General features: G+C 34.1%; 1 protein-coding gene across 1 annotated transcript; it reads right to left on the bottom strand.

Moving 5' to 3' along the window:
* Positions 1-38,683: 38,683 nt before the first annotated feature.
* Positions 38,684-93,057, bottom strand: LOC139848538 (uncharacterized). Its single transcript, XM_071838266.1, has 4 exons — positions 92,802-93,057; positions 92,331-92,541; positions 39,267-44,029; positions 38,684-38,958 (listed from the first exon to the last, which is right to left on the bottom strand). Exons 1-3 carry the CDS (start codon positions 92,970-92,972, stop codon positions 39,270-39,272), a joined length of 5,142 nt encoding a protein of 1,713 aa, XP_071694367.1. The 5' UTR covers positions 92,973-93,057; the 3' UTR covers positions 38,684-38,958; positions 39,267-39,269.
* Between the last annotated feature and the right edge of the window lie 36,204 nt (positions 93,058-129,261).

Genomic DNA, 129,261 nt, shown 5'->3' with positions numbered 1-129,261 from the left:
AATAAATAAATAAATTGGAGTATTATATTTTTATGCGTAATAAAAAAATTTAACGTATATGTGGGCCCATATTTATTTTCGTCTATGGCCTTTAAATTGTTGAGACGGCCATGCTGCCCACAATGGGCGTTAGTTTCAATTTGGCTCTTGGACCTTTCCTAATCATCCGTCAATTTTCATCTGTTAGATGAGAATGGTCTTATCACATGCAGTTTTTACTTTTTGACCAAAAAACGCACAATTGCTTGTGATATCACAGGCACAGTTGAGAATGGTCTTACATGACACTGTTTCTGTATTGACACCCCTCACGAATCACGCCCCTGATGAGCGGTTTTATTATATTTTTTTATTTTTATTTTTTATTTTTTATTTTTTTTTTTTTACTAAAAGTGAGCATCAAGTCAAGAAAGCAAAGGGAAACAAATATATATAATTTGACACTCCATCCAAAATTTGACAGCTAATATCTTTATTATTTTTTTTGAACAGCAGTACGAGATTACCAAGGGACTTAACCACCCACACGTTCATGAGCAAAACTTCCCTACAAAAATCAGACACTCCCCATTTTTTCTCTTCAAAATAACACTGCCAACATTAAATTTGTCTTTATTTCACAATCACTGTTCCGAGTGGTCTAACCAAGTGCTTCACTTGCAATATATATAACACATAAACTGGAATTTTTACAACAACCAAGGAGTTGGAACCCGTGAAAATTTGACCCAAAACAAAGGCGCTCATCTACAATGTCATTGTGTGGAATCACTACCTTGTTTTCCACATCGGCAAAGTCCTTTAGTCAGGTCGGTGTCGACCGGTCGTTCTACTAGATCCCCCCAAAACCCGTATGTGCGGGTCTCCTCGCTAGCGGTGTCGTAGTCCAAGAAGAGTAGTTTTTTCCTTATGAATTATTGGTGTAGTCCTTTCCAAGAAGAGTAGTCCTTTCCTTCTATCGTATTCCAATTTCTCGACCTTATGGGGGATACCGCCGCCCTTGAGGGGCTTGTTGCTACAGACATCCCCTCAAATCCTATTTATAAACTCTACAATTGTTTCAATCACACAGCAGTACCCTTACGTAACGAGCCTTTAGGCTAAGGATAGATTGCATGATAGACGAGAGATATCAGAAGTGAGAATGATGACATGAGTGATGATAAATCCTGTTAAAAACGTGATCACCTGCCAGTGGAAGGTTTCCTACGTTCAGTCAATCTACACAGTGAATAGGATTCTAAGGAACCCTCGACATGTCTGTCGTTTAAGTAATGTTAGCATAATGTCGGAGATCAACAAGTGGTCATACTGATTTAAGGGGATTAATATGAACGTATAAATTTTCACCCGTGACATATTTAGGAATTTGTTATTGAATTAGGCTTAATAATCATAACTAGCTGAAGAAACCCGCGCTTCGCAGCGGAGATAATTCCATATAATAATAAATTGTAAAAATACAGCCAATAATCAGAAACGATGATTTAATAAATTTTTTTATAATTCCATATATGTCCAATGAAAAAAAAAAACTTAAAATAGTAAAGCAAAGTCATTAGTTATTTTGAAATTAAACACTATTAGTTATGAATAGAAATTCACATATCCATATTCTTTTTTTTTAGCAAAAAACGTGAAATTAGATAAATAAAAATCCAACTCATTGATTTACTCTTATAGTAAAGGAGTTAATAAAGATCCAACTCATTGAAACAATAAGCTGAGCCAAAAAACAATAAGTTGAGCCAAAAAACAATGCATGATATCTTTGTGTTTTTAAAGAAGAATATAGGTCCAAGTCGAATAGGCCCAAGTTGATTTGTAGAGAGTGCCCTTTATGATAAACTTATTTAAGCAACGAGTACAAGTTTATTAAGGACACATTGAGTTACTATTCATGGATTTGCTTTTTTAGTGAAGGGTTTAATAATTAATTTAATTTAATAGTCAATTGGTTGCGGGTTATTTTGTAGATAGTCAAGTTTTTCGAGGTCAGGGTTTGGACTCGTTTAGCAACCTCTATATACACACATCATGACAGTACAAATTTACGTGCTTAATTGATTCTTTGATTTATGAAAGAAATAATTGTGCCGTTGGTCCCTCCATTTTACCCCAAAAAGCTAACAACGTCCCTCAAATTTTTTTTTTTTTGGCTTTCAGCGTCCCTCTATTATCACATTTTTTGATTACGCGTCCCTCCGTCAACTTTCTGTTAAAAAGTCCGTTAAGTCATGCCATGTGCCTTGCATGTGAGGGCAAATTCGTCTTTTTACTCTTTTCTTCACTAAAATCGAGGGACCACCGGTGCAAAAAATGAAAACCTTATTATTATTATTATTATTATTATTATTATTATTATTATTATTATTATTATTATTAGTATTTTTATTATTAATAATAATATTAACAGTATTTTAATTATTAATATATTTATATTTATTAGTAATATTAAACATAATAAATCAGATATGTACAAACAGGCTCGTACCTCTGTTCTTGAGTTCATTAAATCAAAATCTCGATTTCGTATCAAATTTCAAAATCTAAAAATGTAGAGTTGTTAGGAATCTTTTACTCAAACTATCTGTAAAGCTTCAGCCTTCAATTCTTCAAAATGAGTTCGAATTCGCGAGTCAAAGTTTTAAAATCCAAAAGTCAACTCATTGTTCTTCATGAAATTCGAGTTATTGTTGTTGTTTCTGTTAAAATTGAGGATTCACAAAGTTTCTACTTATGATTTACAACACGTTTCATGTTGTAATTATAATGTAAAACAGCCTTAAATCCAAAATCACCAATTGAGTTGTTCATCGTGTTCTTCGAGCTGCTACTGCTACAGTCCGAAAATTTAAATCGATTTGTTTAGAACGAGTTACTGAATCTCAGATCTATTTGATGTTTTTTTAGAACGAGTTCCAGATAGATGTTTTTTTAAATTAGGGTTTGCAATGTTGGGGAAGAAGACGAGTTTAATGAAGGAGGTTAAAAAGACGATTTTACCCTCACATGCAAGTCACATGATAGGAGTTAACGGACTTTTTTAACGGAAAGTTGACGGAGGGACTGTATCTCAAAGTTGTAAAATAGAGGGATGCTGAAAGCCAAAAAAAAACTTGAGGGACGCTGTTAGCTTTTTGGGGTAAAATGGAGGGACCAACGGCACAATTATTTCTTTATGAAATGGGAAAACAACCATGCATTAAATAAGGAAACATTCTTCTCATACTTACATTTCTCCAAAATGTTTAACTCGTTGCTAGATAGATTGTTTTTATCCTGCAGAGCACATTCTTGAGGTGTTAGTATCATTAATTATCCACTTTAAGTTCCCAAAGGTATCCATATCCTTCAGTTAAACTAGGTAGGGAGTGACTGCGTTGCTGCGGTTTGGGTTGCGCAGTGGTTGTTAGTAGATGGAATAGTACGTACATTGATAGTTTAGATAGATTTACAACGATAGGATGTCTAGTTACAAAATAGCTACTCTATTGTTTTACCCCTAGTGGTTTACATTCGTAGTTACAAAATAGCTACGTTGCTGATAATATTTGGCGACAAAAGACGTGGATGTGGCCATTGTGGTTATTCTTCCATAGTACTATTGCTATTCCTTTTTATTTTATGTTCCTCTGCTTTCTTCGGTGGCTGCAATAATGTTAGAGTTGGTTATGTCAATGTGGTTGTATGATTTTGTGTGTGTTTTTTTTTGTATGCTTACTTGGTGTTTGGAATAGTGATTCTTTTGTTGGTTGGCTGGTTCCGGTTGTGTTGTCCATGCTGTTTTTCTCTTTGTTGTGGTTAGATTCTGAAGCTGCAGCTGGAATAGTTGAAATAGATGGATTATTAGAGTCAGTGTCTATGTTGAATAGGTAATGTAATACGTGTAATGTATGATGACTTACTTGGTGTTGATGTATTTGGTACAAGTGTGTACCACCTACAATATGAAATAAGCAAGCGCATGGAAACACAACAATAGAGTACAAAATTAAATATCTAGTAAGCATCATATAAGGTAAACATTCTTACAAAATTACCATAACTAACCAAAATATATAAAACAGTAACAAACAGAGATGACAAATCAAGAACAACATATTCACTTATTATAAAATTAAAGAACCACCGAAAGACAAAAAACCTAACAATTACCATAAGTCTAATGTGCCACAAAAAAAAAGCACAATATATATTCAACAATAATAAATAATTAAAGTAAAAACATAAACAGTACCTTCTGCTGTGAAGGTAAAAATCGGAAACGCGCCTAGAGGCGTTTCCCCTTTGTGAGGCGAGGTGTACGCCTCGAGGCGAACCGAGGCGTATGTTCGAGGCAGAGTTAAAAAAAAAATACATAAAATATGATAAATTCATTATACTATTTCCACCATCTTGTCCATAAGTGTCTCTCAAATCAACAAAAAAAATTATACGTTCATTACATTTCAGCAAATTAATGATTCAACAATAGACAAAGTCATTAAAATTTAAAGTCACACAGTCACATGAAGAATTTGTTTCAAGTTTCAACCGTTTCAAAATATATAAAGTCAATCATCAACAAATACTCATAAAAAACACAAAACATACATGAGGCACACGCCACACCATTTTCCCGCCCAATAGAGTTTTGCCGCCATACCATTTTCCCGCCATTTTTTGCTAAACAACATGAGGCGTACAAGGCATACCGCCTCAGCAAAAAAAAAAAAAAAAAAGGATCCGCCTCGGCATATGAGGCGTACGATTTTTAAAGGCCATCGAGGCGTACGTTTCAAAACGGGATTTTCCAAAAACGTTCCGAAGTGCCTCGAGGCGTACGCCTCGGCCGTTTTATAAAACCATGTCTGCTGTAATCTTCTTCTTAGGTGGCATTGTAACAAAAAACAAGTATCGAAATACCTTCTCATTCAAATTCGAAAGAACAAAAACACAATATACAGAACGATAACAGCACCAGTAAAACACCCAGCAACCAAAAATCGAAGTCAGCCAACACATAAATCTTTAGCAACTAATTTATAAATTCGACAGCTAAAATTTTAAAAATCAAAACGAACATATTATAACAACTTTCAATAAACCTCAGCTCGAAAAAAATGGATACCTTACAGTAGCAGAAGCAGGAAAATCAAACCTAACAAACATAAGGAGATATATGTGGCGTAAGAATTCTGAAATCGAATAAGAAAAAAGATAATGGTTGTGCAGCAAAACAGACCCAAATCGCAGGAAGAATACCCAGTCAGATGAAGAAAATGATAAGATGCAACGGTATGTGAAAGTATCGTATCAAATCAAATTAAAGAAAGGAAAAAAAAGCAAATAAAAAATAATTACCATATAACAAACACGAAGGACACGTCAAAGGACTGGGCTCAACCCTAAAAAGACAAGGACACGTGTAAAATCAAAATTCTGTGGCAACCTCACATTACCACCCAAGCCAGAGAAACATATCCCAAAATCATGAAATATATCATACAAAACGACATCATGTCTAACACAAAACGACCAAAAATTGGGGTGCCAAATAGTATACAGGAAGATTTTCTCTACAGGCTCACGACTAACGACTGTATTTAGACAAGTAATAGTAAATTCTACGATAAATTAGAATAAATACAATAGCTAATTAAGGGATTTTATGTCGAAGTGCGTAACTCAACAGTGACTTTACATTATCAACATCACAGATTCACCATCAGCACCTAATAAACAAATAATATTGTTGCCAAAACTGATGTAGAAAAGCCAATAGCCAACCAACGTATCATTGCATGCATAATATGAATGCATATTTGTATTGGTTATGTTTCAAAAACTAAAGCCGTAGAATTAAACATCAAATCCATTACATAAACACAAAACATAGCAATAATCAACCACCAAAGATTCAGGAAAGAAAAAAAACACTTGGATATTCTGAATATATTCCAAAAGTTTATACCGGCGGTAAAGTGCATGTGTGGATCTGGATATAAGTTTAATTCACCCTTTTTAACTTAATAATTAAATTATTGTATTATTTTTTAAATCGTCTTGTAGTGATCGGAATACAACGATACATAATGGGTTGAGGGAAATTTTGTCTTTAGTTTTGCAAAACTTAACAGCTTAGGTTATTGATATTTCTTAATTTGTTGGTTTAATACCTAATTAAGTGACAACAAAAAGTTTTTGAGTGGTTATTTAACTTATTTAATATATGAACCCTATGTATGTGTTTTTGTTAAATGACCTGAAGTTGGTATGTACTATATATACATAAATGCTTATCTTCTGGTGCTGAACGGAAATGGAGAAAGACTATACCTTGGGCTCCTGTCAACTATGACCGATCATTTTAAGAAAATTGCAATATCAGTTATTGAAGCGTTTGAGGAGGATCTTGATTTGTTTTTTTGGTTTTTTTTGGTTTTTTTTTTCAAAAATAAACAATGAATTCACTGTGTAAAAAAAGCTTTAGAAGTTATAAGAGATATTTCACTACACATGGATGAAGTTTGTCTCACCGATATACATAAATCTTCGGTTCATAGCTTGGGATGGATTATTTTGTTATCAAAATGGGGGTGGAAGATAAACTCTTGGAACTCGTGCAGAGATAAATGGGTGGGTGGTGAAATTAATTGGAGTTTAATGGGAAAGATACATAAAATAGTAATAAATTTAGAATTCTTTGTCTACGAAGAAGTGTTTGAAACACCATTTTGTTATTGTGTGTGAATTGAGTTTTACCGAGGTGATTTTCAATTCTTTATCAAGAGCCATGACTTTGTTTTGAAATTATGTGCCACTCTCAATCTCTTAAGGGATTGAAATTCACCTCGATAAAATCCGCCTAGACGGTAAGAAATGGTGTTTAAAAGACTTCTTCATAAATGGAGGAACATAAATTTATTAGCAATTTCAGTATGTTTCCCATTAAACTACAATTAATTTCACCACCCCTTTTCTCTCCGCACAAGTTCCAAGAGTCTGTCCTTTTGCCCCATTTTGATAACAAAATAATCCATCTACATATTTAGCCCAAGTTCATGAACCGGAGTTTTTTATGTACCAGACATATAAACTTCATCCATGTGTATTGAAATGACCCTTATAAGTTGTAAGGCTTTCTTGTATACGGTCCATTCCTTGTTTACTTCTTTTAAAAACAAATACAGATCCCCCAGAACACTTCAACAACTGATATTGCAATTTTCTCAAGATTACCATTCACAGTTGACACGAGCGCAATGTACAGTCTTTCTCCAAAGCCATTTAGCACCATACGGTAAGCATCCCAGTATATATGGTATACATAAACAATTTCAAGACATTTTATAAAAGCACACACATACAGGGTCGTATATTGAATAAGTGTAATAACCACTTAAAAAACTTTCTATTGTTAGTTAATCAGATCAGATTAGGTATTGAATCAACAACAACAACAACAACAACAACAACAACAACATTACCCAATCCAACGAAAGTGGGGTATGGGGGAGGTGAGTGTAGACAATCATTCCTCGTACCCTAGATTAGAAGGAAGTCACTACTCCACCCGCGGGTATAGAACCCGCGCCTAGATAAGGTCGTCCCTCCCTCTACTCTAGCGCAAAAGAGATTGCTTCCTAAAGGACCTCCGGCCCGAAGAGCTCATAAGAACGAAATAGACAGGGCAAATGATACGTATCTGTACGAGTAATGAGCGCCTAGCAAGAAGCAACCATACACAGTAACCATAAAGGGGACACATATAGCAGTAATGCACAACAGTAGGGCAAAGAGCATGAATAAAATAGTGCACATAACCATTTAATTTCAGGTAGACATACAGACAAACAAGATATATACATATACATATACATATACGCACCCACACAGACACACACATCGATGTATATATACCACACGAAAGCATGAAGAAAAAAAAAAAAAAAAAAAACTCATGCTTAAACATAAATACATATAGATACATTCGTAGATATATATACCTAGGTACAGATACAAGACAGACAAACCTACATACACCAATACATGCACTTAGATACATAGATACATATATATATAGAGATACAAACATATACATCGGTACATATATATAGCCTAAAAACATATACATAGATACAAAGGCATATAAACCATGTAGAGGGGTATAAATAGTGTGGTTATTGAATATCTGGTTATAGTTATATATGTAGTTGTATAATAAAAGTAACTAACACAATGAAAAAAAAAAAAAAAAAAAAAACCTACTCAATAATTCTAATTCTACTCCTCCACAGGCTCCTATCAGAAGTCATGTCCTCCGTCAGTAGGAGCTCTTTCATGTCAAGCTTCAATCTATCCTCCATCCTACGTCTAGGTCTACCCCTTCTCCTTACGCCACCAACGGCGAGGGTCTCGACTCTCCTAACTGGGGCTAAAAGTGGGCGCCTCCTAACATGCCCAAACCATCTAAGTCGTCCTTCCCTAAGTTTGTTGATGATGTTCCCAACTTCCAATTTCTCTCTAAAAACTCCATTTGGTATCATATCTAGCATGGTCTTACCACACGTCCATCTAAGCATCCTCATTTCTGCCACCTCCATCCTCCTCTCTTGGGCCTTCGTCATTGGCCAACACTCTGATCCGTACAGCATGGCTGGTCTAATTGCCACCTTAAAGAATTTACCTTTCAGTTTAAGTGGGACCTTCTTGTCGCACAACACCCCTTTCGCAGCCCTCCACTTCAACCATCCTACTCGTATACGATGCGTCACATCCTCATCTATCCTTCCCGAAATGTGAAGCATCGAGCCTAAATATCTAAAGGACTCTTGCGGGGGTAGAATCTGATCCCCAATTCTGATATCCACTATATCGTCGTGTTCCTCTTCGCCCCCCTTGAAATCGCATCTAAGGTACTCCGATTTAAGTCTGCTAATCCGTAGGCCATATGATTCTAAGGCGATCCTCCATTGCTCTAGCCTCCTGTTAAGCTCATCCTGAGAATCCGAAACTAATACAATATCGTCGGCGAAAATCAGGCACCATGGGATGTTGTCTTGTATCCTATGAGTCAACTCGTCTAGGATCAAAGCGAAAAGATAAGGGCTAAGGGCAGATCCCTGATGTAAACCAACCTCTACCGGGAAAAACTCTGTGTTTCCTACCGTCGTACGTACACGAGTCTTCGCCCCCTCGTACATATCTCTAATAGATCTTATATATCTACTTGGGACTCCCCTAGGTATTGAATCAACTAGATCAGTAACCTCTGCAAAACTAAAGACATGTCATTATCATTATAAATTCCATTCATCACATCTTTAATTACATTTGATTTTTCTTCAACATTATTTGGATGCACAACGTCATGATGTTTGAAGACAAAATTTCTCTTTTCATGTGAACTCATTTTGTATCATTGTATTCTGATCGCTACAAAAAGATTTAAAGAAACACAATAATTCAATTATTAAGTTAAAAAGGTTGATCTGAACTTCTATCCAAAGTCACAATCAAACGAAACACTATGTAATACTATGAACATGCCAACTGGCCAAGACAACTTACATTATTTTGATTCACATCTTTTAAACTCAATGACTAACCTTTTGACCTTGTCTTCAGATTCTAAGCACAACCTATCTAAAGTCATCAAGATCGCATGATTACAGACACTACAATTTGTAGCTATAAAAATTTGGCAGGCGCACTAATATAGTAGAAAGACTGATAGTAAATATCTAAATTATTTATTCAAATAGTGAGCTTCTATGCAATACTTGACTACAACCATTAACTATCTTAACTATATATTCATATGTTTAGTAAAAAATGATTGTAACAGCTATCAATGTTTAGGAGTAAAATGTTAAGATAAGAACTTAACAGGTGTGCTGCTATGCAATAGCTGCATATCATAAATAGTTTTCTGGTCAGTGTAGAACTACCAACTAACGTTCTGTGTTCAGGGTTGAACTACCAAATACCAACTAACACTGAATTGTATCTGCATCATTTTAACTTGATGACTAACCTTTTGACCTGATCTTCAAAATCTAAGGCTAACCCATTTTAAGTTATCAAAGTCCCATTAAACCCTTTTAATCTTATCAATTTTTTTTTTTTTATGTATTAGGGCATCAAGGATATTATCATATCATGAACAAAAAAACCCATAAAATTGCAAATCAAAGCGAATTTATTGTTGTTAATAAGCATCACAGTGACTCAAAACCTAAAAGATAGTTAAAATCAGAGCAGAACACAAGTCCCCATAAAAAAAAACCCTAAAAATCAAATTATACTAAAAAGTGAAAAATACCGAGTAATCGTGATAATGAAGAGGTAATACTTGCTGGTGTCGTGCTTCAAATACGATGTAAAGTAGCAGCCGCCTAAATTTTGTGAAAGGGAAGGAGCAGAACGGTGGTTGAAAGAGAATGAGACAAACCCTTGTTAGGGTTTGTTTGGGTGTTGAAAGAGGATGAGAGAATAGGTGTTGAAAGAGAAGGGTGGACTGGTCAAACACACTTTTTGAACACACTTTTTGCCAGACAGATTTTTTGTTTGTGCAAAAAAAAAAAAAAAAACACCAGAATATGACATGTTATAGACTATGTCATCATGTATGTCACGCGAGGAAGCCGTTGGCATTCTCTTGCCCTCGGCCGCCCTCACCTCCTCCGTGCTGAAATTTTTCATCCCACGCACATTTGAGCACGAGCTTTTCTCTTTCTTCATATATTTGTTCAATGTTTGCTTGTACTTGCAACTAACATATTTGTACCTTAATTTATTTAATTAATTTTGTGGGTATGTAATGAGGAGGGAGTATGTCATGGTTGGTAGTGGTGGTTTATATGAGTGTTATGGGAGGAAGTGGTGAGAAAGGTGGAGAGAGAAAGCTGATGTGGCGCTGAGAAAATGCCCATGACGGCGTCATGGTTGGGATTGGTCTAACAAACAAAGCACCACGCTTTCTAATTAGTAATTATCGTACAATTGTACAAACATGCCTGTATGCACCAGCAACAAAAAGCTAAGGATCATAATACAAATTACGGTAAAAGTAAAAAACCAAGGATTCGTATCCCATAAAACATATATTTTGCTCCTGTAGCCCATTGGAACGATTTAATCTTTATCATCTTCAGAACGGACATCCAACACTAGAATTTGTCGTTAAATAATGCTACATTCCTAGCGATCAAAATACTCCAAAGTGCAGTGGGGCCAATAAACCTTCAAAAATTTTCCACATTAATCCCCATACCCGAATTTCATTCTTGCGTACATGAAGCTATAGAAAATTGGAGCAATCACGCTCCTTCAGAAACCAATGTGCTCGTTCATAGGAGGGTTTCCTTGCTTACTCAAAAAAAAGATTTGAACCTATATTATGGTATTATTCCATATTAACCGATTTCCCAATTGACACTATATCTCTCCAAATGGGCAAAAGAAAGGCTTATACTCAGACACCATTCAGTTAACCATTTGATCCTTTTTTTTACATTCGAGGCCCCTCGTATTTCATAAAGCCACCCTCATATCAATGTTTGGAGAAGTAGGAGGTTCTCCATACATACTCATACCACTTATAAAATCAACATAACTTTTCATTTCAACTGCGTGTTTGGGGTTAACCAATTATCCAACTATCTTAGAATTTTTGCTCATAGGTACACCAATAGTAAACCAATCCAAATCATCATCTTCTGTTTCTTAGCATGAAGAAGAATCAAATATTTCTTTGTTAAGGTTGCTAAATCGGGTTTGTCCTCAAGCCCGAAGTCGGAAAAGTGGTTGTGTATGTCGAGGGAGGTAATGGTATACAATAGTAAATATATCAAAGTGCAGAACTCAACTGTGACTTTATTGTACATGATCAGCATCCCAAATTCAGCATGAACACCCCAATTAACATATGAAAATAATGTTAAAAATGATATAGGATTTTCAACAAACGATTTATTGCATATCTTGATGGGTTATGATTCAAAAAACTAAAACCATAGATATCCATAAAACCATAGAAACATACAATCTAATACATGAACAGAACCTTATAGAAATAGCAGTAAGAAACTTAAGATTCAGGAAATAAAGAAAACACTGGAAAATCGTGAAGCAATATATTCCAAAAGAAACGGATAGAAACAACTTCCATAACCATTTGCTGATCGATCAGTACCTTTCTTTGAACTTTTGAATACAAAATCCAAACAGTTAGTACTGAAAGTCGTGCTTCTACTTGGTTTAATCAGGCTATAGAAGTATTAAACTTTGATTCAGGATTCAACAAAAAACTCTCAGACAGGCGTTTGTAGCCCATTTTATCTTGAGGCATTGCTTATCCTTAACCGCTTGTACCAAATTAACGGATGATAGCAAGTTCGATATGCACTTTAATATCATGTAAACAGCTTCAGATGACAAACAAGACAATAAAGATGAAGACTTCACGTTATTAGAAACAAGTCGTAACTCACAACCACACCCAAAAGCTCTACTTTTGTATATGATTTGAATTTCTATAGTTAAAAAAATTCTCGTAGTGAAGTGAAGTCACTAATTGATTAGTTATTGTTGGAAACTAAACTTGATTTTGGGCTACGGATTTTGGATTTGGGCTTGCAAGTATCCAAGTATTTTGGATCAAGATTGTAGTCCATTATGTAAAAACTTCTTGAAATATGTAGTATTGAAAGTGTGTAGAAAAATATTTTAAAATATCTAAAGATAATACTTAGAAAATATCTAGATAATGCTTAGGAAAAATCTAGATTTTAGTAGATGATGAAGAGTTCTAGACTACTCCACTGAGTAGTATAAATAGAGGGCTTCACCCTCATTTGTAATCAAGCAATTCAATAAGCAATAAAAGAAAAGCTTTCAATATCAATCAAACTTTTAAATCATCAATCCTCTCTTCCACAAATAATATACATAACCTCCTATTTCTAACAAATTGGTATCAAGAGCTTGGTTCGACAAGATGATGGCCAACAATGTCATCACATTTCCTCGCCTCACAAAGGATAATTATGATCGATGGAGCATCCAAATGAAGACCTTCCTAGGTGGACAAGACTTATGGGAGATTGTGGAGGAAGGCTATGAGGAACCTGCAGAAAAAGGTCCTCTCGGCAAGGAGAAAAAATTAATGAAGACGAACGATCAAAAGGCTCTTTCCATCATCCAACAAAGTGTAGATGATGGAGCTTTTGAGAAAATTGCAAGTGCAACCACCGCCAAGAAAGCATGGGAGATCTTGGAGAATTCTTATAAGGGAGTTGATAAGGTGAAAAAGGTTCGACTACAAACACTACGAGGTGAGTTCGAATCCTTAAATAAGAAAGACTCAGAATCAATTTCTGATTATTTTACAATAGTCTTGGCTGTTGTCAATCAATTAAAGAGGAATGGTGAAACTCTAAGTGATGTAAGAGTCATTGAGAAGATTCTTAGATCATTAGATTCAAAATTCGACTATATAGTCGTAGCCATTGAAGAATCTAAAGATCTAGAATCAATGACTATCGATGAACTCATGGGTTCACTGCAAGCCCATGAAGAGAGGTTCAATAAGAAAAATAAGGAGCCTTTGGAGCAAGCTTTACAAGCAAAACTCTCTTTCAAAGAAGAGAACAGTGAAAAGACTCATCAAACGAGTCAACGAGGTCGTGGTCAAGTACGTGGCCGAGGACGAGGACAAGGATATATCAAACGTGGAGGTTATAGTTCTTACAGAAATGAAGAAAGAAGTCAAGATTTTCACCCGACAAGAGGTCGCGGGAGAGGCTACACAAGTAGAAGGCCAAGGTATGACAATTCTCAAACCAAATGCTATAATTGTCATAAATTTGGCCACTATGCCTCGGAATGCGAGAAGTCAAACAATTACGTGCAAGAAAGAGCAAATTTAGTGCAAGAAGATACCGAAGCCGTGAAAAACACTTTGTTACTAGCATGCAAAGGTGAAGATAACGGAGAATCAAATTTGTGGTATCTCGACACGGGTGCAAGCAACCATATGTGCGGTGACAAAAACATGTTTGTGGAGTTATACGAGGTAATTAGTGGAAATATCACCTTTGGAGATTCCTCTAAAGTCCCGATTAAAGGCAAAGGTAAGATTCTCATCCGCTTGAAAAATGGAAGGCATCAATTTATCTCTAACGTGTATTATGTGCCCAATATGAAGATGAATATACTGAGTATTGGATAACTCTTAGAGAAAGGCTATGATATTCACATGATAAATCATACCCTTTCTTTAAGAGACCAAAAAGGAAGTTTGATTGCTAAGGTGCCAATGTCAACGAATAGGATGTTCATGCTAAATATTCAACATGACATTCCAAGATGTTTAAAAGCATGTTTCAAAGATAATTCTTGTCTTTGGCACATGAGATACGGACACTTAAATTTTGGAGGCTTAAAATTATTATCAAGTAAAGGAATGGTGAAGGGTTTGCCTCCAATTAATCATTCGGATCAAATTTGTGAGGGATGCCTTCTAGGAAAGCACTTCCGAAACTGTTTTCCAACAGAAGCTTCTAGTAGAGCGAAGAAACCTCTCGAACTTATTCACACGGATGTGTGTGGACCCATAAGCCCACTGTCTTTTGGTAAAAATAGATATTTTCTTCTATTCATTGATGATTTTAGTCGAAAGACATGGGTCTATTTTCTAAAAGAGAAGTCGGAAGCTTTTGGAATGTTCAAGAAGTTTAAAGCATTTGTGGAAAATCAAAGTGGTCTCACCATAAAGGCGATGAGATCCGATCGTGGAGGAGAGTTCACATCCAAGGAATTCAAGGAATTTTGCGACAACAATGGGTTACGACGTCCTCTAACCCTTCCGTATTCACCTCAGCAAAATGGTGTTGCGGAAAGAAAAAATAGGACCATTCTTGATATGGCTCGGAGTATGTTAAAGAGCAAAAGGATGCCTAAGGAGTTTTGGGCTGAGGCAGTGGACTGTGCGATCTATCTAGCAAATCGTTCGCCCACTAGAAGCGTCAAGAACAAAACGCCCATTGAAGCTTGGAGTGGAAGGAAGCCCGGCATCTCACACCTTCGAGTGTTCGGAAGTGTGGCATATGCTCATGTGCCAGATCAGAAGAGGACGAAGCTCGATGATAAAAGCGAGAAACTCATATTCGTGGGCTATGACTCAAGTTCGAAGGGTTACAAGTTATACAATCCCAAGACCGGTAAAGTAATCTCAAGTCGAGATGTGGTGTTCGATGAAGAAGAAACATGGGATTGGAATGTTCCCGAAGAGGAGAACTACGACTTTCTCCCTTATCCATTCGAGAGTACTGCAAGGAACGAAGAATATCTAGAAGTTCAAGAACCTTCTAGTACACCATCTCCGCACTCTCCACGTACTCCAACCACTACACCTAATGAAGTGACACCAACATCAGGAGGAGAATCAAGTAGGCTACAACATCACACAAGGAGCATTGAGGAGTTGTACGAGGTAACTCAACCTATGGAGGATCTAACATTGTTCAGCCTTCTTGCCGATTGTGAGCGAATAAGTTACGAAGATGCAGCAAAAAGCCAAAAGTGGAAACGTTCCATGGACGAGGAGATTCAAGCAATCGAGAAGAATGATACGTGGGATCTTGCTACACTTCCAAAAGGGCATAAGGCTATTGGTGTAAAGTGGGTGTACAAGGCCAAGAAGAATTCCAAAGGTGAAGTTGAAAGATACAAGGCAAGGTTGGTGGCGAAGGGATATAGTCAACGAGCTGGCATAGACTATGAAGAAGTATTTGCTCCCGTCGCTCGTCTAGAAACTATAAGATTAATAATCTCACTTGCGGCTCAGCATAATTGGAAGATTTATCAAATGGATGTCAAATCCGCGTTCCTTAATGGCCACTTAGAAGAAGAAGTCTATATAGAACAACCTTTGGGATACATCGTGAAAGGCCAAGAGAATAAGGTGCTGAAATTGAAAAGGGCCTTCTATGGGTTGAAGCAAGCGCCTCGAGCATGGAATAGCAGGATAGACAAGTATTTCCAACAGAATGGCTTTACAAAATGCCCACATGAGCATGCTCTCTATACCAAAGTAAGCAAGGAAGGAGATGTTATGATTGTGTGCCTATATGTGGATGACTTAATATTCACTGGCAGTAATCCCAAAATGTTTGATGAGTTCAAGAAAGCAATGGTTCAGGAGTTCGAGATGACCGACATTGGACTTATGGCTTACTATCTTGGGATTGAGGTAAAACAAAAGAAAGAAGGAATATTCATATCCCAAGAAGGTTATGCGAATGAGGTGCTCAAGAAGTTTAAGATGAATGACTGCAAGTCAATGAACACACCGGTGGATTGCAATCTCAAATTGTCAAAAGATGATGAAGGATACTTGGTGGACCCAACACAATACAAGAGTTTGGTTGGAAGTCTGAGGCACCTAACCTGCACGAGGCCAGATATTCTCTACGGAGTTGGACTAGTAAGTCGATACATGGAAAATCAAAGGTACGATTGACTATGGCCTGTTTTATTCGCCTTCTGATCACTTCAAGCTAGTTGGATATAGTGATAGTGATTGGGCTGGAGACATAGATGATCGTAAGAGTACGAGTGGTTTCGTGTTTTATATGGGAGATACGGCGTTCACATGGAGCTCGAAGAAGCAACCCATTATGACTCTGTCAATGTGTGAAGCCGAGTTTGTAGCAGCAACATCGTGCACCTGTCATGCAATATGGCTCAGGAAGTTACTAAATGAGCTTAAGTTTTTTCAAAAGGAACCTACAGAGATATATGTGGATAACAAGTCTGCGATTGCTCTAGCAAAGAATCCAGTCTTCCATGATCGAAGCAAACACATCGATACGAAATACCATTACATAAGGGAGTGTGTTACAAATAAAGAGGTGCAGATAAAGTATGCGAAGTCACTTGACCAAGTTGCTGATTTTATCACAAAGCCCTTAAAACACGAGACATTTCAGAGATTACGGAATATGCTCGGAGTGACAAAATCAAGTTTAAGGGGGGGCTGTTGGAAACTAAACTTGATTTTGGGCTACGGATTTTGGATTTGGGCTTGCAAGTATCCAAGTATTTTGGATCAAGATTGTAGTCCATTATGTAAAAACTTCTTGAAATATGTAGTATTGAAAGTGTGTAGAAAAATCTTTTAAAATATCTAAAGATAATACTTAGAAAATATCTAGATAATGCTTAGGAAAAATCTAGATTTTAGTAGATGATGAAGAGTTCTAGACTACTCCATTGAGTAGTATAAATAGAGGGCTTCACCCTCATTTGTAATCAAGCAATTCAATAAGCAATAAAAGAAAAGCTTTCAATATCAATCAAACTTTTAAATCATCAATCCTCTCTTCCACAAATAATATACATAACCTCCTATTTCTAACAGTTATTACGGGCTGAGTAATAACCAAGTGATCAATTTCAAATCACGTGAAAGAGCATCACGGATTCACCATGAACACCCAATACAGATTACACCATTTTAGGAAAAAACTGATATAGAATAGAATAGCGAATGAGCGTTTCATTGTATAATATGGATGCATATATTTGGATTAATTATGATTCAAAACTAAAACCATAGTGTCTATATAACCGTACGTTATGAACATGTAACCTTCAACTTTAGATTCAGGAAACAAATGAATCAATATACTCCAAAAAAGCAAATCAAAACAACTTCAGCATAACCATCTGCTGATCAATTATCTTTCTTCTACTTTCTCCTGCATTTTCAACGCAAAATCCAAAAGGTTAGTACTCAGAAACTCAAGCTTCTATTTATTTTTAAACATACTCCGTACTATAGAAGTAGTAAACTCTAATTGGTAAAACTAGACAAAAGTTGAAAACTTTGAAATTGAACAACCACCACCATATAGACCCAATTTATTTAACATATCATTTGAAAAGAACCTTGCTCGATGGTTTTGGGTACTCGTGTGTGGACTCGATTTGAGAGAGATGGCACAAGGTGAAACACGGATTACAATTCGGGAGATTCTCTTCCTTGCGCAAAAATTAATGCACTTCTTCAAGCCTCGATCACCTTTTAGCCGGATCCATAACTTTCTAGTGGACCCATTAACTAAGTAGCTGAGCCTGTAAGCGTTGGAAACCAAATGAAACCTTTCAGAGGTTTTCCTCCTCAGATCTGCAAATTTCATTGAGGCCGACACATCCATGGTACGCATGCATATGGGGGGGCCTACATTCATCCACATCCATGACATACATTATCGGTTATTATATATACAAACTATACCTGGCAATTGAGACCCATACACTAAAATCCGGGTCAAATGGGTCAAGTTTTCGGGTCATTTGGGTCTTGAGAAAAATTAGGCCTAACAATATAAATTAAAACTTAAAAAAAATCCAAATGAGTTTCTCTCCAACCTATTAAGTCATATACAAAAAATGAAGGAACAGGTCTAATGGGTATCAATACTCAAAGATAAATAAATAAAAATAGGTCTAATGTGTTTTGTGAATGGGTCAAATGGGTCGAGCATAAAAAGTTTCATCCGTCAAAAATTATGAAAGCATTCATGGTTATATCATTTATTACGTATATTAATATTTCTTATGTATATATAATAAATAATAATAACTAAAATAACGTAATAAATGTATAAAAAGCGATGTAACCCATTTGACGCATTTGACCCATTTGACCCAACTGAGCTGTGACCCGTTTCGACCTGTTTCCCAAACCGAACCAACCTGACCCATTTTTACCCGTTTAACCTATGACCCATTTCAACCCAAACCCATTTTGACCCGTTACCCAAAACCGACCCAACCTGACCCGTTTGCCAGGCATACAAACAAAGCATATATATATATATATATATATATATATATATATATATATATATATATATATATATATATATATATATATATATATATATATATATATAATATACATGGAATTATGAAAAAGGAAGGATTCTGATGATTACCATTTTTATCACTACTATAAAGGGGGATTGTTGCATTAGGTGTTTCAGACTCGACATCATCCATGCAATCATCTTCTTCTTTTTCTTCTTGTTTTATGGTAGCGAAGATGTCAAAACTTGCAGCAAGATTGTCACCATTTAAAACCTGTACGTGACGACCAAGTTGTGCACCAGAAGAAAGCTTGAAATTTGGGAAACAACTCTCTAGTGTTACTAAGAGTGATTCCAAGAAGACATGAGGGTCGTTTTTGTCATTTAAAGAGAAGAAGAACTCAAACACATATTCAAGACGTCCAGTGTACATATAAGTCAAGGACATGGCAAGACAACAGTAGCAGCCATATTCGGTGGGACCAGGTAGCAATGCATATAGCTCCCCTTTAATGATATTATTAATATTTTTGGAGAAGTATGGTTGATTAGCTACAAATGTCTTCATGGCTATTATGTAATTTCTAATATTTTAGAGATTAAATATTCTTGTTCTAACGGTAAATCAAATGAGTTTAATATCAAATTAACTCATAAAATCCATAATTACATCTGAAGAAAATATATATGTATATATATTTTTTTTCCATAAAGATTGTAATTAAAAATTCTTTCGTACAAACTGTTAATGGTGAAAATATTTTAACGGGTAGGTAATACTCGAGGAATATTTAGATTTCACATTAATAAGTTGCATTGTACATTCTTTGAATCTGATTCAACAGTCATTACTATTCTACTCACATCCACAGCTATACGAATCCGTTCACCACAGAGTAACCATTTTCATTCAATTTCATAATTGGATTTTGACTTATCAAAATCTAACAAGTGGCATAATGAAGAAAATATTGGACAAAATAAAATTTGTTAGAAACAAGCGAATTAACTAATTGAAATTTTGTTAAGAATCCACACTAACTGTTCCAGCTAACTGTTCCTAGCTAACTGATTACATTTTATTTATCGCAATTTAATTATCGCAATTTACATTCTCGCAATTTACATTCTCGCAATTTTATTTATCGTCATTTAATTTCTGTATTTATTTTATGCACTTTAAATAACGGGACACGTATACAAGGTTTCGACATATCATATTGACCCATCTATATATTTATCTTGGAACAACCATAGACACTCTATATGCAAATGACGGAGTTAGCTATACAGGGTTGAGGTTGATTCCAAAATATATATATAGTTTGAGTTGTGATCAATACTGAGACCGGTATACGGGTCACGATACGTATTAATTAATTCGAATGTTATATATTAAACTATATATGAACTATTGGACTACTAACTTTGGACAATAAAAATGAATTAAAATATTGATTATAATATATGAAACTAAATAATTCTTCAAGTTTGCCACTTGATTTTCATCTTAAACCTCATTCGTATCTTGACGATTACAATTTGCGTTCAAACCTTTCATGATTCTCGAACCACCTCGATTTGATAACCAATGATCCAAATTCGTTAACTTTGAAAATACTGACAAAGCAGCGAAAGCTATAGATAGTCTTAATGGCCAAAAGCTTGACAATAAGAATGGTATGTTGGAAAAGCTCAGAAAAGTTGGAACTGAAAAACGGATTGAGCTAACCATAAAGGAAACCAAGGAGAAATACAAGTAACATACCCTAAATTCATATAACCCAGATAAATCCGGATTCGATGAAATCTTTAGAGAATATCTTGCTCCTCACTCATGGTAAAATCTTGCGGAAAATCTTTCTTCATCAACCATCGAACTTAGAAATTCCAAAATATCATCATAAATATCTTCGATATTTCTGAAGATATTTTTATAAATATTCTCGTCCGAAATTATTTATCTCTTCGTGCTATCTAAATTACATCATAAAGGAAACTACTTTAGTTTCTAAATTTCTTAAAAATTCGAGTTTGAATTATGAATGATTTCGAAGTAGTGTTGGGAATTGAAGCATGGGTTAGTATAATATAATGACGCCCGGCCAACGTGATTATATTACAGTAAGTCATGCTGAGTTTTTAATGAAACGTGATGATGGTTCACAGTAGATCATACCATCATCATGTGTCATGTTACATAGCTCTTTCATTATACTTAACTTCTGAACATATCAAGAAAATGTATTCTTGATGATTCTATCTTCAGTGATGTTGATAAATTTGAAAATCAAATCGTGCTATCACGTTCCTTCCTGCTTAGAACATTATAATCATTCGAAACTCTATATCTACGAATTCTGGACCATTATTCACTTGACTTAAAGTCGGGAAGAGAAACCAAAAGTATGAAACTCCAAAAATATAAGGGGGGATATAAAGCTCGATAACAACGCATAAATTACAAACCGTGTATATCAATAGTTATCGCAACATAAAGACACGGGAGAATTAAAAACATTATAACCCCAAGGGCGAAGTAGAAGAAAACAGATTCCTCCGCTGATAATTGGAAAAGGAGAATGATTGTTGCGATAGTGAGGATAAGAACAAGGATTAGAACTGGATTAAGCATTTTCACAATCTTTTGAATTTGGAAATTGAGTATAGGAGTGATAAAAGTAGATGAACGGGAGATGTTCATTTATAGTAAAAATACCAGACAAAGCAATCGAGGCAGATCATCGCATTTAATTAAAGAGATCCTAATTTCCTCATTTATCGAAGAATCATATCTTATTTAGATTTCGAAGATTTTCTTTTAAATCCCTTAAATTCCGGAATTCAAACCAGACTACGTCAAAAGTTAAGACGCACCTTATTTTCTAAATTCAACCATGACTAGTCAAAAGTTATGATGAAACTTATCTTTCTCATTCCACAATTTTGTGATAGCTTCACTCGTACGCTTCACAGGATCGAATCATTTTATTTATATTAACCAATAATGATAAAACTCTATTTATCAACACATATTCGTCATGAAAACATTTTTATTGTTTACCATGACCACCTCACTCAAATTTCGGGACGAAATTTCTTTAACGGGTAGGTACTGTGACGACCCGGAAATTTCCGACCAAATTCAAACTTGATCTTTATATGTTTCCAACATGACAAGCAAAGTCTATAATGTTGAGTCTAAAAATTCTGAACTAATTTCATATATGCAATTACCCTTTGACAAATTCCGACGATTCACAAACCGTGATTTGTAAATAGATAAGTATATATAAATAAGTAAGTATAAATAATTACATATATAAAAATATTAATAAATCGATTGTTGTTATAAATAATATGTAATACCAATAGCTTAAACTTACTTACAAATAAAAAAAAAATTCTATATTATTGTTACTTTCATTAAAATAAATATTAATAGTAATATTAGTATTAATAATATAATATATAGACATAAAATTTAAATATGTAACCTATTATTACTAGTAATATTATTATGTTTCTTTATGTAATTATTATAAAAATATAAATTCGATATACGGATATAGATATATACATAAAAGCATATAACTTGATATATCTTAACTATTATTTGCATTAATATCAGATATTAAAAATTACCTTTTATATGTAACAATCATTATTAATATCACCAATAATAATATTATTGTTATCATCCTATATTATTGTCATTAGTTATGAGTATTACTATTACTAGTAATTGTATTATTATTATTGTTATATTTAAGATTGACATATAAATATAATTATATAAATACATAAGATAAACAAATACAGGATATAAGAATAGAGATAGATATATACATATACATATAGATACGCGGTTATATACCAATATATATAGTAGGAAATTTGTATTAATATTATAAAGATAAGTATTATTATTATTATTAATATAATTATTAATTATTAATTAGTAACATCAATTAAATATAAAATGGATAAAACAAAAAGACATAAATTACGCGTGATTGTTTTATATATCACCATCAAATTTTTTTTCTTATCCTGTTATGCTTGTGAAACCTGGCACCCATAATCACACTACAAAACAACATATAATCAATTTATATATTACCTAAACCCTTCAATTACGGAGTTTATTACTTTATCTGCTGTCCATCGAGTTTATAACACAGAAAATAAAGAAGAAAAAAAAAACTCGTTCATACCTCTTACACTTTTTCATCATATTTCAAATTCGATCAAATTTTCAAAAAGTAATTATTTCATTGTGTTAGGAATCTTTCATATAATCTTTCTGTAAAGGGTCAAATTTCAATTCCTCAAAACGAAGTGGAATTTTTGAGTCAAACCTTTGGAGTAAAAAGTCAACGAATATGTTCTTGAAGAAAATTCGAGTTTGTTGTTGCAAATTAACTGCAATTAACGATTTTAATAGTTTCAAGGAGTGAAATACAATCTATTTTATGTTATAAGTTTAATCTAAAACGCTCTCTTTATTTCAATCAATTTTTTTTTTTGGCTTGCTGCGACGAACACAGCATCTTTCTTTTTCTTTATATTTTTTTTTCCTACTAATCCAATCATCTATACATGAGTAATTAGGAGGTGTAGTGAATAATTTATACATCTCTGAATTGTCTGAGTATGGTTGAATTTTTTTTATCGACTGAATATTAAGTGAGAGGAAGGAGATGACCAGTGGATACGAGCTATATAGTTTCGGGGTGAGGTCATAACAGAATAAGCGTGACAGATCAAATGGTTTAGTGTGTTGGTGAGTTTTGAGAGGTCTTGGGTTCAATCCTTGCCCAGTGCATTTTTTTTTAAAGTATTTTCTAAGGTAGTTTCTTTATCAAATTACTTATTATTACTCCTATTGTTATTATTATTATTAGTATATTAGTATTATGTTAATTATTATTATAGCTAGTATTATTATTGTTATTACTAGTATTAAGTAATATTAGTATCAAATTATAATTTTTAGTAATATTACTACTATCGTTATTATTACTAATATCATATTGTTTGTATTATTATTAATATGATCGTTTAAGATATTTAATAAGACTAAAATTATTATTAAACTTACTACTTTCATTAAAAAAAAATATTATTTTTACTAAAACTATCATTTTTTTTACTTTATAATTACTAGTGAAACTATCAAATAAATCTTTTGTATACTATATATATTACATATACTAGGATTATAATAATATTTCATATAACAAACTAATGATATTTTATGAATACAATACTAATCACATGTATAGGTATATAAGTATATTAATATAACTAAATAAATAAATATTAACCGTTATAATTATTTATATACAAAATTAATATATATGTACAATGTAATATAAAGTATAATATAAGTATACTTTTCAAAATGAAATTTTGTGATTTACACTATATGTATTAATAAGTATACGAATGATATAGGTTCGTGAATCCGAGATCAACCCTGCATTGTTCAATATAGACATATGTATTTTTACTACAAAATACATTTGGTGAGTTTCATTTGCTCCCTTTTATATATATTTTTGGGACTGAGAATACATGCGCTGTTTTTATAAATGTTTTACGAAGTAGGCACAAGTACTAAAACTAATTCTATGTGGGTTTAAACCAGAAATATACCCTTAGCTTGGTAACATTAAACTACTTGTCTATGTACGGTAGGCGCGAATCCTAAAGATAGATCTATTGGGCCTGACAAACCTCATCCTGACTATGGGATGCTTTAGTACTTCGAGGTTATTTTAAACACACCTGATCTGGTGTACTTCAGAGGGTAAAACATGAACGTTAAGGCTTGTTACCGGGTGCTTACAGCTTATAGAATACTTTTATACACTTGCGAGTGTACATACATTTATAAATGGAAATCTTGTGGTCTATTGATATATTGAAATGATTGATATGATAAACCTATGAACTCACCAACCTTTTGGTTGACACTTTTAAGCATGTTTATTCTCAGGTACGAATTAAGTCTTCCGCTGTGCATTTGCTCAATTTAAGGACATTACTTGGAGTCGATCATCGCAATGGAACTAAATGTTGATGACTTCGTCCAGGGGCCTGACAACCCCAACTGGACTGGACGATCAGTATTCAACGGTTGCACAGTACTTCGTTTCGGTGACTACACTTGGTACGGTGTAGTAAGATTTCATAATAAAGGGAATATGCGACGTTGATTAAATGTTAAGTATGGTTATCAAGTGCTCAACAACTTAGAATATTTTTATTAAAACGTTTATGTATATGAAATCTTGTGGTCTATTACTATTACGGAAATAATTGATTATGATAAACTAATGAACTCACCAACCTTTTGGTTGACACTTTTAAGCATGTTTATTCTCAGGTACGAATTAAGTCTTCCGCTGTGCATTTGCTCATTTTAAGGACATTATTTGGAGTTGATCATCGCAATGGGACCAAATGTTGAAGACTTCGTCCAGGTGGATAAGGGCGGGTCTTTACAGGTGGTATCAGAGCGTTGGTCCTAGTGAACCAGGTCTTGCATTAGTGTGTCTAACTGATAGTTGTTAGGATGCATTAGCGAGTCTGGACTTCGACCTTAGCTGCATATTATACGTATTGTTTATCATTCCTAGTGGAAAATTTCCTGCTTAGCATTCCTAAGTCTAGACGCGTCTTACTGCCTTAATTGCATAGATAGTGTATAGATAAATTCATATCCTAGTGTATCTGTTACTGTAGACTTTATCTGACACGTTTCCTTAAATCCCTTCGTAATCTACGGAATCTTCTTTACTATGTATAGGTATTCTATATAATTAGAATATCATCCGATATCCGAAAATTACTTCATATCAAAAAAATCCTTTATTCAATTGTACGCAATGGAACTCACAACTAGTTCAAGTCCCTCTGATTCCGATAGGGAGTCCCACTCCAGCTCCAGAAGCAGCGTCACCAGAATGAATCAACCAATCAGCCATCCTTAATTTATCTGGTGGGTTCGTAGTCGACTTAACCAATGAAGATGAGAAAAAGGCGATCCTTTCCGCCCACCACCCTGCACCCTCGGCGAAGAACCTGAAGAATTTACCGGTGAACCTATCCGAAACACCATTTTTAGCCTCAACTCCAGGGTAGCTTGTCACGATTATCTTCTATCTAAAATTCTAAATCATATTCATCTGCTCGTTCCGATCGATAATCATCCCAAAGTAATAGAAGAAGTCAACGAATTTCGCGCTCGAGTTATAGCTTTGGAAAACATGGTGCAGAACCTACAAGCACCAGCAGCAGTACCGGCACCAACCGTACCACCAACATCAATACCAGTAACACCAACAACCTAAGTTTCAACATCCCATGCCTCAACATCTCATTCTGTACCTCGAGTATAATCATCATTCTGCATGACGTTCTACATCATTTATCTTCGTTCGACATGGCGATTATGTAATTTCTAATGTTTTAGAGATTAAATATTCTTGTTCTAACGGTAAATCAAATGAGTTTAATATCAAATTAACTCATAAAATCCATAATTACATCTGAAGAAAATATATATGTATATATATTTTTTTTCCATAAAGATTGTAATTAAAAATTCTTTCGTACAAACTGTTAATGGTGAAAATATTTTAACGGGTAGGTAATACTCGAGGAATATTTAGATTTCACATTAATAAGTTGCATTGTACATTCTTTGAATCTGATTCAACAGTCATTACTATTCTACTCACATCCACAGCTATACGAATCCGTTCACCACAGAGTAACCATTTTCATTCAATTTCATAATTGGATTTTGACTTATCAAAATCTAACAAGTGGCATAATGAAGAAAATATTGGACAAAATAAAATTTGTTAGAAACAAACGAATTAACTAATTGAAATTTTGTTAAGAATCCACACTAACTGTTCCAGCTAACTGTTCCTAGCTAACTGATTACATTTTATTTATCGCAATTTAATTATCGCAATTTACATTCTCGCAATTTATATTCTCGTAATTTACATTCTCGCAATTTACATTCTCGCAATTTACATTCTCGCAATTTTATTTATCGTCATTTAATTTCTGTATTTATTTTATGCACTTTAAATAACGGGACACGTATACAAGGTTTCGACATATCATATTGACCCATCTATATATTTATCTTGGAACAACCATAGACACTCTATATGCAAATGACGGAGTTAGCTATACAGGGTTGAGGTTGATTCCAAAATATATATATAGTTTGAGTTGTGATCAATACTGAGACCGGTACACGGGTCACGATACGTATTAATTAATTCGAATGTTATATATTAAACTATATATGAACTATTGGACTACTAACTTTGGACAATAAAAATGAATTAAAATATTGATTATAATATATGAAACTAAATAATTCTTCAAGTTTGCCACTTGATTTTCATCTTAAACCTCATTCGTATCTTGACAATTACAATTTGCGTTCAAACCTTTCATGATTCTCGAACCACCTCGATTTGATAACCAATGATCCAAATTCGTTAACTTTGAAAATACTGACAAAGCAGCGAAAGCTATAGATAGTCTTAATGGCCAAAAGCTTGACAATAAGAATGGTATATTGGAAAAGCTCAGAAAAGTTGGAACTGAAAAATGGATTGAGCTAACCATAAAGGAAACCAAGGAGAAATACAAGTAACATACCCTAAATTCATATAACCCAGATAAATCCGGATTCGATGAAATCTTTAGAGAATATCTTGCTCCTCACTCATGTTAAAATCTTGCGGAAAATATTTCTTCATCAACCATCGAACTTAGAAATTCCAAAATATCATCATAAATATCTTCGATATTTCTGAAGATATTTTTATAAATATTCTCGTCCGAAATTATTTATCTCTTCGTGCTATCTAAATTACATCATAAAGGAAACTACTTTAGTTTCTAAATTTCTTAAAAATTCGAGTTTGAATTATGAATGATTTCGAAGTAGTGTTGGGAATTGAAGCATGAGTTAGTATAATATAATGACGCCCGACCAACGTGATTATATTACAGTAAGTCATGCTGAGTTTTTAATGAAACGTGATGATGGTTCACAGTAGATCATACCATCATCATGTGTCATGTTACATAACTCTTTCATTCTACTTAACTTCTGAACATATCAAGAAAATGTATTCTTGATGATTCTATCTTCAGTGATGTTGATAAATTTGAAAATCAAATCGTGCTATCACGTTCCTTCCTGCTTAGAACATTATAATCATTCGAAACTCTATATCTACGAATCCTGGACCATTATTCACTTGACTTAAAGTCGGGAAGAGAAAACAAAAGTATGAAACTCCAAAAATATAAGGGGGGATATAAAGCTCGATAACAACGCATAAATTACAAACCGTGTATATCAATAGTTAACGCAACATAAAGACACGGGAGAATTAAAAACATTATAACCCCAAGGGCGAAGTAGAAGAAAACAGATTCCTCCGCTGATAATTGGAAAAGGAGAATGATTGTTGCGATAGTGAGGATAAGAACAAGGATTAGAACTGGATTAAGCATTTTCACAATCTTTTGAATTTGGGAATTGAGTATAGGAGTGATAAAAGTAGATGAACGGGAGATGTTCATTTATAGTAAAAATACCAGACAAAGCAATCGAGGCAGATCATCGCATTTAATTAAAGAGATCCTAATTTCCTCATTTATCGAAGAATCATATCTTATTTAGATTTCGAAGATTTTCTTTTAAATCCCTTAAATTCCGGAATTCAAACCAGACTACGTCAAAAGTTAAGACGCACCTTATTTTCTAAATTCAACCATGACTAGTCAAAAGTTATGATGAAACTTATCTTTCTCATTCCACAATTTTGTGATAGCTTCACTCGTACGCTTCACAGGATCGAATCATTTTATTTATATTAACCAATAATGATAAAACTCTATTTATCAACACATATTCGTCATGAAAACATTTTTATTGTTTACCATGACCACCTCACTCAAATTTCGGGACGAAATTTCTTTAACGGGTAGGTACTGTGACGACCCGGAAATTTCCGACCAAATTCAAACTTGATCTTTATATGTTTCCAACATGACAAGCAAAGTCTATAATGTTGAGTCTAAAAATTCTGAACTAATTTCATATATGCAATTACCCTTTGACAAATTCTGACGATTCACAAACCGTGATTTGTAAATAGATAAGTATATATAAATAAGTAAGTATAAATAATTACATATATAAAAATATTAATAAATCGATTGTTGTTATAAATAATATGTAATACCAATAGCTTAAACTTACTTACAAATAAAAAAAAAATATTCTATATTATTGTTACTTTCATTAAAATAAATATTAAGAGTAATATTAGTATTAATAATATAATATATAGACATAAAATTTAAATATGTAACCTATTATTACTAGTAATATTATTATGTTTCTTTATGTAATTATTATAAAAATATAAATTCGATATACGGATATAGATATATACATAAAAGCATATAACTTGATATATCTTAACTATTATTTGCATTAATATCAGATATTAAAAATTACCTTTTATATGTAACAATCATTATTAATATCACCAATAATAATATTATTGTTATCATCCTATATTATTGTCATTAGTTATGAGTATTACTTTTACTAGTAATTGTATTATTATTATTGTTATATTTAAGATTGACATATAAATATAATTATATAAATACATAAGATAAACAAATACAGGATATAAGAATAGAGATAGATATATACATATACATATAGATACGCGGTTATATACCAATATATATAGTAGGAAATTTGTATTAATATTATAAAGATAAGTATTATTATTATTATTAATATAATTATTAATTATTAATTAGTAACATCAATTAAATATAAAATAGATAAAACAAAAAGACATAAATTACGCGTGATTGTTTTATATATCACCATCAAATTTTTTTTCTTATCCTGTTATGCTTGTGAAACCTGGCACCCATAATCACACTACAAAACAACATATAATCAATTTATATACTACCTAAACCCTTCAATTACGGAGTTTATTACTTTATCTGCTGTCCATCGAGTTTATAACACAGAAAATAAAGAAGAAAAAAAAAACTCGTTCATACCTCTTACACTTTTTCATCATATTTCAAATTCGATCGAATTTTCAAAAAGTAATTATTTCATTGTGTTAGGAATCTTTCATATAATCTTTCTATAAAGGGTCAAATTTCAATTCCTCAAAACGAAGTGGAATTTTTGAGTCAAACCTTTGGAGTAAAAAGTCAACGAATATGTTCTTGAAGAAAATTCGAGTTTGTTGTTGCAAATTAACTGCAATTAATGATTTTAATAGTTTCAAGGAGTGAAATACAATCTATTTTATGTTATAAGTTTAATCTAAAACGCTCTCTTTATTTCAATCAATTTTTTTTTTTGGCTTGCTGCGACGAACACAGCATCTTTCTTTTTCTTTATATTTTTTTTTCCTACTAATCCAATCATCTATACATGAGTAATTAGGAGGTGTAGTGAATAATTTATACATCTCTGAATTGTCTGAGTATGGTTGAATTTTTTTATCGACTGAATATTAAGTGAGAGGAAGGAGATGACCAGTGGATACGAGCTATATAGTTTCGGGGTGAGGTCATAACAGAATAAGCGTGACAGATCAAATGGTTTAGTGTGTTGGTGAGTTTTGAGAGGTCTTGGGTTCAATCCTTGCCCAGTGCATTTTTTTTTTAAGTATTTTCTAAGGTAGTTTCTTTATCAAATTACTTATTATTACTCCTATTGTTATTATTATTATTAGTATATTAGTATTATGTTAATTATTATTATAGCTAGTATTATTATTGTTATTACTAGTATTAAGTAATATTAGTATCAAATTATAATTTTTAGTAATATTACTACTATCGTTATTATTACTAATATCATATTGTTTGTATTATTATTAATATGATCGTTTAAGATATTTAATAAGACTAAAATTATTATTAAACTTACTACTTTCATTAAAAAAAAATATTATTTTTACTAAAACTATCATTTTTTTTACTTTATAATTACTAGTGAAACTATCAAATAAATCTTTTGTATACTATATATATATTACATATACTAGGATTATAATAATATTTCATATAACAAACTAATGATATTTTATGAATACAATACTAATCACATGTATAGGTATATAAGTATATTAATATAACTAAATAAATAAATATTAACCGTTATAATTATTTATATACAAAATTAATATATATGTACAATGTAATATAAAGTATAATATAAGTATACTTTTCAAAATGAAATTTTGTGATTTACACTATATGTATTAATAAGTATACGAATGATATAGGTTCGTGAATCCGAGGTCAACCCTGCATTGTTCAATATAGACATATGTATTTTTACTACAAAATACATTTGGTGAGTTTCATTTGCTCCCTTTTATATATTTTTGGGACTGAGAATACATGCGCTGTTTTTATAAATGTTTTATGAAATAGGCACAAGTACTAAAACTAATTCTACGTGGGTTTAAACCAGAAATATACCCTTATCTTGGTAACATTAAACTACTTGTCTATGTACGGTAGGCGCGAATCCTAAAGATAGATCTATTGGGCCTGACAAACCTCATCCTGACTATGGGATGCTTTAGTACTTCGAGGTTATTTTAAACACACCTGATCTGGTGTACTTCAGAGGGTAAAACATGAACGTTAAGGCTTGTTACCGGGTGCTTACAGCTTATAGAATACTTTTATACACTTGCGAGTGTACATACATTTATAAACGGAAATCTTGTGGTCTATTGATATATTGAAATGATTGATATGATAAACCTATTACCTCACCAACCTTTTGGTTGACACTTTTAAGCATGTTTATTCTCAGGTACGAATTAAGTCTTCCGCTGTGCATTTGCTCAATTTAAGGACATTACTTGGAGTCGATCATCGCAATGGAACTAAATGTTGATGACTTCGTCCAGGTGGATTAGGACGGGTCATTACAGGTAATGTCATAACCCGACCTTAACCATAAGGACGAATACAATAACATATGATTTCATCGCGAGGTATTGACCTCTATATGCGACATTTTTCAAAAACTGCATTCGTTTTTACAATACAAACCATAGCTTTTATTACAAATACAAGGTTTAAACAACTTAATAATGATTATCGTTTAGCGATAATCTTAGACTTACAAACTTTACATGTGATAATAACAATACGACCTCCAACATATTTTACATTACAAATCCTCCGATATGCAGTTTTATTTTTGACACAAATATGCATACTCAAGATCTTTCTTAAATTCAACATGTTGCAGCGGAAGCTTTTAGTTATCACCTGAGAATAAACATGCTTAAAACGTCAACATAAAGTTGGTGAGATATAGGTTTAATGCCGGCAGCGTTATGAATATAGACCACAAGATTTCATATATAAACGTTTTAATAAAAATATTCTAAGTTGTTGAGCACTTGATAACCATACTTAACATTTAATCAATGTCGCATATTCCCTTTATTATGAAATCTTACTACACCGTACCAAGTGTAGTCACCGAAACGAAGTACTGTGCAACCGTTGAATACTGGTCGTCCAGTCCGGTTGGGGTTGTCAGGCCCGATAGATCTATCAACAGGATTCGCGTTTACAATACCTCATGTAAATAGTAGTTACCAAGTTACAGGGAAGTATGCCAGTGGTACAACTCAACGTAGAATATATATTTTTAATCACTTGTGTCCATAACGTAAATCATAAAATGCATGTATTCTCATCCCGAAATATTTAGAGTTTAAAAGTGGGACTATATACTCACTTTTGTCTTGAAGGTATTTAACTCGACTTGGTCTCCGATAGATATCACGAACCTAACCATATATATAATATATCAACATATTTTCTTTTCAAGTAATCGTTACATATATATATATATATATATATATATATATATATATATATATATATATATATATATATATATATATATACTTTTAATACTTTTAATATTTTCTTAGTCCGTAGTTAGCAGTCCGATGTTAGTGGTCCACAATTAGTTGCTTAAATAAAATAAATAAAGACCTCATCGTATTCGTATTGATCATAATTAATCTTGACCCATGGTACCATGTTGTCAAATGACGTGTTGCGTACATAAAGTACCGTGTTGTCAAATGACGTGTTGCGTACAATCATGAGGTCTTATGATTAATCTTCTCGTGTTGTTTACGGGTGGTCCTGAAATATATAAAATCAAATCATAAGTAAATATATATTAAATATTATGTAAATTAGCCAAGATATGATTAATCCGATTTTGTCATAATATGATATATTACAGGTCTTGAAGTGTTTTTAAAAATCAAATTAGAAGGATCTATTTAGTTTGCGAACAAGTTTGAAATCACTCAAACTATGTTCTTGTTGTTAAAATTTTATAACACAAAATAAGATAGCTATATAAATATGAATCGAATAAGGTTATGAATAAGGTTACTACCTCAAGTTACTTGGACAAAGCTACTGGAAAAGGTAAGAAAAATCTTGGAATCAAAAGAGTGGTGGAGTGGGATTGAAAGATTGGAAGTAATCTCCTTGAAATCGGATGACTATATTGATACGTTCTTGAGTAGGTAAATGAAGAGAGATTAGGGAGTGAATTAACTTGAAAGAAAATTGGAAATGAAATTGTATGTGTGTGTGTGCAAAATAGCATGATTATGGGATGGATATATAGGAGATTTAGTTTGTTTTCTTGCACAAAAGTCACACATGAGGTTAAATGGCTGGTTCCCACATGTAACATCATGTCTAGTGGCTGATCATTGAAGTTTATTGTTGGTATATACCAATAGTAAATACGTATAGAAGCTGGGTATGATACGGTTACATATACCCTAGATATACTTGTAGAAATTTTGAGGAATCGGAATGAGAATTCAAATATGGACGGGTTTATAACTGTAAAAGAGGCTCAAAACTGGGCTTTTATTCTTGGGTCAAACCGGGCCAAAATAAAATTTTAAGACATTTTTAATAAAGCAATGTTAGCCCAAAAAAAAATTTCCAAGCTGACCTGGCAGCTCGACCCCAGCCAGGGGCTCTGCCCCTTGGACCCCGCTTATCGGGGGCAACCCCCGTCATAATCAAGATAAGTTCAAACAAGTGTGCACTCCACACTTCCCCAAACTTGTTCGATATTTATCAAGATTATTTTGGTTACAAATTAATCCCATTACACTTAAATCATATTGGTGACATAGATCACCAACACATTATATATTGTAAGTATATATGTCAAAGAATGTTACATATAGTTATCGTTTTGAAAACTTAAGTTAGTGGTCTCAAAGTATACTTATAACTCACTGTTGTTAGTTCACAATGAAATGTTAAACCATCCTTAAATCATGTTAAATATGTATAGATATGTACATATACATAATCGTATAATTATCGTGTGTTATATAGTTCGTGATATCATCGGTCAAATTGGACGGTCAAACGTTGTGTGAAACTCTTTTCAAAAACATAAGTCTCAACAGTTTGGATTGCTTATCATGTTGGTAAGGTTTATTTTATGTAAATATTAATCTCATAAGTATAAAACGATCGGAAAAATCCGGGTCGTTACAGTACCTACCCGTTAAATAACATCGCACGCTTCTCATTTTTATTGATATAATATGGATACATCCAAACTTGACAAAGAGTTAGTCCATGAGATTTTTTAAGGATTGATATCGCCTCTTGAATTTCAACTGCCGCATGATTGATGCAATTTCCAAACATAATCTGTTATTAAAAAAAATCAGGGGATAAATTATTAACTGTCTAATCCAGATAACAACAACAAATAAGAAGGCACATACTTTTGTGGATCTCCGAAATAGACGCTCGTTGCAATCTTCTAATTCTTCTTCTTGTTTCTTTGATACTAAGATGTTGAAACTTTCTTCTGGTGGAAGTTTGTCAACATCCATAACCAGTAACTCACGACCAAGTTGTGCGCCAGTTGAAAACTTGAAATCTGGAAAACAATTCTCTAGTTTTAAAAAGAACGAATCCAAGAAGACACAAGGGTCATTGTTGTCATTTTCATATGATGAGAAAAAGAACTCAAATGCATAATCAAGATCTCAGTGTCAATATTCCTCAAGCATATGGCAAGACAGCAGCTAGATTCGGATGCTGAGGTGGCAGGGATCAATGTGTGTAGGTCCCCTTTAGCAGAAATAATTCTGGAGAAGTATGCTTTGTAAGTCCCAAGTGCCTTCATAGCGAGCCCACTCAACCCGTCTTGTATTTTGAGACAGGCGTCATAATAATCCTTAAAAGCGGGAGCATAACCACCGACGAATTTGACAACGCGCTCATCCTTGTCATTGCTAACGGTGCGGGGGATCCAAACTTGACAAAAAGTTAGGCCATGAGATATTTGAAGGGCTGATATTGCATTTTCAATTTCAACTCCTTTGGCTTTGACAGCGTCCATAAGCTTACTCTGTTATTAAATCAAAAGGGAATACATTACCTAAAGAAAAGGTAAGGTTTGCAGAGCCCAACAAGCAAGCAGCATATAGTATTTTATTATTATTATAATTGATAATAATTGATAATTGATCAATTATTATCTATCATATACAATCTACACTCTGCAATCGACAATATATACAATATACAAAATTCAACATGATACAAATACAATTATCCTATCCAATTTCTTTATATTCCCCAAAAAAACACACTTGTAATATATGAGAACTACTAAACCAATTCAATGTAAAAAACTAGGGATAGGAAAAAGGGAATACCTAACCTAAACTAACATAACCTAACCTAATCCAAGTGATAACAATCAAAATATACACATACCGCTCTCGAACTCATCGTATCCTTCTCCATCCGTGGTTGCGGTTTTATATTTGCCCTTACTTTTTCTGTTGCACGTATATTTATAGGTGTAGGATTAATTCAACATGATACAAATACAATTATCCTATCCAATTTCTTTATATTCCCCAAAAAACACACTTGTAATATATGAGAACTACTAAACCGATTCAATGTAAAAAACTAGGGATAGGGAAAAGGGAATACCTAACCTAAACTAACATAACCTAACCTAATCCAAGTGATAACAATCAAAATATACACATACCGCTCTCGAACTCATCGTATCCTTCTCCATCCGTGGTTGCGGTTTTCTATTTGCCCTTACTTTTTCTGTTGCACGTATATTTATAGGTGTAGGATTAATTCAACATGATACAAATACAATTATCCTATCCAATTTCTTTATATTCCCCAAAAAACACACTTGTAATATATTAGAACTACTAAACCGATTCAATGTAAAAAACTAGGGATAGGAAAAAGGGAATACCTAACCTAAACTAACATAACCTAACCTAATCCAAGTGATAACAATCAAAATATACACATACCGCTCTCGAACTCATCGTATCCTTCTCCATCCGTGGTTGCGGTTTTCTATTTGCCCTTACTTTTTCTGTTGCACGTATATTTATAGGTATAGGATTAATTAAATTAAATTAAATTAAATTAATAAAACGAAAAGAAAATTAGGGAAAAGAAAAGGTGTTTTGATTGGGTTGGAAAGTTAAGTTTGCCCAATAAAAAAACACTCAGGAACGTCAAAAAAAGTTAGTCCATGTTAAATATTTTAATTCTGTTCCTGTTTCTTAACAGAATTAAAAAAAGAAGTTTAGTAGATTTTGTTTTTTGAACGCAAACTCGAAACTAAACCACCAGTTAATTACTAATATCATTGGCCCTGTGATTTACCTAAGATTTACTCCGTACAAAGTAGTCCTTTTCTTTTTAAAATTATATCGGTAGTCCCTATGGTTTAATACATGTATTGCGTTGGTCCTATATCTAATGTCAATTTAATTGTTTCGTTAAATATGTACATGGGCTAAACACACGATGGACAATTAGGTAATTTTCCTAGTGCCTGATACCAAGACTCCTGCTCATGATAGAGCACATATATAATGAAATTAGAATGTTTTGCGAGGAAACGAGGATAATAAATAGGCAATAAACAATGTTTTGTGAGGAAACCTTTCGCCATAGCTCGTAAAGAAAGTTATTAAGCCAATAGTAGAACTTCGAAATATATGAATGTCATTATATTACAGTTTATCAAACAACTCTGATTAACCATTCAATCGGCGACTATCGACCCGAGCCTCAAGAAGAAAAAAAAAACGAATGGATTGTGAAAATACTTCGTTCAAAGACATTACAATTCATAAAAATTTGAGTGATGTACGGCAGATACAAGATTAAGATTGGGAGTATTTATATTATAGTTTGTGTTGGATAAAATTACCTAATTGCTCATTCTTAGCACATATATTTATAGTTAGTAAACAAGAAGCTAACTCAGATGTTTTACTAAACAATTTCACTTTTCTACGGTAAAGCATAACACTATGAACTAAGATTTATACATCAAAAAGTGTAACTCAGCTGTGGCGTTACTTTACATGTTTAACATCACAAATTCACCATGAACACCGAATTAGCAATGACAATGTCGCTCAAGATGATGCACAACATATTTGGATGGGTTATGATTCAAACACTAACACCATATATGTCCATAAAACCATAGAAACATCAAATCCACTGATTACATGAACAGAAACCTTTTCAAAAAATAACATAAAGCAAATTAAGATTCAGGAAACAATGAAAATGCTGGGAGATTCCGAAACATTATATTCCCAGAAAAAAAAAAAAAAAAAAAACTTCACTGTAACCAACCATCTGCTGCTGCTGCTACTGATCAGTATTAATCTTTCTTCTGCGATCTCCTGCTCAAAGGCATACTTCTATTTAGTTTAGTTTAAACAGGCTATACAAGTGGTAAAGTTCGATTGGGCACAATATATTTGAAAGAGAACTTGTCAAGAAGAATAAAACTTAAATCCTAACATTACACAATTTAATTACTTCAAGAGTTGGGAATCTAAAGCTTTACAATTAGATGAGCCAATAAGTTGATCGTTTCAAATCATTGATCGTGTAATCTCACTCACTGCTTCAAATTAATATTAATATATCTAGTAAATGATATATATTTTATGTATATATAATGGATAAAACATGACATACCACCAGAACTCCATTTCTATTTGTGTTGACTCGCCCATAGTTAATAACAAATAGGAAGGCATATAATTACAGAGAGCTTCAAAATGGGCAAGTAATTTTGAATCATTGATCGTTTTTCCAGTAGTGTACTTTTGCAAGGAATTTTTTTGTAAAGATTTGTAGACAAAATGGGCAAAAGTAACAGTCATTTTGCAGTTACTACCAATTGAAGAAGAAAGATCCTTTGGAATATTCAAAAACGCTCACAAAATCAACGCCCACTTTTTCTCTTAGCGACTTCTGACTCATTCAACTCATGACCCAATTCAACCGAAACCCTTATTGATCCGTTACCCAAATCGACCCAACCTTTCCCTGTATAAGTATCATATGGTGTATGTTCTGAAATTGATAGAATGAAAAACCTTTATTTTGATTATGTATAACTACTACTCATAGTATATGTCTTCACTACTTCGAGTTATGAGTTAACCATTTATCTTCTATTTCCTTATTTAAACTATCTAGCGTTTGGTTAATTTTGATGTAAACTCATCAAAATAAGCATGGAGAAAAGGTTAATTTCAATGTATCAAAGCTAATTAACATATGACAATATTGCTGAAAATGTTACTTCCTATAGAATAACCAACAAACATTTTATTACACATCTGGATTCTGGATAGGTTATGATTCAGAAACTAAGACCATAGATACCCATAAAACCATAGAAACATCAAATTCATTACAGAACCTTATAAACATAAGAGTCCGGAAATAAATAAATAAATAAACACTGGAAATTCAGAAGCAATATATTCCGAAAAACACAGAAACAACTTCCAAAAGCTAATACAGGTGCACCACCATAACCATATGCTGATCAGTATCTTCCTTCTGCTTTCTCCTGCATTTTGAACACAGAATCCAAACACTTAGTGCTCAAAGTCGTGCTTCTACTTGGTTTAATCAGGCTATAAAAGTAGTAAACTTTGACTGGTACCCATTATTTAGAAGAAAACTTGCCAAAATATTAAAACTCAAAATCGTAACACCTACAATTTAATAGCATCATTTCAAAAGTTTGAATGTAAAGGTCGACTATCAGATGAGCCAATAAGTTATTCGTATCGAACCACTGATAGTCCAACCAATCATGGCCTTAAATTGAGATATCTACCAAATATTGTATGTAATGGATCGATCATGACATACCGATTAAGAAGAGAATGTGGAAGAAAGGTAATTCTGATCCTCCATTGAGATTTCAAGATTTTTGCTTTTCAAAAGAAAATCAACAACCTCCTCATTAAACTTAAGTAAAAAACCCAACCGGATCAGTTCAGAAAGCTTTGGCACAAATTCTTCGTTCTCCCATAACACACCATCAGCTATCACTTGTGCATAATGAGAAGCATACACAATCGCATTTTTGTAACCGCAATACTTGTCCATCTTTTGCATGAAAAACTTCGAGTTCTGTTTGTCCCAACGAACCATTCTCTTGGCTTCCACGCTAACCACAGCTCCAGAAGAAAAGGACAAACTGTATCCAACAGTCAATGGTTCCATTGTCTCAAAAGCTTCAACTGCGAGTAAACGGCTAACAGCTTCGTGTCTTTTTTCCACATCAACTTTAAGACTAGGGTCAGCAAGAAATCCAAGAATCAGTTTAAACAAGCCTTTTTTGACAATCCGTTTTTCAGATTTTACCGGCTCAAACTTATCATGACAAACAACAGATATGGTCTTCTTAACAGATTCTGAAAGCATACGAACACCGAGTTTGCCGTAGATATCCATGAGTTTGGTTCGGGTTAGACATTTCAAAATTGGCTGAGGATACCAAACAAACATGCGATGAGAAGATTTCTGAAAGAGGTCTACTAAAAACAGGTCATTACCGATGAAAACGTCAGACTTGAGAAGCAGAAATATCCCATCAGAAGTAGGATCTAAAACAGGAAGTTTCGATATGTTGCCAATAAACGTGTCTTCTGTTTTTGAACTCCAATTGTTTGCCACAAACTCCCAAAAAGCACAACATTCGGTATGTGTGATTTGACGACCTGAAGATTCCCATTTCTTCCATATGTCGCAATAATCATCAACTGAAGGGTGAACTTTAACATTGAAAACATTAGAAAAGAAGCTGAGAATATTCTTCTCATACTTACATTTCTCCAAAACACTTAACTTGTCACCAAACAAATTGTGTATATCATGTAGAACACATTTTTGAGGCGTTACCCATTCTCCATTTTCAGTACCTCTCGGTATCCATATCCTTTGGTTGAATTCCTCTTCGGGCTTCCAGTTGTATTCAGACAAGTAACTGTATATGCGTTTGATACTTTCAAAACTCGAGTGAGAGTCGAGATAACTAGCAAGCAGTTGGCATCCTTCGTTAACATCCGTTACTACATTTAACAGATTAAGCTGGTCTTTATAAGATGCAATTCGAGGTCCATAAAACTCTTCATCAATAAACGGACCATCACTACGTTTTATTACACGGTACCAGTCAGAATCGAAAAGTAGACAGTCACCTGGACGTTTGTAACCCAAGTAAGTTTTTATCCATTTCTTCTGAGAGAGCTTTTCAAAGAAGTTAGCAAGTGTTTCCAATTTAACATGTTCCAGTTGCTTAACAGTATCAAGCAACCCAAAAACGCTTACAGAAGTAATGCTACTACAATCCTGAGGTAAGATAACCCCAGCAGCCACCAACTCAGCCCCGAGACCGACTTTGAAATCTGTGATCACACCCAACAGCTTCAGCTCTTCTTTATAATCGTGAATCCGACTGCCATAAAAACTATCAGAATCATCGATAAAAGGAAGAAGCGATATTAGAGAAATCGGTTCCCAATCTGTTCCAAACAGAATGCACTCGTTGGGAGCTCTGTAGTCACCGAGTTTTGTCTTTAACCATTTCTCTTTCTTTAAGCAGCTCCTTAGATCTGAAGGCAATTTGACCTCCATTTCCTTATTCTTTATCTTACGGTACCAATCCAGTAACAAAAAAACATTCTCTTTTCTCATAGAAGAAGCATGTTGCTCGAAAATCCGAATGAATTCTTTTGATGCGTCCTTAAAATCAACAATAACACCAATTTTCTTCAACTCACTCGACATTGAAAAGATCTTCTGCCCATAGACGCTTTCATCAAGAATCGGAAACGATCTGAAGACCTGAAGAAGACCTCCCCACTTGGATTCAGGATTCAACAAAAAAGACTCAGATGGGCATCTGTAGCCCATATTCGTGTTTAAGCATTTTGTACCCTTAACCGCTCCCACCAAATTATCTGATAACGGTAATTGCGATATGCACTCTAATATCATGTAAACGGCTTCAGATGACAAATAAGTCAATAAAGATGAAGACCTCAGATTGTTATAAACAAGTTGGTAACATCTATGATCGAAACTCACAACCACACCCAACAGCTCTAATTCTGTTTTGAAAAATTGCAATTCGTTGCCATAATAATCTTGATCAATGAACGGAATATCGCTTATCTGTGAAGCAGCATTCCATTCACAACTGTACAAAACAGCATTGCCCGGAGCCACATCACCTCGAGATGTTCTTAGCCATCTACCACCTTTGATACTGTCAATGAAGACCTTACTTGATATATAATTTCCTCTCAAATACTGAATAAACTTCAGTATCGAAATCACATTGTCTGTTGTAAACTTCGAAGAAGCTACAATAGACATCAAATGATCACCAACAAACTCGCACGCTTCTTTGTTTTCGAACCGAACACCAAACATTTGCAGCTCTTCTTTGTAACTTTTTATCTCATCACCGTAAAAGTTTACATCTATCAACGGGATGTCGACAAGAACCGATGCATTCTGTAAAAGCTTTCCAATCGACGCTTCTAGCATGAACGACTCGTTAGGTGGCCTATAACAAGCAGAACCACTTAACGAAATCTTTAACCAACTACCGTTTTTGATAGATGACAGAAACCTTTTGGGTAAACCATCTCTTTTCATTCTTAGATTACAAATCCAGTCCAGAAGCAAAAACGTGTTCTTCTTTGTAAGAGGAGAAGACAAAGTAGGAACAGCAGAATTTGGAGGAGATATATCAGGAACATCAGAAGCACCAACATAAGTTTTCATAAACGAAATTAGCTCTTCCCCTGATGTAACCGTACCAAAATAGTTTGCACGACGAGTGTAATCCTCCCCTAGCTCAATGTAATGATGATGTCTCCAAGGATTAGTACCAATCAGCTTGACCCACTTGCTTCCACTAGCAGGTACCAGAACTCCAGTTCTACTAGTGTTTACCCGCCCGTGGTTATCAACAATCGGTATATGGTCACAGTGATATTCAACTTGATGTTTCTGCAAGTATTTCTTTTGTAAAGAGTTGTAGACGAAATGGGCAAACATAACAACGAGTTTGCAGTCAATACCGATTGAAGATAAAAGATCCACTGCGTATTTATACACATCGACGAATTTAACATTTAGTTCCTCTTTCAGCCACTTGTTTAGAGAGTGTTTCTTTGAACACAATTTGATAGCATTATGTGTGTCTTCGGGTAAGAAAAATCGTTCAGCTGGGCACTGAAATTCCTTGTTCCAGTTAATCAACCAAGAGATGATGCAATCAGAATTCGCAACAAGCAGCTTGTTTGTACATGCATTGATCTTAAACAATGCAACTTGGCCATCGAGTCCAACATACTTGATCAAGGGTATGTTATTGATTTTGGTATTGCGAAAAGACGAACCCCAATCTTCTGCTATGAATACCAAAAGCTCTAAATAAACATCCTCAGAGACGCCCATTACAAGATTTGAACTGGAAATGCATCTAGCATACCATTCATTATCAATGTATTTAATTTCCAGAAACTCTAAAACAGAATAGTACTCCGGTTTATCAAAAGAAGACGTCAGAATATAAGCTCCGTGAGATGAAATGTTCTGAAAGCTCACACCTTCGTTTCTCGCCCTATTCAGTATGCTCCAAAATGCAGGCTTTAGCCTGAAAACTTCAACAGGTGTGCGAAACAACTTCTGGACAGTGTACGACTCACAGGGAACGATTGGTTCTTTTAAAATCTTGGCTTTAATTGCATGCCAAACATGGTTCAGTTCGGGATGAGATGGAGAATTAATAGGCAAGAACCGAAACATGTTCGGGAGACTGGAAATAGGAGCATTGTTAGTCGACTTAATGAGTGACGTAAATGCATTCATAAATGCAACAGGTACACAATCTAGAATCCCCTTGTTCCATTTGTTGTCCCAGAGAATATTCTCCCTTGATGAGGCTAGGAGAAAATCTGCTTGGATAATAAAGTGAAAATTTGTTACAGTCTCGGTTGGCAAAAATGAATAGATGCCGGGCATGCTCGAACAACCTCTTTTGAGTCTTGTCCCATTTGGAAAAGCCAATGTAATCACCCATTCTTCTACGTCGGATCTGACATCAACTCTACTTTCGTCCTTCACAGGAAACCTCTGTTTCCACATAAGGTAATCACATTCAGTGTCATCTTTAATGCAAGTATCATCAGCAGTAAGATGTAGTGTGTATGACTCAGCATCCATGCTCTTCAGTGTAACAAAGTTTTTTTCACTATAGATTGATATCGCACTCACAGTATTGAGCCTCGGATCTTCGTTGTTTTCCTTAACTGAAAGCCGCTTTATTTTTGAAAGAAATAACAAAACTTCAGGATGAACACTGGAAAGCTGATCCTTCACTGGTTTGACTTTGTCTGGTTTTAATGGTAAGACCAGAGTTGTGGTTGGCAGGGTCAAAGTGGAACCATATATGCTTCGAATGGCAATTAAAATTGATTCTTCCTCAACCCATTCTGGAACAATATAACCAACATTACATAGCTGGCAAGGTTTTTCGTTGAACCTTATCTGATAGCCGTTGCTAAAAATGCAAGGCTGAGCTGTTATCAGAAACACACTCTTGAACCCAATTCCTGATTTAGAATGTAAACAATATATCAGTAACAAAACAGAGCTAAGAAAACTCAAGAGATAATTTGCTAACGAAAGTAAACAGCAGCACGCAAAAAACAGAAAAATAAATATATTCAACAGTTAAAGTAGCTGCAAACACCAAATAATCAAGCCAAATCGTTATGCTCAATCTTAATAATAACCATATTACAATGAAAGTTTCAGCTATAAAAACAAGAAAGAAAGATTACAACTGAAAAGGACTGCTCATCTAATCCTACATGTATACGACACACAAGACAGATTACTAATTGCACTTAGTATCCTAAGAAATTTAATACGGACATAAACCATTTATTTTTGTATGTACGTCATGTATCTAGCAATATATCACATAAAACAAAAAGACTCATACATACAAATACAAATGAAGATCAAGTTAAAACTTAAGACCTATCAAAGAGTCGCAGTTGTGATATTACACGTTAACATGTAAGTCCCTAGTTCGTACCGAGTATTCATGTATAATTAAGTCTTTTAATATATGGACAATTGATGTAAATAAACATTGGTTTTTATTATATTTACTTTAATAGTGTCGGTTTCATATTTGAATGATTATATCTGTTAAAACGTTATATATAAATCGTAAATCGTTCGTGAATAAAACGTAAATGTATTAAACATTATTAACACTTGACTTGGTCAATCGCACGACAGACAGAATCTGTCGTACAAGAGACTAACTCTGTCGCACGACAGAGTTAGGCCGGTGTAAGGCATTGCCAGACAAGACAATCGCACGGCAGTGTGGATCTGTCGCACGACAGAGTAGAGTGCTGACAGTATATAAATAAGGGTTACGGGTTTCATTATAATGTTACACACTTTGCACAAACCCTAGCCACATATTCTCTGAGTTTTTCGTTTCCATTCAATCCCAATAAGAATAACAACTCCAGGTATCTATCTAATATTATTTAGATTTGATTCTTCGACCCCGAAAGTTCACGTTTATTCGATTAAAGCGTGTTCTAGTGTTTTCCGCCTCTAGATCGAGTCTACGTTTGTTCTAAGATCCGTATTAGCACCCACAAGTTGCATGTTTCACATTTGACAAGTGCTAGTATCTCTATATCGTTAACCAATTGAGTAACCTAATTGTTAAATTAAAAATCCCTAATACATGATCCTAATCGAAAATCCCTAATACAGTCCAATAGAGTAACCAATATAGTATCTCTATATCGTAAACCAATTGAGTAACCTAATTGTTAAATTAAAATTCCCTAATACAGTCCAATAGAGATCCTAATTACATAGAGCTTGGCATACAAATACCTTATATATTTTTAACTAGATTTACGAGCCTGTGCGTTGCACGACAGTTGTATAAATTAGTATTCGATAACGTTAGTATTGATATTTATCAAATGTATAATACAATTACAATGAAAAACCCATTTATTACTAATAACATTTGTATCAAAATCATTACTATTTAATACTAACGTGAGCTCGTACGTTGCACGACAGTTGTATAAATTAGTACTCCCTCCGTCCCAATTCTATTGTCCACTATTCCATTTTGGGATGTACCAAATTAATTGTTCACTTCCATAAATGGAAATGATTAATGGCCTAAAGTTCTTTTGTGCCCCTACCTTATACATGTAAGACAAAAAGATACGTAAAAATTAAGTGGTAAAACTAGAAAGTAAATAAAAAGTACATGTGATACTCACTTTTTCCTAAACTGTGTGTTTTTTGTCTGGAGACGATAGATTTGGGACGGATGGATTTGGGACGATAGATTTGGGACGGATGGAGTATTCGATAACGTTAATATTGATATTTATCAAATGTATAATAATAAAATTACAATGAAAAAAACCATTTATTACTAATAACATTTGTATCGAAAGCATTAATATTGTATACCAACGTATAGATTATGAATTCGTCTAGTGGACAAAAGTTGTAAACATTTTCACAACTGACCATAGCTCCCAACAAGTGTCTTATATTGTCCTATCATACATATGAAACATTTCAAACAGTCTACAAATATTTTATAATGATTGAAACATATCAAATCGTGTGGTCTATATGTTCTCTATAGAACGTATACTAACAGATTAAATATACGATAAGACCACCCCCTATGGTTAGTTACCCGTCCGTTACCCGCTCATTACCCGTCATTACCCGTAATGAACCATAGGCACGAGCTAGTTACCCGCTTTAGTTACCCGCTTCCACCATGGATTTAACGGAAGTATGAAGGTTGGTTATAGTAATTGTGGGTCCCAATGGCTTTTTATTGTTTGGACTTGATGCTTTATTGCTTGGACTTGATGCTTTATTGCTTGTACATTGTATATTAAGAGGAGTATTTTTTTAGCCATTATAGGGAGTGTTTAGTTATAGAATATTGGTGTTGATGTGGCGCTGATGTGGAAGGTTAAGAGGATGAATAGTTTAGTTACGATAGGGAGTGACCTAAGACCACCCCCTATGGTTAGTTACCCGCCCATTACCCGCTCATTACCCGTAACTAACCATAGGCACCACTTAGTTACCCGCGTTAGTTACCCGCTTTCACCATAGATTTAACGGAAGAGTTATAGGAATTGCGGGTCTCAGTGCTTTTTATTGTTGGACTTGATGCTTTATTGCTTGTACGTTGTATATTAAGAGGAGTATTGTTTTAGCCATGATAAGGAGTGTTTAATTATGAGTTAGTTATAGGATATTGGTGTTGATGTGGCGCTGATGTGGAAGGTTAAGAGGATGAATAGTTTAGTTACGATAGGGAGTGACCTAACATACAAAATCAAAGTAATAGTTGTATGGTTAACAAATAGAGAATATATGATAATAATAATACTTGCACATCAAGATGTTGGTGTTTCTTATTGATAATATTTTGTATGAACTTTTGTTGATTGATTTGTAGCATACAAGTAACATGTTTTCTTCGTGCACACACTTTTTTAGTTGTGTGGAAGTGCTCCATAATATTTACTCCGTAGTATTTAGTATCCAAAAACAAATTAACTACAACATTAATACGAAACATAACCTAACAAAAAGATTTCGAATATTAAGGAGTAATATTTTCTGATAACTGAGGATAATATATTTATGATATTCTATTTTAATGGATTAATTTTAAAATTTTATGAGTTTGTGACATGTGGCATATTGAATCTGGTAGTGATATGTGGCAGATATGTATATGTTTTATATAATGTGTATATATACTAGGTTTTTGAGCACGTGCGTTAGTGTGTAAAAAAATGTAATTTGCAGTTCATATTGGTATGTAAATAGCTAACAATCCCTAATTCGTAGTACACCCTAAAATTCTTCACGATGAAACCCTAATTTAATGAGGAAATCATGATGCACTCCATTCTCAAATCTGATTTATATACTTTTCCAAATCTGAATTTAATGGGAATATCAAAAAACCTTATTTGATTTCTTGCCACCCAATGAACGATTCTTCAATGTGTATTACGTTATTGTTCACTACATGATTGCTGACATTTGGAACTTCAGGAGATCAAGGTAAGTATTTAATCGAATTAGGGTTTTGGATTGTTTTATTTTAATTCGAATTTCGAAGTTATGTATCATCTGCTTCAATTTAGGACGTTTTTTGGTGTTGATTTAGTCAAATACGCCGTGATTAAGTAGGAGGGCGTCGTTGATAGGGTAATGCGGTAACATGTTTTATATTCGTTCTGATTTATAGGGTTTTGTTAAATAGTTTAAGTTGTTTATGTTATAATTAAATTCTCACTTTCATATAATGTTAGCCTAATTTTATGATACTATCATGATTTTCAGGCAATGAAGATTGTGAATAAGTTTTGCAGCGTATTCCTTTTTGTGCCGTACATTTTGGATCTGAAGTACTGAAGACATATCAAATATTTTTCAACGGGTAGCTTATATAGTTCTAATTTCACGTTAGTTCTATAATGTATTTTAATCAAAGTTTCCTGTGAGTTTATGATTTGTGACAAGTCTTTGTGGTGATGCATTCTGATTGTTATATGTTGTAATGTAGTGGATTTAATGTCTCATGTTTTTCCAGAGTTATAACAACAAGAGGCAGGCGTTAAAGAGATTATAGCTAAAGACGCTATGATTCGGGAGGACATCACTTCATGTAAGCTTGGTCTTTATTTTAGTACTTAATACTTAAAATATGGTCCGAATATAAATGGAATAGAAGTATGAATGCAAATAATTTAGTGAAATGGGTTTAGATGAAAATATAGAAGAAATTCCAGAAATGGAATATCCAGCGTTGCATCGTTTCAAGCAAAACATCCAAGAAGGAGCTTATTCTGGGTCGGTAACTTCAAATTACAGACCACCTCAAGACTCAGTACTTGGACCATCAAACTACCTTCCAGCAAATTTGAACAATATTAGAGAAGAAATCCCCGTTATCGATAACAGAGGAACAACAAAGTTCACATATAGGAATCCAAGGGATAATATGTGGAGCTTACCAAATGCCCAGCAAGATCAAGGTGAAATACGGGTATTGCCAGTAGATATTGGTTTATTCGGAGACGTGATTGACAGATGGGAGTCAATTACAATCAATTTCATAAATAGCAGAAAATGGGCAGATAACTAAGCGAGGGTGGATTTTATTGAAAACCTACTTGGAGAAAATGAGAAAAAGATGTGGATACAATGGAGAATGGCGTATCCAGATGAATATCAAGCTCTGGTAAATATCGGCGATGATGTTAGAAATTTAACCTCACAAGTCCGAAGAATAATCACTTTGGAGGACCCCTTCCAGGGATCAACAACAGTGCAAGATAGGGCATACAATGATCTCGAAAGACTGACCTACAATGATTCAAAATACATAGGTCGGTACATGACAGACTTCTGGCATTTAGGAGCAAAAACTAGTAGAGCATACATCTCACCAGAAATCTCGCAGAAGTTATTCAAAAAGATGCCCCCATTAATCGGAAAGAAGCTAGAAGAAGCTTAGGAAAAGAAGTACCCAGGAAATAATATTGGTGTTTTACCAAGAATTAATTTCGCCTGGCAATACTTGACTGAAATGTGTCAACAAGATGCGCTTCAACGAAGCTTAAAGAATCTGGATTTCTGTTCAACAGTTCCAATTCCAGGCTATTATAAAGACACAACTAAAAAGTATGGTTTGCGAAAAGCAAAATCATACAAAGGCAAACCCCATGATTCGCACATCAAGACCTTTAAGAAGAAAGATGCGCTGAAACAGAGAAAGTGCAAATGTTTTATATGTGGAGAGTAAGGTCATTATGTGAGGGAATGCAACAGGCAAAGAGGAAACATTGCGAGAAAAGCAATGTTAGAAAATTTGGATCTACCAGATGACTGGGATGTCGTCTCCGTAGACATGAACGAATTAGATAGTGATGCAATTTGCAGCGTATCTGAAGGAGAAATCGATCATACGGCAAAAACGTTAGCACAAAACTCAGGGATGCCATATCAAGAAGAATTCGCATTCATGCTAACTATTTCAGTACCACAAAGACCGTCATATCTTCCAGAAGTTGAACCACCAAAGAAGTATTCATGACAACTGCAAATACACACAGTGCATCACTTGTGCACGTCACTATGGAGGATACATATTTCAAAAAGCTGAAGAAAAAAAAAGGCAGAACCTAAAGAGTCAGGAGTAAAAGAAGAATTCAAAGCAACAAATGAAATGGGATTAGTTGAGAAGAATATAGCGTTAACCTTTGAAGTAAACAATCTCAAAATTAAAGTTGAATTCTTAAGAAAAGAGTTAATGAAATGCAAAGAGCAACTCTTAGAAAAAGAGTTAAAGGAAGATTACCTTGAGTTACGAAGGAAAGAGGTAAAAGAAGGTAAAACAAAGATTCAATTTGAAAATGAGCCCCCAAAGGTTTATTTCAAAGATGGGCCACCAGAAGTAAAAGAATGGGTTGATTCAGATGATGATCCAAAAGAAGCCCATGAAGCCCAAGCATTTTACCTTGAAAAAGAAGAGCATGTTAAACAAGCTATAAAAGAAAGCCCAATACAAATCAGGCCCAAGCCCAAAAAGGTAGCAAACAAACTTTATAATTTTAAAGTTCGTTTTGACATACCAGGCCTTGACCCATTCGAGATACAAGCTATACTCGATACTGGGGCTACAACATGCAGTATCAACTCAGGCTGTGTCCCCATGGGAGCCCAAGAAGAAACAAAATACGTGACATACGTAAACGGTGTCAATTCCGTTCAAACTGTTCGGCATAAACTTAAAGATGGTTATATGGAAATCGAAGGTCGTCGATTCCGAATACCACTTGTGCTCAGTTTTCGGATGAATGCCGATAAAGACGGAATTCAAATGCTTTTAGGTTGCAACTTTATCAGACAAATGTACGGAGGAGTTCGAATTGAAGGTAACATAGTCACCTTCTACAAAAACATCACCACCATCAACACCCAGCAGCAAGCAAAATTGATCAACCTGGCAGAGGAAGATTATATTGAGTTTGCTCAACTCAATATTTTGGAGGAGGTTCAGGAACAAGAGAATCCAAAATTTTTGCAAAAATGCAAGAATTTAGTTGATCAATTGAAAGAAAGAGGTTATATTGGTAATAATCCAATGAAACACGGGGAAAAGAACAAAGTCAAATGTAAACTTGACATAATTAACCCATAAATCACCATAGAAGACAAACCACTCAAGCATGTCACACCAGCAATGCAAGACTCATTCAAAAGACATGTTGAAGCTTTGCTCAACCTTGGAGTAATTAGAAAAAGTAACAGCAGGCACCGAACAATGGCTATGATTGTGCAATCTGGCACATCTGTATATCCGGTTACTAAAAAGGAGATTAGAGGCAATGAACGTATGGTGTTTAATTACCGATCGCTCAACGATAACACTTACAAAGATCAGTACAGCCTACCAGGCATCAACACCATCTTACAGAGGATTGGTAGAAGCAAAATCTACTCAAAATTTGATCTTAAAAGTGGATTTCACCAAGTCATCATGGATGAAGAATCAATTCCCTGGACAGCGTTTGTCGTACTAGGAGGACTATATGAATGGCTTGTGATGCCATTTGGATTGAAGAATGCTCCGGCAATTTTCCAACGAAAAATGGATGACTGTTTTAGGGGAACGGAACAGTTCATTGCAGTTTATATTGACGATATCCTCGTTTTCTCAGAAAATGAAGATGATCATATCAAGCACTTGGGAATAATGCTAGAGATATACAAAAGGAATGGTTTGGTCTTGTCACCAACAAAGATGAAAATTGGAGTCACCCAAATTGACTTCTTAGGAGCAGTAATTGGACAAGGCAAACTAAGGCTACAAGAGCATATCATCAAGAAGATTCTTGACTTCGATGATGAAAAGCTCAAAGACAAGAAAGGACTACGATCGTGGTTAGGTATAATCAACTATGCCAGGTCTTACATTCTAAAATTTGGAATCATGTTACGACCGTTATACTCGAAAACAGCACCTCATGGTGATAAGCGAATGAAGGCATCAGATTGGGATTTGGTCAGAAAAATTAAAACAACGATCAGTAATCTACCAGAAATGGAAACACCACCAGCAGACTATCACATTGTGATAGAAACTAACGGTTGCATGGAAGGATGGGGCGGATTATGCAAGTGGAAGCTAAAAAGAAATGACCCAAAGTCATCAGAGAAAGTATGTGCTTACGCAAGCGAAAAATTCCTAACAGTAAAATCAACAATTGATGAAGAGATCTACGCCTGTATGGAAATGCTATCAAGTCTCAAAATATATTATCTTGATAAACAGGAGAACACTCTCAGAACGGATTGCCAAGCGACAATAGCTTTCTTCAACAAGACGGCTAACGACAAACCGTCAAATTGACTTCTTAGGAGCAGTAATTGGACAAGGCAAACTAAGGCTACAAGAGCATATCATCAAGAAGATTCTTGACTTCGATGATGAAAAGCTCAAAGACAAGAAAGGACTACGATCGTGGTTAGGTATAATCAACTATGCCAGGTCTTACATTCTAAAATTTGGAATCATGTTACGACCGTTATACTCGAAAACAGCACCTCATGGTGATAAGCGAATGAAGGCATCAGATTGGGATTTGGTCAGAAAAATTAAAACAACGATCAGTAATCTACCAGAAATGGAAACACCACCAGCAGACTATCACATTGTGATAGAAACTAACGGTTGCATGGAAGGATGGGGCGGATTATGCAAGTGGAAGCTAAAAAGAAATGACCCAAAGTCATCAGAGAAAGTATGTGCTTACGCAAGCGAAAAATTCCTAACAGTAAAATCAACAATTGATGAAGAGATCTACGCCTGTATGGAAATGCTATCAAGTCTCAAAATATATTATCTTGATAAACAGGAGAACACTCTCAGAACGGATTGCCAAGCGACAATAGCTTTCTTCAACAAGACGGCTAACGACAAACCGTCAAGGGTCACATGGTTAAGTTTCTGTGACTTCATCACTGGAACAGGAATTACTGTCCATTTCGAACACGTGGACGGTAAAAACAATGTTTTGGCTGATAGTTTATCTAGATTGGTCAATACCCTCTATATAAACCCCACCGAAGGCATAATGAAACTCGCTCAAGATCTTGATGAAATAATCCCAAAACTAGAAAAATGTCCAGAAGCGAAAGAAATTGGAAAGTGGATTCAAGATATCACTTCCACTACACTGAAGTGCAAAGAGGAACAGCAAGGCCAGGGATGTAAATCAGGCCAATCGATCCAGCCGCAGGACAAGATATCAACACATGGTCTCACGAAGGACAAGTGCAACGGGTTAAGTTCTTTAAAGAACACCAACTCAATATTATATTTTCAGGATTACCAGGAGAAGACTTTGAAGACTATATGGAAATCCGCAGAAGAATCAAGCTTGTCAGAAAGAAAGGGATACAACTTGAAGTTGCATCAGAGGCAGAGGATGAACTCAGGAAAATACTCAACAAACAAATATCTCAGGCTCAACAAAAGCTCGAAGACATCACCAGAATACTCAACTCAAGGGTCGACGATAACAACATCGGCGGAGATAACGCATACCAGGACCGGGTACCACAAGCAAGGGAAGAGGCAGCTAGGGCAAGGCAACTGTTCATTGGATTGAATCAGCTAGCCATCGACGTGGACCATCTCTAGAAGCCTATCATCATTGCTTACGTTTTAAGTTTTCAATAATGAATGAAATAATTGCACCGTGTGTACCCCACATAGTGAGAATCTTAGTGTGTTCACTTTATTCTTCACCGAGATAGTGGGCTTTGTATTCTTGTATGTATTATTAGACTGCTTTGTAAAAGATAGCTTTTCTAGCACTTATTGAGTAGGCTATGGGTTCCACAGATATGACGGTCTTTGTGGTACTGAAATAGTTAGCATGAATGCGAATTCTTCTTGATATGGCATCCCTGAGTTTTGTGCTAATGTTTTTGCCTTCTGATCGATTTCTCCTTCAGATACGGTGCAAATTGCATCACTATCTGATTCGTTCATGTCTACTGAGACGACATCCCAGTCATCTGGTAGATCCAAATTTTCTAACATTGCTTTTCTCGCAATGTTTCCTCTTTGCCTGTTGCATTCCCTCGCATAATGACCTTCCTCTCCAGATATAAAACATTTGCACTTTCTCTGTTTCAGCGCATCTTTCTTCTTAAAGGTCCTGATGTGCGAATCATGGGGTTTGCCTTTGTATGATTTTGCTTTTCGCAAACCATACTTCTTAGTTGTGTCTTTATAATAGCCTGGAATTGGAACTGTTGAACAGAAATCCAGATTCTTTAAGCTTCGTTGAAGCGCAGCTTGTTGACACATTTCAGTCAAGTATTGCCAGGCGAAATTAATTCTTGGTAAAACATCAATATTATTTCCTGGGTACTTCTTTTCCTAAGCTTCTTCTAGCTTCTTTCCGATTAATGGGGGCATCCTTTTGAATAACTTCTGCGAGATTTCTGGTGAGATGTATGCTCTACTAGTTTTTGCTGCTAAATGCCAGAAGTCTGTCATGTACCGACCTATGTATTTTGAATCATTGCAGGTCAGTCTTTCGAGATAATTGTATGCCCTATCTTGCTCTGTTGTTGATCCTTCCCTGGAAGGGGTCCTCCAAAGTGATTATTCTTCAGACTTGTGAGGTTAAATTTCTAACATCATCGCTGATATTTACCAAAGCTTGATATTCATCTGGATACGCCATTCTCCATTGTATCCACATCTTTTTCTCATTTTCTCCAAGTAGGTTTTCAATAAAATCCACCCTCGCTTGGTTATCTGCCCATTGTCTGCTATTTATGAAATTGATTGTAATTGACTCCCATCTGTCAATCACGTCTCCTAATAAACCAATATCTACTGGCAATACCAGTATTGCACCTTGATCTTGCTGGGCATTTGGTAAGCTCCACATATTATCCCTTGGATTCCTATATGTGAACTTTGTTATTCCTTTGTTATCGATAACAGGGATTTCTTCTCTAATATTGTTCAAATTTGCTGGAGGGTAGTTTGATGGTCCAAGTACTGAGTCTTGAGGTGGTCTCTAATTTGAAGTTACCGACCCAGAATAAGCTCCTTCTTGGATGTTTTGCTTGAAACGATGCAACGCTGGATATTCCATTTCTGGAATTTCTTCTATCTTTTCATCTTGATTCATTGGAGCGTATTCGTTTTTGTTACTACCTTCTCCCTCTTCTAAAAAAGAAGCGGAGCTTCTTTTTATCATATGCTCCTATGGCATATCTTGCTCTTGATTTGGTGTTGCGTCTGCTACTTTATTTAAGTAATCGTCAGGTTCTTCATCATCAGTATCTGTCTCCCAACCTTTGTGATCTAAACAGACACAAAAGAAGAATTATTGAAGCTAATTTAGGAGAATTAATATTAAATGATAAGAATGCGTGTTGTCACTGATTTGACCATAACTCACACATCCGGAGTCCGGTGGAAAGATCCATATGCTTCCGGATGAGAGTAGTGCTCGTTGGTTTGCTGTGAAAGGAAGTGCAGATCCGGCTAATCTAATTCTCTGATTTGCATTTTTGGATCATAAATGTTTGCTACATCCATGGGATTATGCTCTAATGTGGAACCAATTATTCCACTGTATTTATGTATTCTAAGATATAGTGTGGCCGCCATGGTTCTCAAGTACGCCATATGTTTCTTAATCTCTTTTTATTCATTCATTTAAGATATTAGATGTTAGATGTTAATATTTTGTAGTCTATAATTGTAACTCTTATACATTTGTTTATTACACCAAAATATGCAGAAGTTTAGTAACTCTAAGATGCCACTAATTATGCTTTAAACTATTTCATATAAGCTTATTTATGTTACTAAAATGTGGGTTTTGTAACTTCAAAAGCCCACTTAAACTATGTGATTTATAACGTTCTTTTCATTTATTTGTCAAAGTGTATTTGGTTACTTAATGTTTGATTCTCCTATTTTCTTCTTGCAGCCGATTATGTTCCGTCGAAGAGCAAGGATATGCCTGGGACAGATGAGTACTTTGATCAGGTGATTACTTTAAGATCATTTTTTCACTTATTTTTAGATGCACACACTGTTTCATTCAAAAAGTAGTAGCTTTTTTTTTATTTGAAGTAACATTATACAGATTTTTATAGAAATGTAGACCCATTTAATGTCTTTAATTTAGTTGTTATATCACTAATAATAACATTATAGTATGAGATCCTCACTAACGATAAGCTTCAAGATATTATGTAGGAGGTCTAACTTTGACTTTGATATAGTAATTATGTAGTTTATATACAAATTTCTTACATGAAAATACTTGATTTGGGTCAAGTCTGGGCTATGGCAAGTAGTATTGTATATGTGCAGATGCTTGATTTAGGAAACTAAGGATCAAAATATTTATGAAAGGAAGTGGTGGTGTAATGGTCCTGCTCAATGAGATAAATAAAGGTGAAGAGTTTTAAGTGGGCTTCTAAGAGAATGAAAAAAGAAAGTGTTAGGCAACATCAATGGCTATAAGATCACTGCCTCTATCTATTTATCTATTATTTTGAATAATATTTATAATGGTTGCTTTATTGTCATATATATCTTTTGTAAATTGTATATGTTCAGATTGTGGAGGAAGAGTATGCAACAAAAGAAGTGAAGAAACTTAAGTTTTGTTAGTTTTTTTTCTTTTTATTATATATGTAACTTTAAGTTTGTGATGTCAATTGTTCTCATGTTATATGTTTTTTCAAGTGACTTCATTTGTATGGGATGAAATCCTTAAAATGTTGGTCTAAGATGTTTTCTTTTAAGTTGTAATGATTAGCGTTGTTGAGGTCAAGATGAATGTTCAACCTGTGAGGAGGTTGAGTAGGTGTAAGGTGTATTTATATTTCTAATTCCTTTGATACATCAGGTAATATGTTTCTTAATAACTATTCCATGCTTAGGTTATGTTTTATTTTCAGTTTTTTTTATACTAAATTGATATTGTTTTGTAGTATATGTTTAGGTGTAATAAATAGAAAGTTAAATGAATCTTTGAAGAACACACTGAATGAAAACATGATTGTTGATCTTGAGATAAGGACGATAATGAAGAAGGTGGCTCTAAAGAAGAAGTAAAGGTAATACATTAAATTGAATGGAGTATTGTTTATGTTTATACTTTGCTTTTATCTTTAATGGTAATGGTAATTTGTAATTGTATTCTATTCTATTCTATAGTTGGGATTTTATCTATGTCACAGCTTGCCCAGATTTGAGTATAGCTACTGTCTACTATTCTCTTTAATGATAAAATGATAATGTATATTTTAATTGTAATGCTGTATTTTTTATATGTTCTTTAACAAACATGTGTATTCACGAGTCCTTCAACTAGTATATATATATATATATATATATATATATATATATATATATATATATATATATATATACCAAAAAGAAAATCACTGTAATATTTCCTACTATCAATAAAATATCTAAGGTTCGAATTATATTTCCGCTTTCTTATTAAGATTAGAAACTTGTTCTTAGTAAGATAAATTCGATCAAGAAAATATCTGGGCAATTTTCTTTTTGGTATCAGAGCTTGAAACAAGTTTTTTAAGCTCATGGCAGGCTAAATATCTAAATCTGGGTGTTCAAAGAGAAGCAGGTAATATCATTTCATATAAATCTGTTGTTTATCCAAGTATTTAGCAGACATTTAATTATATTTTATATGATTATTAATAAAATTTATTTTACTAATAATTCTGGTTGGCCAAAAGACTATCAGTAGAGTAAGACCCAAAAGGGAAGGGCATCAAAATTGGGTTGAGGTTTAGTAAACTGGACGTTTAGCAAAGATAATTTTTATTAATAACCCTATTCGAAACATAATTGATGTCTGCCAGATATGAACAATCTATAGCAGATTGGTATGAAAGCGGTAGGACTGCTAATCTAGAACACCTAGACTTAGCTAATATTGATAAACCTAAGTTATCTCAATTATCTCACAACATAGACGTTATTTACGATAGATTACTTTTACATTCTAAAGTTACTATAAAGGATTTTCATAAAATCACTGATCTTATTAAAGAGTTTAGATTATATCAGTCTAAATTTAATAGTAAAATATCAAAAGATTTTAAAAATATAAGATCCCATTTTGCATCAGTATATAAAAGAATTAACACTCTTGAGGAAGAATTGGCAAAAATCCAAGTTAATCTTGAGAGATATTGTCAAGGTTTGTTTGCAGAAATTACAGCTACAAAACCGCTCACTAAGAAGCAGGTTCTTGACCTAGTCAACAAAATTGCACAACAACCAAAGTTGGTGGAAGAACAAGCGCTTAAATTAACAGAAGATCTTAGCAAGAAACTTCATAGTGTGGAGAATCTCCTACACGAAGTTAAAAGGCTAATCGCTTGATGAGCTTGGCTGTACAAAAGTCAAGTATTGAATATCAAGAAGCTTTAGAAAATACTGCATCACTTGATCCCCCTGGAGAGGGTTTCATTAAAGTTTCAGAAAGCTTGACGGTTTCAAAACAAAACCAGACGCTAATCAAACAAAACAACACGATAATATATTTTCTTGTTAATCAAGCTCGAAGCCTTGAAAACTTACAAGAAAAGTTATCAAATTTAGAAGCAGCAATTCAAAGTCTGAAAGGAAAATCTACCCCAGAAGGGCTAGAAGATTCTATAAGTGATCTTGCAAAAAGATTGGACAGTTTTTCAATTAAAGAGACTGTTCCGGCCAGAAAAGAAAAAGGACAGATTTATTTCTACACAGATCCAAAGAAAATTTTTGAAGAAGAATTTTCAAAGGAAAAACGGAAATGAATCGTTTGTCAAGAAGACAACAAGTGACAGAAACTGTCACTAATAATGCACCACCAACTCAAGAAGATCAAATCAGAGATTATAGGCTCAATCGAAGAAGAGCTTATAATTGGGGTAGAAGATTGCAGAGAAGGCCCTACAGAAGAACACTGGAAGCCCAGTTAAATCCTGATGATCAACTAGAAGTTTCTCAACAAAGGAGAGCAGGAATTGTACCTGCAGAAGTGCTATATGGTAGTACAGGACAACCTACCACTCACAAAGTTTATGAGCACTACTCGGAAAGAAGAATTAGATGTGCTGAAGATGACCAAGTAGAACTTGGTTTATGCAATGAACAGAGTTACCATGTCTTACGACAGGCAGGAATTCAACACATACATCTTGGCGTATTTATGATAAGAATCCATACTCTTCATCGTAGGAGTGCAGGAACAATGGCACTTATGGTATTACGTGATAACAGATGGAGAAATGAAGTGAGCATAGTGGGAACCATGGAAGTTGATTTATCAGCAGGAACTCAGCTGGTATACATGGTTCCAGACATGATGCTAAGTCTGGAAGATTTCTATAATCACATTCAAGTGGTTATACAAACCCATGGTTATGAAGATTGGCAAGCTGGTGAGAGCAATCTTATAATCTCAATGAACTTAATTGGGCGAATGACAAACACAAGTTATGCGGGGTTTGAATACAATGTTCAGAACGTTGTTGAACACTTAGCAACCAGTGGTATCACTGCGATACCAGGAGAAAGAAGATCAATAGAAGATCTTGAGGGAAGAAGGTGGAACCTAAAACCCACAACATCAACATCGGTACGTGTTCCATCAAGAGTGGAAGTGAACACCAGGCTTGACAGATCTATAAGCCTGAGATTTGATAACCACAGAAGCAAACCACAACCACATCGGTATTCAGTTGACGGTAATGACAGAGAAATCCACCAAGAAGTGGATGAAGATGAAGAACAGCTGATAAATCTGTGTATTGAGCAACAAGGTGAAGAAATTGCTCATAAACCATTTGATCCCTTTTGTTCATGTGAAATCTGCATGGAAGAAGCCCAAAGAATTAATGAAGAACCACTTAATCCTAAAAAGAAGGGAAACAAACCCAAAAGGAATAGAAGAAAGAATGGTGAAAAATGGTCCACTCTTGGACAGAATTCTGGAAAATGGGATTACTATGTTAATTATAGTGCCCCACCAGAAACAACACCGATTGAAGAAATTGTTGCAATGGGATGGGATGACCTTGACACAGATGATGAAAGGAATAATCAAAATGAAGGAAAGGTAGTTATTCAGGAGAAGGATTGTGCTGAACTCACAGATAACACCGAAGAATTTCTGGAAGAAGTTAACAACTTAAATTACTTGGGAGAGAACTCAAGTAATAAAAGGCAAGAAATGCCATGGGAGCACTTGCACAGAATTTTGAAAGCACATTCACATGATGAGGAAGGTATAAAAGAATTCGAGAAACTTGAAAAACTCATAATTGAGCATAATAAAAGAGTAGCAGAAGATTATAAAGCAAGTCATGTGTGAAGACCCGTCCTAATCCATCCGGACGAAGTCCATATCGATTATAAACGATTCACAACAGTTGATTACATCGCGAGATACTTGACCTCTATATGATACATTTTACAAACATTGCATTCGTTTTTGAAAAGACAAACTTTCATTACATCGAAAGTTGACAGGCATGCATACCATTTCATAATATATCCAACTATAATTGACTTGATAATAATCTTGATGAACTCGACGACTCGAATGCAACGTCTTTTGAAATATGCCATGAATGACTCCAAGTAATATCTATAAAATGAGCAAATACACAGCGGAAGATTTCTTTCGTACCTGAGAATAAACATGCTTTAAAGTGTCAACCAAAAGGTTGGTGAGTTCATTAGTTTAACTTAAACAATCGTTTCCATCATTTTAATAGACCACAAGATTTCAGATTTCCATTTCTCATAAACATACGTCCCATGCATAGAGACAAAAATATCATTCATATGGATTGAACACCTGGTAACCGACATTAACAATATTCATATATAAGAATATCCCCATCATTCCGGGATCCTCCTTCGGACATGATATAAATTTCGAAGTACTAAAACATCCGGTACTTTGGATGGGGCTTGTTGGGCCCGATAGATCTATCTTTAGGATTCGCGTCAATTAGGGTGTCTGTTCCCTAATTCTTAGATTACCAGACTTAATAAAAAGGGGCATATTCGACTTCGATAATCCAACCATAGAATGTAGTTTCACGTACTTGTGTCAATTTCGTAAAACAGTTATAAAAGTTGCGCATGTATTCTCAGCCCAAAAATATAAAGGGTAAAAAGGCAAATGAAACTCACGATACTGTATTTTGTAGTAAAAATACATATGACGTCATTGAACAATGCAGGGTTGGCCTCGGATTCACGAACCTATATCAATTGTGTATATATTAATACGTATAATGTAAGTTACAAAATTTCATTTATTAATATGTATTGTTTATATATTATAGTTTTGTAGAATTTATTCTAACCTTTATTTTAAAACGTATACTTATATTATATTTTAAGTTATATTTTATATATATATATCGATTTTATGTATATATATCTATAATGATTTACGTTTATATAAATAATGACATTAATATATTTATATACATATATTTGTGGTTAGTATTGTATTTATGAAATTTTATTAGTTTGTTATGTGAATTATTAATACAATCCTAGTATATACCATAAGTATATATATAGTGTACAAAAGATTTATTTGTTAAAATAATAATTTAGATAATAATGATTTACTAATAATAATAATAATTTTATTAATAATGATAATACTAATAGCAAAAAAAATGAAAATGATAACTGTTAATGATACTAATAATAATAACTCTAAAATAATATTAATACTAATACCATACTTATGTTAATAATAAGGGTTCTAATATTTATAAAATGATAAATGATAATCATAATAATACTAGTAAATATTAATGATGATACTGATAAATATGATATTATTAATTGTAAATGTACTGATGATACTATTATTTATAAACCAGTACAAATTCTAATATTGATGATAATAATATATTTTTATTTCCTTCATAATAATAATAATGATAATCATAATCCTAATGATGATAAAATACTAAAATGATAAGTTTATTACTAATAATAATATTATTAATACCTATCATAATAATAATAGTAATGTCTATAATACTTTCAAATATGATAACAAGTATGATACTAATAATAACAATAACAATAACAATCAAAACAATCACAATAATAATAATAATACTAATAATAATTAATATATAATAACAATAATAAAATTAGAAAAGAAAACTACCTCACATGAAAAGAGTTTCAAAAAAAAAAAAGAAACTACCGTCCTCTGGACTCGATCTCGTGACCACATGCTCACACGCAAACACTCTCGACCATCCCACCAATTCTGATTCTCTGTACTAATATCGAATTTAAATTTTATATATAAACTGTTTTTCTTCTATTCCTCTTCTTCTCCACAAGTCTCACGGATTCAACAAAACATCAATAACAAAAAAAAAAAAAAAAAAAAAAAAATCAGGGTTCCTTTTAAAGCTTCAAAACATTACAGAAAAAAAATAATTTGGGTTCTAAAATAAAAAAAAAACACTAAAGGCCTACTGCAGCGTCGGTTCTTGGAACAAAACAAAAAAAATTGATTTCGTAATAGATAACATTATAGATAATGTTTATAACACGAAATAGTTTTCTAAACATGTATAAAAACTACTGGAATCGTCAATTTGATCAGAAACATATACACGAACGCGAATTTGTCTCGAGAACAATTGTTGACTTTTTTTAAACTAAACTTTGACTTCAAAATTCAAGATCGATATAAAGATTTGAGAGTTGAGATTTTGCAGATAGATTCAAAGAAAGATTTCTAACCTTTCTGCATTTTTAGATTTTGAAACTTTATTCGAAATTGAATTAAGAGAAAAAAAAATTGGAGCGTGCAGAGAAGAAGAAAAAAAAAATATCGCTGTGCTCTTTAATCCCATTGGATTTCCTTTTTATTTGATTTGCAATTATACATAATCATTTTGTAATAATAGAGATCGGTTGATAAAAAATGGAGAAAATGTCAACACAGGTTCACGAGTTTGGAGCAGGAAAGAAACAAAAATAATAATAATAATAATAGAGATAAAGGATACAGAGGTCAAGCGTATAATATAGATCCCTACTGTTTTTTTTAATTAATAATAATAATATATAATAACAATACTATTAATATCTAATAATATTAATAAAATTAATAATAATGATAAATATAATATTAATGATAATAATAATTGTAAAAATGATAATAATAATAATAATAATAATAATAATAATAATAATAATAATAATAATAATAATACCATACTAATTATGATAATATTAATATTTTATCGATAATAATAATATTAGTAATAATAATCTAATTTATACATCCAATTTCATCTTTATATGATATAAAGTGATATTATGATTACAAATATTGATATTTGACGATACAAATAACATTACTACAACAACTATATTTGTATTTAAATTTAATTTATTAATATCATCTATTATTATGTAATATTTAATAATTATGTAATATGTATTGTAACATATACTGAATATTATATATTTATGCATTTTAATATAAATATATTATAATATTTATTTACATACTAATTATATTATACTTATGTATGTAATTATGAAAAATATAAATGTTTTATATATGTAAGTATTATATATATTTATTAAAATAGTACATTATTTCATCATAGATATATTATAAATTTCTACATATACATAATATAATAATTATGTATAAAATCATATATATATAGTTATATTTATGTATATATGTATACTACCATATATATAAAATCATGTTTTAAATGTTGAGTAGATGATTAATTATGTATATTAAACAATTAACTACAAAGTATAACATTGTACATTTAATATTTTGATAACGTTGGTAAAATATGTTTGAATCATTTATATACAATATACTATATATATTCAAAATGAAAATCTTTAGTTATTAAATGTTATCTTTTATAATAACAAAATTACTTAATAGTTCATTAATACTAATATAATTAGTTTTATATATAATTATTTATATTTACATTCTTAGTTACAATTAAAGGTTCGTGAATCGTCGAAAATAGTTAAAGGTCAAATGTTATCATGAAATAGTTCAAACATAATGAGATTCGGTTTAATAGACTTTGCTTATCGAGTCGAATCATATAAGATTATGTTTAAATTTGGTCGGAAATTCCCGGGTCATCACAGTACCTACCCGTTAAAGAAATTTCGTCCCGAAATTTGAGTGAGGTCGTCATAGCTAACAATAAATATGTTTTCCTGACGAATATGAGTTGATAACTTGAGTTTTATCATCATTGAGTAATATGGATAAAAATAATTCAATTATTCGAAGAGTGCGAATGAAGCTATTCACAAAAGGATGAAATGAGAAACAAAGATTTGTTTTTAACTTTTGACGTAGTCAGGTTTGAATTTAGAAAATAAGGCGCGTCTTAACTTTTGACATTGCCTTGGTTGAATTCCGGAATTTAAGGGATTTAAAGAAAATCTTGAAGATCTATAAAATCTGATTCTTCGGGATTTATGGAAATTAAGATCTCTTTAATTAAATACGGTGATCTGCCCCGATTACTACGTCTGATATTTCCAGTATAAATTAAGCTCTTCCTTTCCATTATTCTCACCATTCTTATACTTTCTTTCTTAGTTCATACATCCAAAAGATTCTGAAAATGATTAATCCAGTTCTGATCCTTGTCCTCATCCTTACTATCGCAACAATCATTCTCCTTTTCCAACTTCCACCAGAGGAATCTGCTTTCTTCTACTTCGCCCTCGGGATTATAATGTTTTTAATTCTCCCGTGTCTTTATGTTGCGATAAACATTGATATACACGGTTTGTAATTTATGTGTTGTTATCGGACTTTATATTCTCCCTTATATTTCAAAGCTCTATGCTTTTGTTTTCTCTTCCCGACTTCAAGTCAAGCGAATAATGGTCCAGAATTTATAGATATAGAGTTTCGAATGATTATAATGTTCTAAGCATGAAGGAACGTGATAGCACGATTTGATTTTCAAATTTATCAACATCACGGAAGATAGAACCATCAAGAATACATTTTCTTGATTTGTTACGGAGTTAAGTAGGATGAAAGAGTTATGTAACATGGCACATGATGACGTTATGATCTGTGAATCATCACGTTTCATTTAGAAACTCAGCATGACTTACTGTAATATAATCACGTTGATCAAGTGTCATTATATTATACTAACTCATGCATCAGTTCCCATCATTACTACAATAACATTCATATTTTAAGCTTGAAAATTTACAGAATATAGAAATTAACAGTTTCTATATGATGTAATACTGATAGCACGAAAAGATTAATGATTTCAGATAAGAATAGTTATAAAAATATCTCCAGAAATATGGAGGATATTTATAATGAAAGGTACGATAATATCTCAGAATATCTAAGATCAGAGGATGATAGAAACTATTGTCTGCAAGGGTTTAGAGTAAGGAGCAAGTTATTCACTATAGACTTTAGCAGACATTGAATTATTTGGATTCTTTGAAGTCAAACTTATTCTTTGTGATTTATCCACGGCTTTCTTCATAGTTTCGCATAATCTGCTTTTCGGTACTATATTTTCTATTGAATGTTTCCAATATATTGATACACAGGAAGCACGAAGAGGTATATAATTTCGGACGAGAATATTTATGAAAATATCCTCAGAAATATCAAAGATATTGATGATGATATTTTGGAATTTCTAAGTTCGACGGTTGATGGAGAAAGATTTTCCGCAAGATTTTAACATGACTTCGGAGCAAGATATTCTCTAAAGATTTCAACGGATCCAGAATTACCTGAATCCTTTGAATATAGGATTTGGTCCTTGTATTTGTCCTTGGTCTCCTTCATGGGTAACTCAATCTGTTTTTCAATACCCAATTTTCTATCGAGCGTTCCTAACACTTCTTTCTTTATCATCAAACTTTTGTCCGTTTAGACCATCTACCATTTTTCTGTTTCCTCTGCATTTAATGCTATGATATCTGAATCATCGGTTATTAATCCGAGGTGGTTTCAGGAGAATTGTGTTTTTAGATGATTAAACGCTGATGGTAATATGATGGAATATGAAAGGTTACCTGGTAACAATAAAAGAGCACGCGTATATATAAACGTTATAATAAGGTTGTTTCGTACGAAAAGTCGAAGTTGACTTGTTGGAGTTGTGACAAAATTGGCTAATTTTGAAAAGGGATCGCAAAGTTGTTTTTGTTAATAAATGCCAAAGGATCTGACGCGGCTACGTGTTGAACTTTTACTCAATTGCCGAGAGTTTCTCAGGTGCATAACTATATGCATAAATCTTTCCTTCCGTAGATGAAGTGCGGTTGATTCATCCTATCGATTGAGGTGTTTTCAAGAATCATGAAAGGTTTGAACGCAGAATGTAATCGTGAAGATACAAATGAGGTTTAAGACGAAATCAAGTGGCAAACTTGAAGAATTTTTTAGTTTCATATGTTATATTCAATATTTTAATTCATTTTAATTGTCCAATGTTATTAGTCCACAGTCGATAGTCCACAGTTGACAGTGCAATCATTCATATATAGTTTAATATATAATATTTGAATTAATTAATACGTATCGTGACCCGTGTACATGTCTCAGACTCGATCACAACTCAAAGTATATATATTATTATAGAATCAACCTCAACCCTGTATAGAGAACTCGATCATTACTGCATATAGAGTGTCTATGGTGATTCCAAAGAATATATATAGATGTGTCGATATGATATGTCAAAACCTTGTATACGTGTCCCGATATTTAAAGTGCGTAAAATAAATAACAGAAATTAAATGACGATAAATAAAGTGCGTAAAGTAAATAACAGAAATTAAATGACAATAAATAAAATTGCGAGAATATAAATTGCGATAAAATAAATTGCGATAAATAAATTGCGATAAATAAAATGTAATACGGAATTAACAGTTAGCTAGGAACAGTTAGCTAGGATTTTGTTAGCGTGGTTTCTTAATAAAATTTAATATTGTTAATTAGTCTGTTTCTAATCAATTTTTATTGTGTCCATTATTTCTTCATTATGCCACTTGTTGGATTCTGATAGGTCAAAATTCAAATATGAAATTGAATTTGAATGAAAATAGTTATTCTTTGGTGAACGGATAAGTATCCCGGTGGTTGTAAATAGGATAGTGAATAACTGTTGAATCAGATTCGAAGAATATACAGTGTAACTTATTAATGTGAAATTTAAATATTCCTCGGGTATTACCTACCCGTTAAAATATTTTTATTATTAACAGTTTGTACAAAAGAATTTTTAATTACAATCTTTATAAAAACATATATACATATATATTTTCTTCAGATGTAATCATGAATTTAATGAGTTAACATGATATTAAACTCATTTAGTTTTCAGTTGGAACTAGAATAAATAATCTCTAAAACATTAGAGATTACATAATCACCATGTCGAACGAAGATAACTGATGTAGAATGTCATGTAGAATGATGATTATACTCGAGGTATAGATTGAGATGTTGAGGCATGTGATATTGAAATTTGGGTTGGTGGTGGTACCGTTGGTGCCGGTGATTTGGATGAAGCTGGTACGTTTTGCACCATATTTTCCAAGACTACAACTTATGCGCGAAGTTCGTTAACTTCTTCTATTACACCGGGATGATTGTCGGTTCGGACGAGCGGATGAATGAGGTTTAGAATCTGAGATAGTATATGATCGTGATGAGATACTTTGGAAATGAGAGAGAAAATGGTGTCTCGAACAGGTTCGCCGGTAAACGTTTTAGGTCCATTGTCAAGAGGTGAATTTGGTTAGTGGAAATGATCGCCTTCTTCGCGTTTCCATTGATTAAGTCGACTACGAACCCATCTCCAATTCATTCAGAATAGATGATGGCTAATTGATCGATTCATTCCGGTTACTCTGCTTTCGGAGCTCGAGTGGAAATCCATATCGAAATAGCTGTCGGAATAACTATCGAAATAGCTATCGAAATCAGATGGACTCGAACTGGTTGAGGGATTCATCTCGTACGATCAGATGAAGGATTTTCGATAAGAAATAGATTATAGGATGTAGATTAGTACCCTGCAATACATAATTTACATATGCATATATAATACTAAAATCCCATAAGCTACGGAGGAATCTACGGAAGCTGTCAGGCAAAGGTAACAATAACAGATACGCTAAGATATGAATTTAACTATACACTGTCTATGCAATAAAGGCAGTAAGACGTGTCTTAGACTTTAAGGATGGTAAGCAAATAATTTTTCGACACTAAATGATAAGCAAAACTTTTGACATGCAAACACGGTCGAAGTCCAGACTCATTAATGCATTCTAACGACTATCAGTTAGACTCACTAATGCAAGACCTGGTTCGCTAAGACCACCGCTCTGATACCAACTGTGAAGACCCGTCCTAATCCATCCGGACGAAGTCCATATCGATTATAAACGATTCACAACAGTTGATTACATCGCGAGATACTTGACCTCTATATGATACATTTTACAAACATTGCATTCGTTTTTGAAAAGACAAACTTTCATTACATCGAAAGTTGACAGGCATGCATACCATTTCATAATATATCCAACTATAATTGACTTGATAATAATCTTGATGAACTCGACGACTCGAATGCAACGTCTTTTGAAATATGCCATGAATGACTCCAAGTAATATCTATAAAATGAGCAAATACACAGCGGAAGATTTCTTTCGTACCTGAGAATAAACATGCTTTAAAGTGTCAACCAAAAGGTTGGTGAGTTCATTAGTTTAACTTAAACAATCGTTTCCATCATTTTAATAGACCACAAGATTTCAGATTTCCATTTCTCATAAACATACGTCCCATGCATAGAGACAAAAATATCATTCATATGGATTGAACACCTGGTAACCGACATTAACAATATTCATATATAAGAATATCCCCATCATTCCGGGATCCTCCTTCGGACATGATATAAATTTCGAAGTACTAAAACATCCGGTACTTTGGATGGGGCTTGTTGGGCCCGATAGATCTATCTTTAGGATTCGCGTCAATTAGGGTGTCTGTTCCCTAATTCTTAGATTACCAGACTTAATAAAAAGGGGCATATTCGACTTCGATAATCCAACCATAGAATGTAGTTTCACGTACTTGTGTCAATTTCGTAAAACAGTTATAAAAGTTGCGCATGTATTCTCAGCCCAAAAATATAAAGGGTAAAAAGGCAAATGAAACTCACGATACTGTATTTTGTAGTAAAAATACATATGACGTCATTGAACAATGCAGGGTTGGCCTCGGATTCACGAACCTATATCAATTGTGTATATATTAATACGTATAATGTAAGTTACAAAATTTCATTTATTAATATGTATTGTTTATATATTATAGTTTTGTAGAATTTATTCTAACCTTTATTTTAAAACGTATACTTATATTATATTTTAAGTTATATTTTATATATATATATCGATTTTATGTATATATATCTATAATGATTTACGTTTATATAAATAATGACATTAATATATTTATATACATATATTTGTGGTTAGTATTGTATTTATGAAATTTTATTAGTTTGTTATGTGAATTATTAATACAATCCTAGTATATACCATAAGTATATATATAGTGTACAAAAGATTTATTTGTTAAAATAATAATTTAGATAATAATGATTTACTAATAATAATAATAATTTTATTAATAATGATAATACTAATAGCAAAAAAAATGAAAATGATAACTGTTAATGATACTAATAATAATAACTCTAAAATAATATTAATACTAATACCATACTTATGTTAATAATAAGGGTTCTAATATTTATAAAATGATAAATGATAATCATAATAATACTAGTAAATATTAATGATGATACTGATAAATATGATATTATTAATTGTAAATGTACTGATGATACTATTATTTATAAACCGGTACAAATTCTAATATTGATGATAATAATATATTTTTATTTCCTTCATAATAATAATAATGATAATCATAATCCTAATGATGATAAAATACTAAAATGATAAGTTTATTACTAATAATAATATTATTAATACCTATCATAATAATAATAGTAATGTCTATAATACTTTCAAATATGATAACAAGTATGATACTAATAATAACAATAACAATAACAATCAAAACAATCACAATAATAATAATAATACTAATAATAATTAATATATAATAACAATAATAAAATTAGAAAAGAAAACTACCTCACATGAAAAGAGTTTCAAAAAAAAAAAAGAAACTACCGTCCTCTGGACTCGATCTCGTGACCACATGCTCACACGCAAACACTCTCGACCATCCCACCAATTCTGATTCTCTGTACTAATATCGAATTTAAATTTTATATATAAACTGTTTTTCTTCTATTCCTCTTCTTCTCCACAAGTCTCACGGATTCAACAAAACATCAATAACCAAAAAAAAAAAAAAAAAAAAAAAATCAGGGTTCCTTTTAAAGCTTCAAAACATTACAGAAAAAAAATAATTTGGGTTCTAAAATAAAAAAAAAAACACTAAAGGCCTACTGCAGCGTCGGTTCTTGGAACAAAACAAAAAAAATTGATTTCGTAATAGATAACATTATAGATAATGTTTATAACACGAAATAGTTTTCTAAACATGTATAAAAACTACTGGAATCGTCAATTTGATCAGAAACATATACACGAACGCGAATTTGTCTCAAGAACAATTGTTGACTTTTTTTAAACTAAACTTTGACTTCAAAATTCAAGATCGATATAAAGATTTGAGAGTTGAGATTTTGCAGATAGATTCAAAGAAAGATTTCTAACCTTTCTGCATTTTTAGATTTTGAAACTTTATTCGAAATTGAATTAAGAGAAAAAAAAATTGGAGCGTGCAGAGAAGAAGAAAAAAAAAATATCGCTGTGCTCTTTAATCCCATTGGATTTCCTTTTTATTTGATTTGCAATTATACATAATCATTTTGTAATAATAGAGATCGGTTGATAAAAAATGGAGAAAATGTCAACACAGGTTCACGAGTTTGGAGCAGGAAAGAAACAAAAATAATAATAATAATAATAATAGAGATAAAGGATACAGAGGTCAAGCGTATAATATAGATCCCTACTGTTTTTTTTAATTAATAATAATAATATATAATAACAATACTATTAATATCTAATAATATTAATAAAATTAATAATAATGATAAATATAATATTAATGATAATAATAATTGTAAAAATGATAATAATAATAATAATAATAATAATAATAATAATAATAATAATAATAATAATAATAATACCATACTAATTATGATAATATTAATATTTTATCGATAATAATAATATTAGTAATAATAATCTAATTTATACATCCAATTTCATCTTTATATGATATAAAGTGATATTATGATTACAAATATTGATATTTGACGATACAAATAACATTACTACAACAACTATATTTGTATTTAAATTTAATTTATTAATATCATCTATTATTATGTAATATTTAATAATTATGTAATATGTATTGTAACATATACTGAATATTATATATTTATGCATTTTAATATAAATATATTATAATATTTATTTACATACTAATTATATTATACTTATGTATGTAATTATGAAAAATATAAATGTTTTATATATGTAAGTATTATATATATTTATTAAAATAGTACATTATTTCATCATAGATATATTATAAATTTCTACATATACATAATATAATAATTATGTATAAAATCATATATATATAGTTATATTTATGTATATATGTATACTACCATATATATAAAATCATGTTTTAAATGTTGAGTAGATGATTAATTATGTATATTAAACAATTAACTACAAAGTATAACATTGTACATTTAATATTTTGATAACGTTGGTAAAATATGTTTGAATCATTTATATACAATATACTATATATATTCAAAATGAAAATCTTTAGTTATTAAATGTTATCTTTTATAATAACAAAATTACTTAATAGTTCATTAATACTAATATAATTAGTTTTATATATAATTATTTATATTTACATTCTTAGTTACAATTAAAGGTTCGTGAATCGTCGAAAATAGTTAAAGGTCAAATGTTATCATGAAATAGTTCAAACATAATGAGATTCGGTTTAATAGACTTTGCTTATCGAGTCGAATCATATAAGATTATGTTTAAATTTGGTCGGAAATTCCCGGGTCATCACATCATGATTTGATGCAAATCGGACCAAGTCATTGGTGGGATAATTCTATCACAAAAAAGAGCCAAGAAGAACCACCGGAGAATCCATTTTATCAACAGAAAGAAGATGAACCTGTTGCACCTGAATATGATACTGATGGCCAGTATTATGAAGAAGAACCAGTTCAACTGAGTATTCATGATGCTATTGCTGATTTCACAACAGAAGCACTTGAAGAAGAACCCACCCATCCATCAGATTATTGGGATATATTTGGATTCCCAGAAACAGATGAGGAAGATATGATGGAAAACGAGGAAAACATATTGCATGACAGTTATGCAATAAGTCAAGATAAGAAGGGAGTGAATGAAGCAACTACTAGCCACCAAATATATCATATACAAGAAGACGAAATGGATTATCCGAGATTGAAGAAGATACAGCAAGCTTGTGAAGCTGCTTATCCAGCGACATCAGAAACATCAGGCATATACAATCCCCCAACGGATCATACGCAAGATCCTGCAACATACCCTCCAGCTAGAGGAGATCCCAGAACATTGCCATATCCAGGACAAAATAGCGGGAGAAGAGCTTTCATGGGAGGATACGGTGAACATCATAATTCACAGTGGACACTGCCACCTGCACAAACAGAAAATGGTGTGATGCTTGTGTTACCAACAGATCTAGGATTGTGGCCAGATGTTATATCCAGATGGGAGTCGATCACTATTAACAACATGAATTCAAGAACATGGAGAGATGCCAAGGAAGTTCTACTTTATGTAGAAAACCTCTTGGGAGAAAACGAGAAGGTAATGTGGCAGCAATGGAGAGTAGCATTCCCAGACGCTTATCAAGCATTGGAGGCAATGTATTTGGATCCACAAAATATCACCTCTCAAGTTCGGCAAATCATGATCTTTGAAGATCCATATAGAGGATCTACTGTAGTGCAAGAACAAGCATATCGTGACCTGGAAAGAATCACATGTAATGATACGAAGGATATTTGGAATTTCTTGAATGAATTCCGAATACTTGCAGCAAAGTCTGGGCGAATATATTTTCCAGAAACAACCAATAAGTTGTTTACGAAATTACCGCAATCATTGTCCAGAAAAATTGAAATTGCTTTTCGGGAAAAATATCCAGGAGTCACAGCAGCAGTTTTACCAGCCATATATTTCATACATTCATATGTTATGAATATGTGCACTGAGGCTGCTCTTCAAAAGGAGCTGCGTGATTTGTCCATATGCTCCACGGTGCATATACCAGGATTTTATAAATCAAAAAAGAAGTTTGGATTGCGAAAATCCAGAACATACAAAGGAAAACCACACAAAACCCATGTGAAGGTCTTCAAAAGCAAATATAAGGGTGACAGAAACAGAATTTCCAAATGCAAGTGTTATATTTGTGGAAAAGAAGGGCATTTTGCTAGAGAATGCAGAAGTTCTACTGGAAACATAGCTCGAAAATCAGTTATGGAAAATCTTGACCTTAAGGAAGATTGGGACGTTGTATCAGCAGATCAAAGTGATAATGATACAATATACAGCGTCTCTGAAAATGAAGGAGGATCAACTTTCCAGAATATTGGAGCTATGGTAGAAGATGATCCATTGGAAGAATTTTGTTTCATGATGTACCCAACACCTGAAGATCAACTGCAGAAAGGTTCATGGAAACCAAACAAAGACCTCCCACCTGAAAGTCAAGTATGCGACCACAGCTGGCAAGAAAATGAAATTATTAGCATAACTCTATGCTATTTCTGTTGCATACAAACAACTGCAACCTCAAGATTACACTGTCCAAAGTGTAAATTGACTGTTTGTGGTCTATGTGCTTTTAACCATCTTGGTAAAAAGATTCAGATAAAAAGACCATTTGAAAATATAATGGAAACCTCATCATCGACAACACAACCAAATGATTTTGTTCAACTCTTGAACAAAAAGGATGAGGAATGGAAATCAATGGTTCAACAACTTGCAGAAGAAAAGATGGAAAGAAAAATCATGGAGGAAAGAATGAAGACTGAATGGGAAAGAGAAAAGATACAATTCCATAAAGATATGGAATACATTACAAAAATTCAGGATTCGGAGAGGCAAGAATACAAACTTGAGCTAAAAAGGTTAGCTGAAGAACTTGAAAACGAAAAATGGAAGCATAAACATGAAGTCAATATGCTTCAATCAAATATGGAGAAGGAACGCGACAAGTATGAACAACAGATTTGCCACTTGAAGCAAGAAATACAAGATTTGGTAAACCCAGGATATTCACAAGAAGAATATCCATCATTACCAAAACATCAGGTTAATGTCTTACTTGAAGATGAGGTAGTTAAATCTTCAGTAACAACAGAAGAAGTGAAGAAGAAAAGGGTTACAAACCAACTCTATAACGTCGAATTAGAGTTTGACATTCCAGGAATCAAGTTGTTCACACTTAAGTCAATTATTGATACAGGAGCAACATCATGTTGCGTCAATAAATCTAAAATCACTATCGAAGCTTTAGAACCACTTGGCAAGGCAGTTTCATTTAGTGGTCTAAATGGAAGCGAATGGGCAACTCACAGAGTCAAGGCAGGAAATTTCATCATCGGAGGAAATAAATTCAGAATCCCATTGATCTATGCTCTGAATATGAAATCCAATGATGGCATTGATATGCTGATCGGAGCAAATTTTCTCAGATCAATGAATGGTGGAGTTCGAATAGAGGGAGATGAAATAACCTTTTACAAGAAGGTTACAAAAATCAAAACTCAGCCAACAACTGAAATCGAAATTCCGGCAATTCGAGAATTAGCAATGAATGAAGAAGAATATATTCAGTGTCAAGAATATATCTTCTTTTCCCGGGAGGATGAAAGGAGGCTACATTCCGATTTCAAACCAATTTTGGAAACATTAAAGAAACAGGGATACATTGGTGATGATCCCTTGAAGCATTGGAAACAGAATGGTGAATTGTGCAAGTTAGACATAATCAACCCAGATATTACAATCCAAGATAAGCCATTAAAACATGTTACTCCAGCAATGGAGGAATCTTTCAAGAAACATGTGAATGCTTTACTGGAAATTGGTGTTATAAGGCCATCAAAATCACGACACAGAACTATGGCCATGATTGTAAATTCTGGAGTTACCATAGATCCGAAGACTGGAAAAGAGATTCGGGGTAAAGAAAGAATGGTCTTCAACTACAAAACTCTGAATGACAACACATATAAGGATCAGTACACTCTGCCAGGAATCAATACGTTGATTCAAAGAATTGGAAACGCAGGAATATATTCAAAGTTTGATCTAAAATCAGGATTTCACCAGGTTGCTATGGAAGAAAGTTCAATACCATGGACTGCATTCACAACTCCCACAGGGTTGTATGAATGGCTGGTTATGCCATTCGAATTAAAGAATGCCCCTGCAGTTTTTCAAAGAAAGATGGATAAATGTTTCAGAGGCTATGAACATTTTACTACAGTCTACATTGATGATATCCTAGTTTTCTCAAAAGGTATGAAGGAGCACAAACAACATTTAATGCAAGTCTTGGAAATTTGTAGAAGTAATGGATTAGTGCTTTCACCCACAAAGATGAAGATGGCGGTTCAGAAAATTGATTTTCTCGGAGTTACTATTGGGAAAAATTGTCTGAAGCTACAACCACACATAATCACAAAGATTTGTGATTTCAATGAAGAAAAGCTAAAAACGAAGAGTGGTTTAAGGTCATTTTTGGGAATCTTAAATTACGGAAGAAAATTTATTCCCAAATTAAGCACATTGTTAGGACCATTATACGAGAAAACCACACCTCACGGTGATAAAAGATTGAAGCCATCTGATTTCAAATTAATCAATGAAATCAAAAGGAAAGTGAAGAATTTACCAGATTTAATGATACCACCAAAGGATGCATACATAATTATAGAAACAGATGGATGTGCAGAAGGATGGGGAGCAGTATGCAAATGGAAGAAAGGCAAGAATGATTCAAAATCAAGTGAATCAGTTTGTGCATATAACAGTGGTAAATTCAAAGTTGTTCAATCCACAATTGACGCCGAAATTAATGCCTGCATTGAAGCATTAGAAAAATTCAAGATTTACTATCTTGATAAGAAGGAGATCACACTCAGAACAGATTGCCAGGCTATCATCAGTTTTTACAACAAAACGAACTCAAACAAATCATCAAGAGTTAGATGGATGAGATTTGCTGATGCAATAACTGGAACAGGCGTTAAAATAAATATTGAACACATAGATGGAAAAAACAACATTCTGCCAGACTCACTGTCACGTATAATTAACTTTTGTTTTGCAGAATGTATTCAGGAGAACCAGCCCAACAGAGAGGAAAAGGGAAAGCTTATGCATACAATAATGGAAGAAACTACATTCCAGCTGGAACAACTAGAACAAGATTCACAGAAAGGGAAGCCGAGTTACGCAGACATAATCCTACTTTCCAACAAATGCCAAAAATTTACGAAGGAATCCCGTTCTACCAACCGGCAGACAAAGCTGAACAATATCGGGAGCTCATCATTAGAAGTGATCAATCACCCATTACAGTTGAATTGGCAGGAGCATATGAATGGATTGCCAAAGATTTGGAAGCCCAAGCAGCCCACGAAGCTATTGAAGCAACAAGGAGGTTACAAATTATCATGGATGGATCTTGCAAAAAGATTGGACAGTTTTTCAATTAAAGAGACTGTTCCGGCCAGAAAAGAAAAAGGACAGATTTATTTCTACACAGATCCAAAGAAAATTTTTGAAGAAGAATTTTCAAAGGAAAAACGGAAATGAATCGTTTGTCAAGAAGACAACAAGTGACAGAAACTGTCACTAATAATGCACCACTAACTCAAGAAGATCAAATCAGAGATTATAGGCTCAATCGAAGAAGAGCTTATAATTGGGGTAGAAGATTGCAGAGAAGGCCCTACAGAAGAACACTGGAAGCCCAGTTAAATCCTGATGATCAACTAGAAGTTTCTCGACAAAGGAGAGCAGGAATTGTACCTGCAGAAGTGCTATATGGTAGTACAGGACAACCTACCACTCACAAAGTTTATGAGCACTACTCGGAAAGAAGAATTAGATGTGCTGAAGATGACCAAGTAGAACTTGGTTTATGCAATGAACAGAGTTACCATGCCTTACGACAGGCAGGAATTCAACACATACATCTTGGCGTATTTATGATAAGAATCCATACTCTTCATCGTAGGAGTGCAGGAACAATGGCACTTATGGTATTACGTGATACCAGATGGAGAAATGAAGTGAGCATAGTGGGAACCATGGAAGTTGATTTATCAGCAGGAACTCAGCTGGTATACATGGTTCCAGACATGATGCTAAGTCTGGAAGATTTCTATAATCACATTCAAGTGGTTATACAAACCCATAGTTATGAAGATTGGCAAGCTGGTGAGAGCAATCTTATAATCTCAATGAACTTAATTGGGCGAATGACAAACACAAGTTATGCGGGGTTTGAATACAATGTTCAGAACGTTGTTGAACACTTAGCAACCAGTGGTATCACTGCGATACCAGGAGAAAGAAGATCAATAGAAGATCTTGAGGGAAGAAGGTGGAACCTAAAACCCACAACATCAACATCGGTACGTGTTCCATCAAGAGTGGAAGTGAACACCAGGCTTGACAGATCTATAAGCCTGAGATTTGATAACCACAGAAGCAAACCACAACCACATCGGTATTCAGTTGACGGTAATGACAGAGAAATCCACCAAGAAGTGGATGAAGATGAAGAACAGCTGATAAATCTGTGTATTGAGCAACAAGGTGAAGAAATTGCTCATAAACCATTTGATCCCTTTTGTTCATGTGAAATCTGCATGGAAGAAGCCCAAAGAATTAATGAAGAACCACTTAATCCTAAAAAGCGGTAGGACTGCCAGAAAATGACCTTAGATATTCAAGAAAATTGCCCAGATATTTTCTTGATCGAATTTATCTTACTAAGAACAAGTTCTAATCTTAATAAGAAAGCGGAAATATAATTCGAACCTTAGATATTTTATTGATAGTAGGAAATATTACAGTGATTTTCTTGAGTGTGTGTAATCGATGATTAACACGATACAAGAAGTGGCCTTTTATAGGCAAAGCAAGCATGAAAAACGATAAAAATTACAATAATGGCGCACTAAGCGCACTAACAAAAGAAACAATTATTTATCTGCACGATGAAGACTTTCGGCACACTGGGCTCCACCACTTTTGTTTCTTTAAATTTTACACCGCACACGTATTAAACAGATGATAATGGGTGGTCCCCATTAATTATGAAGATTCTTTGGTCGTCTAGCAAAAACGTCAGCCCTTGCGTCATACCTTCTAGATCGTCTAGAAGTTGGGCCTGGATCATTTAATGATTCAAATTGGGCTTTTGGACAATTCCTGCCCAATCTTTTCCAATTCCCTGAGTATATCTCGCATTCTCTGTGTTTGGTTTTTAACTTCGGGCCAATGGTCTCCCCAATAGTTGTCTCTTCCTGTTCTGGCCCAACACATTTGGGCTCTTGCATCCATGATAATTTGTAACCTCCTTGTTGCTTCAATAGCTTCGTAGGCTGCTTGGGCTTCCAAATCTTTGGCGATCCATTCATATGCTCCTGCCAATTCAACTGTAATGGGTGATTGATCACTTCTAATGATGAGCTCCCGATATTGTTCAGCTTTGTCTGCCGGTTGGTAGAACGAGATTCCTTCGTAAATTTTTGGCATTTGTTGGAAAGTAGGATTATGTCTGCGTAACTCGGCTTCCCTTTCTGTGAATCTTGTTCTAGTTGTTCCAGCTGGAATGTAGTTTCTTCCATTATTGTATGCATAAGCTTTCCCTTTTCCTCTCTGTTGGGCTGGTTCTCCTGAATACATTCTGCAAAATAAAAGTTAATTATACGTGACAGTGATTCTGCCAGAATGTTGTTTTTGCCATCTATGTGTTCAATATTTATTTTAACGCCTATTCCAGTTATTGCATCAGCAAATCTCATCCATCTAACTCTTGATGATTTGTTTGAGTTCGTTTTGTTGTAAAAACTGATGATAGCCTGGCAATCTGTTCTGAGTGTGATCTCCTTCTTATCAAGATAGTAAATCTTGAATTTTTCTAATGCTTCAATGCGGGTATTAATTTCGGCGTCAATTGTTGATTGAACAACTTTGAATTTGCCACTGTTATATGCACAAACTGATTCACTTGATTTTGAATCATTCTTGCCTTTCTTCCATTTGCATACTGCTCCCCATCCTTCTGCACATCCATCTGTTTCTATAATTATGTATGCATCCTCTGGTGGTATCATTAAATCTGGTAAATTCTTCACTTTCCTTTTGATTTCATTGATTAATTTGAAATCAGATGGCTTCAATCTTTTATCACCGTGAGGTGTGGTTTTCTCGTATAATGGTCCTAGCAATGTGCTTAATTTGGGAATAAATTTTCTTCCGTAATTTAGGATTCCCAAAAATGACCTTAAACCAATATTCGTTTTTAGCTTTTCTTCATTGAAATCACAAATCTTTGTGATTATGTGTGGTTGTAGCTTCAGACAATTTTTCCCAATAGTAACTCCGAGAAAATCAATTTCCTGAACCGCCATCTTCATCTTTGTGGGTGAAAGCACTAATCCATTACTTCTACAAATTTCCAAGACTTGCATTAAATGTTGTTTGTGCTCCTTCATACCTTTTGAGAAAACTAGGATATCATCAATGTAGACTGCAGTAAAATGTTCATAGCCTCTGAAACATTTATCCATCTTTCTTTGAAAAACTGCAGGGGCATTCTTTAATCCGAATGGCATAACCAGCCATTCATACAACCCTGTGGGAGTTGTGAATGCAGTCCATGGTATTGAACTTTCTTCCATAGCAACCTGGTGAAATCCTGATTTTAGATCAAACTTTGAATATATTCCTGCGTTTCTAATTCTTTGAATCAACGTATTGATTCCTGGCAGAGTGTACTGATCCTTATATGTGTTGTCATTCAGAGTTTTGTAGTTGAAGACCATTCTTTCTTTACCCCGAATCTCTTTTCCAGTCTTCGGATCTATGGTAACTCCAGAATTTACAATCATGGCCATAGTTCTGTGTCGTGATTTTGATGGCCTTATAACACCAATTTCCAGTAAAGCATTCACATGTTTCTTGAAAGATTCCTCCATTGCTGGAGTAACATGTTTTAATGGCTTATCTTGGATTGTAATATCTGGGTTGATTATGTCTAACTTGCACAATTCACCATACTGTTTCCAATGCTTCAAGGGATCATCACCAATGTATCCCTGTTTCTTTAATGTTTCCAAAATTGGCTTGAAATCGGAATGTAGCCTCCTTTCATCCTCCCGGGAAAAGAAGATATATTCTTGACACTGAATATATTCTTCTTCATTCATTGCTAATTCTCGGATTGCCGGAATTTCGATTTCAGTTGTTGGCTGAGTTTTGATTTTTGTAACCTTCTTGTAAAAGGTTATTTCATCTCCCTCTATTCGAACTCCACCATTCATTGATCTGAGAAAATTTGCTCCGATCAGCATATCAATGCCATCATTGGATTTCATATTCAGAGCATAGATCAATGGGATTCTGAATTTATTTCCTCCGATGAGGAAATTTCCTGCCTTGACTCTGTGAGTTGCCCATTCGCTTCCATTTAGACCACTGAATGAAACTGCCTTGCCAAGTGGTTCTAAAGCTTCGATAGTGATTTTAGATTTATTGACGCAACATGATGTTGCTCCTGTATCAATAATTGACTTAAAGTGTGAACAACTTGATTCCTGGAATGTCAAACTCTAATTCGACGTTATAGAGTTGGTTTGTAACCCTTTTCTTCTTCACTTCTTCTGTTGTTACTGAAGATTTAACTACCTCATCTTCAAGTAAGACATTAACCTGATGTTTTGGTAATGATGGATATTCTTCTTGTGAATATCCTGGGTTTACCAAATCTTGTATTTCTTGCTTCAAGTGGCAAATCTGTTGTTCATACTTGTCGCGTTCCTTCTCCATATTTGATTGAAGCATATTGACTTCATGTTTATGCTTCCATTTTTCGTTTTCAAGTTCTTCAGCTAACCTTTTTAGCTCAAGTTTGTATTCTTGCCTCTCCGAATCCTGAATTTTTGTAATGTATTCCATATCTTTTTGAAATTGTATCTTTTCTCTTTCCCATTCAGTCTTCATTCTTTCCTCCATGAATTTTCTTTCCATCTTTTCTTCTGCAAGTTGTTGAACCATTGATTTCCATTCCTCATCCTTTTTGTTCAAGAGTTGAACAAAATCATTTGGTTGTGTTGTCGATGATGAGGTTTCCATTATATTTTCAAATGGTCTTTTTATCTGAATCTTTTTACCAAGATGGTTAAAAGCACATAGACCACAAACAGTCAATTTACACTTTAGACAGTGTAATCTTGAGGTTGCAGTTGTTTGTATGCAACAGAAATAGCATAGAGTTATGCTAATAATTTCATTTTCTTGCCAGCTGTGGTCGCATACTTGACTTTCAGGTGGGAGGTCTTTGTTTGGTTTCCATGAACCTTTCTGCAGTTGATCTTCAGGTGTTGGGTACATCATGAAACAAAATTCTTCCAATGGATCATCTTCTACCATAGCTCCAATATTCTGGAAAGTTGATCCTCCTTCATTTTCAGAGACGCTGTATATTGTATCATTATCACTTTGATCTGCTGATACAATGTCCCAATCTTCCTTAAGGTCAAGATTTTCCATAACTGATTTTCGAGCTATGTTTCCAGTAGAACTTCTGCATTCTCTAGCAAAATGCCCTTCTTTTCCACAAATATAACACTTGCATTTGGAAATTCTGTTTCTGTCACCCTTATATTTGCTTTTGAAGACCTTCACATGGGTTTTGTGTGGTTTTCCTTTGTATGTTCTGGATTTTCGCAATCCAAACTTCTTTTTTGATTTATAAAATCCTGGTATATGCACCATGGAGCATATGGACAAATCACGCAGCTCCTTTTGAAGAGCAGCCTCAGTGCACATATTCATAACATATGAATGTATGAAATATATGGCTGGTAAAACTGCTGCTGTGACTCCTGAATATTTTTCCCAAAAAGCAATTTCAATTTTTCTGGACAAAGATTGCGGTAATTTCGTAAACAACTTATTGGTTGTTTCTGGAAAATATATTCGCCCAGACTTTGCTGCAAGTATTCGGAATTCATTCAAGAAATTCCAAATATCCTTCGTATCATTACATGTGATTCTTTCCAGGTCACGATATGCTTGTTCTTGCACTACAGTAGATCCTCTATATGGATCTTCAAAGATCATGATTTGCCGAACTTGAGAGGTGATATTTTGTGGATCCAAATACATTGCCTCCAATGCTTGATAAGCATCTGGGAATGCTACTCTCCATTGCTGCCACATTACCTTCTCGTTTTCTCCCAAGAGGTTTTCTACATAAAGTAGAACTTCCTTGGCATCTCTCCATGTTCTTGAATTCATATTGTTAATAGTGATCGACTCCCATCTGGATATAACATCTGGCCACAATCCTGGATCTGTTGGTAACACAAGCATCACACCATTTTCTGTTTGTGCAGGTGGCAGTGTCCACTGTGAATTATGATGTTCACCGTATCCTCCCATGAAAGCTCTTCTCCCGCTATTTTGTCCTGGATATGGCAATGTTCTGGGATCTCCTCGAGCTGGAGGGTATGTTGCAGGATCTTGTGTATGATCCGTTGGGGGATTGTATATGCCTGATGTTTCTGATGTCGCTGGATAAGCAGCTTCAAAAGCTTGCTGTATCTTCTTCAATCTCGGATAATCCATTTCGTCTTCTTGTATATGATATATTTGGTGGCTAGTAGTTGCTTCATTCACTCCCTTCTTATCTTGACTTATTGCATAACTGTCATGCAATATGTTTTCCTCGTTTTCCATCATATCTTCCTCATCTGTTTCTGGGAATCCAAATATATCCCAATAATTTGATGGATGGGTGGGTTCTTCTTCAAGTGCTTCTGTTGTGAAATCAGCAATAGCATCATGAATACTCAGTTGAACTGGTTCTTCTTCATAATACTGGCCATCAGTATCATATTCAGGTGCAACAGGTTCATCTTCTTTTTGTTGATAAAATGGATTCTCCGGTGGTTCTTCTTGGCTCTTTTTTGTGATAGAATTATCCCACCAATGACTTGGTCCGATTTGCATCAAATCATGACTTGCTTTATAATCTTCTGCTACTCTTTTATTATGCTCAATTCTGAGTTTTTCAAGTTTCTCGAATTCTTTTATACCTTCCTCATCATGTGAATGTGCTTTTAAAATTCTGTGCAAGTGCTCCCATGGCATTTCTTGCCTTTTATTACTTGAGTTCTCTCCCAAGTAATTTAAGTTGTTAACTTCTTCCAGAAATTCTTCGGTGTTATCTGTGAGTTCAGCACAATTCTTCTCCTGAATAACTACCTTTCCTTCATTTTGATTATTCCTTTCATCATCTGTGTCAAGGTCATCCCATCCCATTGCAACAATTTCTTCAATCGGTGTTGTTTCTGGTGGGGCACTATAATTAACATAGTAATCCCATTTTCCAGAATTCTGTCCAAGAGTGGACCATTTTTCACCATTCTTTCTTCTATTCCTTTTGGGTTTGTTTCCCTTCTTTTTAGGATTAAGTGGTTCTTCATTAATTCTTTGGGCTTCTTCCATGCAGATTTCACATGAACAAAAGGGATCAAATGGTTTATGAGCAATTTCTTCACCTTGTTGCTCAATACACAGATTTATCAGCTGTTCTTCATCTTCATCCACTTCTTGGTGGATTTCTCTGTCATTACCGTCAACTGAATACCGATGTGGTTGTGGTTTGCTTTTGTGGTTATCAAATCTCAGGCTTATAGATCTGTCAAGCCTGGTATTCACTTCCACTCTTGATGGAACACGTACCGATGTTGATGTTGTGGGTTTTAGGTTCCACCTTCTTCCCTCAAGATCTTCTATTGATCTTCTTTCTCGTGGTATCGCAGTGATACCACTGGTTGCTAAGTGTTCAACAGCGTTCTGAACATTGTATTCAAACCCCGCATAACTTGTGTTTGTCATTCGCCCAATTAAGTTCATTGAGATTATAAGATTGCTCTCACCAGCTTGCCAATCTTCATAACCATGGGTTTGTATAACCACTTGAATGTGATTATAGAAATCTTTCAGACTTAGCATCATGTCTGGAACCATGTATACCAGCTGAGTTCCTGCTGATAAATCAACTTCCATGGTTCCCACTATGCTCACTTCATTTCTCCATCTGGTATCACGTAATACCATAAGTGCCATTGTTCCTGCACTCCTACGATGAAGAGTATGGATTCTTATCATAAATACGCCAAGATGTATGTGTTGAATTCCTGCCTGTCGTAAGACATGGTAACTCTGTTCATTGCATAAACCAAGTTCTACTTGGTCATCTTCAGCACATCTAATTCTTCTTTCCGAGTAGTGCTCATAAACTTTGTGAGTGGTAGGTTGTCCTGTACTACCATATAGCACTTCTGCAGGTACAATTCCTGCTCTCCTTTGTCGAGAAACTTCTAGTTGATCATCAGGATTTAACTGGGCTTCCAGTGTTCTTCTGTAGGGCCTTCTCTGCAATCTTCTACCCCAATTATAAGCTCTTCTTCGATTGAGCCTATAATCTCTGATTTGATCTTCTTGAGTTGGTGGTGCATTATTAGTGACAGTTTCTGTCACTTGTTGTCTTCTTGACAAACGATTCATTTCCGTTTTTCCTTTGAAAATTCTTCTTCAAAAATTTTCTTTGGATCTGTGTAGAAATAAATCTGTCCTTTTTCTTTTCTGGCCGGAACAGTCTCTTTAATTGAAAAACTGTCCAATCTTTTTGCAAGATCCATCCATGATAATTTGTAACCTCCTTGTTGCTTCAATAGCTTCGTGGGCTGCTTGGGCTTCCAAATCTTTGGCAATCCATTCATATGCTCCTGCCAATTCAACTGTAATGGGTGATTGATCACTTCTAATGATGAGCTCCCGATATTGATCACTTCTAATGATGAGCTCCCGATATTGATCACAAAAAACTTTTGGTTTATATATATATATACATATATATACATATATATATATATATATATATATATATATATATATATATATATATATATATATATATATATATATATATATATATATATATATATATATAAAAGGAATACATTATTTATTATTTAATTATGTACTATTCTATTCGGATGTAAATTTGACGTTATCACCTGTTTTATAGAATAAACTTTGTTTACTGAAATCTTCCAATTATGTACGTCCGATGTTAGCATGATCTGAATAGTGTTGTTATTGTTTGTTGCCTTAATATATTCTTTTAAAGATTATTAAAAAATTAAAAATGATAAATAATATTAGGTAATTTATGCAAAAGTGATTCTTAATATTGGAAAGACCCACATTATTAATATTGATTAAACATAATTATAAATATAGATAAACAATTCTGTTACATCTCTTTCAACTCAAGAACAAATGTAACATATATTATAATACTTTCATTTCCATCATTATTTTCTCCTTCTCATTCATTCTCATCTCTTTCCACTTAAAAGAAACTGGAGAACACAACGTTAGTTATTTAGTATATGTAGTCTTAACGTATTGATGGTGTGTTATCGATTGATTTGTCATCGTTTTTTGAGAGAACTGTTGATGTTGAAGAAAGAATGGAACACTTATTAAAGTCATTTTATCAAACAAATACTTATATATATATATATATATATATATATATATATATATATATATATGGCTCAAAAATCTACCATATCAGTTACATAACCAACTAAGTTTTAATAGTTTTATTTAACAACTATGCAACACACGGGCTCAAAAATCTATCATATCACATTTTATTGACACTATTCTATATATAGGTCACAACAATAATTGTTTGATAAACTTAATTATTTTACCCACTCGTGCAACGCACGAGCTCTAAAACCTAACACTTTATCATATATTAAAACTATTTAGTGATTTTAATAACAATACCACAAACTATACGTAATTAAAAAGATATTAATAATTTATTGTTATAATTCAGTAGGCTTATAACTACCTTTAGTGGTTTGATTCTTGATGTTATAATTCAGTAGGCTTATAACTACCTTTAGTGATTTGATTCTTGATTAAGAATACTAATAATGAAGTGTAAGAACAAAGATGATAATGGAGAAAGAAAGAAACACTTTGTAAGTGTGTGAAATGGTGCAAGTTTAATGCTTGCATTCATGAGTATTTATAGCCTAAAATCTCAATATAAAAATACATACTTTGTGTACCAAAATTGACTATATGTATACACCAAAATTGACTATCCATATCTATATTATTATTATTATTATAACACTCCCCCTTGGATAGCAATTTTATTTTGTTGAAGATCAACTATAAATTACTGCCTCGTTAAAAACCTTGCTAAAGAAAACCCAGTGGGAAAAAACTTTAGCTAAGGGAAAAAGAGTGCAGCATGGAGTTGACTCCCCCTCAAGTAGACATCGCTTCAGCTGTTACATCTTTTGAACATGTCTCATGCCAATGTTATGAACGTGTGTTCTGAAAATAGCAGTTGGAAGTGCTTTCGTGAAAAGATCAGCAGAGTTTTTGCTGGATTGAACATATCTCATTTCAATCTCGTTGTCCTTAATGAGATTTTGAGTGTATGAGAAGAATCTAGGAGGTATGTGTTTGGTTCGGTCACTTTTGATATACCCTTCTTTCATCTGTGCTATGCAAGCTGCATTATCTTCATAGATAATTGTTGGACTTTTATCGCGTTCTAGTCCACAAGAATCAGTAATGATTTGTGTCATTGATCTCAACCAAAAACATTCCCGAGTAGCTTCATGTAATGCAATCACTTCGGCATGATTTGACGATGTAGCAACAAGTGTTTGTTTTTGAGAACGCCATGATATTGCAGTACCTCCATTTAGGAATACATATCCAGTTTGAGATTTAGCTTTATGTGGATCAGATAAATAACCTGCATCTGCATAACCAACCAAATCTTGTTTTGATTCGTTAGAATAAAATAATCCTAAATCAGTAGTTCCTCGAAGGTATCGAAATATGTGTTTGATCCCATTCCAGTGTCTTTTGGTAGGAGCAGAGCTGAACCTTGCCAACAAATTAACTGCAAAAGAAATGTCAGGTCTTGTACAATTTGTAAGATACATAAGAGCTCCAATTGCACTAAGATATGGTACTTCTGGTCCAAGAATGTCTTCTTGATCTTCACATGGACGAAATGGATCAGCTTCAACATTGAGTGATCTAACAACCATAGGAGTACTTAATGGTTTTGCCTTGTCCATATTGAAACGTTTCAAAATCTTTTCAGTATATGTTGTTTGATGTACAAGTAAACCATTAGGCATATGCTCAATTTGTAAACCAAGGCAATACTCGGTTTTTCCGAGATCTTTCATTTCAAATTCTTTCTTTAGAAGTTGAATGGCTTCATGGATCTCTTTATTTGTACCTATGATGTTAAGATCATCAACATAAACAGCTATGATCACATATCCGGATGTTGTTTTCTTAATGAAAACACAAGGACAAGTAAGATTATTTGTATACCCTTTGCTTATCAAGTAATCACTTAATCGGTTATACCACATACGTCCCGATTGTTTTAACCCATATAAAGATCTTTGTAATTTAATCGAATACATTTCTTTGGGTTTTGCATTTGATGCTTCTGGTACCTTAAATCCTTCAGGTATCTTCATATATATATCACTATCAAGTGATCCATATAGATAAGCAGTCACAACATCCATGAGATGCATTTCTAAATTTTTAGAAACTGCCAGGCTGATTAAGTATCTAAAAGTAATTGCATCCATAACAGGGGAATAAGTTTCTTCATAATCAATTCCTGGTCTTTGAGAAAAACCTTGAGCTACAAGTCTAGCTTTATACCTTGTAACTTCATTTTTCTCATTTCTTTTTCGGACAAAAATCCATCTGTATCCTACAGGTTTCACATCTTTAGGAGTGAGAATGATGGATCCGAAAACCTTTCTTTTATTGAGTGATTCTAATTCAGCTCGTATTGCTTCTTTCCATTGAGCCCAATCATGTCTATTTTGACATTCAACCATAGATGTTGGTTCTGGATCATCATCATTATTCATGATGTCATACGCAACATTAAATGAAAATTTCTCATCAAGATTTTTCATTTCATTTCGGTTCCATAATATTTTTGAATATGCATAATTGATTGCAATTTCTGTATTGACATCATCAATCTCCTCTGCAGTAGGAGTACTGATTTGTGGTTCTTCTTGAACACTTTCTTTTACTTCATTATCAGCTGATTTTCTTTTTCGAGGATTTTTATCCTTTGAACCAATTGGTCTTCCACGTTTCTGACGTGGCAAAGATTCATGAGTGACGTTATTGCCAGCTTTTGGAATTTCAATTCGAGCTGGAGTATTTACTGCTGGTATATATGATTTTGTCACCGTTTTTGTATCTGTAAATGCATCAGGCAATTGATTTGCAAGTTCTTGTATATGCATTATCTTTTGAACTTCTGTCTCGCATTCTTTTGTGCGAGGATCAAGATACTTTAATTGAGGTTCACACCATGAAACATCATTTTCTTTATTTTTCATTTCTCCCCCTAATCTAGGGAACAATGTTTCATTAAAATGACAATCAGCAAAACGTGCTGTAAAAACGTCACCTGTCATAGGTTCAATATACCTTAATATTGAAGATGTTTCATATCCAACATATATTCCCAACCTCCTTTGAGGACCCATTTTTGTACGTTGTGGTGTCGCAATTGGAACATACACTGCACAACCAAATGTTCTAAGATGGGAAATATTTGGCTCTTGACCAAAAGCAAGTTGTAGGGGGGAATATTTATGACTTGCACTTGGTCTGATGCGAATCAATGCAGCAGCATGTAAAATTGCATGACCCCATATAGATACAGGGAGTTTTGTTCTCATTATCAATGGTCTAGCGATTAACTGTAAACGTTTAATCAATGACTCGGCTAAACCATTTTGTGTATGCACATGAGCAACAGAATGTTCAACAACAATTCCTATAGACATGCAATAGTCATTAAATGCTTGAGATGTAAATTCACCAGCATTATCAAGTCTCACCCTTTTAATGGTGTAATCAGGAAAATGAGCTCTCAATTTAATAATTTGGGCAAGAAATTTTGCAAATGCCACATTACGGCTTGATAACAGACAAACATGAGACCATCTGCTAGATGCGTCTATTAGAACCATGAAATATCTAAATGGTCCACATGGTGGATGAATTGGTCCACATATATCACCTTGAATTCTTTCAAGAAACATTGGTGATTCTTTCTCAACCTTAAGTGGTGAGGGTCTAGTTATCAATTTTCCAAGAGAGCAAGATGTACATGGAACCATTGTATCATGATGGATTTTTCTATCCTTTAGTGGATGTCCATGAGTACATTCAATAATCCTTTTCATCATTGTTGATCCTGGATGGCCTAATCTGTTATGCCATAAACTGAATACACCAGGATCAATATATTTTTCGTTAACTATCATATGTATTTCTGGTACATTTATATGTGTATAATGTAATCCAGAACTAAGTCTTGGCAGTTTTTCAACCACATGACTCTTGTCAGTGATACTTAAATATTTCTCATTTTCTGTTGTCACTGACTGATAATCATACCCGTTAAGGTATATGTCGGAGAAACTCAATAAATTTCTGCTTGACTTGGGAGAAAATAAGGCATCATTTATTAAAAATTTTGTACCATTTGGTAGTATGAAATTTGTCTTTCCTATCCCTTTTATCAAGTTAGCAGGTCCTGATATTGTATGTATAGTTCCTTCCGTTGGTTTTAGATCAATAAAATATTTCTCGGATTTAAGTATAGTGTGTGTAGTTCCACTGTCTGCTATACAGAGATCTCCACCACTTGATTGATGTTGTATTCCAGCAAAATTCATATTGAACTTCATATATAAGAAATAAATAGTGAGTACATTAATATTACACAATATTTTAAACGCAAATAGATAGTACTGAAACATTTAGCAAACATAATGACAAAGACAGACGATATTAAATCGTTTATTTTTCGAAAGACACACAACTTAAACATTCAAGAAATCTTCATATAAATCAGATGGTTTCTCAGTGACTGTTGGATCGACGTTATCCACAAAGTTTACTTCCTTTTCTTTATCTTTCAGCGAATCCTGATACATCTTAACAAGATGTTTAGATGTTCGGCAAGTATTAGCCCAGTGGCCCATTCTACCACATCTGTAGCAAGATTCTTCAGAATTTTTAGAAGAATTTTCTTCAACATCTTGTTTAATGGGCTTGTTTTGTGGTTGATATTTATATTTTCGTGGATTACTATTTCTTTGACCACCACGGCCACGACCACGACCACGTCCACGCCCATTACCATTACCATAAGGATGGTTTCTACCATAGTTATGGCTTTTGGCATGATGATGGTGATGGTTATTATAACCACGACCTTGCCCGCGTCCTTGTCCCTGTTTATAATTATTTGCAGTATTTGCTTCAGGGATTGCAAGTGTACCAGTAGGACGGGATTGCTGATTTTTCATTAATAGCTCATCATTTTGCTCTGCAACTAAGAGATATGAATTAAGTTCAGGATATGTTTTGAACTTTAGCATTCTCAAATTTCTTTGCACTGTGATGTTTGCAGCATTCATTGTGGAGAAAGTTTTCTCCATCATGTCTGCATCACTAATTTCATGTCCACAGAATTTAAGTTGTGAACATGTATTATACAGAGCTGAGCTGTATTCATTTACTTTCTTAAAGTCTTGGAACCTTAATGTTCTCCATTGTTCCATTGCAGCTGGAAGTAAAATTTCTCTTTGATTATTGAATCTGCTTTTGAGACCTTCCCATAAAACATGGGGATCTTCTACAGTCACATAATTATTTTGTAAGCATTCATCAATATGTTGATGAATAAAGCAACATGCCGTAGCTTGTTCTTTTTCAGAACAAGTGTTGTTTTCATTTATGGTTTCAAGAATGCCCATTGATTTAAGATGCATTTTTACTTTTATAACCCATGGCATGTAGTTGTTTCCAGTTGATTCTAAAGGAGTAAATTTAAGCTTTTCCAGATTCGACATTTTCTATTATCAAAAATTAAAACAAACATCATGATAAATTAGAGTCAATTTATATTCATAAGTATATAAACATTAAACATAAATTTAATATAACATAAATGATAAGTAGGTGACAGTGTCGACCATGTGTAAGCAATCATAAATAAATGTTATATAACAAAAATATAAATATTAGTAAACATAAATGAAAATTTGGCGACAGTGTCGACCATATATTTTTTCAGGTGGTATAACCGACCTATATCATTCTGGTGGTATAACCGACCATATATCATTTTGGTGGTATAACCGACCATATATCATTTTGGTGGTATAACCGACCATATATCATTTTGGTGGCAGAGCCAACCATATTTAGTATTAAGATTATCGTGCTGATAACGTGTTATAATTCAGTAGGCTTATAACTACCTTTAGTGGTTTGATTCTTGATGTTATAATTCAGTAGGCTTATAACTACCTTTAGTGATTTGATTCTTGATTAAGAATACTAATAATGAAGTGTAAGAACAAAGATGATAATGGAGAAAGAAAGAAACACTTTGTAAGTGTGTGAAATGGTGCAAGTTTAATGCTTGCATTCATGAGTATTTATAGCCTAAAATCTCAATATAAAAATACATACTTTGTGTACCAAAATTGACTATATGTATACACCAAAATTGACTATCCATATCTATATTATTATTATTATTATAACATTTATGTCTATTTTAAAGTGATTTTAGTGAATTATTTAAATTATATATAACTTATATATAATAATTAAAAAGATATTAATGATGAGAAAAAAAATTGTAGACATTAAGTTACTAACACCACCCAAAATCACTTTTAAAATTTGTCAACGCCACGGGCTCTTAAACTCAAAAGAACTTTTAAAATTTTTCAACACCACGAGCTCTTAAAATCAAAAGAACTTTTAAAATTTGTCAACACAACAGGCTCTTAAACTTAAAAGAATTTTTAAAATTTGTCAACACCACGGCTCTTTTAAACACCAATATGAACTGCAAATTATATTTTTTTGCACAGATTTTTACACACTCGTGCAACGCACAGGCTTAAAAACCTAGTATATATATATAAGTAAAATATTTTATTATTACTGAAAATAAATTAAGCAAGAAAGGCACCTTTTTCACCAATATATCCACGCTTACGTAGACCTTTCTTGGTTGATTGCCCCACACTACAAATGGACTCAATATTCCTGCGCGAGAATCCTTTTTCATTATTAAAAACTAATAATGTCGCCGGAGCTCCGGTATTGGTTATGTCCTTTGACGTAATAACAAACTCCAATGATGGATCAACATCTTCAGAATACTCATTATCCTCAGCATTCTGTTAAACAACAATTATATTAATTATATTATATTAATTATATTAATTATATTATATTAGATATTATATTATTCTAACTAATTAAATCACAAAGCAAACATCGTACTTAATAATTATTCTGTGTTCATAGATGTAGTCCATAATTTAGGCATAAACCAACAATCGTTTAATTTACTGTTATTTCAAATAATACAAAAGCACTACGTAATTTAATTTAATTATAAATAAAAAAATATTGAATAAATAGAGAAATAGAAAACCTGAATAAGTTCCATAAGGAAATGAATATCTTTTGCATAAAGTTCGGCAGAAAGATTTTTAACGGCTTGATGAAGATCCTCCGTTAACGGATTCGGTGCACCGCCGATCGAAAACTTCGTCCGCCGTATCTCTGTCACATGCTCCTTCGCTGCCGTAGTCTTCGACGTCATTACAGATTAACACAACACAATATGCACGATACGTATTCACTAACTGATGACAATTATACTTTATTTTACCTAATCGATCAATGACTTCACTTCATTACGTATATTACAGTTATTATTTATATATGTAGAATAGAATATAGAATATTAGAGAATTTAAAAGAAATTGAAGCAACGCAAAAAGAAAATGACGGTTGACTCGTAGTCGTAGTCAGTCCCGAGTCTTTCTCATCTTTTTCAAATACTTTAATTTAAGCAGTTGATATATATATATATATATATATATATATATATATATATATATATATATATCCACCATTCAAATTACTTCTTTCATCATAAATTGTACATTAATAATTAAATAATGTATATATTTGATGGAGGAAGTAATTTGAATGTTGAATATATATTATTACACTTCAATGTAAGGTGATGATAAATCCACTCGTATATCTACTTTTTTATACAATAATTATTTATACCGTTGAACTTGCATTGATGTGAGTGTATCTATCAAATACAGTACTTAAAATATCACCTCCTTAATCTTATAAGTTACAGTTTTGATCCTTGATAATCAACATTGGTAACTTATTGAACCTTTTAAAATATGTTAATTCTAAATTGAACCTTTTAATTATGGCTAGGGCGTTCTAGACATTAGGAATGCTATGTTTACAAAAAAAAAAAAAAAATGTTTGTACATAATAAGTTTACAAACTGATTTGTCAAAGAACTGATTGTTTGTTTATTCTCACTCTTGTGTCTCTCACCCAAGGTTGCAAACATAAAAAAAAAAAAAAAAATAGGCCGAGTTCTCGCCAAGAAATCGTTTTGGAGTTGCTGTCGAGTTCTCGTTTTGGAATCGGCCAAAAAATCGGTAAACGACCGACAAATTGAGTTTCTCAGCCAAAAATCGGTCAAATCTCGGTTAAATCAGTCAAATCTCGGGTATCATAAAAATCATTCCAAAAGTCAACGAAAGTCAATAGCCGAGAACTCCCCTAGTTCTCCGAGAACTCCCAGAAATAGTCCCGTCGAGAACTCTCCGAGTTCCGATTTCTTCAACCTTGCTCTCACCTCATTTCATTGGTTCCACATCAGTTTTTATAAAATTCTTTGTAATTAATAAGTAATAAAGTGTATAATTTCTCTCTAAATATTTTGGTCAAACAAAATTTGTAACTTGAATTTATACATGTTTTGATAACAATTACGTACTCCATTTATCGTAATCGTAATACTCTATATGTCTCAAATTAACTGTTTTGGTTTTCTTATTAGACATCTAAAAAAGGTTCATTATTTTAACCTATCAGAAATTTAAGATGATTAAAATATTGACACGTAATTTTCTTAAGCTGTACATAATTTTCTAATGGATATTTAAACTGAGATGGAGTATATATTTGCATTAGAACTGATAATCTAACTGTCTATTCTAAAATATAAGATTTATCGATCAAAACTTTTAATTAAAAGGTGAAGAAAAAATTGCAAAGGAAAAAAAAAAAAAAGATTTAGCTACTCCGTATATAAACTTCACGATCAACTGTTTTGGTTTTCTTATTAGACGTCTAAAAATAGGTTCATTATTTTAACCTATCAGAAATTTAAGTTGATCAAAATATTGACACGTAATTTTCTTAAGCTGTACATAATTTTTTAATGGGAGATGATTCTAACGCACCCTTTTTTGATCCTCACACACCTATTTTAATCTTTTACTCTTCTAATAATACTCCATTTCTTTAAATTGGTATATGAGAATCAAAAAAGTGTGTGTGAGAATCATCCCCCTTTTTTAATGGATATTTAAATTGAGATGGAGTATGTATTTGCATTAGAACTGATAATCTAATTGTCTATTCTAAAAGATAAGATTTATCTATCAAAACTATTAAAAGGTGAAGAAAAATTTGCAAAGCAAAAAAAAAAAAAAAAAAAAAAGAGTTAACTACTCCGTATTTATATTATATATATATATATATATATATATATATATATATATATATATATATATATAAACTTCAATTCACGATCATTATTGGCAAAAACTAAACACGTAAGCTACAAGTAAAAGGTGAAAATGGAGAAAAGGTCAAAGAAAAAAGGAAAAGGTGAGGAGAAATGTAGAAAAGAAAAGGGAAAAAAAAAAAAAAGGAAAAGATGATTGAATTTGATAGTGAAGGAATCAATTGCAATTGGTTTTTGATAAAGGTTTTGTGTACGGATGTTTATATGGTGAAGGAAGCAATGGTAACTGGTCGATAACAAATTTTTTGTGTACGGAGATTTAGTTTTCTTCTCCACTCAAAAAGAATGGTTGATTTTTAGAAGAGAAAGCACTCACATACTGTTAGCTTTATTTCGATTTTAGTTAAATATCCTTAAAAATATAGATCATAAATAAAGTTTTAAAATGTGTGTTAATGTAAATAAAATGTGACTAGTTATTTACTGGACCAGTAAAACTAAATTATGTGACATTTTTTGAATTATATTTGACATTTTTTTGATGATTGGGAAGGAGAATTAAATAAGAGAAAAATTGTTAAAAATAAATATAACTATTATGTTATATTTTTTAACTTTATTAAAAGATGACGTTAAATTTTGACTTTATTTTCATTTTTACTTTATACAAAATTACTCTTTACGTTCCATTTACAAGTGTTTACTATGAAATCACACAAAGTTTATGAAAAAATCACTAACTTCATTCTCCATCAATAAAATTTCATCAAAATGCCTCGTATGAGCTAAGTCATCGTCACGTAAGCTTAACAAAAATTTATCAGGTCAAAACTTAGATTAGTTAATAATGACATGTAAACAATAAGTTTATAGTCTACACTAGTATTTTTTTAACCCATTTTTAAACTACTCCGTATTATATTAAGCGTTTTAATAATGTATCCCCTTTATATATTACTTTTATAATTAATATTAGTTAATACTCCGTATTAATATATATTTTTTTCGCACATGAAACTTCCCCTGCGACAATCACATTGGGTCCCCACTACCGAGTAAAACCTCTGGATGACGAACCCCCCGAGCGACGAGACCCGTAACTGGATAAATTGCGCACATTGGCGCCACTTCTAGTTAAGGGCCCAATTAATTCGATCTTGGACGTTACCAAGAATTGAACTTGTGTCTCATGCTTCATTTGGCGTTACTCCATATAAATATTTAATATTAATTAATATTAATATTAATATATACATAATATAATAATAATATATATTGTAACAACAAATTTAAATATTTACATACAAAAGTTATACGGAGTTAGTACTTAACGGGTGTTGGGAAGATTTTAGAATGAAATCTCCTTAATGAATGAAGATGTATGACTTTGTATTTATACTCATCAATACAATATTCTAGAATACAATGAATTACATAAACGTATATAAGCTTTGTAAAATATAAATACTAGCCTATTTTATCTTTAATACCCCTCCTCAAGCGAACTAGTGGAGGTCCAACATGAAGCTTGGTGCGAAAAGCCTCAAACAAAGGTCGAGGTAAGCTCTTAGTAAAAATATCTGCTAGCTGAAGCGATTTAGGAACAAACTTTGTATAAAGTTTACCTGATGCCACAAGTTCTCTAATGAAATGAAAATCAATGTCAATAATGTTTTGATCGCTTGTTGGAGACAGGATTTTGGCTTAAAAACAGTGTACTCTTGTTATCACATAAGATTGTTGGACATGTAGGAGTAAGAACATGAAGCTCACGAAGCAAATGATGTGACGACCCGGAAAATTTCGACTTATTTTAAAATTAAATCTCCATATGATTTAATATTTTGACACGATAAGTAATGATACGCATAACGATTCGTCTCAAAAACGACACTAATATATAGCAACCGGCTAGGACCTTACCCGACACGCTCCATCCCGGACGAAGGATCACTTCCCAAACAGTCATCCGGCATCATCTCAGCAACTCATACAAAGTCGGGCAAACGGTTAGTCGGGAACGCATATAAAAACCTAGCCCGGATGACATACACGTAACCGGCATCATGTAGCTAGTCATGATGATTAACCGTGAAGAAACACTTGGAATAAATAGAAAGTAAAACCTTCCCGGCTAGACTGAAAGCACCGTGATGCCTTAGCCGGACCAACATGCCGCCGACACCGTCACCACCTCCCGGTTCGGTATTCCAACCCGACATAAGGCCACCTTCCTGGGTCGAACATGCCATCCCGAATGAAGTGCACCGTCCAGGAACAGACACTTCATCCCGAAACGAGCATGCAAACAAGTTGCACGCCACGTCAGCCCATGAATCTAGGAAAGTTCGTTAGGATCTGTTCGATTATTCCCATGAAAAGGACAGGTGCCACGTCACTCCTTGAGATTGGCAAAGTTCGTTGCAACCATGAAAGGGACATGTGCCACGTCACCATTCCCTCCTAACGTCTATAAATACATGAGCAAGATCATCAATCAAACAACACTGGATGCATTAATGTTACTCTGCCCAAATCAATTACGATAGCATTACTCCAGTCGTTAGTTCAACTCCGACCGGTGCTCCGATCATCGTCGGAATTAATCCCTACTCTTAGATATTAACTTATTCGATTCTAATCGAATAAGGTTAATTCGATCAACTATTTTACGCCCTTGGAATCCAAATTCCAAATCGGGCTTTGCACAATTATTGGAGTTAAAACATTCGATTCATCTCTTTTTCCCAAATCAAGCACTCAAACCCAAAATCTATTTACTCCTAGATGATTTTGGTTTGATCAAATGGCGCCACCTAAAGGTACGAACAACACAGTGAAACCAAGTAGCGAAACGGCAAGCAAGAAAGGAATAAACGACGACGTTCAACCACCTCTAAACAAAGGAAGCTCACCACCGGTGGAACCACCTTAACCCCAGAAACAATCAATCGCCCACATTCACTCCGGTGACGCGTCGGGAGATGAGATGAATGTCTCTGACGACGACGAGGATACATACGAGGGATCACCGCTCGGTGGAGATAGATTGAAGCTCAGCACTCTTGGTCTTAAAACTGGTGGTTCAAGCGGCATCGGATCGTCTCACAATGACACCGACATGATCACCAAAATGATCTCAGCCGACGTCGAGAAACAAGTGATCGAAAAGCTAAAGTCCATGCTGAACGATAACAGTCTAGCAGAGAAGCAGCAATCTCAAACTCTAGACATTTTGAAAACCAGCCCAATCTTAAACATCGATGCGGGAAGCGAGGATGTCACCAAGGCTGCCACAAACGCATGATTGGCTGAGCTCCTTGTGCAGGCTGTGCCGCCGGCATACAAACACTCCCTGTCGCAACGCGCCGTTTAGGGAACCGCACTTGAGAATCTGTTCGCCCTAATCACCGGTAACAAAGCAAAGAGATCGGTTGAGATGTTGGCAACTAGCCAAACGCTCTGCGAACGGATCACCGGCTGTACACTCCCTGCTAACATCGTCATACCGGTCACTTTGGGGGTGTACAATTGTAGTGACCCGAACTTTTCCATGTTTATATATATTAAATGAAATTGTTATTTACATGATTAAGTGTTTCTAACATGTTAAGCAATCAAACTTGTTAAGACTTGATTAATTGAAATAGGTTTCATATAGACAATTGACCACCCAAGTTGACCGGTGATTCACGAACGTTAAAACTTGTAAAAACTATATGATGACATATATATGATTATATATATAGTTAACATGATATTATGATAAGTAAGTATCTCATTAGGTATTTTAACTATGAGTTATATACATAAAATTGAGTTTATTGATTTAAGAAACTCGAAACGATATATATAACGATTATCGTTATAACAACGTCTTACTAAATACATATGAATCATATTAAGATATTGATACACTATGTTTAATCATGATAAATGATAAGTAAACATGTCATTATGTATATTAACAATGAACTACATATGTAAAAACAAGACTACTAACTTAAGGATTTCGAAACGAGACATATATGTAACGATTATCGTTGTAACGGCATTTAAATGTGTATATATCATATTAAGATAAATTAATATATCATAATATCATGATAATATAATAATTTAACATCTCATTAGATATAATAAACATTGGGTTAACAACATTTAACAAGATCGTTAACTTAAAGGTTTCAAATCAACATTTACATGTAATGACTAACGATGACTTAACGACTCAGTTAAAATGTATATACATGTAGTGTTTTAATATATATTCATACCCTTTTTAAAGACTTCAAGACACTTATCAAAATACTTCTATCTAACAAAAATGCTTACAATTACATCCTCGTTCAGTTTCATCAACAATTCTACTCGTATGCACCCGTATTCGTACTCGTACAATACACAGCTTTTAGATGTATGTACTATTGGTATATACAATCCAATGATCAGCTCTTAGCAGCCCATGTGAGTTACCTAACATATGTGGAAACCATCATTTGGCAACTAGCATGAAATATCTCATAAAATTATAAAAATATTAGTAATCATTCATGACTTATTTACATGTAAACAAAATTACACATCCTTTATATCTAATCCATATACCAACGACCAAAAACATCTACAAACACTTTCATTCTTCAATTTTCTTCATCTAATTGATCTCTCTCAAGTTCCATCTTCAAGTTCTAAGTGTTCTTCATAAATTCTACAAGTTCTAGTTTCATAAAATCAAGAATACTTCCAAGTTTACTAGCTCACTTCCAATCTTGTAAAGTGATCATCCAACCTCAAGAAATTCTTGTTGTTTACAGTAAGATATCATTCCAAATCAAGGTAATATTCATATACAAACTTTGATTCAATTCCTATAACTATAACTATCTTAATTCGAGTGATAATCTTACTTGAACTTGTTTTCGTGTCATGATTCTACTTCAAGAACTTTCAAGCCATCCAAGATCCTTTGAAGCTAGATCATTTCTTGTCACTTCCAGTAGGTTTACCTACTAAACTTGAGGTAGTAATGATGTTCATAACATCATTCGATTCATACATATAAAACTATTTTATTCGAAGATTTGAACATGTAATCACTAGATCATAGTTTAGTTAATTCTAAACTTGTTCGCAAACAAAAGTTAATCCTTCTAACTTGACTTTTAAAATCAACTAAACACATGTTCTATATCTATATGATATGCTAACTTAATGATTTAAAACCGGAAAACACGAAAAAACACCGTAAAACCGGATATACGCCGTCATAGTAACACCGCGGGTTGTTTTGGGTTAGTTAATTAAAAACTATGATAAACTTTGATTTAAAAGTTGTTCTTCTGGGAAAATGATTTTTCTTATGAGCATGAAACTATATCCAAAAATCATGGTTAAACTCAAAGTGGAAGTATGTTTTTCAAAATGGTCATCAAGACGTCGTTCTTTCGACTAAAATGACTACCTCTTACAAAAACGACTTGTAACTTATATTTCTGACTATAAACCTATATTTTTTCTGTTTAGATTCATAAAATAGAGTTCAATATGAAACCATAGCAATTTTATTCACTCAAAACGGATTTAAAACGAAGAAGTTATGGGTAAAACAAGATTGAATATTTTTTGATTGTTGTAGCTACGGGAAATATTGTAAGAATTCTATACAAATCATATCCTAGCTAACTTATATTGTATTATACATGTATTCTAATATATTATGTAATCTTGGGATACCATAGACACGTATGCAAATGTTTTGACATATCATATCGACCCATCGATATATATTATTTGGAACAACCATAGACACTCTATATGCAGTAATGTTGGAGTTAGCTATACAGGGTTGAGGTTGATTCCAAAAATATATATACTTTGAGTTGTGATCTAGCCTGAGACATGTATACACTGAGTCGTGGATTGATTCAAGATAATATATATCAATTTATTTTGTACATTTAACTATGGACAACTAGTTGTAGGTTACTAACGAGGACAGCTGACTTAATAAACTTAAAACATCAAAATGTATTAAAAGTGTTGTAAATATATTTTGAACATACTTTGATATATATGTACATATTTGTTATAGGTTCGTGAATCGACCAGTGGCCAAGTCTTACTTCCCGAGTCCCGACGAAGTAAAAATCTGTGAAAGTGAGTTATAGTCCCAGTTTTAAAATATAATATTTTGGTATGAGAATACATGCAGTTCTATAAATGTTTTACGAAATAGACACAAGTAAATGAAACTACATTATATGGGTGAATGATCGAAGCCGAATATGCCCCTTTTGCTTGGTAACCAAAGAATTAGTAAACCGATCTACTAATTGACGCGAATCCTAAAGATAGATCTATTGGGCCTAACCTGAAGCGTCCCGTTCATATCGAATATAAACGTCACGTATTCATTGGTGTCATTGCGAGGTATTGACCTCTATATGTGACATTTTTTTTAAAAATCTGCATACGTTTTTATGATACAAACCATAATCTTTATTATAACCAAAGGCTTAAACCACATAATAATGATTATCGTTTAGTGATAATCTTAGTCTTACAAACTTTACATTTGATAATAACAATACGATTTCCAACATATTTCACATTACAAATCTTCCGGTATGCAGTTTTATTTTTGACACAAATATGCATACTCCAAATCTTGCTTAAATTCGGCATAATGCAGCGGAAGCTTTTAATTATCACCTGAGAATAAACATGCTTAAAACGTCAACATAAAGTTGGTGAGATATAGGTTTAATGCTAGCAGCGTTATAAATATAGACCACGAGATTTCATATACATAAACGTTTTAATAAAAATATTCTAAGTGGTTGAGCACTTGATAACCATACTTAACATTTAATCAACATCACATATTCCCTTTATTATGAAATCTCACTACACCGTACCAAGTATAGTTACCGAAATGAAGTACTGTGCAACCATTGAATACTGGTCATCCAGTCCGGTTGGGGTTGTCAGGCCCGATAGATCTATCAACAGGATTCGCGTTTACAATATCGCATGTAAATAGTAGTTACCAAGTTACAGGGAAGTATGCCAGTGGTACAACTCAACGTAGAATATATATTTTTAATCACTTGTGTCCATAACGTAAATCATAAAATGCTTGTATTCTCATCCCGAAATATTTAGAGTTTAAAAGTGGGACTATATACTCACTTTTGCCTTGAAGATATTTAATACGACTTTTCTCCGATAGATATCACGAACCTAACCATATATAATATATCAACATGTTTTCTTTTCAAATAATCGTTACATGTATACTTATAATACTTTTAATATCTAATTGTTCGTAGTTAGCAGTCCGATATTAGTGGTCCACAATTAGTTGTTCAATAAAATAAATAAAGACCCCATCGTATTCGTATTGATCGGAATTAATCTCAACCCATGGTACCGTGTTGTCAAATGACGTGTTGCGTACATAAAGTACCGTGTTGTCAAATGACGTGTTGCGTACAATCATGAGGTCTTATGATTAATCTTCTCGTGTTGTTTACGGGTGGTCCTGAAATATATAAAATCAAATCATAAGTAAATATATATAAAATATCATATTAATTAGTAAAGACATGATTAGTTTAGTTTTACTCCAATTAATTTCGTAGCTAAACTAGCTTCGGATACCCAATTTTGTTTTAGCAATAGTTTCTTCAATACAACTCCGTTTTTGTTGGTTCAACTTGCCACTTCCTTGGATCGAGTCATTATTTATGAATATGAACTTTAAATACCTTAGTTTGCATTTGAAATAACAGGTTATAGGTCAAACTTTGGTGAATCTTATGAAAGTGATCATTTCTGTTGTAAAAACAACACCTAGATGATCATTTTTACAAAAACACTTACACTTTGAGTTACACCATGAGATTTTTATATATTAACATATTCATAAGAAATATCATTTTTCCAGAATATAAACTTCCAATTCAAAGTTTAAGATGGTTTTTAATTATCCAATCCAAAACAGCCCCCGGTTGCACTCCAACGATGTAGATTCAGTTTTAAGGTGTTCTTTGTAAAATCAAGTTGTATCTTGTTAAGTTAGCATATCATTATGATATATTACAGGTCTTGAATTGTTTTAAAAGTCAAGTTAGAAGGATCTATTTAGTTTGTAAACAAGTTTGAAATCATTCAAACTATGTTCTTGTTGTTATGATTTGTATATTCTTAATAAGATAGTTATAATTGAACAAGATGATGAACAAAGGTTATACCTCAAGTATGATGAAGAAAGTTACTGAATAAAAAAGATATGAACTTATTCTTGATGACTTGGAAGATTAAGAAGTGAAATCATGAAAGAAACAAAGGTTGTAAGTAAGTTTATATCTTGATTTAAGATAATTAACTTACATGAATTGAATCAAAGTTTAAACATAGTTTTACCTTGATTATGGAGCTAGAAACTTATGAAGACTTTGAAGAACTCTTGAAGGTTGAAGATAAGAGAGTTTAGAAGATAATCTAGCTTGAAGAAAATTGATATGAAAGTGTATGTATGTGTATATATGGCGTGATATATGCATGTATATATATAGATTTTATGTTTTGATTTTTAGTTCATAAGTCTTGATTAATGACAAAGGATGGTTCCCACAAGTTGCTATCATGTCTTTTAATCATTCATGGCTGATCATTGGTATTTTCTATTGGTATATACCAATAGTAAATACATCTAGAAGCTGCGTATAATACGGGTACATATACCCTAAGTATACGTGTAGAAATCTTGAGGAAACGGAACGAGAATTCAAATATAACTATCTTTTGTGAATATACTTATATTGTTTTATGTATTTAAGCCCTTTAAAAGTGATTAAATACGTATCCATACGATACTTGTATAAGCATTATAGGTTATAGGTATATATGTCAAAGAATGTTACGTATAGTTACCGTTTTGAAAATTTAAGTTAGTAGTCTCAAAGTATACTTATAACTCATTGTTATTAGTACACAATGATATGTTAAACCATCCTTAGATCATGTTAAATATGTATAAATACGTATATGTACACAATCGCATAATTATCGTATGTTATATAGTTCGTGATATCATCGGTCAAATTGGACGGTCAAACGTTGTGTAAACTCTTTTCAACAACACAAGACTCAACAATTTGGATTGCTTATCATGTTGGTAATGTTTAATTTATGTAGATATTAATCTCATATGTACAAAACGATCGGAAAAAATCCGGGTCGTTACAGTACCTACCCGTTAAATAAATTTCGTCCTGAAATTCTAAAGTTGTACCTATTTTGCGTTCTCGGGAAACAAATGTGGGTACTTTTGTTTCATCTGATACTCTCGTTCCCAAGTAAACTCGGGACCCCTTCGAGCATTCCAACGAACCTTAACGATTGGTATGTTGCTCTGCTTGAGTTGTTTAACTTCACGGTCCATGATTTCGACTGGTTCTTCTATGAATTGTAGTTTCTTGTCGACTTGGATTTCTTCAAGAGGAATGGTGAGGTCTTCCTTTGCAAGACACTTCTTAAGGTTTGAAACGTAAAACATATTATGTACTCTGACAAGTTGTTGTGGTAACTCGAGTCGATAAGCTACCGGTCCAATGGGTTTGATGATCTTGAACGGGCCTACATACCTTGGGTTCAGTTTACCCCTTTTGCCGAAACGTATTACACCTTTCCAAGGTGAAACCTTTAGCATAACCATATCACCGATCTGAAACTCTAATGGTTTCCTTCGGACATCGGCGTAGCTCTTTTGGCGACTACGGGCTGTTTTCAATCTCTCCTTGATTTGTACTATCTTCTCAGTAGTTTCGTGTATGATATCGGGACCAGTTAATCGTCGATCTCCTACTTCATTCCAACATATAGGGGATCTACACTTTCTTCCATACAGTGCTTCAAATGGTGCAGCTTTAATGCTCGCATGATAACTATTATTATACGAGAATTCTGCTAATGGTAGATATTTATCCCATCCGTTTCCAAAATCGATCACACATGCCCTGAGCATGTCTTCAAGAGTCTGAATTGTTCTTTCACTCTACTCGTCAGTTTGCGGATGATATGCGGTGCTCATATCCAAACGAGTTCCTAGGGCCTCCTGTAGTGATTGCCAGAACTTTGATGTAAATCTACTATCATGATCGGATATAATGGAAATAGGTATTCCATGCCTTGAAACAATTTCCTTTATGTATAATCGTAATAGTTTCTCCATTTTATCCGTTTCCTTTATAGGCAAGAAATGTGCAGATTTGGTGAGACGATCAACTATTACCCAAATAGCGTCATAACCCCATACAGTCCTGGGTAACTTTGTGATAAAATCCATGGTAATACCGTCCCATTTCCATTCTGGGATTTCTGGTTGTTGAAGTAACCCTGACGGCTTCTGGTGTTCTGCTTTGACTTTGGAACAAGTTAAACATTCCCCGACATATGTTGTAACGTCTGTCTTTAAATTAGGCCACCAATAATGCGTCTTAAGATCTTGATACATCTTTCCAACTCCAGGACGTATCGAGTATCTTGTCTTATATGCCTCGTTCAATATCAACTTCCTTAATCCACCCAAATTTGGTACCCAAATACGTTTTGCAAAATATCGAATTCCATCTTCTTGTATAACGAGTTGCTTCTCATACTTCTTCATTATTTCATTTCCTATGTTTTCCTTAGTAAGAGCTTCTCGTTGAGCCTCTTTGATTTGTGACTCGTACTCGAATTGGCTCTCGTTCCTTTCTACTTAGAGCGTCGGCCACTACATTCTCTTTCCCAAGATGATAGCGAATCTCACAATCATAGTCGTTTATCAGCTCGACCTACCTACGTTGCCTCATGTTCAGCTGTTTCTGATCGAAAATATGTTGAAGGCTTTTATGATCGGTAAACACAGTGCATTTAACCCCATATAAGTAGTGTCTCCATATCTTCAATGCAAACACTACTGCTCCCAGTTCTAGATCATGCGTCGTATAATTTCGCTCGTGAATCTTCAATTGTCGGGATGCGTACACAATAACTTTCTTTCGTTGCATAAGGACGCAACCAAAACCTTGTTGCGAAGCGTCACAATATATCTCAAAATCATCGTTCCCTTCAGGTAACGATAAAATAGGCGCCGTAGTCAACTTCTTCTTCGGTAATTGAAATGCACTCTCCTGCTCAGAGGTCCATTCGTACTTCTTCCCTTTTTGTGTTAACGCTGCCAATGGTTTAGCTATTCGGGAAAAATCTTGAATAAACCTTCTATAATAACCGGCTAGGCCCAGAAATTGACGTATTTGTGTTGGTGTCTTAGGAGTCTCCCATTTTTCAATGGCCTCAATTTTAGCTGGATCAACCTGAATTCCTTTGCTACTAACAACGTGGCCAAGAAATTACACTTCTTTCAACCAAAAAGCACATTTAGAAAATTTGGCGTATAACTGTTCTTTTCTTAACAATTCTAATACCAACCTTAAATGCTGCTCATGCTCTTGCTCATTTTTGGAATAGATGAGAATATCGTCAATGAAAACGATAACAAACTTATCTAAATAAGGACTACAAACTCGATTCATGAGGTCCATGAATACAGCTGGCGCATTCGTCAATCCAAACGGCATGACCAAAAATTCGTAATGACCGTAGCGTGTCCGGAAAGCAATTTTCGAAATATCTTCTTCTTTGACGCGTAGTTGATGATAGCCCGATCTTAGGTCGATTTTCGAATAAACACATGATCCTTGCAGTTGATCAAATAAGTCGTCAATTCTCGGTAGTGGATACCGATTCTTGATAGTTAACTTATTTAATTCACGGTAATCTATACACATTCGGAAGGATCCATCTTTCTTCTTGACGAATAAAATCAGAGCTCCCCACGGTGAAGTGCTCAGTCGAATGAAACCACGGTCCAGTAATTCTTGTAACTGGCTTTGTAACTCTTTCATTTCAGACGGTGCAAGTCTGTATGGAGCATGAGCCACTGGTGCAGCTCCTGGTACTAGATCTATTTGAAATTCTACAGATCTAAATGGAGGTAATCCCGGCAACTCTTCCGAAAAGACTTCGGGAAAATCTCTTGCCACAGGTACGTCGTTGATGCACTTCTCTTTTTCCTTCGTTTCGACTTTATTAACATGTGCTAAGATAGCATAGCACCCTTTCTTCAAGCACTTTTGGGCTTTCAAACAGCTAATGAGTTTTAGCTTTGAGTTACCCTTCTCTCCATAAATCGTTACCGGCGTTTTATCCTTACGAGGAATGCGAATTGCCTTCTTGGCACACACAACTTCAGCTCCTATTTTGGACATCCAGTCCATGCCAACTATTACATCAAAACTTCCTAATTCTATGGGTATCAAATCAATTTTAAACATTTCTCCGGCTAAATTTATTTTACAATCACGGCAAATTTTATCGGCTTTAATTAGTTTACCATTAGCTAACTCAATCATGTACTTAGCATCTAGAGGTAATGATGAACAATTCAATTTAGCGTAAAATTCTCTACACATATAACTTCTATCGGCACCAGTATCAAATATAATAGATGCTGATAAGTTATTAATGGTAAACGTACCCGTAACTAGCTCCAGGTCTTCACACGCCTCTCTAGCATTAATAATAAATGCTCTTCCACGTGCAGATCCGTTATTCTTCTCTGGATTCGGGCACTGGCTCTTATAATGACCCTGTTTCCCACACCCATAACAAGTAACAGTGGCCAAGGTAGTTCTATTTTCATTGGTGGCAGGAGTCTTGGTGCCATTTGTATTTGTAACAGGAATCCTACAATCTTCAGCAAGATGACCCCTTCGATTACAATTATCACACACCACATTACAATAACCAGAGTGATGTTTGTGGCATCTGTTACATAAAGGATTTCGTCCTTTGTAACCTGAGCTTGAACCACTACCCACACCTTGCGTGGTTTCTTGTTTCTTGTTGAATTGTTGATTACCTTCCCACTTTCTTTTGTTTTCCGATGTCTTGACATTGGTGTTCTTATCCAGAATAATCTGGTCCATCAACTCGTTTGCCATAGTGATGGCTTCATGAATAGTCTTGGGTTTCGATGCTGTAACATTTGCCTTGACATTTTTAGGCAAACCATCTTTGTACAGTTCTATCTTTCATTCTTCGGTTGGTACCAATTCGGGACATAGCAAAGCTAATTCCATGAATCGCTGATTGTAGTTGGTGAGTTCAGTACCAACAACTTTCAGGTTTCGTAGTTCAGCTTCCAACTTCCTAACCTCGTTCCTTGGATAATACTCGTTGATTAGCATTGTTTTGAATTCTTCCCATGGAGTATCATAAGCTACATCTCCTCCTACGGCCTTCACATAGTTTTTCCACCACGTGAGTGTACTATCTTGTAAGGTGCACGATGCATACTTGGTCATGTCCTTCTCAATACAACCACTGATTTTAAACACAGACTCAATCTTTTCGATCCACCGAGTTAAACCGACCGGTCCTTCTGTTCCACTGAATGATGAGGGCTTGCAACCTTGAAAAGTTTTGTAAGTACATCCCACACAAGGATTTGGGTTAACTGCAGCACCTCTTGCAGCCTCGACCCATAACATTCTGTCGTTCACTCGCTGATTGATGAGTTCCTCGATTTCTTGTTCTGTCATTCGGTTCAATCGCGCCATATTCTTCAATAAGAATGAAAAAAATAATTATTCACATAGAATATTACGGATGTAGTGTGTATTTACAGTACATCGTAGCTTATTAATAATATGAACCAGTTATTATTATAAAAGCCTTTTCTTCCTATTAGCATTTTATAATTATATCTAGGGTAGTACCTACCCGTTAAAGTTCATACTTAATAGCTTAGTACAGAAATTAATTACTACCATCCAAATAATACTCCACCATGGAAAATTATTGCATTTCATACTTCACTATTTTACATATGCTTATCTTACATCAAACATTAAGCAAACCACACTAGTAATATTATACAAAATGTTATATGATCCCATGGTTTAAAACAACAGCGCATCATTTAACCCAAAATGTTTGTGTTCAAAGAAATCGCTTAAAGCTTATCCTGGCTGTCTCCCTGCGTTTTGGCTGAGGGACCGAAGAACTGGATGTCGGGATAGAACTATTAGGAATAGCAGGAATAGGGGTGGAAGTGTCTGGTGGAGTTGGTGCCACAACATCCTCACTAAACTCGGGATTTGGATTTTCCAATTCAGTAGCCTTTCGTTTCTTTCCTCGTTCGAACTTGTCTTTCGTAATTTCCTGTATTTCTTCCTCCTCAGGATCACTTTCCGATTCCTCTTCAATTGATTCATCCAGAAATTGTGAGTCTTCCCCAAAGGTGTCGTTTTCATCATCGGATAGGTTAATGACTGGAACACTATCTGAGGATTCTGGTTCGGAGTCGCTGAATGTGATAACAAGTTCTAAGCCAGACATCTATTACATAACAACTAGCACATTAGTACCACATAATATTTACATATTAATTTTTAACCAACAAGGATAAGCAATAGTTTTCTAAACACGGTCAAAGTCCAGACTCACTAATGCATCCTAACAAACTCGATAAGACACACTAATGCAAATTTTCTGGTTCTCTAAGACCAACGCTCTGATACCACCTGAAGCGTCCCGTTCATATCGAATATAAACGTCACGTATTCATTGGTGTCATTGCGAGGTATTGACCTCTATATGTGACATTTTTTTTAAAATCTGCATACGTTTTTATGATACAAACCATAATCTTTATTATAACTAAAGGCTTAAACCACATAATAATGATTATCGTTTAGTGATAATCTTAGTCTTACAAACTTTACATTTGATAATAACAATACGATTTCCAACATATTTCACATTACAAATCTTCCGGTATGCAGTTTTATTTTTGACACAAATATGCATACTTCAAATCTTGCTTAAATTCGGCATAATGCAGCGGAAGCTTTTAATTATCACCTGAGAATAAACATGCTTAAAACGTTAACATAAAGTTGGTGAGATATAGGTTTAATGCTAGCAGCGTTATAAATATAGACCACAAGATTTCATATACATAAACGTTTTAATAAAAATATTCTAAGTGGTTGAGCACTTGATAACCATACTTAACATTTAATCAACGTCGCATATTCCCTTTATTATGAAATCTCACTACACCGTACCAAGTATAGTTACCGAAACGAAGTACTGTGCAACCGTTGAATATTGGTCGTCCAGTCCGGTTGGGGTTGTCAGGCCCGATAGATCTATCAACAGGATTCGCGTTTACAATACCTCATGTAAATAGTAGTTACCAAGTTACAGGGAAGTATGCCAGTGGTACAACTCAACGTAGAATATATATTTTTAATTACTTGTGTCCATAACGTAAATCATAAAATGCATGTATTCTCATCCCGAAATATTTAGAGTTTAAAAGTGGGACTATATACTCACTTTTGCCTTGAAGATATTTAATAAGACTTGGTCTCCGATAGATATCACGAACCTAACCATATATAATATATCAACATGTTTTCTTTTCAAATAATCGTTACATGTATACTTATAATACTTTTAATACCTAATTGTCCGTAGTTAGCAGTCCGATATTAGTGGTCCACAATTAGTTGTTCAATAAAATAAATAAAGACCCCATCGTATTCGTATTGATCGGAATTAATCTCGACCCATGGTACCGTGTTGTCAAATGACGTGTTGCGTACATAAAGTACCGTGTTGTCAAATGACGTGTTGCGTACAATCATGAGGTCTTATGATTAATCTTCTCGTGTTGTTTACGGGTGGTCCTGAAATATATAAAATCAAATCATAAGTAAATATATATAAAATATCATATTAATTAGTAAAGACATGATTAGTTTAGTTTTACTCCAATTAATTTCGTAGCTAAACTAGCTTCGGATACCCAATTTTGTTTTAGCCGTAGTTTCTTCAATACAACTCCGTTTTTATTGGTTCAACTTGTCACTTCCTTGGATCGAGTCATTATTTATGAATATGAACTGTAAATACCTTAGTTTTCATTCGAAATCACAGGTTATAGGTCAAACTTTGGTGAATCTTATGAAAGTGATCATTTCTGTTGTAAAAACAACACCTAGATGATCATTTTTACAAAAACACTTACACTTTGAGTTACACCATGAGATTTTTATATATTAACATATTCATAAGAATTATCATTTTTCCAGAATATAAACTTCCAATTCAAAGTTTAAGATGGTTTTTAATTATCCAACCCAAAACAGCCCCCGGTTGCACTCCAACGATGTAGATTCAGTTTTAAGGTGTTCTTTGTAAAATCAAGTTGTATCTTGTTAAGTTAGCATATAATTATGATATATTATAGGTCTTGAAGTGTTTTAAAAGTCAAGTTAGAAGGATCTATTTAGTTTGCAAACAAGTTTGAAATCATTCAAACTATGTTCTTGTTGTTATGATTTGTATATTCTTAATAAGATAGTTATAATTGAACAAGATGATGAACAAAGGTTATACCTCAAGTATGATGAAGAAAGTTACTGAATAAACAAGATATGAACTTGTTCTTGATGACTTGGAAGATTAAGAAGTGAAATCATGAAAGAAACAAAGGTTGTAAGTAAGTTTATATCTTGATTTAAGATAATTAACTTACATGAATTGAATCAAAGTTTAAACATAGTTTTACCTTGATTATGGAGCTAGAAACTTATGAAAACTTTGAAGAACTCTTGAAGGTTGAAGATAAGAGAGTTTAGAAGATAATCTAGCTTGAAGAAAATTGATATGAAAGTGTATGTATGTGTATATATGGCGTGATATATGCATGTATATATATATATAGATTTTATGTTTTGATTTTTAGTTCATAAGTCTTGATTAATGACAAAGGATGGTTCCCAAAAATTGCTATCATGTCTTTTAATCATTCATGGCTGATCATTGGTATTTTCTATTGGTATATACCAATAGTAAATACATCTAGAAGCTTCTTATAATACGGGTACATATACCCTAAGTATACGTGTAGAAATCTTGAGGAAACGGAACGAGAATTCAAATATAACTATCTTTTGTGAATATACTTATATTGTTTTATGTATTTAAGCCCTTTAAAAGTGATTAAATACGTATCCATACGATACTTGTATAAGCATTATAGGTTATAGGTATATATGTCAAAGAATGTTACGTATAGTTACCGTTTTGAAAATTTAAGTTAGTAGTCTCAAAGTATACTTATAACTCATTGTTATAAGTACACAATGATATGTTAAACCATCCTTAGATCATCTTAAATATGTATAAATACGTATATGTACACAATCGTATAATTATCGTATGTTATATAGTTCGTGATATCATCGGTCAAATTGGACGGTCAAACGTTGTGTAAAACTCTTTTCAACAACACAAGACTCAACAATTTGGATTGCTTATCATGTTGGTAATGTTTAATTTATGTAAATATTAATCTCATATGTATAAAACGATCGGAAAAAATCCGGGTCGTTACATAACGAACCCCACCCAAAGTACCGGATGCTTTAGTACTTCGATGTTGTTTTTATCATGTCCGAAGGATTTCCCGGAATGATAGGGGATATTCTTATATACATCTTGTTAATGTCAGTTACCAGGTGTTTACCATATGAATGATTTTTATCTCTATGTATGGGATGTATATTGAAATATGAAATCTTGTGGTCTATTATTATGATTTGATAATATATAGGTTAAACCTATAACTCACCAACATTTTTGTTGACGTTTTAAGCATGTTTATTCTCAGGTGATTAATAAGAGTTTCCGCTGTTGCATACTAAAATAAGGACAAGATTTAGAGTCCATGCTTGTATGATATTATGTAAAAACTGCATTCAAGAAACTTATTTTTGATGTAATATATTCTTATTGTAAACCATTATGTAATGGTCGTGTGTAAACGGTATATTTTAGATTATCATTATTTGATAATCTACGTAATACTTTTTAAACCTTTATAGATAAAATAAAGGTTATGATTGTTTTAAAAATGAATGCAGTCTTTGAAAATCGTCTCATATAGAGGTCAAAACCTCGCGACGAAATCAATTAATATGGAACGTTTATAATCAATATGAACGGGACATTTCAGTTGGTATCCGAGCGTTGGTCTTAGAGAACCAGAAATTTTCATTTGTGTGTCTTATTGAGTTTGTTAGGATACATTAGTGAGTCTGGACTTCGACCGTGTTTTCTTTAAAAACGATTGCTTAACACTTTTGTTGAAAACTATATGTTATTAACATGTAAATATTATGTGATATATTAACCTCTTAATGTGTTTGATATTGTGTGATAGATGTCTACCACTAGTACAAAGTCCATCGACTCACCTAATAATAATAAAGAGTCGAATATACTTTGGGAAGATTCACAAATTCCCGAAGAGGAACCGGAAGAAGAAGAGATTTCGGAGGAAGAAATATTGATACCTATAGTAAATCGATTAAATAAAAGAAAATCTTCAACCAACGGACCAAAGTTAATAATGGTCAATGGTGTTTCCGCCGAGGAAACAAAATATAAGGAAGATTACCAATTTTTGGATGAATCGGATCCCGATGAGGATTCCGATGATGTTATAGAAATTACCTCGACCCAATTTAATAAAGCGAAAGAAAATAATAAGGGAAAAGGTATAAAAATAGAGAAACCCGATTCCAACCCCGATGAACTTTATATGTATCGGCAACATCCGTATTTCCTAAAATGTAACAATGACCCTGGAACCTCTAAACCACCAGGTTTTTCTAAACCATTGTGGAAAACGACGGCTCGTATTAGAGGAACACCATATATTCCTAGAAAATTAGGAAAATGAACCAAGTCCTAAGAAGAAGAAACCAGTGATTCAGATTAGAGGGTTGTAATCATGTTGTATATTATATGTATTGTAATGTGCTTGTACTTTTATGTTCTATGTAAAAATTGCTTGTATTGTTTGTTAATTATCTTTTACGAATCTAATCCTTGTCTATTTTACAGTATAAAAACAAAATGGACGTTAAGGGTAGACAACCGAATATTTTAGAAGACCTACCAGAGGATATGATTGAGGAAATCTTGTCTAGAGTCGGTCAGAATTCATCAGCACATTTAGTTATGGCGAAATTAACTTGTCAAACATTTGAAAGACTTTCCAGAAATGCCTTAGTTTATAAAAGGCTTTCCTTTGATAGGTGGGGTATATCACATTGGGGAGACCGTAAGTTACGTCGTGTTTTCTTTAAAGCATTAAATGCGGGGAACCCAAATGCAATTTTACGCTACGGGTTAAGAACCTATTTTGACTCAACATATCCCAACATAGGATTTCGTGAATTAGAAAGAGCTTCTAACATGTAACATAAAGAAGCATGTTATGCTTACGGGTTAGTGATGTTCGCTTCTTACCAAAGTGAGAAAAAGAACATCGGATTACAACTTTTAAATAAAACCTTCTCACAAGTGACGGATTCAGTAGTTGGGGTGAGTAACAAGGTTTTTAGATTATTACGGGGCTGTTGGACATTACGAAACCCTCGTCCTTTTGACGACATTACAACATGCTGCCTAGCCAATGGTCATAACGGTTATTTTCCACAAGACCAAGGATGGGAAGTCGTCTTAGTAAAACCAGAATGCATGACTTGTTTCTGGACTTATGAACTACGTGTCTTTATTTCTTTTGCTGAACAACTTGCGTATTAACTAGAATTGCCTTCATAGCTGCCGAGTAGCAAAGTTATTATGTGCTATATTTCATCCAATATGTATTATAGCGGTATTGTAAGTTTGTAAAATATTGTATAAAGTTTGAACGCGAAATATTATTGTAATAAGTTTTTCATATAGAATCGTAGTAGTTGAATTGTATAATAGCTGCTAAGTATGAACTTAACGGGTAGGTACTACCCGAATTAAAACTATAAAATGCTAATATGAAGAAAAAGCTTTTATAAATGAGTTCATATTATCCCACGAAATACTATTGACTACTCTTAATATTCTGTATGATTAACTCGATTCAGTTGGCTATTTTGAAAGAAATGGCACCGACTACTCGACACACCATGAATATGAGCGAAGAGGAATTTCGTACCTTTCTTGCTGCAAACATAGCCGCAGTACAGGCTGCGCTACATACCAACAATAACTCTGAATCTAGCAATGCAGCTAACGATGCAAGAAATCGTGTAGGATGCTCCTACAAAGAATTCACTGCCTGCAAACCTTTAGAATTTGATGGAACCGAAGGACCAATTGGATTGAAACGGTGGACCGAGAAAGTCTAATCGGTGTTTGCCATAAGTAAGTGTACTGAAGAGGACAAAGTTAAGTACGCTACGCATACCTTCACAGGTACTGCGTTAACGTGGTGGAACACCTATCTTGAACAGGGAGGACAAAATGCTGCTTACGCACTACCATGGTCGGCATTCAAGAAATTAATGAACGAGCAGTACCGTCCTAGAAACGAAGTTAATAAACTCAAGGTAGAACTTAGAGAGTTACGAACACAAGGGTTCGACGTTACCACATATGAACGACGATTCACAGAGTTGTGCCTATTGTGTCCGGGAGCATTCGAAGATGAAGAAGAGAAGATCGACGCGTTTGTAAAAGGGTTACCAGTTAGGATCCAAGAAGATGTGAGTTCACACGAGCCCGCTTCTATACCGAAGGCAAGTCGAATGGCTCATAAACTCATAAATCAGATTGAGGGAAGAATTAAAGAACAGGCGGCCGAACAAGTCAACACGAAACAACTCAAGAGGAAGTGAGAGGAAAACAGTGACAAGAGTCACTAGTACAACAACAACAATTACAACCAAAATCGCAACAACTATCCCAACAACCGCAACAACAATCGCAACAATAACTGCAATTCTAACAATAACTACAACAAACAGCCCAACAGTCGTTTCAACAACAATAACAATCCCAATAACAACCTCAATAACAACAATGGCAACAAAAACCAAAAACAGCCATGTCATAGGTGTGAAGAAAATCATCAGGGGTTTTGCACGACATTTTGCAACAGGTGTAAAAGAAATGGTCATAGCACGACAAAGTGTGAGGTCTACGGACCAAAGTTTAACAGAACTAAAGGAACAAATAATGTCAGAACAAGTAATGCCGAAACAAATAGTGTTGGAGCAAGTAATACCAACGCTATTTGTTATAAATGTGGAAAACCGGGCCACATTATTAGAAATTGCCCGAATCAGGGGAATACTAACGGGCAGGGCCCTGGAAGAGTTTTCAATATTAATACGACAGAAGCACAGGAAGACCTGGAGCTTGTTACGGGTACGTTTCTTATTGACGATAAATCTGCTTATGTTTTATTTGATTCGGGTGCGGATAGAAGCTATATGAGTAGAGAATTTTGTGCTAAATTAAGTTGCCCATTGACGCCTTTGGATAATAAATTTTTACTCGAATTAGTAAATGGTAAATTAATTTCAGCAGATAATATATGTCGGGATAGAGAAATTAAACTGGGTGATGAAACGTTTAAGATTGATTTAATACCAGTCGAGTTAGGGAGTTTTGATGTAATAATTGGCATGGACTGGTTGAAGAAGGAAAGAGCAGAGGTCATTTGTTACAAAAATGCGATTCGCATTATGCGTGAAAAAGGAAAACCTTTAATGGTGTACGGAGAAAAGAACAACGCGAAATTAAATCTTATTAGTAGGTTGAAGGCGCAAAAACTAATAAGAAAAGGTTGTTACGTCATTCTAGCACACATTGAGGAAGTTAAACCTAAAGAAAAGAACATCAGTGATGTTCCCGTCGCAAAAGAATTTCCCGATGTATTTCCGAAAGAATTACCGGGATTACCCCCACATCGATCCATTGAATTTCAAATAGACCTTGTACCAGGAGCTACACCAATAGCTCGTGCTCCATACAGACTCGCACCCAGCAAAATGAAAGAATTACAAAGTCAGTTACAGGAAATTTTAGAGCGTTGTTTCATTCGACCAAGCACATCACCATGGGTAACTCCTGTTTTGTTTGTCAAGAAGAAAGATGGTACATTCAGATTGTGTATCGACTACAGAGAGTTGAACAAACTTACCATCAAGAACCGCTACCCACTACCGAGAATCGACGACTTATTTGATCAACTACAAGGCTCGTCTGTTTATTCGAAGATCAATTTACGTTTTGGATATCATCAAATGCGGGTGAAGGAGGATGATATTCCAAAGACTGCTTTTAGGACGCGTTACGGTCATTACGAGTTTATGGTTATGCCGTTTGGATTGACTAACGCACCAGCTGTGTTCATGGACCTCATGAACTGAGTGTGTGGGCCATATCTTGACAAGTTTGTCATTGTTTTCATCGATGACATACTTATTTACTCGAAGAATGATCAAGAGCACGAAGAACATTTGAGAAAAGTGCTAGAGTTGCTGAGAAAAGAAAAACTGTACGCTAAGTTTTCAAAGTATGCATTTTGGTTGGAAGAAGTTCAATTACTCGGTCATATAGTGAACAAAGAAAGTATTCAGGTAGATCCAGCAAAGATTGAAATCGTTGAAAAGTGGGAAACCCCGAAAACTCCGAAACACATACGCTATCTTTTAGGGCTAGCTGGTTATTACAGGAGATTCATCCAAGATTTTTCTAAAATAGCAAAACCCTTGACTGCATTAACGCATAAAGGGAGGAAATTTGAATGGAAGGATGAACAAGAAAAAGCGTTTCAATTGTTGAAGAAAAAGTTAATTACGGCACCTATATTGTCATTACCTGAAGGGAATGATGATTTTGTGATTTATTGTGACGCCTCAAAGCAAGGTCTCGGTTGTGTATTAATGCAACGAACGAAAGTAATTGCTTATGCGTCTAGACAATTGAAGATTCACGAACAGAATAATACGACGCATGATTTTGAATTAGGCGCGGTTGTTTTTGCATTAAAGACTTGGAGGCACTACTTATATGGGGTCAAAAGTATTATATATACCGACCACAAAAGTCTTCAACACATATTTAATCAGAAACAACTGAACATGAGGCAGCGCAGGTGGATTGAATTGTTGAATGATTACGACTTTGAGATTCGTTAGCACCCAGGGAAGGCAAATGTGGTAGCTGACGCCTTGAGCATAAAGGACAGAGAACCCATTCGTGTAAAATCTATGAATATAATGATTCACACTAACCTTACTACTCAAATAAAGGAGTCGCAACAAGGAGTTTTAAAAGAGAGAAACTTAAAGGATGAAATACCCAAAGGATCGGAGAAGCATCTTAATATTCGGGAAGACGGAACCCGGTATAGGGCTGAAAGAATTTGAGTACCAAAATTTGGAGATATGAGAGAAATGGTACTTAGAGAAGCTCATAAAACTAGATACTCAATACATCCTGGAACGGGGAAGATGTACAAGGATCTCAAGAAACATTTTTGGTGGCCAGGTATGAAAGCCGATGTTGCTAAATACGTAGGGGAATGTTTGACGTGTTCTAAGGTCAAAGCAGAGCATCAGAAACCATCAGGTCTACTTCAACAACCCGAAATCCCGGAATGGAAATTGGAAAACATTACCATGGATTTCATCACTAAATTGCCAAGGACTGCAAGTGGTTTTGATACTATTTGGGTAATAGTTGATCGTCTCACCAAATCAGCACACTTTCTGCCAATAAGAGAAGATGACAAGATGAAGAAGTTAGCACGACTGTATTTGAAGGAAGTCGTCTCCAGACATGGAATACCAATCTCTATTATCTCTGATAGGGATGGCAGATTTATTTCAAGATTCTGGCAGACATTACAGAAAGCATTAGGAACTCGTCTAGACATGAGTACTGCCTATCATCCACAAACTGATGGGCAGAGCGAAAGGATGATACAAACGCTTGAAGACATGCTACGAACATGTTTTATAGATTTCGGAAACAGTTGGGATCGACATCTACCGTTAGCAGAATTTTCCAACAACAACGGCTACCATTCAAGCATTGAGATGGCGCCGATTGAAGCATTTTATGGTAGAAGGTGCAGGTCTCCGATTTGTTGGAGTGAAGTGGGGGATAGACAGATTACGGGTCCGGAGATAATTCAAGAAACTACCGAGAAGATCATCCAAATTCAACAACGGTTGAAAACCGCCCAAAGTCGACAAAAGAGCTACGCCGACATTAAAAGAAAAGATATAGAATTTGAAATATGAGAGATGGTCATGCTTAAGGTTGCACATTGGAAATACGTTGTCCAATTTGGTAAACGAGGGAAATTAAATCCAATGTATATAGGACCATTCAAGATTATTGATCGTGTCGGACCAGTAGCTTACCGACTTGAATTATCACAACAACTCGCGGCTGTACATCACACTTTCCACATCTCAAATTTGAAGAAATGTTTTGCTAAAGAAGATCTCACTATTCCGTTAGACGAAATCCAAATCAACAAAAAACTTCAATTCGTCAAAGAACCCGTCGAAATAATGGATCGTGAGGTTAAAAGACTTAAGCAAAACAAGATACCAATTGTTAAAGTTCGATGGAATGCTTGTAGAGGACCCGAGTTCACCTGGGAATGAGAAGATCAGATGAAGAAGAAATACCCGCACTTATTTCCAGAAGATACGTCAACACCTCCAACTGCTTAAAATTTCGGGACGAAATTTATTTAACGGGTAGGTACTGTAGTGACCCGAACTTTTCCATGTTTATATATATTAAATGAAATTGTTATTTACATGATTAAGTGTTTCTAACATGTTAAGCAATCAAGCTTGTTAAGACTTGATTAATTGAAATAGGTTTCATATAGACAATTGACCACCCAAGTTGACCGGTGATTCACGAACGTTAAAACTTGTAAAAACTATATGATGACATATATATGATTATATATATAGTTAACATGATATTATGATAAGTAAGTATCTCATTAGGTATTTTAACTATGAGTTATATACATAAAATTGAGTTTATTGATTTAAGAAACTCGAAACGATATATATAACGATTATCGTTATAACAACGTCTTACTAAATACGTATGAATCATATTAAGATATTGATACACTATGTTTAATCATGATAAATGATAAGTAAACATGTCATTATGTATATTAACAATGAACTACATATGTAAAAACAAGACTACTAACTTAAGGATTTCGAAACGAGACATATATGTAACGATTATCGTTATAACGACATTTAATGTGTATATATCATATTAAGATATATTAATATATCATAATATCATGATAATATAATAATTTAACATCTCATTAGATATAATAAACATTGGGTTAACAACATTTAACAAGATCGTTAACTTAAAGGTTTCAAATCAACATTTACATGTAACAACTAACGATGACTTAACGACTCAGTTAAAATGTATATACATGTAGTGTTTTAATATGTATTCATACCCTTTTGAAAGACTTCAAGACAATTATCAAAATACTTCTACCTAACAAAAATGCTTACAATTACATCCTCGTTCAGTTTCATCAACAATTCTACTCGTATGCACCCGTATTCGTACTCGTACAATACACAGCTTTTAGATATATGTAATATTGGTATATACAATCCAATGATTAGCTCTTAGCAGCCCATGTGAGTCACCTAACACATGTGGGAACCATCATTTGGCAACTAGCATGAAATATCTCATAAAATTACAAAAATATTAGTAATCATTCATGACTTATTTACATGTAAACAAAATTACACATCCTTTATATCTAATCCATATACCAACGACCAAAAACACCTACAAACACTTTCATTCTTCAATTTTCTTCATCTAATTAATCTCTCTCAAGTTCCATCTTCAAGTTCTAAGTGTTCTTCATAAATTCTACAAGTTCTAGTTTCATAAAATCAAGAATACTTCCAAGTTTACTAGCTCACTTCCAATCTTGTAAAGTGATCATCCAAACTCAAGAAATCCTTGTTGTTTATAGTAAGATATCATTCCAAATCAAGGTAATATTCATATATAAACTTTGATTCAATTCCTATAACTATAACTATCTTAATTCGAGTGATAATCTTACTTGAACTTGTTTTCGTGTCATGATTCTACTTCAAGAACTTTCAAGCCATCCAAGATCCTTTAAAGCTAGATCATTTCTTGTCAATTCCAATAGATTTACCTACTAAACTTGAGGTAGTAATGATGTTCATAACATCATTCGATTCATACATATAAAACTATCTTATTCGAAGATTTGAACATGTAATCACTAGAACATAGTTTAGTTAATTCTAAACTTATTCGCAAACAAAAGTTAATCCTTATAACTTGACTTTTAAAATCAACTAAACACATGTTCTATTTCTATATGATATGCTAACTTAATGATTTAAAACCGGAAAACACCGTAAAACCGGATATACGTCGTCGTAGTAACACCGCGGGTTGTTTTGGGTTAGTTAATTAAAAACTATGATAAACTTTGATTTAAAAGTTGTTCTTCTGGGAAAATGATTTTTCTTATGAACATGAAACTATATCCAAAAATCATGGTTAAACTCAAAGTGGAAGTATGTTTTTCAAAATGGTCATCAAGACGTCGTTCTTTCAACTGAAATGACTACCTCTTACAAAAATGACTTGTAACTTATATTTCCGACTATAAACCTATACTTTTTCTGTTTAGATTCATAAAATAGAGTTCAATATGAAACCATAGCAATTTGATTCACTCAAAACGGATTTAAAACGAAGAAGTTATGGGTAAAACAAGATTGGATATTTTTTTATTGTTGTAGCTACGGGAAATATTGTAAGAATTCTATACAAATCATATCCTAGCTAACTTATATTGTATTATACTTGTATTCTAATATATTATGTAATCTTGGGATACCATAGACACGTATGAAAATATTTTGACATATCATATCGACCCATCTATATATATTATTTGGAACAACCATAGACATTCTATATGTAGTAATGTTGGAGTTAGCTATACAGGGTTGAGGTTGATTCCAAAAATATATATACTTTGAGTTGTGATCTAGCCTGAGACGTGTATACACTGGGTCGTGGATTGATTCAAGATAATATATATCAATTTATTTCTGTACATTTAACTATGGACAACTAGTTGTAGGTTACTAACGAGGACAGCTGACTTAATAAACTTAAAACATCAAAATGTATTAAAAGTGTTGTAAATATATTTTGAACATACTTTGATATATATGTACATATTTGTTATAGGTTCGTGAATCGACCAGTGGCCAAGTCTCACTTCCCGACGAAGTAAAAATATGTGAAAGTGAGTTATAGTCCCACTTTTAAAATATAATATTTTGGGATGAGAATACATGCAGTTTTATAAATGTTTTACGAAATAGACACAAGTAAATGAAACTACATTATATGGGTGAATGATCGAAGCCGAATTTGCCCCTTTTGCTTGCTAACCTAAGAATTAGTAAACCGATCTACTAATTGACGCGAATCTTAAAGATAGATCTATTGGGCCTAACGAACCCCATCCAAAGTACCGGATGCTTTAGTACTTCGATGTTGTTTTTATCATGTCCGAAAGATTTCCCGGAATGATAGGGGATATTCTTATATGCATCTTGTTAATGTCGGTTACCAGGTGTTCACCATATGAATGATTTTTATCTCTATGTATGGGATGTATATTGAAATATGAAATCTTGTGGTCTATTATTATGATTTGATAATATATATAGGTTAAACCTATAACTCACCAACATTTTTGTTGACGTTTTAAGCATGTTTATTCTCAGGTGATTATTAAGAGCTTCCGCTGTTGCATACTAAAATAAGGACAAGATTTGGAGTCCATGCTTGTATGATATTATGTAAAAACTGCATTCAAGAAACTTATTTTTGATGTAATATATTCTTATTGTAAACCATTATGTAATGGTCGTGTGTAAACGGTATATTTTAGATTATCATTATTTGATAATCTACGTAATGCTTTTTAAACCTTTATAGATAAAATAAAGGTTATGGTTGTTTTAAAAATGAATGCAGTCTTTGAAAAACGTCTCATATAGAGGTCAAAACCTCGCGACGAAATCAATTAATATGGAACGTTTATAATCAATATGAACGTGACATTTCAACAATGGCACCACTGACCCGGATGATTTCTTGCAAATCTTCGAGGGTGCCTTGAAAACCCAGCACTGGAGTGATGAGGTAGCGTGTCAACGTTTTCCGACGGTTCTACAGTCGGCTGCCAGGGAGTGGTTTGAAAAATTACCACCTGATGGAATCAAATGCTTCGCAGACTTGTGGGAAAAGTTCCTCATGCAATATCAGAACTTCCGCCGACACACGTATACACACCTGTATGCTCACGAAATACCAATGTACCGGGGAGAGAAAACTGAAAGCTTCATCACAAGGTATATGCTGGAATGTCAAAAAATACCAGGACTCCCGAAAACACAGCAGATTTCCGGATTCATAACATGCCTGGACAAAGACGCACACCCGTCGCTCTTCTCTGAACTCCAGTGGAACATTCCGAGTACATTTGCAGATGTATGACGGTAGCAAGGCAGTACCAACACTCTGGAAGGGAAAGACAGGCCGGGTATCACCAAGACGAAAAGAAAAGAGAAGAGGAAAGAAGAAGCGACAGCAGGCACCGTCACGACAGCAGCAGGCGCAGCGAAAGCCATCACAAAGGCCACAACAGTCACGGCAAAAGCCATGACAGCCATAGGCATGATAAGAGCAGCCGAAGACCATATGATAAGGGGTCCCTAATCGACAGCCTATCCAAAACTCCAAGGGAAATACTGTTAACAGAACCTGTAAAGGCAAAGTTTACCCCTCCGGCTCCGTTAGAAAAACGGGATGGTCAAAAGTTGGACAAATATTGTGAATTCCACGAAGACAACGACCACAAAACTGATGAATGCAAAGCACTAATACGATAAATCATCGCCAAAATCAAGACATGCGAGCTTAATCACTTGTTGTCAGGTCGAAAGTTCAAAAAGGCTGACCCCAACAAAACATTCAGTTGGCAAAAGGAAGACGGCAAAAAGCGTGAGAAGGCAAAAAATAAAGTTGTAATTAACATGATCAGTATTGAAAAAGACGAGCTCGACCCCTGGAGAGACGCCGCAATCACGTTCCCGAGGCTACCGGCACGATACGATCGGGAAGAGCCTGTGCTGATTGACGATTTGATAGACGGCTTTCGTGTCCGGGAAATGTACACTGACACCGGGAGTGAGGTTGATGTCTTGTATGCCCACTGCCTCTCCCAACTCCCAAAATATGTCGGTAGAAAAATGAGACACTCCAACTCCATCATCTCTGGATTTACGGGCTCTACTGAAGAACCCATAGGAAAACTCAAAGCAACGGTGACGGTAGGCACACAGCCCTACCTCCGTAGTGAAGTCATTGAATTTTATGTGGTCAAATATGTGACCGCCACAAATGTGATCTTGGGAAGAAACTTCTTCAGAAATTTTAGTGCCATAACCTCCACCGCTCACGGCTTGCTTAAATTTCCAACCCGAAAGGGTGTGGCTATAGTCGAATCCACCTGACAGCCTTTCTCGGTAAGAGGCAATACTCAAGTCACACAAAGCACCACAGCAAGGAAGACACCACACATCTTGGAAGAAAAACGTGTGTCAGTGCTTAAACAGCTAAGTTACTTCCCTCCAACATCACACTCCAGCAAAAAGAGCCTAACTAACTCTTACAAGACTGAAAACGGGAGTGTTGGCTGGCGCTATCGGCCGGGACGGGGAGAAAAACTTATTGATAACCATGGAACAACTGAACACTTTAATCCGGCGCCTAAACGTTCCAGGCCAGAAAGTTATGAAAGCTCCAACCGAGACAAGACAACGGTTGAAGGAAGCAAAAGTGGCTAAGCAACACAGCTGAGATTTAGATAGATACCATGACTGAGACTGATCACTTCAACTCATGGTTATCTTGATGTTTGTATCTTTTTATTTTCCAATAAAGAATTTATGTATGTTTTTCATTTTCGGGAATGAATAAAAGTATTTTACCGTTTACAATAACTCGTTCATTATGTTATTAAACGATGCTCAAATATTAATAACCGGTTAGCGGCAGACGGATTCTGGCATCCACGTAAGTCCCACGCTTGTTATTCTGTACCTCCTTAAGAGGTGATTGTCTAGCCCTCGTCGGTACAAGTTTATACTGATAAATGGCCAATGAGAAGATGGCATAAACACGCGTGACTGCACGGTGTACACGCCAAAACTAACACAAGTGTATTCTAGGCATACATACGAAGAAATGAACTAGTTCAACTGAAGAAAAATTCAACACAAAATACTTGAAACGAAACTTTCATTAATTACATACGTTTCATTACAAACTACTTCAAAAAATATGCAACAATGTGCTATACAACTAAAATTCAAAGTTTAGCAATTGCTGCACGGTTGCCGCCTCATCAGCGCAGAGATCTTCAAAAATACCAAAACGAATGCCTGTTGAGCAGCCTGGAGCTCATGTAGGGCAGCCGGATTCACTTCCCGGCAATATCTAGATGCAAGGGGACGGTTCCACCAATGTGATGCTTCTGCATCAACCTAACGGCATGGGTAAAATTAGCTGTCCCAAAGCAATCTAAATAAACCTGGAAAGATGCCTTCACAATAGAAGAACTGATATCCAAACAATTGATTGACCGTCATACCAAACTCATTATTTACATCGGGTGTTATTCACCACTGCCTGCGTTGAACGACCATCCTGAAAGGCATTCACCCTGACCTTATCGGCCATTTCTGAATTAAGAGCAAGTCAGACCCGAGATGACATTTCCGTGCAAACCAAAGCAAATCAAGTGCGCCGGCAGCGCCAAAAACACTTCAAATAAGAACCAGATGGTCCCATCACAGACGGTGTGGCCATAACAACTTTTTGGGGAAAACGAAAGCCCAGACTCCAACCAGTCAAGCTCCCCACAGGCAGCTTTCAACTTCACTTAAAGACCTCGAGCAATAGACTCCTGGGTTGAAACAGACTGCTTCTCCCGGTTAAGACCAACCTGGAAAACAATAGTACAAGCCACAAGATATCCGGGGAAGACCCTTTAGAAACGATATCTTTGTTGACATCATAATTAACATTAAACTTGGAAAGTGAGTGAACAAACTCGTCCCTCCCGATAACAGTCAAGGTGATTCACGGATGACTCCACAGTTACAGTTGCAAAATATCAAAATAAGGTACATCAGTACAAAAGCAACGACAGAAAGAAAAGCATTTCATCAAGCATGATTGTCATCCGTATCCCATGTAGAAGTTTATTTCAAGACAGAAGACAAACACAAAAGATATCAATATATCTCATTACTAAGTGCAGAAGCTACAAGTATAAAAGCTGAAAACCCTAGCAAACTATGGTTTCAGCACAAAAATAACATCGAATCCTACACAAACAAAAGGAAACCACTGTATGTGATCTGTCAGGCTCACCAAGGAGGTGAAGATGGGCACATATCTTGAAAGAAACCAAAAGCTCTAAATGAGCAATCGCCTACATGGCTCGGATGGTATTGGGATGATTGCAAGACAGAGACATGCACGTTAGACCCACGGGGAGTAATTCCAGTCTCAAAATCTACCGGAAGCACAAGCACTAACGTTCATTCGTAGAAGATGCGCATATCACATAATTATCCGAGAACGAACGTATCATATTCTTCGAATCCGGGAGATCCAACAATGCAGCGGCCAATGGAATGACAAAAGACACATCAAACGACCATCGGTGTTCAGTAATCCCTAGTCTATCCGCAGTTGAAGGCGGAATACATTCGAAGAAATTCAAAGATTTGCAACAAATCTTCAGATCCACACCGAAGCCTGAAACAGAATAAAACAGCAGTAAGAAGGCCGCACAAGAAGAGAACAAAAAACACACAAGCACTTACAAATATCGTAAGTAATATGCCTCAGTAAACAACGGCAACACCATTTTTTGGGCATCAACAACAACAACAACAATAACATCAATGATTAACCAGGCAAAGGGGTTACTCATACAGAGAAAGACAATTCTTGAAGACTGAATTTTTCAAACAAACAAAAGAAGAAGCGGAGTCAAAGACACGAAGCGTTATAGCCACAAGCAGCGATGAAAGTGGCATACAGTTGTCTCTTGGAAAATGTTTCAAGACATCAACAAATGAAATATAGTCATTTAAAAAAAAGACACAATTGCCAAAAAATCGTCTTTTCAGGAGACATGCGCACGTCCACCCAGGCGTATTTGCAGAAACTATCTTTTCACGATGACAAACATTAAATGCACATCCAATCAGAAGCATGGCCTCGCCTCGAAAGTTTGACGACTGTAACCGTTCCGGCTACCACCATCAAACTGGGGGGACTTAATGATACGCATAACGATTCGTCTCAAAAACGACACTAATATATAGTAACCGACTAGGACCTTACCCGACACGGTCCATCCCGGAGGAAGGATCACTTCCCAAACAGTCATCCGGCATCATCTCAGCAACTCTACAACTCCGGGCAAACGGTTAGTCGGGAACGCATATAAAAACCTAGCCCGGATGACATACACGTAACCGGCATCATGTAGCTAGTCGTGATGATTGTAACCGTGAAGAAACACTTGGAATAAATAGAAAGCAAAACCTTCCCGGCTAGACTGAAAGCACCGTGATGCCTTAGCCGGACCAACATGCCGCCATCACCGTCACCACCTCCCGATTCGGTATTCCAACCCGACATAAGGCCACCTTCCCGAGTCGAACATGCCATCCCGAATGAAGTGCACCGTCCAGGAACAGAAACTTCATCCCGGAACGAGCATGCAAAAAAGTTGCACGCCACGCAGCCCATGAATCTAGGAAAGTTCGTTAGGATCTGTTCGATTATTCCCATGAAAAGGACAGGTGCCACGTCACTCCTTGAGATTCGCAAAGTTCGTTGCAACCATGAAAGGGACATGTGCCACGTCACCATTCTCTCCTAACGTCTATAAATACATGAGCAAGATCATCAATCAAACAACACTGGATGCATTAATGTTACTCAGCCCAAATCAATTACGATAGCATTACTCCAGTCGTTAGTTCGACTCCGACCGGTGCTCCGATCATCGTCGGAATTAATCCCTAATCTTAGATATTAACTTATTCGATTCTAATCGAATAAGGTTAATCCAATCGACTATTTTACGCCCTTGGAATCCAAATTCCAAATCGGGGTTTGCACAATTATTGGAGTTAAAACATTCGATTCATCTTTTTTTTTCCAAATCAAGCACTCAAACCCGAAATCTATTTACTCGTAGACGATTTTGGTTTGATCAAAAGCAAAGTCTAATAGGTTGAATCTCAAAATTCTTGAACTGTTTTCATATATTCATTTAACCTCGACCATTTTCGACAATTCACGAACAATTATTTGTAAATAAATATGTATGTATGTATATATATATATATATATATATATATATATATATATATATATATATATATATATATATAAATGTATATATAATAACTTGAAATAATAATATACGATTTAATCGTTAGAACTAAAAATTTAAAATAATATACGATAAAATAACTATTAGTTATTATATATATATATATATATATATATATATATATATATATATATATATATATATATATATATATATATATATATATATATATATATATACAGAGTCTGTTTAACTCTATTAGTTAACTAAAAATGAAAGTCTGTTTAACTCTATTAGTTAGGAGCATTGGATGTGTGGAAAGGGGTATATACATATATATATATATATATATATATATATATATATATATATATATATATATATATAGTTATTAAATGATTGTAATACTCGTTTATCATTCGATTATTATTTAAATTGTAAGACCCTAATATTTATTGTACACAGAGTATTATTGGTGTACATCAAGTGTGTGAAGCGTGGAACAATATGTAAACTGGCAGGCTGTTCTGACCTCTGTGCGCGCCGCGCAAGGTCAAGGGTGCGCGCCGCACACCCCACCTGGGACAGTTTTTCTGTTTTGTTTTAATTAGAGTTTAATGAGGGGCCTTTTGGTCTTTTCACTTGAGGACGGATCTGAGAGCTTATCAGCTGGTTTGGATCCAATTTTGAATCACATTTCACATCCACAAACACTCTCAACTATCTTAGAGAGAGAGGGAGAGTTCTAGAGAGAGAAGTGGGGTTTTGGAGAAGAAGAAGCTTGAATTGATCAAAAGCTCG

This window comes from Rutidosis leptorrhynchoides, chromosome 5 (assembly GCF_046630445.1).
Source record: "Rutidosis leptorrhynchoides isolate AG116_Rl617_1_P2 chromosome 5, CSIRO_AGI_Rlap_v1, whole genome shotgun sequence".
Lineage (NCBI taxonomy): Eukaryota > Viridiplantae > Streptophyta > Magnoliopsida > Asterales > Asteraceae > Rutidosis > Rutidosis leptorrhynchoides.
This window is presented reverse-complemented; position numbering and strand designations above follow the sequence as displayed.

Bases quoted from the DNA above. Each gene is read 5' to 3' on its own strand.
- LOC139848538 (XM_071838266.1), bottom strand. From the start codon at position 92,972: ATGACGTCGAAGACTACGGCAGCGAAGGAGCATGTGACAGAGATACGG. The intron at 92,542-92,801 runs GTTTTCTATTTC...GTTGTTTAACAG, and splicing joins TCCTTATGGAACTTATTCAG to AATGCTGAGGATAATGAGTA. The intron at 44,030-92,330 runs GTGCCTTTCTTG...ATTCTAAATCAG, and splicing joins TGGATATATTGGTGAAAAAG to GAATTGGGTTCAAGAGTGTG.